A 110,225-nucleotide genomic window follows, 5' to 3' on the forward strand; every position below is an offset into this window, starting at 1 on the left:
AAGTCACCGAAAGTTCGACAAATCTGGAAAATCGATGCTTCGCCATCACTACTCTACCAGAAAATATCTATTCGCTCTTTTCCTTCTAATGTCTAACGACATTCAACTGACCCCTGGGCCTCTCAATTCCTTGACTCTCAAATCATGCAGTCTAAATGCCCGTAGTATTGTTAACAAGAGAACTGAGCGGCAAGCTATGGTCGTTACAAAGGAATTAGACATCATCGTTATAACCGAATCACGGCTGAACCCTGATATAGTGGATCAAGAAGTCCTGTCATCTGATTATAATATCTACCGAAGAGACCGCCAGGAAAAGGTGGTGGTGTTTTGTTAGCTCTAAGGGATAACATTTGCTGTTATAGACGTTGTGACCTCGAAACGGACTGTGAAATCCTTTGGTGTGAAGTCCATTTCAATCCCTGCTCAACATACCTTATTGGAGTATACTACCGCTCTCCTAGCAGTGATATGGCCTACCTAACTAAACTTGTCCAATCCCTAGAAAAATATTCACCATCATCTAATATCCTTTTGCTTGGGGACTTTAATCTACCGAATGTTAACTGGAACCTTGTAGCTCATTGGTTTAAACGTTACAAAAGCTCGTGGTCGGGATGGGATATCAACACGTATGCTTCGCGAGGCTGCACCAACTATATCAGAGTCCTTGACAAATTTATTTAACTTTTCACTCCAATCTGGCACCTTGCCTGTGGAATGAAAATCTGCTCAAGTCATTCCATTTTGAAAAAAGGCTAAAAAGATCTCGTCAAGAATTATCGTCCTATCTCTCCTACAAATCTGCTTGTAAAGACCCTCAAAAGACTGATGTATAGTCGCATTTTTGGATTTATTGGATCAAATAATCTACTTAGTAGTCATCAGTATGGCTTTCCTCCTGGCTACTCCTGTACCTCTCAGTTGATACACCTTTTCCATGAATGGGCCAAAGCACCAGATAAACGCCTCTCTACCGATGTGATATTTCTGGACTTCGAAAAGGCCTTCGATTCAGTTCCTGACGACCGCCTTCTACTCAACTAGAACGCTTTGGTATTACTGGCTCTATACTTTCCTGGTTATCCAATTTTCTCCGAGGTCGATCTCAACGTGTTGTGATCGAGGGCTGCCAATTTGACAATCAGTAACAGGCAATCAAGAAAAAGTCATCAGTATAAACTCTATAACCCTTTTTTAATCATAATATATTATGTATGTTACTATTTAAATGAAGTTGTTATAAATAAAATTTACGACTGTCACAGTTTGAGACAGATGATAACTTTCATAGAGCCCATGCAAAGCATAAAATTCTGATGTGTCACAGTTCAAAGTCCAACTCAAGTTACCAACCACACCCTTTTGAAGAAGCTTTGGACCATCTTCCTTGCCACGTAAGAAGTAACTTTGAACATTCTTCATCATTCCTTTAAAAGTGCACTGCTCTGCAATGAGACTGACCAGATCATCTGACAAAGGCTTGTTAAGGTAATCAGCAATTATACGAACATTGGACAGGAGATCCTGAGAAGTATAATCACTCATTCATTCTCAATCCATCTTTTAGTACAGATACCTAGTATCTCATGATCTGCTACAACTATAGCACAAACTCTCCCTTTTTCCCATATCAGGCTGGCCAAACCAGCTGCAGAAAGGAGGGTAAATGAAGATGGGAATGTTCAACTTATCCTTGTTTTCAGGTTCAGGGAAACAGCTAGCTGAGGTGTGGTTAAAGTATGGAACATAAAATGTATTACTCATAACATCTGAGCATGCCATGCAAATGTGCAATAGAACTGAAATAGAGTAAAAGCAACTAAAAGTGTAACTTAACCATCACAACAGACACCTAAATTGCTCCTCTTTTAGAGTTCACCAAAATAGACGGATCAAAGTAGCATGACCCTGGTAGTTAAGAGACAATGAAGCTTAAAGTAGGTTCATAAAATACATGTCATTGAACAGTTTGAGCAGTTAAAAACATCTCTGATTTAATCATTAGCTGTATCACTATGGAATACAATTTTGCTTCCCTGAATCAAATGGTGTATTGTTAAGTATCTCCATTCCCATTTTTACCAGTATCTTTCATTAGATAGATGACCCTTCATGTTAGATAGCTGTAAACTGTTTCAAAGTGTTTGTTATTTGTCATATTAGGGAAGGGAGAGGGGAGGGCCGGGGAATTTTGGTTTTTTTTTTCAAAAAAAAAAGTGTTGGCCATACCTTGCGTTTTAGTAAAAAAAAAAAAAAACTCCTGACCCCCCCCCACTTTTAGGTGACTGACAAAACTACGACCTTCCCCTCACTACCATAAGTTCCATGCTGTAGAAACCTCATAAATGCTGAAACAAAGAAAATGTGAACAATCAGTGTAGGATATTTACATTTAAAAGCTGAAGTTTGAATATGGTATTACAAACTTTGAGACTTTGTAAGTCCTCCTCCAGCTACACCAAATTCATGACCCTATCCCCATTACAGGGAACTTCCCAACTTTGACTACCTACCAGGTATGAAAACGTCTACGAGTGGCCGCAAACCTGATAAATATCAGCCTCGAGCTCAAATTAAACAGATGTTTCAAGAGGGTAAGCTCAAAGCAGGGGATAAAAAGGCAATCAAAGAGTTTTCTGAAAAATACATTGCTTCAGAAAAGCTTTTTGCAGATTATATTGAGCTTCTAACTGACATTGAAATGAGAAAAGATAAGCTGCCAACAGATAATAACAGGAAGCGTGCAGAAAGAAAGCAACAGGAATACAATAACATTGACTGGGAAGATCTCTATCACCGAAACCAGTTGTCATCCCTTAGAGTTGGCGAACTCAAACTTTATTTTAATCATCACAATATTACATTTAAAGGAAAGAAAGATGAGAAAGTGAGGGTGGTGAAGGCACATATTGGCAGTAAGATTTTTACTTCTATTGTACAGGACTGTCAGAACAATATTCAGCCAGCCTCTGACTCAAATTCAGAGTCTGACAGTGACAGTGACATGGTGGAGTGCATGGTGCAAATAAATGACTCTGGAGATCTGGCAGCGAATAGTCAACAGGGGCAAGAAGCTGAAGAAACAATACCTGAGTCTGGTACATCTTGATACAAACAGAAAAGCACACAAGTCCTACAAGAAAACTATGTGCCATGAATAATATACATGTACATATGTAACCCAGAACCTAGAATAAAACACCAAATTAAATCAAAGTAAGTGAAAAGAAAAACTTAATCTTTAAGAAAAATGAAGAGCAACATCACGAAAATCCTCATTTAAAAATTCTGAAAAGATGTGTAACCTTCCCTTGAATATCTAACAAAGAGGTATGACCCTCCCCTTTTGGTGCTCACTTTCACTAATGATCCTCCCCTCTGAGGCCCCAGCCCTCCCCCCCCTCCCCCAACCCCAAGAAAAAATGTACCTTCCTTTAAAAAAATACAAACCGCAAAATACAAAAAAATGAGAGAGAGTTAACTGTATGGTGGAAGCTAAACTCTAGCTATTGCATTAAAGACATTTTAATTTACTTAATTGCATTATCTGACTTTAATGTTTGCTTCCCAGGAGTAATTACGGACATCTTTCAAACTTTTCTCATACATTTAACATCTGTTGGAAAAGATGAAATGTTCATATAATGACTACTTTTGTTTATTCATTAAGTTTTGAAAATGTGTTTTTCTTATAATTGTTATTCCAATTTTTGTCGTCATTTTTATTGATGTTACTGTTGTTACTTGAATATTTTGCACTTATGGAATCCAATGAAAAGCTGGACTCACAATGCTTTAATAAACTGCCAGAGTCATCCACTGAGAAGCTGAGGGTAAACATAATTTGAATGCACATACCTTTTGAAGATCTTCATATTTAAGGAAAAGAACATTAGGATCATGTCTGTGCTCCCACCATTCAAGAACATGATTACTCCACTGGCTCCACATGGCTAAGTAATGAATTAAAATATAAAATAGATAAGTGACACTGAAGTTAATTCCTCAGAAAATAATCCCTGTCAAATCAAATTTCATACCGTGAAACCTCCATTCCGAACTACCTTCGGGACCAGGGCAAGTGTCCCCTGAATCTATGGGTCTCCTGAAAATAAAGGTTAGGTTGGGGTCGGCTAATATAGTAATTTAACTAGCCCAAAAAATAGCATTATTTTTTTTATTATTCTGGCTTGGAATCTGCTGAAGTCTTTCTTTCAAGGAGCTAGATTATGTATGAAAAACCATCTACATTTAGGGAGAATGAGGGTCTGGGCCATTATGTTTGCACATGGAGCTGTACATTGGCAAATTCCTAAAGCCAAACACAAATGAAGGAACAACTGGAATTACTGGAAGACTGGTTGTAGGTTGGAAACTATATGAAAATATATCTTCTACTGTGACACAAATACTTTAAATTGGTAAAATGGCTCAAAGAATAAATTGAAGGAACTGGTTTCTACAATGTTGCTGACGCTAAGCAGTCTAACTTATACCTTTTTTCCTCTGGCCTACAGCTACCTAAGTTTAAATTATAAAATTTTGTAAAAAATTAAAATTTATCAGACAGTAATCACCTAGTAAGTGTAAACAAAACTGTGAAAGGTAATGTGCTTACTTTTGTCCTCAATAAACAGCTTCACGTAATTTTTCCATGATGCATTCAATCCTGTAGAGGATCCAAGGCTTTTCACAAATTTATAGCTTGAGACTGCTGCATCTTTGGGATTGCGAGCAATGTAAATATATTTACAGCCTGTGTTGTTGTTTTTAGCCTTAGGGATGGTTTCATAAGAGAGGTGGGTCTTTAGAAGACAAGGGCTTGGTAAAATTTTAATGTCAGGCTGGGTTGAATTTGGATTGGTTGCCTGTTCCACGAACGGGATACGATCTTCAATTTATCATTGTTGATTTCTCCATTGTCATGAATCTACCAGACAATTTCTTGAATCCAGGTAGTCCCTTAACAAATACAGAATTTAATCAATTTGATACTTCACATTGCTCATTACAGCATGGCCATAGAAACCTCACAGTATTCAGTATTAAACTGAATGAAAGAAAAAAACGTTGACAATGAAATGAATAAAAACAAAGACAGGCATATTTTGGCTATATCGTTTTGAATGACCTGAGCACAGATTTAGACAATCTCCGAAATCCAAATGTCAATATGGTGGGAAGATGACACTTATTTATACGCCCACATGGAGAAGGGAAATGTAAAGGTGGACTAACTTGCCTAAAAAAACTACACAATGAAACTCAGGTCAATGTTTTTCAAATGGACCTTAGATCTTAGAGTCCAGACAACTAGCCATCAAGCCATCATGTCTGGCTGCTTCACCCTGATATGAGTATGATGGAAACTGTCTATCTTAATTTGGTTCATATTTTATTTGGTATAACAAATAAATAATTTATCATAAAGTTCCATTAGGTAAAGGGGAAACTTTATGAAATCTTATTTATGACAAATTTTATTTACTTCAAATAATCTTATTTATTAAATCAGGGTTTTCATTTACCCTTGAAGTAGAAGGGCACTGCCTTGTGAGTAGGTAGGTACACTGTAAAATTGAGGGCCGAAGGCCCAAACCTCTAGGGGGGTCTGGGGCAAACTTTTAAAAACTTAAGTCTCCCAGAAACGCATTCTTCTGCAATTTGATAAATAAATCTTCCTGGAGTGACGCATACTTAACCTAATTATAGTAAAAAAATAATGGTACTCTGGGAGAATTTGTTTATTTCACTACACAACTATAGCTACATCAAAACACTGCTGTTGTTGTCAGAACTTCCTTTCTTCTTACAGTTACAAGTTATCTTTAACTTATAAACTGATAAAGAGTGAAACTGACAACACTTTTTTGTAGTTTATGAAAACTCAGAGTGAGAGCCGTAATCATTTACGTCAATTCCTTTCGTCACCATATACCACCCTGCAGTTAAACATTTAAAACAAGTATTGATGGAACACAGGAGTCTGATACACAATCAGCCCTTGCTGAAAACAATTTTTACAAAACCTAAAGTACGAAACGAAAAAAAGGAAATCGTCATGAAAAAAATTATCAACCTCAACTAAATATTAACTCTTCCCTGTAAGTTTAAAACCTTTTTTTCTGCACTTATTTATCAATTACTTGCCATCACATTGTGGAAATAAAATTTACTCTGACGAGAAAGGCACTGTGCGATAAAAGGGACCTTAAGCAAACCGCGACGGCAACGAGGACATGGAAAAACGAAAGATACAATGGGCGGCAATTTAAGGTAAACATGGAAAGTTGTGAGCCAGCTGATGAGGAAGAACTGCCTACTTTTTCTTTGGGAATGGAGTTTTTAACTCCCCAAAAAGAACGAAAAGGAAAAGAAAACAAAGAACAACACTGCTGGTGTCTTAACCGTTTCGCAAACCATCGGGTTGAAAATGTTATAAAACAATTGGTTCGTACGTCACTGTGCGTCCATCGAGATATGAAGCACGTGGGAAATTTGGAGAGCACGAAAGATGCGTAAGAGTTGCTCAGAGCTCAGAAATGTACAAACGCACGTGCTGAGCTATGATTCTGCCCATTATACCTTTCGTTTTTCCATGTCCTCGTTGCCGTCGCCGTCGTGGTTTGATTAAGGTCGCTCTTAACGCGCAGCGCCTTCTCGTCAGAGTAAATTTTATTTCTACAATGTGATGGCAAGTAATTGATAAATAAGTGCAGAAAAAATGTTTTAAACTTACAGGGAAGAGTTAATATTTAGTTGAGGTTGATAATTTTTTTCATAACGATTTCCTTTTTTTCATTTCGTACTTTAAGTAGCCTGGTACTTTGTTCAAAGTAGACGGGTGCCAGTACCCGGGACCCGGCTCCTAATAAAGACCCAGATTATATCCCACGTTTACTCATTGGAAGCAAACATTAGAGTCAGATTGACCGCTATCTGACTCAAAGGGTCATCTTTCTTATGAAAGATACAAAAAAAACGTTGTCAGTAGACACAACTCATCTGATTTGGGATAGCTTACAACGAACACATCTTCCAGTCTGGTCTGAAAAGCAGTAATAACATCATGAAGCAACTGAGGATCAGGGACGAAATATGCAGGAATTCTTAATCTCAAGATTTCAACAATTTTATCTGAAGTCCACTCTCCTTCACTTTCCTGAAGAACCGAAAAAGTAGACATGGTGTCCCTCCAGCACGAACGATGAACGAATTTCAAAATTCACTTCTGCAGGCCAATGATTGAAATTTGAAGAGGCTCAGATAGCAAGGCGCATTTTGTTGAGCATATCATGTAAAGTTTTAGTTTGATACGAGAAACCGCTGACATGCGCCTTTGTCGGCAACCGCGAAAGAATAGAGGCAGGAAAAATACGTCAGAAAACATCAATAGATCGAGTATTTGAGACAACTTTTCTTGTCATTTTTCCCGCTGTAACTTAGATGGAAGCGGCAAAGTCTTAAAATTGTTGTGTGGTGTATGGAAGGAAGTCATTTTCAAAAAGCAAAATATTGTACAAACGACTTCGAGTCTTGTCTTGGGATTGTTTGGGCGATCGTTGTAGATGTTATTTGTGAAGGATGCAAGAGGCCTGTTGAAGAGCACAAACGAATTGAATAATACACTTTTATCGTGTCATTGCTATCTCAACTTATCCTTGATCATTTGAAGTACTCACCATCCTTTGAGCGTTTTTTAGAGCTTCAACTGTACTGCTAATGTAATGTACTTCCAATTTTAGCGAGATGTTTATGTTTTGTTTCAAAAGTTTTTTCAAGTGAATCACCACTAGCGGGGCCGATTAGCAAAAGAAAAAGGGTCAAAGTCGAGTGATCAATGATGTGGGGAAACTGTGAATTAAACCAAGTACTAGTTTGGGCTTCCAGTTGTAATATGAATAATTTACTGAATCAATTATTTTGAAATTCCAATAAAAATCACATTCTTTTTATCATTTCGACTGCACAACAAAATCGTATACACTGTTTGCAACCTTATTCTCTAACCCCATAAATTACGAGAGTTATGTGACGATTCGATGGTCTGAAAAGACTTATTACATGCTAAACAATAAAGAAACAGTAAGGCTGATATTTAACAGTGAGGATAAAAAACAAAATATTTCCAAAAGCCTTTTTTTCCTGGGAACAAGACTAAATGAGGTCAGATTTAACTAATATGGAGAGGTTGGTAAATCTCTTCAGGAAAACGGATGATTTCCATCTATCAGATTTTAGAGAAATGAGACAATCTCAAAAGGGGACTTTTGCATTGCATATTTTGCAGTAATAGGCATCAGCTTTGATGCCTATTTGAGGAAATTTATAGTTTTCTAGCCAGGGGTTTGGCTGTGCCAATTTTATGGCAGTCAAATCATATCTCAGACACTTTGAGAAATTTTATAGCTCTCACCAGGAAGCTCAAACACTCTTAGGGAACATGACAATATTTCACCTGATCACTCCTCCTGTTCTTTTCCAATGAAATTTGGAAAAAAAACTTTCAAAAACTTCATTGGTAATTTTACAGTTGCAAAAAAAGTGTAGACACAAGTTGCATATAGCATAAGCTAGTCGAGGCAAGTTGCCTGGAGAAAACAAAAGATTGATAATTTATACCAGTAGTAAGCTTCTGGTACTAAAGACAATCTCTTGAACACCAGCTTTTCACAGTAAATGTTGCACCTATCCATTCTGTCAATAGTACCAACTATATGTAGAGGGGTCACTTCACATCTCACTCAACAGCAAAGAACATAAAAGTTAATTCGTTCATGACAACTTCCTACGAGCTCAGAGCTGATTTGGGCTGGGGCCTTGGTTAGCACCCGATTCGCTCGTAATTAACCGCTTACATGCGGATTTAATTAGCATCAAATTAACGCATACAAGCGGTCAAAGTAGGGCCTATTTACCTATAGTGAACCTGTGATGTATGAGATTAAATATTATTATCGCAGCACGCTTCGCTGACCCCATTGCTTGGTCTTTGTACCCTGCACAACGTGGATCATTAGGTTATTGCGCGTCTGACCTTTTTACTTTACAATGGAAAGGCAGTCCCGATTAGTTTATTCAGAAGAACAAAAGGAAGTGCTGACCACGTTTTTCAACGAGGGAATGACTTCCACCAAGAAAGCGATGTGCGACAAAATTCGTGCATGTGCCACAAGAGTGGGCATTTCAGAAGACCAAGTGAAGGTAGTTTAAGCTCCCACGGCCTTGATTAACATTCATTTTATCCCACGCACCAGGATAATTAATTTCCTGTACTAAATTTCATGTATGTATGTTGTTAAGAGTTTCAGGCCATTTGAAGGTAGTGTAATTTAATTTTTCTGATCTTTTGACCTATTCTGTTACCAACCACGTAGATTTAATTGCGATCTGAGGACATCTTTCGAGCATTTTTCTAATTTTATTACACACAGGCTTTATATGAAGTTACAGTGTAAGGTTTTCGCCGGCCAGTTTAGTCCTAATTCTGCGTTGTCCATAGCTATAGCCTTTCACAAATGATGTGAAAGCCGTTTTATGTCGAAAGAAATTAAATGAAGCATGTGTTGTACTTTCTCTCCATCTAAATAGAAATAACATGGAACGACAAGAAACCACAAAAACGATCTTAAACCACCTAAAAGCATTTTAAACTACCTGAAACCACCTAAAAACAGACAAACCATCTTAAACCACGTAAAACCATCTAAAACTACCTACGATCGACAAAGAGAGTTCTCCGAGTACCGCATTGATAGTTTGCTCCTCTGGAGACCTCTGTAATCAATTTCAATTTTTGGGACCCCTTCACACGTTTCGTACCGCTTTCTTGTACTGAATGAAAGTTCTCTTACTTCACATGAAAATGTAATTAACTGGGTGTCACGTCCGCAAGCCAGTACATGCAGTGGAGGATTCTGACTTTGACGAATATGTCGCCTGTGTTGATGTCAAGGAGCACGTCTGTGCGGTGGAAAATCCTGATCGTAAAGACAAACTGCTTGCGGTAATGCTATTAAATGGTCATAGAGTCCCATTCCAACTGGACACTGGTGCAACAGTGAACATCTTACCTGAAGAGTCTTTCAAAGAAGTATATGGTGAAGGCAGCCTATCCCTGCTGGACAATGCGGACGTAACTCTTGTTATGTACAACAAAACTGAGGAGAAGCCGATTGGCAAGAAACGTGTCCAAGTTGTGAATCCCAGAAATGGAAGAAAATACAGTGCGGAATTTGTAGTTGTAAAAGGAAAAGGCAATCCTCTGCTTGGCTTACGAGCCAGTGAGCAAATGCAACTCATCTCTGTGGTCCGACAAAACATCATGTCTATTCAGTCTGAAGAGCCTTCGCAGAGCAAAACACCACTTACAGCAGAATCTATCCTCAAAGAACAAGCTGATGTATTCAGGGGAGAAGGAAAGTTAGAAGGTGATCTCCACCTTGAAATTGACCCGAACGTACCGCCAGTTCAACTCCCAACAAGAAAGGTGCCAATCGCCATTAAAGAAAAGCTAAAAGAGGAACTGGATCGTTTGGAAGGCCTTAACATCATCACACCAGTAAATGTTCCAACCTCCTGGATATCAGCAACTGTAGTCACTTTGAAGAAAAATGGCAATGTCCGACTGTGTGGACCCCAAACCACTTAACCAAGCCCTTAAACGCAATCACTACCCGCTGCCGACAATCGAAGATGTCCTTCCTGAGCTCTCAAATGCGAGGTGCTTTACTGTGTTAGATGCCAAAAATGGGTTCTGGCACGTGTCCTTGGACGAGGAGAGCAGCTATGCAACCACATTTGGTACTCCGTGGGGAAGATACAGATGGCTCCGAATGCCATTCGGCATCTCACCAGCCCCTGAAGAATTCCAGCGAAGACTGGATCAGGCATTAGCAGGACTGAACGGATGCAAAGCGATCGCTGATGACATCCTCGTATTTGGATGCGGAGCTGATGATGATGAAGCGGTAAGAGACCATGATGAAAAACTCATTGCTCTTCTCCAACGCTGCCGAGATAAAGGCGTAAAGCTGAACAGGGAAAAGCTGCAGCTAAGGCTCAAGGAAGTCGCGTACATGGGCCATGTGCTCTCCGCTGACGGGCTACAACCTGACCCTGAGAAAGTCAAGGCAATCAGAGAGATGCCAACACCAACTGACAAACAGAGCATCCAACGCCTCTTAGGGATGACTAACTACCTGCAGAAGTTTGCCCCGAGACTTTCAGAGATCACGACTCCCCTTCGTGAGCTCACTAAGAACGACAACGAGTTCCTTTGGGATGACCAAGTTCATGGTGCAGCCCTGGAAGAGACGAAGAGGATCCTTTCTACAACTCCAGTCCTAAAATACTTCGACCCAGGTGCCACGCCCACACTACAGTGCGATGCCTCTATGCATGGCCTGGGAGCATGTCTAATGCAAGATGGACATCCAGTCGCATATGCGTCCAGGTCCCTGACCCCCACAGAGGTCCAGTATGCACAAATCGAAAAGGAGCTATTGGCCATAGTATTCGCAATGGAGAAGTTTGAAACCTACCTGTATGGTAGGAAAGTGCTGGTTGAATCTGACCACAAGCCTTTGGAAGCGATCTTCAAGAAAAGCCTCCTAAGCGCACCAAAAAGGCTACAACGCATGCTTCTTAGACTCCAACGCTATGAGTTTGAAGTTTCTTACAAAAGGGGACCCTCCCTGCTTATGGCTGATCCCCTGAGTCGTGCGTATCTGTCGCTTAAAGAAGCCCCTGAGGACCAGGAAGACGTCATGACAGTCTCAGAAACAAGGTCGCCAACAGAGATAGAAGCAGAGCAAGTAAACATGCTACAGTATCTTCCAGTGAAAGATGAAACCCTCTGTCAAATCCAAAACCTTACTCAAGAAGATGCTATTCTCAAGACCCTCGCTGGCGTCATTAAACAAGGCTGGCCAGAAAGTAAGCTCCGTCTCCCAACGGAAGTTCAAGAGTACTTTCCTTTCAAAGAAGAGCTCACACTTCAAAACGGAGTTATTTTCAAGGGAGACCGTGTTGTCATACCATTCCAAATGAGAGCTGAGCTCAAAAGGAAGCTACACTCCAGTCATCTGGGAGTACAGGCATGCCAGAGACGAGCAAGGGAAGCTTTCTACTGGCCTGGCATGTACAAGGAGATTGAAGAATATGTCTCCCAGTGTGCAGTCTGCAATACATACCACCAAGGGCAGCAGAGGGAGCCCATGATCTCACACCCAGTACCATCAAGACCGTGGCAAGTCCTTGCTGTTGACCTCTTTGAGCTCCGGGGCCAGGATTACCTTGTCACTACTGACTATTACTCAAATTTCTTTGAGGTCGACAAGCTTGTTACTAAGACATCGAAAGAAGTAATTGAAAAGCTCAAGCCTCATATGGCCAGACATGGAATTCCGGACAAGATAGTAAGCGATAATGGCCCCCAGTTCAGCTCGCAGGAGTTTAAGAAGTTCAAAGACTTATATGAGTTTGATCATGTTCCAAGCTCTCCCACTTACCCGCAGTCAAATGGCAAAGCGGAAAACGCGGTAAAGACTGCGCAGCGAATCATGCTTAAGGCCTTAGAGGCTGGCAGTGACCCTTACTTGGGATTCCTTGACTTCCGCAACACCCCCACTGAAGGACTAGGAACATCTCCAGCGCAGCGTCTCTTTGGCCGCCGTACCAAAACACTCCTGCCTACCGCTGGCAGACTCCTGACACAACCCGAATTTGACACCACTTCCCAGCTTCTTCATGCTCAGAAGAACAAACAAGCCTTCTATTACAACAATGGCACTAAAGAACTTCGGCCACTTGAACCAGGGAGCACCGTTCGTATCCATCCACCCAAGTATAGGCATCAATGGACACAAGCAACGGTTGACAAACAAGTTGGTGTACGTTCCTACCAAGTAATTACTGACGACGGAAGGGTGTATCGCCGGAACCGCCGACACCTGCGTCTCACAGCTGAAGTTCCAAAACAATCACTTCCTGACATTGAGGTATCTAGCTCCGATCCTGGTCCCCTGCCCCTGACCAACGTTGAACAGGTACCACCAGTAGCTGAATCAATGCCCCAAGAGGTGGCCAAGCCACAAGCAGCACCAGGCCCTCCACCTGATGACATACCAAGTCCTGAAAGATGCAGCTCCCGGAGAAGAGTCCTACGAAGACCAGCATACCTCAGTGACTATGCATGCTGACACTTTTTCTGTGTCGTTTATGTTCTTCGAACAATCATTATAGGAAACAATTTACGTTTTTCTTTCTCTACTCTTTCGTCTTTCGAATAACGAAGGGAGATGTAACGATGTTAATTTATGCATGTTAAGTTAATTTATACAGTTTAGTTTACATCCGGGATCCGGCATGTTTTGCGCGCTCTTCGCTTGTTGATGTACACTCGGCTTACAAGATTAAAACGTTGTGTTTGAGTGCTCTGGTGTTCCGTCATCCGTCTTAGCGAATACGTTACAAGATGGTTTGCTTGTAGATTGTTTTAGATGGTTTAAGATGGTTTAGGGCCTGGTTACATAAAGGTGGGGGACCCTTGGTAGTTGAGGTAACCTGCCTACCTGTGGTTGAGAAATAGCCTGTGTTAATGTACAATCTTACAACCTCAGGAACTCTAGCAACCCCAGCAAGATGTGGTATTTGTATCACACAATATAGATACAAAAAGAAATACTTTTAAAGAGATCTTGAAGAAGCTCAGAACTTTAATTTTATGGGACTGCATGCACAGACCTCTCCTCCCAGACTTTGAAAATTAGAGCATATAATAACAGTTTCCTTTTTTCAATAGCCTTTTTAGCTACTGTACAATGTCATCTAACTGTTTTAAGTCATATTAATGTGATAAAGTAACTGGAAAATATATTTTTCCAATTGAATAAAGAGAGAAAGTCTCTAAAGTACCTGTGGTGCTGCATTTGTGGGGAAATATAGCAAGAAAATTCTGTTTTATTTACTGAGTTGATAATATGAATTTACCATCATAAAGTGTTTCAAAGTTGACTTTTTGAATGTCAGCCCTAAAGTAGCTGTGACTGCATGTGTGTTGTCAGTGACAGTTAGTTCAAAGTTTTCTTGTTTGTCAAATTGCTAAACCAGTTAGAATTTCACTTTTCTTGGTTTTTTCTTTTAGTGTGAAACATTACTTTTTTTCTGGTCAGCACTGGATAAACAACCACAATGCGAAGTGTAGTAGTGGTTCCAGAGTGCTTGATGGACACAAGAGGACAGAAAAGAAACTAGTGAGGAAACAAAGTGGCTTTAATGCTTTCACAAGGGAGTTTCTCCACAAAGGTAGTCATTCTTGATCTAGCTAAATTTGTGCTTTACATCTTACCTTTTAAGTTGAAAATGCATCATGTCCTTTTATTTCACAGAACAAACTGGTGGAAGTGCAGAGGTCTTTCGCACCATTGGAGAAAAGTGGAGGAACTTGTCTGACTCAGATAGAGATGCCTACAAAAAGGTGGCAACAGATTCAGGGTCAGCTGTGTCACTACCCTCTGCTGATAAACAAGCCAAGAAGATAATTGGCAACATCATGAAACAGGTCAGCTAGTAATAATCATAGTCATTATCATCATCATTAATACAAACGTACAATGATATTTATCACATTTTGTGATGTGAACTTTGTGGTTTATAAATGACCAAGTTCAACTCACCAAGCTGTATAAAGACTGGATTGACAAGTTCTTGAAATGATATACCCAATACATTTACTGACCTTATGATTTTGTTTAATTTGTAAACTGGTCTTAAATAGTGCTTTAATAGCAAACAAGCATTTTGTATTGAATCTTTCTGTTCGACATTGATTTTAATTGATCAGCATTAATTTATCAGTTTTCTTATTGTTACATTTATTTAACTGGTAGATTGACTGTTGTCAAATAAAATTATGATATTTATCTGTGTGGATTGTAACTTAAGATGTGCCAAAAATTTTCCCCTTTCTTTTAATTTTACAGTTGGTCACCAGGTGTCTCGGCAAGCTCTTAATAAACAATGAAAGTTATTCTTAAACTTACTCATAATTACCTGTTTTAAATATCTTACTTTTTAGGTTTTTTCTTTTCCTTGATTTACACAACTTTCTAAGTATGCAAGCTCAGTAATTTTCATGTAATTAAATGTTTGTCACCATACACTCCTATGATGGGATACAACTTTAATCCAGCACTAAACAAACTGACATTGCTTAAGTAATGAGTATATATGTTATCACACTTATTTTGTTCTTCTAATTGTTACCAATCATTATCAATGTTTTACACAGGTTGCAGAACTGGAAACACTTGGTGGTCATGCACTGATGTTATGTGCTTATGATGGTGTTTGTTACCAAGGTTCAGCACGGATTGGTGACAGCCTTTTAAAAACAAACATCATGGAAACATCTGCAAGTAGATTACACTGTGAGTACTGACTGTAGATATGCATTACCGTATTTACCCTTGTATAATGCGCACTTTTTTTTCCATAAAAACAAGCATCAAAATCGCGGTGCGTATTATACACGGATTCTATTGTTTGTCAAGCACGTCCTAATTTGCATACGTTAAAAACGCAACAAAGAAAGTAAAAGTGCACGGATCGATGGCCTGGGGAGGAGAAAGAGCTTGCTTGTTTACAACTCATTTGAAGCTCACATGACAGATACTGTGAACACTTCCTTCAAACGCGAACTTCCCTTTTCCAGTCGCTCGATATATCTTTGAACAAACCATTTAGAGATGGAGTCCGAAAGGAGTGGATGGCTGATGCAATTCACGAACTTACTGGACGACAAAAAAAGGCTTCGGAGGAACTGATCTGTTCGTATATTTCACAAGCGTAGGAAGGCATTCCATCAGAAATGATCGCTGCCTCTCTCTGAAGTGTGGGATCACAAACAATTCGAATGGATCACAAGATGAATTGGTTTACAATTCAACTGAGATCACTGATGAACTTGAGGATTCAGTCATCGAAAACCTATTCGCATCGGACTGTGAGTCGGTTTAAAGACACTGAACATTTTACTTAAATCACGCAATTGCAATGCAGTAATAATATTCAAGCTACCAGCAGTACTGTGAGTAGAAATAATGTTTATGAACGGCTGTTATGATAATAATTCAACTTGTGAATTTAGGTATATTAGTAAGGACTTCAAGTTACAACATTTATAAAACGTTTGACTGTTACTGAATAGAAAAGCTTGTAAATAGGTGCTCGGTGCGTTCGATATTTGTAGTAGCAACTAGTTAGAAATTGTTGTAAACATATTATTGATGAATTTCCAGCTCTTGTTAATTAAGTGAAAAAATGGAAGTTTTAATTCTTGGTATTTGTCATGAAATTTTTTTTTTCGGAAAAAAGAGGTCAAAAATTAGGGTGCGTATTATACACAGGCGCGCATTATACACGGGTAAATACGGTAATTAGCACTTTACTCTTGATATATACTTTCAGAAGCTCATTCTAATTTTACTTGTAATGTTGAAATCTTTCTGCAAATTTTTGCGCTTGAGAATTTGTGAATTGGATCCATACATGAGTTGATGAAAAAAATAAAAACAATTAGTAAAACCAATTACCTGTTGATTCCAATTTACATTTCATTCCTGCACTCAAAACATAAACAGAACCTCAAAAAAGGTTATCAAGAGCAGTAGTCCCGGTACTCAATTTCTGTTACTCTAAGTGTATATCTATGTTCTTAAATATCAATATAATCTCAATATATTAAAACAATAAATGAATCTCAATGAAATTCACTACATTGATGCTTAGATCAACAGCTTATTACACCAAGCATTTCGTTTCTTAAGAACTTAGAAAAGAAAGCATTATATTTCCAGTGAAAATAGGTCCTTATTTTATAGGTAATTCCCTGGTGGAAAAGCAAGACGTGTCAGTAAAACATCTACAAGAAGTGTTCAACTTCAAATACAGTACGCGTTTTTAAAGCATATATTTGCCTTTATCCATGCACGTGCGGATTAAGGTCTTCGAAGATCTAGGTGATGTTCCTCCAAATTATTGAAAAATATCTTTCTTTTCTCTTTCTACTGAAATGGCCGCATTAAGTTTCAGTTGACCCATGATTGAAAACTACATCTCCATAAACTACTATTTGAAGCATTTAAGAGGTCAATAGCTGTTTTACACTCAGCTTCTGCCTTTTCTTGTGATTTGTTGCAATACGAAAAAAAGTCAGTCTTCTTTCCCAATATAAATTTTATTTCTGCTTTTAATGTATTGATGTGGTAATTCCCTCTATCTATGGCTATGATTTCTGTATAAGTGTCATATTCAACGCAACAAGGAGTGACTTTTAGCTTCGTTTTTTTTCCAGTCAATTTCTGTCTTTGTCTTTTGTAGGTGAACTTGTCGGAAACAGAGGAAGTAAAATGCCTTACGCTAAGATACAGCAATTGGGAATTTTACTTAATAACCTTCCCTTGGATTTAAAGAAAGAGATTGGTGTTATTCCGCGTAACCGTCTCTTTACGGAAGCGGCCAGCGCCGAAAGCTGTGGCTCGCCCGTCATGACTGGAGCTTTGGTATTTCTTTGCCTGTACCCTCCATGGATAGTTGCACGACCCCTTCAGCCACCACTCACACATCAACTTCTCCTACGTCCACTCCTTCCCTTATTAATTCGTCGACCTCCTGTTAATAAGTACTCCCAGTTTAAGTTAAAAACCACTGCTATTCACAACCGTAACAATACCAACTCACAACGAACTAACTACTAATATAACTTACAAAACACCTCAGTCGAAAAGATGAAATTTACACAACATACCATACATTATTCCTTCACTTTGACACAACCTCATCACACACAAGTTCTTTAAGTGTTTATCAGTCATCTGCAACCAGAGCCACAGTGATTGTTGACCACTGTACTTCCCGCGCATCCATTGTTCTTGGTACTCCTTCCTAATCTCAACGCAGCACTTCCCTTGCTGCTGGTTTTATCGTTTCCAAAGGTGAGCAAGTTTTTTATCTCTGACTTTGTAAAGTTCAGTGTTAAGCGTGTTTACCACTCAAAGTGACGGGCTTATTGCGTGCGAAAAGGAATTAGGAATTTCCATGAAACAAAGTGATCACGCTGGAATGAAAGACTAGTGTACTATTTGGTCTCCTAAGTATTTAACACCAACGTTATTTACTTTGTAACCCTTTTTACGCAGATACTAATTTGGAATGCTGTTACCAAGCACGGCCTGAAAAATATGTGTGGTTTTTGTTCTTCCACCAAGAACACACATTCATGGGCGCACAGTGAATCCGGGAAACTTTGTGGTTGAATGGTGCACTCTATGACGGAGAATCGATTTTTGTCGGTGGTTTTATGAATGGCCTTTAGAGCCGGCAACCTATTTTCACTCGACTTACTGAAGTTTACTTCTTCAGGCAGACCTCCCTGTGAAGGCGCCATAACCTTTTGGAACTGTGCACAATAAATTGTAACGTGGTTTTGGCAAATAAATTTCTTAATTTTTATTTTTTGTTTGTGTGTTTGTTTGCTTTTTTATGTTTATTTGGTTAATTTCTTGGCAATAAAAGGAAAAAGCACTGTCCATCGAGCATCGCATATCCGATGTTTATCGCATAGTTTCCTAACAAGTTTGACGATAAGTTTTCACGCACTCTAAACTGAACTTGCGGGAAACGTACAAACGGGGGGAATTAACTCGGCAGAGACCACTCGTCTAATGAGAACGGAAACTCGTCACGATTTCCTGGCACACAGCGATCTACTTCGAGTGAACTTGTACGGACGTCAAGAAAGAGATAGCGTTTGGTTCCACAGTATACTTTTATTCGTAGAGCGCTCTAACATACACCATGCTAGAGTAGAAGCTAAAGTAGTAATCATAAAAGCTGCACAAGGTACTTGCTTAAGAACTAACTGATGAGAGGTGCTATTGAACCAATTTTTTCCGAGAGACCATTAACACTTGTATTTACCTAACAGAAACCAGTAATAAATAACAGAAGTGCCGACGTGCAGGTGCACAATGAAAGCAAGTAACAAGCAAATCTATTGGTCAATTGTCTTGTCAATGCTAGTACTTTACATATCAATCAGTGACTCTAGTATCGTAGTCCATCATCCCCTTATGAACTGGTCTGAAAAGTTTCCATTTTTAGGCTTTCTATCGTATCATGGAACAACACTAAAAGTGTCTTTTTCTTGAAAAGAATAAGGGAGAAACAGTCCCTTCTATTCATTTTCTTTGAATTGTGGCTACTTTGGTGTTATGAAACCAATTAAGACACGAAACGAAGATCGTATGGCCCGGATTTCTTTGGTCTTTAGCAGTTTCAATGGGTAAAACCTCGAAAACTGTGGGTGTGTGTGTGTGTGTGTGTGTGTTAGCCTTCCCAGGAGGATACACGTAGTATATTTGATTTACAGCGTAACACATCAAGAACTGATCCCTGTTATCACTTGTTTCCTATTGGCATGCACCACATTTGTTCTGAGCTTCGAGTGTTTACGAAGATTTCACCACCTTTCAGAGAATTAAAGACAATTTGCAGCAGACGTGAATTTAGCCAAACCAGAGTTCCCAAGCAATGAAAACTCGGTAACATTGTTATGGTTTTCATGGGATAACGACATTGGATCCCACTTGGACTTATTTTGGTGATATTGGCGGATTTCCACATCTGTTTTATGATTTTCATGGGAGATTGCGGTTGGTCCGCAGTCAGACCCATTTTGGCAATATTGGTTAGTTTCCAGATTTTTCCTATGATTTCCATGGGAAATCGACTTTTAATCGCACTTGTACTCATTTTGGCGACTTGCCCAGTTTCCAGAACTGTCCTATGATTTCCAAGGGATATTGTTGTTGCTCCTCACTAAGACCCATTTTAGTGATATTGGCGAGTTTCCACATCTGTCCTAAGATTTTGATGAGATGTTCACCTTGAGTCGCACTTGGACCCATTTTGGCGATATTAGCCAGTTTACATAACTTTCTCGTCATTTTTATGGGATATTGGCTTTAATCCACACTTGGACTCTCTTTGGCGATATTGGCGAATTTCCTCACCTTCATATGATTGTCATGAGATATCGCTGCCGATCCTCACTGAGACCTATTTTAGCGATATTGGCGAGTTTACACATCTGTTCTATGGTTTTGATGAGATATTGAGTCGCACTTGGACCCATTTTGGCAATTTGAACCGGTTTCCACAACTTGGCTATGAGTTTCACAGAATATCGATATTGACCTGCACTTATACCCATTTCGGCGATATTAGCGAATTTTGCCATCTTTTCTCTGATTTTTATCGAATATTGACGTTCATCCGCACTTAGATCCATTTTGACGTCATTGGCGAATTTTCAACTTTTGTCTTATGACTTTAATGGGAGATTGCCGTTGGTCCGCACTTAGACCCATTTCGGAAAAATTTGGTCAGTTTCCAGATTTTTCTTATGATTTCAATGATATCGACATTGACTCGCACTTGGACTCATCTTGGCGATACTGCCAGTTTCCAGAACTCTGTTATGATTTTCATGGGATATTGCTGTTGATCAGCACTAAGACCCATTGGCGATATTGGCGAGTTTCCGCATCTGTCTTGTGATTTTCATGGGAGATTGCTGTTGGTCCGCACATACGCTCATTTTGGAAATATTAGTCAGTTTCCAAATTTTTCCTATGATTTCCATGGGATATCGACATTGAATCGCACTTGGACTCATTTTGGCGATACTGGTCATTTTCCATAACTCTTCTATGATTTTCATGGGATATTGCTGTTGATCAGCGCCTAGACCCATTTTAGTGATATTGGCCAGTTTCCACATCTGTCTGATATTTTCATGGGACATTGACATTAAGTCGCAGTTGGACTCATGTTGGCGATATTGGCCAGTTTACATAACTTTCTTGACATTTTTAGGGGATATTGGCATTAACCCACACTTGGACTCATTTTAGCGAAATTGGCAAATTTTCTCACCTTCATATTATTTTCTTGTCGACACGCATTAATTTGGAACCATTTTAGCGATATTACGGTCAGTTTTCTAAATTTTTTCCATGATTTCCACGGGAAATCGACGTTGACTCGCTCTTGGACTCATTTTAGCGATATTGGCCAGTTTCCAGAACTCTCATATGATTTCATGGGATATTGCTGTTGATCTGCACTTAAACCCATTTTGGCAATATTGGCGAGTTTCCACATCTGTCTCATGATTTTCATGAGATATTGACATTGAGTGGCACCCGGCTCTATTTTGGCGATATTTGCCATTTTCCGAAACTTACCTATGATTTTCTAAGAATATCGACATTGACCTGCAGTTATACCAATTTTCGCGATATTTGGTCAGTTTGAAAATTTTCCATTGATTTCCATGGCATATCGACATTGACTTGCATTTGGATCCATTTTAAAGAAATATTGGCATATTGCAACTTTACCATAATATTCATGGGATATTTGGAAACATCGATTTTAGCGATATTGGCTAAGTTCTGCGACTTTCCTGTGTCTTCTGTGGGAAATTGCCATAGACTGCACTTGTATCCATTTAGGCGAAATTAGCCAGTTTGCACGACTTTCTTACGATTCTCACGGGAAGTTGCCATTGATTCGCACCTTAACCCATTTTGGCGATTTCAGCCAATCTCTTCGACTTTCCAATGATTTTCATGGGATCTTAGCATTGACCCGCAATTGATCCCATTTTTGGGATTTTGGTCAATCCCTGCGACTTTCTTATCATTTTCGTGAGGTGTCAACATTGACCCGCACTTGCACCCATTTTGGCGATATTTTCCAGTTTCCACAACTTGCTTATAACGATTTTGACTCCCACTTGGACCCATTTAGGCGAAAGTAGCCAGTTTCCGCGACTTCCTTACGATTCTCATGGGAAGTTGACACTGATTCGCACCCTAATTCATTTTGGTGATTTCAGCCAATCTCTTCGACTTTCTAATGATTTTCATGGGATCTCAGCATTGACCCTCAATTGGACCCATTTTTGTGATTTTGGTCAATCCCTGCGACTTTCTTATCATTTTCATGAGATTTCAACATTGACCCGCACTTGCACCCATTTTGGCGATATTTGCCAGTTTCCACAACTTGCTTATAACGATTTTGACTCCCACCTGGACCCATTTAGGCGAAAGTAGCCAGTTTCCACGACTTTCTTACGATTCTCATGGGAAGTTGACACTGATTCGCACCCTAACTCATTTTGGTGATTTCAGCCAATCTCTTCGACTTTCTAATGATTTTCATGGGATCTTAGCATTGACCCTCAATTGGAACCATCTTTGTGATTTTGGTCAATCCATGCGACTTTCTTATCATTTTCACGAGATATTGTCAACATTGACCCGCACTTGCACCCATTTTGGCGATATTTGCCAGTTTCCACAACTTGCTTATAACGATTTTGACTCCCATTTGGACCCATTTTAGCGATATTGCCCAGTTTCTACAAGTTTCTCACGATCTTTGTGGGATATCGACACTGACTTGCAATTGGACCCATTTTGGCCATTAAGGCCAGTTTCCACAACTTTCTTATGGTATTTATGGGACACTTGGACCCATTTTGCCGACATTGGCCAATTCCTCGACTTCCTCGTCGCTCTTATGGGATATTGCTCTTGACCCACACTCACACTCTCACTCATTTTAGCAAAATTGCGAACCTTAGATGTTCTTGACTCATGTAATAATGCACTAAATAATTTTAATAAAGGTCGCCATTGCCATGCGTTAAAATACTTGTCCCGCGAACAAAGACACTTAGGCCAAAATGCTGAAACTTAATCAGGCTTCAAACGTCACAACAAAATGACCAGGTAAGGATGCGTCAAGGAGCCTAAGTCGATAAAACAAGATTGAATTAATTCGTGAAGGAGAGCTGTTATTTTTCGTGTAAAGTGACTAACTAGTTGACACTGAGCTTAATTTTTTTTTAGCTGATTGGTAATACTTGTTCGTAGTTTTACATTCTTGAGTGAAAGAGGAAAAGGAACAGGCAGTTGAAACGACTCAAGTTACAATCAAGATATTTCTGTGTTTAAATCTGAACTATCTGAATCAGATTCACTGTCACTTCCGTATTCAGCATTGAGAACGGAACGCAGGTCCTCAAAGACTTCATTTTGGCCAAGCTGTTGAACCACGTCAGCTTCATCAGTGTTGTAATCGTCCTCCATCTGAACCTCCTCATCGGCATCATCACAATCTACTTCGGGGAAAATTCCAAGGTCAAACTGAGCTTCACATTCCTCATGGCTACCAGCATTAGAAAAGAGACCGTGGAGATGACCTGTGAATACGGAAAGCTCATTCATTTAGTGCTGGCAATGGAGAGTAATGCGCGAACTCGCTCCGTATCTTTCTGTGCCATCAGTTCCTTTGACCAAGTGTCCAATACCTTCAACTTTCCCTCGAAATGACTGAACATCCGAGCCATTTCTTCTTTGGTGCTGGCTATTTCATCTAAGCATCTTTTGCGTGTGTGAAACAAATCAACGAGTTGCCTCTTTAAACAATAGGGAACAGCAGACTGCGGTTGGGTGTCATCGTTTAGTACACGCCACAGTGGACTGTCGATGCTTAGCGCGTCTTCAACCGCAATTGTGGAGGGGTATTTACAACCCACCGTGTCAACGTTTTGTCTTGTGTACTCCTTGACCAGCTGTTTAATGGCTCCAGTTGCCTTTGAAATTTTCGCACAAAGCCGTTTTGCAATGGCTTGTCCATCTAAAGAATTAACACGACATGAGTCAAAATGATACCGTAGAAAGCCTAGGTTATAATCATTTCAATACGATGTGTTGGTTAGCTGTAATCGGGCTTCTTATCGACGACAGTTAGCACTGGAACATATCAATGCAATACCTGCATATTTCTTCATCAGTTGTAAGAGAAACCACCTTTCTGAGCACTTGACATGCATGGATAATAGCAAGTCTTCTCGACGCTTGTCTTGCAAATCGCGGAGGTATGCAATATACATGCTACTGTCAGGAGACCATCGGGGTTGGCCGCCCTCAAGGTTCTTTAGCTGTTGATCCAACCTATTACCAGCATAAAGGAAAACAGTGGAGAAACCCAAAATTTGGTTGAAATTATTGGTTTGGATTTGCATTGCTTTGAAGTGCGATTGGCAATCAAAACTTGCCCTGAGAACCCAGTAAAATACCAATAACGACTTCCACGTTTAATGACATGGAATTTTCCATAACTCTGATTGCCCGACTCCTGATTGTCTGTTTACTTGTATGATAAGCTATTTCTAGATTTTGTGGCTGGTAATGAGTTCTTTGCTTTGTTTTGGCGGACCTCATTTGAAAATCGTTTTAATATCCTTACGTAAAGATCATTTAGTTCCCAGATTAGGGGAATAAATTACAGGATCCAAAATATGGTTTCATACCTGTCAAGCTGATCGGTCAGTACTTTCCAAGTTTCAGATGCCGGGGAACATTTTTGCAGGTTTGTTCTGTTAATGAACAGTTTGAAAATTCAGAAGACAAGCATCAGAGAAAGTCAGGAGAAATGACAGAAAGTGATGAACCAAAAGTGACACATTTACTGTAAAAATTTGGGGTAAACATTGTATGAAAACCAGATCCCCATGCTACTTCATACCTTACACAGAAAAACTGCCTCAACTTGTCCGGGTAATCATCTGGTGATGAACCTTCAAGTAGGAAACGTAAAATCATAAACGAACTTGTAACTGTTTAAGTAACTTGCGTGTACCTATCTGAACTTCAGTTGTGGTACTCTAATTTCCTCTTAAGCACTTCAAAACATTTATCACTCTGTAATCAAAAGGGGGGCAAAGTACAATGGAAATCATTCATTTGTCATGATTATTATTGGTCGTTAAAGGTGAACCATTCCAAATAAGTTCCCCTCAATGAATAGGCGAAATTTGTACGTACTGGGTCTTCCTGTACTGGCCGCTTTGTTAGCCGTAGATTTCTCAATCATGCTCCACTCTGAGACGCTGGATACGTCCACCTTAATACCTTGGTAATAGTAAAATGGGGCTGTATCATCATCTAGACATACCTATGTATCTATCAAAGTTACATTCATCGAAGTTTCATTTTCTAGTATCCCGCAATACCCAAATACCAATTCGCTAATGAAAGGAAAAGAATATACAATTGATTGTATCAAAATAGTGCACCACTAAAGCTGAAGTTATTTGAATGAAGTTGGTCCATGGAGTATGAAAACATACCATGTGGTTTCTTTACAAAAGTTCTTAAGGAATGTTAACCGTACATGTATTTACGACATAAAGCTCACAACAGGACGCACACGCAATGAAGTCTAATTCTTTTTAACACGTAAAGGAACAATGTAATTAGTTGAAGGGAAAAATAAAGAAAGTAACGAAATCAAATCCCAACCTGTCTTATTCAACTTCTCAAGAAGCAAATTGAGTTGCTCTTCAGTTTCTTTCTCCGTTTCCACTGCTTTCTTTAAATGGTCACGAAGTCGTTCTCCTAAATTTTTGGGAATAACGAAACATGGTGAAAAACAGCAAGATAACGATTGAGTTTACGAAAACATATCACAAATCGTTTATAATATGATATACTGTGGTGATAACTGTATTTGTAAAACGTGAAGATTAACAGCTAAATTACCAAGGTCCGAAATTGACTTTTTAGCGTAATGCATCAAGAAGTCAGTTAATGTATCAACTCGGTGGGCTGGAGTCATTTCCTTCGTTATTTTTGCTGTTGGCCTCAAGTAAGACCACAGTCTCTCCATCACCTCGCAATCACTCATTCCGAACCCTTCCAGCCGTCTTCCGCTGTAGTTGACCTGGCGTTACAAAAGACAAAACAAAGCTTCATGAAAACAGTAACTGTTTAAGAGTAAGCATGCATGTGTTTTTCAATACCTTTCAACTCCTCAAAAGTGTTCAAAAGGAAAATATTTCAAAATACCTGACAAGAAACTTTGTGTCCATAGCAGTGAAATGCAGGTATCGCAAGAGTAACATTTTCAAGCAATGTTTCCTGGTGCCTATTCTACAGAGAAGATAAATTAAAAACAACAGGGCATCATTTAACAAGCAAAAATACCAGAGTACCATGACCACAACTTAATTCAAATAAAACCGCTAAAAAATCTTACTCTCAAATGTGTATCCAGCACACATGCAATATCATAGAAGAAGCGAATGTTGATAGCTTTATCTTGCACATGATTTTTAATCCATTTTAGTAAATACACAGCATCTCCAATCCTGTTTAATAAAAATATAATCATTATTAGCCACAATGTCCATGCAGTAATTTATTTGTTCCCTAGTTTCATTGAGTACCCTAATAGAAATGGTGTATAAACAGAGTTATGCTATACAGCAGTACGACTATCATATACAAATTCTTTCCTTAGGAACCTAAAAAGTGACATGTCTCTTAATTTATGCACCCTACAAGGCACTCTGGTTACATATTTATTAACAATAGCCGACCAATAATGTACAGATTTCCTTTTGCATGTACATACTCTTCTCCTCTCTTTAAGCTGAAAAACTTCAGTGGCACTTCGTCCTTGCAGCCTCCACCAAAGTGGGCCCTCTCATCGAGCTTTGTGGATTTGTTTTTGGAACGGAGATTGGAACCAGCTTGAAACTGATTACACTGCTCCTGCAACAGAAAACATTTAACTCTTAATCTTCAACTTCCTTTCTACCTTTTCGTGAGATGTCATTTAAAGCAGAAGTACCAAAGATAAAAACAGAACAGGAATTAAGATCTATGTAGCATTCATGTACGTGTGGCATTCAAAGTAGATATGGGTTGTTGGAGGTGAACCCTCACATTAGAAATTAAACATTACATTATGGGAAAGGTGGCAAGGAAAATATTGGCAGAAAATAATAATCATTCATCAATTTCTCATAAAAATTAAAAAAAATGGGACAACCAAATAAATTTACTGCTTGATAACAACCCTTCCTCTTTCATTCAGGCTTGGGACCAGCAAGAGTGACAGTAGACACCCTTGGCAGAGTTAGTTGTGTAAGCAAATATGAAGATATTACCTTTAAAGACCATAAATCAATTACAAAAAAAGAGGGAAAAAACTGTATTTGAAAAAAAGAGGGGGCTGCAATAAAGATTATGTACTTGTTCTTGAAGCTGACAATTCACACAGTTCTTGTAAGTTAAGTTTACATAACAAACTAACAATATATTTGAGCTACATGTATTTTGGGCAGAATGTTACCAAAGTAATTAACCCTTCAAACTGTACCATATTTAAATTATTCAACACTAACATTATTACAAGTAACAAACATAATTGTTACTTTTGGTCTCTCATTGCAATGGTTGAGTAGTGGTATGAGTACTGATGGGTAACAAAAGGTTAGAGTAACGCGACAAAATACAAAGTAAGAGAAAAAGTCCTTTGGTTCACACACCATTGACTTGCTGCTTGGTCTTTTGCTGTAATTAGCTAGAAATGCATCTACTTTTTCTTGGCTAATGAACAGTTCCTCTCCATGATTTGATGACTTTCCACTAGTTCCAGCACTGCATTTGCAGACACATCCAAACAATGCATCAACAGAGATAAATAAACTTCCCTTCTCCTACAATCAGATGCCAAAATCTTATTAGAAATGTCATGTTAAAAATATTTCTTACGCCTAAATGAATGAAAAACAATGGAATAACTCATGCTAAGACCAGCTGCCACACTATGAGGACCACTAGGAAAAAGAGAGAATCATAAAGATTCAAAACAATGTTTCTTGTCTAAATTATATAATTCATTATGCCAACACATATAGTGATAGTTATTTGAGATTTCTAAAGGTAAATAGTACCCACTTAGACATTTCATCTGAAGGATGACTTATCACAAACCTTAGGACATGCAGGACATTCATGATCATTCTCATAAGAAGGATTGAAATGCTTCAGGTTACTCAACATGCTAGACATACCGGAACTCGCAGAAACAATCTCCAACAAGGAGCCAGTAGATGTCCTTAATCTAAAGGAAAACAAATAATTTATTTATTGTATAAATTAAGAAAATAAAAAGGAATTCATAAGCATAAGATAAAAAATTACTGAATGAATACTTACGTAAACCTTTGAAGCAGGTGGGACCAGCCACTGCAGTGCCTGACATATTGACCTTAAAGACACTACATTCTAAGAAAATGTATTGGAGCAAGGCCATAAATTCAAGGTCAAAGGCTACCTGGGGCTGTTTTGGAGTAGATGGCCAGAAATCATTCCTGACCAGCGTTATGGCTTCTGGTTCATGCTCGCAACATTTGATTTTGATGGGATTCTGCTGCCCTGTATAAAGACAAACACCATAGTGTGTCCATAGTCGTATTCTTCTATAATAATTGTTTATTAATTCCTGTCTGTGTTGAAAAAAACAATTAAAACACAAACAAAGACCTTCCTGGAAGAGGTAACCTAACTATTTAAATATAAGTATAAGTAAAAAGTAGTACTAGTAATTGCAGACTGGCAACCTATCTCACAATATAGTTACATATTGCACAGCTGTTAGTTACTTACCATGCAAACCTACAACTATAATGTCACGCACATATCCATGATCCATGTTGTGAGGTGTGTTCCATACACACTCACCAAACTGATATGGCACAAATCTTCCATCCTAAGAGCATAAAATATCCTACATGAATCAGGTGAATACAAATCACACACCCTTTAAATCAGCCAACTCTTTCAAAATTGCCAAAAATAAAATTTACTTTGTTCTGAGTATAAAGCAAATTACATGTATGCTTGCAAGAAAAAATTATCCTTACTGCTTTCGCTTTTTCCTCTGTATAAAAATGGGTCAGGTCTCATCGACATAATGCACATTGAAGTTGAGAAAAAACTACATTAAGTGAAGTAATTGAATAGAGGTGTTATATGAAGTTGTAAGGAAAAAATATGGATGTATCTCCAATTAAACCACAAGACAACGTACTTACAAATGAAATTGCCTAACGGCCAGAGTACACAAGAAATCGGGTTTCACAACATAATTGAAAAGGTGACTGGAGGAGATTGTCCTCCATAAATATTCGACTCACTTTCCAAACTTCCGGGTGGTGAAGTGATCTACCGCCTGCGTGAACTAAATTGAGGTGATCTGCGCATAGGAATTGCCTTGGACTGCAGTGAAGGTATCTGCCGCACGCCTCTTCTTCGCAAAAAGGAATGACACATCTGCCCCAAAGGCAAAGCCTGTCTGGTCAACAGCGCTGAGACGAGCTGCTCTCTCGCATTGAGCCAAGACAAAGCCAGCGTGGCTTTCCTCTCATGATAAGCTTTTAACTTGCGCTTCAGTCGCACTTTTTTACTTTTAGATCTTGATTGGTTCTCAAACCATGATATTCGTCAATATGGGGAAGGTCTTCTTGGTCTGGAGAAAAACCACCGCACGTGTTTAGAGAAGATCCGGCGACTACAGACGTTGTATCAGTTAATTGCTGGGCGGCATATCGAACTGGAACACTAAACTTCGACTTTCTTATAGCTTTTCCTCCTTAAAAGTAACTACATTCAAATTTTTTTTCGACCTAAAATCGCGTTTAGGAGGCATAATGGTATCCAAAGCTTTTCCAAAGCCGCGTTTCAAGGGTTCGCGGTCTATGGCACCAGGCCTGGAGTCCTTTCAGGTCTCGATAGGTAAATAGGCCCTACTTTGACCGCTTGTATGCGTTAATTTGATACTAATTAAAATCCGCATGTAAGCGGTTAATTATAAGCGAATCGGGTGTGGTTAGGCCCCAGAGAATGAAAAGGCCTGGGACGAGACAACCAGGAAGTGGGGAAAAACACGAATCACTTTCACTTTCTCGCACGTGGTATGATTCACGGTATTAGATCCTCTTTTGAAGATTATGACTGAAGATGAGCTTCAAACATGATGCAGCTTTGAAGGTAAGGAAACGAAACGATGTTTTTGTGAAAACAACTGAAACCGAGCAGCGCGTGTGTGCTGGGTATCCGTCTTTTATTGATGACTAATGAGGGGTTGTTTCTGATGTTCTCTACCACAGAACTCTAGGGAATTTTTAAATATTTAGCAAAATTAACTGCAGTTTAAGGATCAAATATAATCCATTTCGCTTCTGTCGGAATCGAACATATTTTACATTGCACTCTCCGTACGTGGTGGTGTAAAACAATCATGAAGTCTTAAGCTTTAAGGATAACATTTCTAATTCATCAGAAGGTAGATATTTGCAAAGTCCTTTGTGTGGAAGATCCATATCTTTGCTTGAACCTCTTGAAGCTGTACCTTCTGCTTTGAATACATGATGTAAATATGATTACATAGTTGTTTTATTGAACTGTGGAGGCTTTTTGTGATCAATTGGAGTCAGCTGTGCTTATTTATTTCGTTGGCGTACTTGCTACTGCATGTGCCTTCATAGATTAATTTATCGATGGATAACTTCATTTATGTTCGTTAAACATTCCGTCAGCATAATTTGAAAGAAGAAACATTCAATACTGCCTACCTGAACTAGCTAACTAGTACATTAAGATAAAACCTGCCTTGGCTCAAAGTTATTTTCCAAGGATGCTGTGTCTCATTCGAAGTTGTAATGACGTAGTGCACTGGGCTGAAAAAATTTGTTTGACTCCATCGAGAGTTTCGACAGAATTTGTCACTGCCAAATTTCAAGGTTGTCAATCCTGGATGCACTGAAAAACTGAAAAATATTTGTTGACCACATAGTGTTAATTACATGGATGTACCAATTGATCCTGGAGTCTACTTGGATATGAAGATTCAGCTGAATGCAAAATTGTGAGTTATGATTGTTGTATTCTTAGCGTCCCGAGTACTGATCATCATTCATGCAGCATCCAGTGGTATGAATCCTCTATTTGACTACTTCCGTTTGACTACTATGTAAAATGCAAATATTTTGGCTGCCTTCTTCATCAATGACTTACATTTAGAAAGTGAGATTGAATTTTCTTGATTAATGTTTTCCTTTAAATCATAATTTGAAAAATCTGTCAGATTTCACACTAGACACAAATTTGTCCTGCCTCAAGGTGGAATGATATAGCACCTTTGAAGATTGGTAAGGCTTGGCAAAATATGGTAAGGAAAAAAATCACCATGCGCACCTGTCTCACAGAACTGATGACAAATTTTTGGCAAAATGAACCAAAATTTGACCAGTACACCTGGGCCTTAAAGGAAACTGCAGAACACAGATCATGGAATTTACAGTTCCACACCCGAGCTCTATTGTATTTGAAGCATCTTTTAAAATAACTGGTGTGAGGCTGTGAAGGAACAAATCTGTTTTTGAAATTCCTAAATCAGTAGGAAGTAAGGTCATCTCAAATAAAAATCGAGACCATAGATCAAGGCTGTGCTCAGTGCAATCGATAGCCTGTGTGGTCTGTACATTTAGGTTAAATATTAAGTTATGTCATGGGTCTTGTTTCGCTTTGGTGGTTTCTCTTCCGGTTTATTAATATAGTACATGGCCCAGGTTTCTTGTCCATTGAACGACGCGATTAAGCGAGCAACTGATAGTAACTAACATTTTATAATTTTACTTGCTAATTTGATGACATTTGCAGAACTAAAAAATATTCAGCAGGACAACGACAAGAATTGTTCATGCTCAAAGTTGTCGCGTGTGTTATGTAATAATATTGTTTCACATGATTTAACATAAAAAATTATTTTTTCCTTGCCCGTGAGAAACTGCACGATTTTTGCACAAGCATGTGTTGAAGATCTAATTTTTCTATTGAAGTGGTTGATGCTTATATTTAATTTTTGCGTTTCAACAGTTTCAATAGTGGAGCGTGCGATTAATAAAATGAAACTGTCCTTTATGCAAATTTGTGTTTATTTAATTAGCTTTATCTGTGGCATGCAAGATGTTTATCAGCACCATATTTGGCGACTTGCTTGCAATTGTAATCATTCAATCAAAATTAATTAATTAATTAATTAATCAATTCGCGCAACCATTCTGGAAGGCCGGGTGACCTATCTGTCATGGTTAGGCGCCCAAAGGGCGCCCTGAAAATTTTCCTAGAGCACAGCCTTGTAGATATTTGGAGTCATTCAGTATATAGTCTTTGCTGTGATCAGTTGTTGTGGGCTTTTAACCCTTTGACTCCCAAGATCTCTGTAGCAATTCTCATTACATTGTCTGCTATTCAATTTTTATGATGTTAATTTGGAAAATTCATTATTGGATCGACTGATAATCCCCTTATTGAAATTTTTCTTTATTCTCATCACTTTTCTGCTTGATATTGTATTGATATTGTAAGGAGAAATTCTGTCTTGGTCACTCATATGGCAGTTAAAAGGTTAAGTCACAACCATATGCAAGCCTTGTAGAGGCTCGTACATTGTTCTGTTATTTATCAAGTTTTTTTTTTTGTTTACTCAGTGAGTAATTTGGATAATCAAGCATGCTAATTCATAAATACTACATTTACTCATGTATAAGTCAACCTTTTATGACCAAAAAATCAGCCCAACAAATCACCCTCATGAAGTCCATTTGGTAAACCGAGTTTGTAAAACCAGTTCACATTGTGTTTGAGTTTTGTCACTTTTCAGCGCATTCTTTGCCTACAAAAAAAGTTTGAAATAATAAATTTTGAGAGGCTTAACACAAAGCTACTAGAGCTCATTTCGATTGCGTCTTTGGACTGTAGAGCAGACATTTTTATTATGTCTACATAAGTAAAGGTTGCATCAAGCTGTTGTTATTATTGCTTGGTAAGGGGTAAGTAAAGCTTTGTTGCTGACTACAAGCCTGCAGGCTGAGTAATAGTGCAGTTAGTGTTTTAGAAGCAGCTAGTAACCAGTGATACATTTTTCTCAAACATACAACTGCAACTTTGGGAAAGAACATGATACACCCCTAGGGATTAGCCAGGAGCAAAGTATCCTCTATGATTTTCCTTCCTTTAAAAGACCGTGTAACAATGTAACAACACTTAACTACTTCCCTATGCTAGGAAATGTTTGGTGCTTGACTGATCATTAGGCAGGGGCATTCAGGGCATACCTGTTTGCCAAACTAGTAAATGTTCAAGAAATTCACACCAGCTCTTGGCTTCTCTATTAGATTAAGTACGATCATTGGTCTCTATGATACATGCCAAGCATTTACTACAATCTTCTAATTTACTGGGAATGTACTCAAAAAAAATTGATGGCTAGGTTTACCTGTATATATTAGGTAATCAGTGGAAATGATAAGCTATCAGAGGACAACCTTTTAAATTTTGCAGAAGAATTTCTAAAAGCCTCGACCTTTTCAGACAATGATACAATGACTATATAGACAAAGCAACCATGGGACAACACAAAAACAAAACCTGCATGAGATGAGACACCTTTTAGTTACTCGGAAAAAAATAAAATCTCTTTATACCCAACAAAAAACTTCAAACTTCAACTCATATTGATGTATCACTCACTGTTAAAAATTTCACTGAACAAAAAGAATTTAAAGAAAGCCAAGTGTATCCTGAAGCCATAGAACATGGTATGAAGGAATTAGAAAACACAAAATTTTATTATTCAAAACTCAATGAAAAAAAGAACTGTTCATTTTATCTTGAAGAGCCAGGTCTCCTAATTAGTAGCAGTTATTCTTGGATAGGAGCTAGTCTAGATGGTATTAGAAAGTGTCAGTGTTGTGAGCCTACAGTAGTAGAGATAAAATGTCCATTTAAAGGGAAGGACCTTTAACCTAAAATTGTTTTCCTGCTACCAACTGTTGGAGGAAAAAAAGATGAAAATGGGAATGTTTTTCTGGACAAAAATCATCTACAAATTATTTCCAAGATCAGACTGGCATGGCAGTTGCAGGTTTAAAAACTTACCATTTTGTTACCTATACAAGTAAAGGGATATTTATTGTTACAATTACTTTTAATGATAAGTTTTGGGCAACTGTTGTAGCAGCAGTTTACAAGTTTTACTGTCAGCAAATAGTTCTTTCTTTCCTTATGAAGCCTTACCTAGTGAAAATTTTCACACAAAACAGTTATCCCAAAGACAAGAAGATCAACAAATTCAAGAAATAAAAGTTCTTGTTTCTACAGTGTGCTCATTACTTTATGCTTCTTGGACATAAATTAGTTAATGCTGCACAAACAAAAATAATTCTATCCAACATTGGTTTCAACAAAAGTGGAATAACTCCTGAAAGAATTCTAAATTGCTTCAATTTCAAAATGTTTCTTTCAACACGAGTTCTTAGTGATGCCACACAACAGGTATATGTTGTCCCTTTAGCTGATAAGCATGCTCCTCGACAGTAGGCTGGCAAGACAAGGTGGCTTTCTTAAATGTTAAGAGATCCTGAATCACAAAACCCTTGTCAGCCATGACTGCATCCCCCTCAGACCTCTAGGGAATTTTTCAATATTCAGCCAAATTAACCGTGGTTTAAGGATCAAATGTAATGCATTTCGCCTTTAGCCATCTTGCGGAATTGAACATGTTTTACATTGCATTCTGCACACGGGATGGTGTGAAGCAATCATGAAGTCTTAAGCTTAAAGGGCAATATTTCTAATTCATCAGAAGGCAGATATTTGCAAAGTCCTTTGTGTGGAAGATCCATATCTTTGCTTGAACTTCTTGAAGCTGTACCTTCTGCTTTGAATACATGATGTAAATATTATTGCAAAGTTGTTTTATTGAACTGTGGAGGTTTGTTGTGCTCTATTGGAGTCAGCTGTGCCTATTTATTTCGTTGGCATACTTGATACAGTGTGTGCCTTGATAGATTAATTTATTGATGGATAACTTCATTTATGTTCGTTAAAAATTCTGCCAGCATAATTTCAAAGAAGAAACATTTAATACTGGCTAGCTGAACTAGTTAACTAGTATGTTAAGATAAAACCTGCCTTGGCTCAAAGTTATTTTCCAAGGATACTGTGTCTCATTTAAATTTGTAATAACATAGTGCACTGGGCTGACAAAATTTGTTTGGCTCCACCAAGAGTTTTGACAGGATTTGTCTCTGCCAAATTATAAGGTTGTCAATCCTGGGTGCACTGAAAAACTGAAAAATATTTGTTGACCACAAAGTGTCCATTACATGGATGTACAAAGTGATCCTGGAGTCTACTTGGATATGGAGATTCAGCTTGAATGCAAAATTGGGAGCTTTAATGATTGTTGTATTCTTAGCGTCCTGAGTACTGATCATCATTCATGCAGCATCCAGTGGTATGAATCTTCTGTTTGACTACTTCCATTTGACTACTTTGTGAAATGCAAATATTTTGGTGGTCTTCTTCTTCAATGACTTACATTTAGAAAGTGAGATTGAATTTTCTTGATTAATGTTTTCCTTTAAATCATAATTTGAAAAATCTGTCAGAATTCACACCTGACACAAATTTGTCCTGCCCCAAGGTGGAATAAGGGCACCTTTGAAGATTGGTAAGGCTTGGCAAAATATGGTAAGGAAAATTACTTTGGCCACCTGTCTCACAGAACTGATTACAGATTTTTTGCAAAATGAACCAAAATTTGACCCATACACCTGGGCCTCATAGGAAACTGCAGAACATGGATCATGAGATTTACAGTTCACACCTGAGCTCTATTGTATTTGAAGCATCTTTTAAAGTAACTGGTGTGAGGCTGTGAAGGAACAAATCTGTTTTTGAAATTCCTAAATCAGTAGGAAGTAAGGTCATTTTCAAATAAAAATTAAGATCATAGATATTTGGAGTCATTCAGTATATAGTCTTTGCTGTGATCAGTTGTTGCAGACTTTTAACCCTTTGACTTCCAAGATCTCTTTAATAATTCTTGTTACTGTCTGCTATTCAATTTTTATGATGTTAATTAGGCTGATCATTAGGCAGGGGCATTTCAGGGGATACCTATTGGCTAAACCAGTAAATGTTTGAGAAATTCATACCAGCTCTAGGCTTCTCTATTAGATCAAGTATGATCATTGGTCTCTATGATACATGCCAAGCATTTACAACAATCTTCTAATTTACTGGGCATTTGCTAAAAAATGATCAATGGCTAGGTTAACCTTTATAGGTAATCAGTGGGAATGATGTAGGTTGCCAGGTATTATAACAATAGTTTCAAATTGATTGCTAAGCTTATGAAGGTGACCCATGGAGATGCACTCAGAACTTCAATTTTCTTTAAATGTGCTACATACCACAGCTGTTAATTACATAAAGTATCACATTTACATTACATTTAAAGTATCACTCCTACTCAAAGTGCCTGATGTTTTCAAATTTGAATCTCAATAATCTGGACCTTGATAATTCGGACTTTGATTATCTGAATTTTTCAATTGTGGGGACTCCCTTCTCTGGTCTCATTTTTTCATTAGTATCACTTAGTCACATTATAGATTCATAACAACTTTTTCCCAGCAAACAAAGAAGATGTATTCAATCAATGTTGACACTATTCCATTAATGCAGCTTCATAGTATATGATTTGTGACATGCATACCTTGTCAGTAGTGGCTTGAAACAAACTGATTTACGTCAGCATTTTACCTCATAAAATGTTGTCATTGTAAAACATTTTTGTTTATACTTTGGCAAATTTTGACAATTATGCAAAATGATATGAGAATATACTTTGATTCTTGTAAAATATTGACTAAACAATAATGTATACAGTTTTCTTTATGGCTCATTTAAAGTAATATTTTCAATTATCCAGACTCTCGAATTTTCTGGGCTACTTATCCCAGTCCTCACAAGGCTGGATATTGGAGGTTCAACTTTAGGTGTCTTCTATTCATTATACCTTAATGTATAGGTCTTTTTAAATTTTTGCGTTCTTTGGCTCAGTTTGGATTCCTTGCTATCATTTATTATATTTGATCAGATTGAGATGTAACTTTTCAGAGAAAATGATGACCCACTCTATCATTTTCCATACTGCATGACACATATATGTATGGTTCCTATCCATTTGACCTAGGAGAAGTGCTGATTCAGCATGAGTTTTTTTCGGTTCCAGTATCAATGGACTTGCTTTGGTGTGTGTGCTTTTTCTTTCTATTCTTTTGCAGAAGGACCTAGAAGGGTCCTATGCACAGTACAACTCCAGCCTAGGATGATACTGTAGGGAACTTGGCTTCCTTTGCTGTGTTTGATAACCAATCCCTTTGTCACATGTACATTGAGTCTGCAGTGGTTGCCTTTTGTCCTTTCTCAAAGGTTTTTCTCCCTGTAATCAGTCATTTCTCTCTTCCACAACAGCATTGCTTCAATTGAGAATGTTCAAAGTGAAGAACTGCTATACAGATGTGTGTGGCTCCTTTTTTTTTTTTTAATTTAATGGCTTTCATTTAGTGACACAGGGTCTTAACTACATTCAGAAGTGAAGAAGTTCAATCCATTGCCATAATGATAGCTTGAGTTGTGAGCCAGGCTAGGGTAGCTCAAAATCCTTTCTTCAAAAATGAATCGTGCCTGTAAGGTAATTTATTTTGCAATCAAACTTAATTTTGTGATATTTTATGTACTAGAGTTAATTAGGACAAGGAATTTAAGGATGAGCAAAGTGGACAATGGACCATGAACCCCTACAGAATTTTATAGGTTGTTGCCCGGAATCAGAACGTAAAATTAATTAATAAATAATTACTTATAAATAATAAATTGATAAATTAATCAATCTTTTGACTACTAAATGATTCGTTCGATTATATGATCATTAAAGTGAATGAATAATTCAATCGAGGATTTTCCTTTTTTCCTTTCAGAGCTCGGTTTATCTGCCTTAAGCTGTTGACAGCCTTATCTTTGGAATTCTATCATGAACGTTTCTGACAACCAGAAAAGATGGATAGTCTTCGGGATTGCTCTAAACAAGGTTCTGATCACAGAAATACGAGCGTTTGTTGAACAAGAGATTCGGAAGGAGTATGGAAATCTTCAAACCAGCTGTAGTATCCATACTCAGAGCTACCGAGGGCGACTCAAAAAATACACAATGGCTTTAAAGTATGAGAACATCAATGGAAACGACACATTACCCAGGAAACCAGGTGGAAAGTATGACTATCCCATGTTTGACTACCGGGTGACATCATACATTGACTTTGCTAAGCTGTATGTGGAGAATCACATGGCCAAGTTCAACGCGTTCAACGAGCACTGTGATGCATCGGCCGTGCTCACGCTAATTGGTAAAGTTCCTGTGTTTCCTGCTGTTGTCCAGACTGTAGCTGGTAATGTAAGAAAGGCCAGGAATGCCTGGGCGCACTGTGCGTTCAATGAGTGGAACCTATCAGATTTTCAGCAGAGCTTTGCTGACATGGAGCAGCTGGTGAAATCCCTGGGCTTGCCAAGTGCCAATGGGACTGCTGTCTTAAGAGAACTGAATGATTGGAAAAACAAAGGTAACTTGTATTACTCTTTTAAGTATCCTTTGATTTAATCAATTGCCTTACAGTTGACCACATTACTAATCATTTGTGGAAATGTTTACTACTGGTTGCGATCCAACAGGAGAAAATAACAAACAAGAATAAAGAAATTTACACGGATTGCAATAATTTAATAGGTTTATTTAATTTAATCAGCGAAAATCTTCACATTGTATTTTCTTCAATCGCTCTAATCACTTCCTGAGTAACATTGACAAAACGGAAGGCAGCTCTTTTGAATTGTAGTGCCCCTGCCATAATCACCTTGCGCGAAGTGATTATGCAAGGTATGACGCAATCCTCGACCAATCAGAGCGCGCGCATCTCTATAATTACGGGAACAATTACACTAATACCCTTTAAAGAATCCTTTGATCTAACACATTGCCTTACGATTGACCAGGTGGAAATGTTTACTGCTGATTGCTTCCCTTCTCCCTTGAGAAACAAAGCAGACACATTTAGAGAGCTGTCTTTTATAAGGCATACTACGGGTTAAAGCAGTTATGTGGTGATATTTTGAGCTGCTTCTTTGGCCAGGTAGCCAAACATTTTCGGCAATTCAAAGGAAAATTTAAAATTAATTGGTTTCAAGGGTCGGAAAAGTATCTCACATGTGAGAAAATCAAACAAGAAGAGTTTACTATGAGGTTATTTACATGTATTGCAAGTAACTTGAATGTAAAACTTAAGTTGTATCTCACTGGAAGCATCAGCCTTGACCTATCTCATTTCCATATGGTTCTTTTCACACAGGAGCCATGCTGTGCATGAACGCTACTGTCGACCCTGATCTGGTAAAGACCGTTGAACAACATCTCATTTCTCTCAAGAACGATGTTGATAAGCAAGCATTTGAAAAAGAAGAAGAAAGACAGCAATTGCAGACTGCACTGCTGTTTATTATTACAGCTGTAGAGGAAGTGAAAAGTAGAGTTTCCAAAGTAGAGGAAGATCAGCGCTCCTTGACTGCTGCGGTGAAGATCACACAAACCCAGATAGGAGAACTTGAATCGCAACAGGAAGATGTGAATGCGCAAGTCTTTCGGCTTGGAGAAACTCTGGACACAAGAGTTTCGGTAGTGGAGCAAGAACAACTTACCATCAAGGAGAACCAGAATGCACTTTGTGAAAGATTTGACTCTACACAATACCAGATAAGTAAACTGCAGTCAGATCAAGAAGAAATGGAACGTCACATCACTTATTTGGGAGATCAGAGCTCAAGAAAAACTCAAATTAGCTATGGTAATGTAAGCTTTTCATTTTATCTAGCCTTAGTTGAAAACACCTACTCGCTAAATGTTTTAAAATTCATAACTAGAGCAAATTTACTTTTGTAACTGATTTTTCCGTTGAGACCTCCCTTAAATGTATTCATACTTTTTCTGCTTCGCATGAGAACCACAAGGTGTGCTTATGAGTTACGTTTTCTATTCTTAAGATTCTTTCAAATATTCCATTGTGGTACTTTGCAACTTTAAAGCATCTCGATGTGGTAGGGATTGTCGAAACTAACAAAATGAGACTGAGTTCTGGAGAGTTGAGTGGTACAGGTTTTGTTCCTGATGGTACTCTACAACTGCACAAATTCTTGCGTAGGTGACTCTCAAGATCGATGAGCCACGCAAGTCCAAGAATAAAACCGATCAGTTAACTTGTAGCATAAGAACCTTCCAAACGAAAGACCTCTTCGTTATTTATGTGTACATAGGTAGTCGGTCAATGTAATTTGGGTGAACTTAAGCCTGAACATGTCTTCCGTTTCGATGTTTCAGAGATTGCCAGTTGCGAAGCAGACATCAAATTTTTTGCTGTGCGTCATCATACAGATACTAGAAAATGGTTTTTGAACGATTTCCACAGATGGTTTGGGAATCCTGGAGAGTCCAGAGCGTATGTACTTCTTGGCGATGCGGGAGTCGGCAAGAGTGTGATGGCGGGTGTTCTGGCACAGAAATCAAGAACGACTGGAAACTTAGCAGCTGCCTACTTCTGCCGCCATAATGATGGCACAAGAAACAATCCCAGGTATCTTCTAGGCACCATCGCTTGTGAACTTTGCAAATGTAATGATCAGTACAGTGACTTTGTGGGAGGGGAGGGTGGCATTAGAAATTTTTTAGGCAATTCTGAAATGGGTATTCAGGAATTGTTTACAAAACTGTTACAAGAGCCATTGGCCAAATGCAGTGACTTTTGCCAGAGAAAGTTGATCGTTATTGACGCTCTTGATGAGACAAAATATGAGTCCAGGGAAGATTTTCTCGATCTCATAATGCACCGTTTTCCCATGCTTCCACAATGGCTTGTTTTCTTTATTACCAGTCGTCCTGAGGACACTGTGCAATTAAGATTAAAGAAGTACAATCCCTGTATTAAAATCTGTGCGGGGAACAGCGAAGACCTTAAGTTTTATCAACAGCACGAACTGGACATCAGACTATACTTAGAGAAAAGCGTCGATTTCTCCTGTTTACCCTATTCAGCGGAAGACGTAGCAAAAAAGTGCAACGGATTGTTTTTGTTCGCTTTCTACATTGAAAGAATTCTCAAGGATCAACTGTATTCAGGTAAGATAGCTCAGCTCACTGATCTTTTCCCAGATGATATCGGGGAGTTTTTTCTGAAGAATTTCAACAGAATCTTTCACATAGTAGGCAAAGATTTGTACAAGAAGTTGTTCGGTTGTGTCACAGCCGCTCCGTCTCCCCTTCCTGTCTCGTTTATCTTGTACATTTTACAAAGAGAAAATTCGGATCTCGATGAGCAAGAAGTAATTGATGCCTTTTCAACATTTGTGGTTGTGCGAACTTCCGATCAGACTCTCGCCTTTCTACACGGTTTGATCCCTTCGTGGTTGACCGACAAGAAGAAAGCCTCAACGAAACTATTTGTTGATAGGAATAAGGGAGGTAGTTACTTAAGGGATATCATCTCTGAAGTTCTCTCAGCCGCTATTGCGAATCAACAAGGGGAATGTCCTCCTTTCATGGAAAGAGATGTACTCGAGTACTGTGATCAAATCGGCGTCCGTCTTTTGTGTGATTATTGCGACAATGATTCGCTAAAGGTCGTTTTCAGTTACTTGGCAAATTATCAAGTTATTGCGAGGAGATTAAAAAAGAAGGGCATCGAGATATATTCTATTATTGGTGATGTGAAGTGTGCAATGGGTTGTGACGGGTTTACTACCGAAAAGAAGGAAATTCTTGAGGAAATATGCCAATTTCTTGAGAGCAACGTCCACGTTCTCCTGCTAAGTCCGCACCTTCTATATTGCTGCTTGCATGAGGCTTCTAAAACTGTCCAAGAAAACCTTTTTCCAGGCAGTATCGAAGCTACTAAGATAGAGCACTGTTGGTTTCCTTTTGGAACTAATGAAATTCCAAAAGAAATTGTCTGCTTTGCTTTGTCTCCTGATAAGACGCTAATTGCTGGAGCAAGTGAGAAGTCCCTATACTTGTTTGATGCTTGCACGCTCAAGCAAGTGCAAGGCCCTTTTGTAGTCACAGAAGAGGGAGATTCTTTTCATCATTTAAAGTTTTCGCCAGAAGGTGAATTTTTATTTTTTGGAAGGCTTGACAAATGGTTCTCCGTGAAGGAGGGTTGTGTAAAGGACTTTCCCCAGTTTGCAAATAATAACAAAGTTTGCTACAAATGGAGTTCTTTCCTTGAAAAGTCTCCGCATATTGTAGTGCAAGGAGATCCTCCTCCCACTGGAAATCATTCTAACTTCTGCCTGGTAAACATATTTTGTTCCTGGGCCACCTACGAACTTCGACAGATGCATAGTTTATGTGGGGATTTTGTTTCTTTTTTTGACCGTGAGCGACAGGCCTTCCGGGGGAATGAAGTTTTGCATGGTCTTCTTCGTTTCTTTCCATTGTGTTCCACATTACGTGACAAATTTTTAAACATCTTGCGAGATAACGGTGTGTTTGACAGAGTATGGAACATGTCTCTGCTCTGTCAAAACTGTTTTGAATTCGAGCAACGGAATGAGGAAAAAACCCTTGAACTTGTTCGTCAGCGTGTCCTCGACCTTTACCCTCAGATATTCCAGTTTCAAGTTTGGAATTTAGAAAGTGGAAGACCTGTACTGGAGGAAGCGTTTTTGAAGCACTGGGATCATTTCTTCATATACCATGTGAGCGCTGCCGTTAAGTGTGGAGTTGCACGAATGATCAAGGATAGGTCGATTTTTGCCCTTGCTCTAGTCAACTTAATGTGTTGTCTAGTGCCGAGTTTGGATGTAATATGTGTAGGGTCTGACAATTTTCAAAATATTGTCGATTTTTTTTCATCGAGATTTCCTGACAATGGTAAGGCAGTAGTGGAGCTTCTGAATCGTATTTTCGAGAAAGGGACATCTCTAGCGTCAGATCTGACTTTTTACATAGGAAATGATTTTGAAATACATTATTTCCAAAATGTACGACCCATAAGTACCTGGTATCCGCATGAAGTCAAGGCCAAACACTACGCCTTTTTGGACGACAGGAACGCTCTTCTCTATTACACCAGTGCACAATCGCTGCAGATCGTGTATCTTGAAAAAGGCACCAAACTGAGGAGCGTCACCGGACGCAGCCCATTCTTCCACCCATCTAAAAACCAAATTGTATATTTGTTTGTTGAGCTAAATAGCGAAACATTCAATTTCATGAGAGATGTTCCAAAGGATTTGAGGCAGTTCCTTTCGCTTATAACTCTTGAGGGAGTTGTTGATGGTACAGTCATTTCAGCTGCCACTGTTATTTCCCTCTTACCTGAGTTTTTTGAAACAGTTGGTGAAGAGGACATTAGTCCCTCTGTCCTAAAAAAGTGTGTTGTATTTTCTCAAAGTGGTAGTCTAATTGCCTATCATCTGGGACCTAAACTTTACATCTGTAATATTTTTGGCGCTTTCTCTTATTTAGCGTGTGAAGATCAGTATGAATGCTTTCATTGCCATTTAGCATTTTCACCTGACTGCACTTTACTTCTTCATTATACACAGAACAGCAAAGATAATCCATGCTTCCAGGTTTGGAATGTTCAAAGCAAGGCTCTTTTGGTGACGTTCGACTTCCCAGGTGTCGAATCACAGCTTCCAGCTGTAGATTGCTGTTGTCTTTCGTCAGACAACACGAAATTAATTGTATGTGGTGGATTCATTATTGAGATCTGGGAATATGATGCATCAGCTTGTCGCCTGATAACAAGGATAGAAAATCCTGTGTTTATCTCAAAGTATAGCAAGTTCACCCACTGTACAGTTTCGCCAGAAACTAATTTGCTTGCCTGTTGCATTACAGACAGAATTGCCCTTTGCCCAATGAAAACACCTACAGATAAGTCTATTTGGTTACTACCTCCTGCCCACCTAGGGAAAATCGAATTTTGTCAGTTTGTGAAAGGGGGTCGTTACCTGATTTCTTATGGTGTTGATGGTAATGTGTTCCTGTGGGACTTGAACAAGTGTGAAGCTATTGCATTTGCAAAATTGTGTCAAGGAAGGGTAAGTATCGAAAGGCTGTGCGGATCTTGTGAGGCAGACAAATTCTTCTTCTTGACTTCTTCTGGTCGATTAGGTATATTAACCCTCTGCGGACTGGAGCACTCGATACTGCCAAAATTACCAACGTTAGAAGTGCAAAGCGGAGAAATGATGTCGGAGGAAATTTGTGGGCAAAAAAAGGAACTACATGGACTAACAGTTGCGACTCATGCCACTGACGATCTAAATGATGCTGACTTACTAGAAGAGATGAACTTTATGCTCGACAGTGACGGTAACAGTGAAAGCAGTGATGATTGTAATGACATAGAAATACTTGGTTGAGCGAGTATGCATACCCGAGTTTGTACAAGATCTGTTTATTCGATTCTTTTATTTCAAGTATTACAGCTTTCACAGTCCCATACAAAGGCAAGAAAAGAAACTCAAAGGCCGTGTAATTCCCTTTTTGGACAGAAGCTTACATTTTTTTAAGCGTCAACTGTTTGGCATCCGATCACATGTACGAAACAAACAGACACAAACAGGAAAAAGGAAAACGATCAAGACTTAGAGGAATACGAAGAGAGAAAAAAATATTTTCAGAACAATTCGTTTGTCCCAAAATGACACAGTGAACACTTTACTTTCTGCGATCACAATTTAATGTGATCCGCAAAAGTGAGCGAAAGTGAGCGAAAGTTTGCTGCAATTAAAGAAATCGCTGTAAAGAAGCCCGAAAAAATTCAGCAGGCCTCGACGCTGCTCGAAACCATGCCTCCCAGATATTTGTTGAGTGCTACTGCTAACTGAGCTAGGAAGCCACAATTTGGGAGTGAGGCAAATTTAGTAGGTTCTGCGTTCCCGCTGAAGGAATGGGACCACAATGAAACAAAATACAAAGTATTTTTTTTTATCATCCGCAGTGATCACACTCCTGTACGAAAACGAAAGACCTACTCAATTTTGCATCGTAAATTATGAGGCACGTGTTCGAATCTCGTCGAGGCCCAATTTTTTTAAAACTTCTTTTCTGCAATTGCTTAATTACAACTCACCTGCGAGGATCATTTTTTTTTTTTTACTTTCTGTTTTGCACTGAGTATCTTAACATTTCTGCCGCCGACTTTTTCCCCTCATCGACATAAAATTTTATTAGAAATGAAGCCTATGTATGGAAGCAGATTGTGCACTTTCGGGCAGTGCATGCGCATTTCTTCGTCTAAGGGTGAACGCAAAGACGTATAAGGCTGTCCTTTTTAATGTTTTTTGTGATTCTACTCATCATCCCTGGACTTATGTACAGCTGTCTCATCAAACTCTTTTGACCACGAACTGAAAATGAAGATGAGTCTCTTTGATTTTGAGACAATTATTTGATGTTAGTTTTGGGTATTTCGTTAAAATGCACATATCATAGTGTTTCGATATTGTACCTAGGTTACTATTCGTTTACGGTTTTCAGGTTTAAAGGTTTAAGTGATTATCCATATGTTGGTTTACCCAAACATTCGCAAAATGTCTTAAACAAATAGATCGTCTAAACGTCGCCTTTGGAATATTTCAAGAGAAAGAATGTTCCGTCTAGATTTTACCTTCCAGGTAGATGGGTATTTGTTAAGCATTACAGATGCTAAGGTATAGGTTTATGATTATAGGTTTATGAATAAAATGGATGTTCGTCGTAGATATTATTGTAATAATTTTTATTATTTATTTGTTGTTTATTTAACTAAAGTTACCTCTATCTATCTAAACAACCAATTTGAAAAAGCGTCTCAAGCTGTTTTGTTTAGAAAGCAATTCTTACAGAGAATATCTACGTTAGTTTATCAGGGGCGGCGGAAGAAGGGGAGGGGGCTTTTAAAACTGGAAGTAGCTCACATCGGAAAAAATTCCTCACGACTCCTGAGGAGGTCCCTCTCACGGACCCTGCCTTCCCTTTCTCCCCCCCGCAATGAGTTCTCTTTCCGCCTTCCCAGTTAGTTTGATGTAGTTTTCATAGTAGTTTTTAAACAGTGGGATTTTTTTTGAGACTATTTTCTTCAATTTTTTTCCTTGTAGAGAATATTTTAAAAATATTCAGATTCATGCTACTGCTGAAACTCTTTCGAAGGACACTCTCGTGAGCGGCAACTGTCCTTTCTACCTATCTGCACTTTACATAGATGGCTATCTTAAGATATGAACAACTTTACCTTCCCGAGGTTGTTCACTTACCAGAGTTTCAACTTTAGTAGTTTTCACAGCTTTCCGTCTATTATCGTTGAAAAATCATCCTTGAATTGATACGTTATGTTATTGCGTTAAAAGGAAAAAGGTTTTATTGCAGCCTTCCTACGTAAGGGAACAATTTAAGAGCTCTGAAAGAGAACGATTAAACAGTAGAATGTAAATAACCTTATATTTACTCTGTAACTCGTAAATATTAACAGAACTGAGAATTTTATAGTTTGCTATATTTCTTTAGTGCCGATGGTAAGAATAAAATTATTTTAGGAAGTTGCAATTTGTCTGGTTGCTAACTTTTTGTGTCCTATCCCAAATTGATTAGCCGAGTGACTCTTGGAGAAAAGATCAAAGGGCATGTTGGGCTACCTCCTAAATGGCGTCACAGTTACTAAAACTATAAAACCACTTACTCATGCAGTTTGATTGGTCAATTTATGTAGAACACACCTCACTATAGTGTTGCTACACACTTGATCAAGCAAAACAATTTCATTTAATTTGATAATACTTTGTTCATCTGCACGTAGAGAGACTGTCAACACTGTTGACCTCATTCCTCTCTGCAAATTTCACTGCTAAAGACGCATTTTTGACATTCTTGTTATTTTAGAACACTAGTTAATAGGTGAGAACTAGGAACGGACCTCTAGAAACAGTCCAGGAAAGGGAAAGGAGATTTTCAAACGGCGTGCACATGTTTTTATGTATGAACAGGTATTTGAAAGCTATTTCTCGTGGCAGATTTCTTTTGATAACAAAACATTAGATTAGAAGCCAACTCACTGGCCTGGCTATTCGACGTGGAATAGTTTCGCCCCCTTAATTTTCCCTTTAAAGACTCTTTTTGGGTACGTCATGCAGTTCCTAGTCTCCTTCGCAGCCATTCGTCAGGACGTCACACAGTACTTTACCCAAAAGATGCCTTTAAGGGAGCATAGCGTGACAACCTAAAAGAAGCTACTCAGCTCTCCCTTTCAATGTATAAAATATCAATTTGTCCAGCCTTCAAAACCCAAACGTACTGCGACTGTCGCATAAATTGTCAAAAGAAATTGAAAGAGGCTCACATGTGACTTCTGCTCACCCGAAGAAGCCCACATTTTAACTTCAGTCCCCCTGGAAGGATTGTTGATGAAGATCACATGACTAAGGTCACACCACCGCGCTATCAGGCTAACCGTAAGGAAATTTCTCAGAACAACAAGCGAGAAAGAATTAATTGAAAAGATTGGAAAGGGCTTAATACATTATTGGAATAAGGTAAAGGTATGCGACAGAAAATTACTTTTCTTACTCCCCTTAACCCCTGATATACCGCGCATTCTATCCATGAAAGATCTTCGGGTGAGGAAAGAACTAGGACTAGAACTCTCGGTCTCGCACTTCTTCTGAGATTCTACTGTTCTAACTCTCAAAGAATAAGAATAATGGATTTCTGCCAATCAGTAATTTGTGAGCTTAATATCTCTTAATTGCCTTGTCATAATTCGAAGACCAGTGCAGCGTTTCAACAATTTGTTGCTACTCAGCGAGACAAACAGGAAGGAGGTAATATTACAGTTTCAGGGCATAATTGATGTGTTCCACGTTATTTTATTTTATTTTGAATAAGATCAATTAAGATAGGCTTCAGATATGATATATGAGCTTTGAAGAAGGTGAGGAAACCAAACGATATTTTCTATGGAAGCGTCTTGGTCTAAGCAGGCAATAGTAGTGCATGTGTTACGGTCAAATACTTCCCGCCTTCAAATAAAGATTGCGAGCCTGTTTTTGACATTCTCTACCACAGAACTCTTGTGAATTTTTCCAGGCAGCTAAATCACGGCTTTTAAATTTTTTGGTAACCACAATTAGAGGATCAAACGTAAAATATTCCGTTCTGAGCCACTTTTTCCTGATAAAATTCATCATACTATGACGATACTGCTATAGTAAACGTTAAATTTATCTGGACACTTCGATGAATTTATCAAATCCCGAGAAATATATACCGAAGTAGATCTCTCTCGATGAAGTATATGACCGTTAAAATAAATAGCTGTCATCCGTTACTTCAACCCGTTTAAAGGGTCAGTCCCCAAAATATTGGGGGCTTTTTTTAAATTTACTGCGAGATCATAAAGGTGGAGAACACAAAGAGAAACATCGATCTGGCTAAAACCTTTCTACCGAGTGTACCTTTCTTCTGAGTTTCCTGTACAAAACGAAGAAACCAGTGAAAATAAAACCAAACAAACCAGCAACACCACTGAGTAGACCGCCGACAATGACGCCGATACCACCGAGAGAGACCACTCGACCCCTTTAAGACAGTGAGGTACAGATCGAGCTAGTTTTAATTTCTTTGATACATGTTTGTGACAATTTATCTCGTTCTCGAGCTCTTTCAGACTCAGATCTCAGATCAAAAGGATTCCTTTGTACATGATGTTCCCATTCGTCTTTGTTTAATGGAAAATCTTCGAGCTTTCCTTCCGTGTACTTTATTGCTGTTAAAACAAGATTCTCGAAAGCAAACCTCAGTCACTTTCAATGACAAGAGACTGTGATCAAGTTAAATCTCCTTGATTCTTAGAGATGGCTTGCAGGACCAAATATGAGTTGTTGGCCCCAAGAGCTCAACTTTGGATTATGTTGTGCAACAACAGGAATACGGAAGAGTTCTTTTATTGTGCCCTAGGCGCTCAAGTAAATGTCAGATCAAACATTCTGGGTGCTTTAAAAGGCGCAAAGGAAGCGCAACGAGAGTTTCCAATATCGATGGAAGATTTCATAAGACAATCGGACATCTCGAGGAGCGTTCAGCTGGCTATTGGCAAGACGAAAGTCAGACTTGATCTTGCAATCTCGCTGACAAAGCTTCTCGATTGGATAACGACTATTGATCGAGAGAAAAGTCATGTTAGGCAGATGTTTGAAAACACTGATTACGCTTTGAAACTCTATAACAGAGCTCTTTCGAGAAGTTCTAAGTGTAGAACTTTGAATCAACATCGTTAGTTTTCTGTAGAAACTCTAAGATTCATCTACACATCGTAACTGATCTTTCAATTGAGATCTCCCTTTAATGCAGTATACTTTTTCCTTTTCCATTTCATCGATCAGACTGTATATCACAGTACAAAGAGGTAATATGCATCCTTTGTTTCGTGTTTGTTATTTAATTTTGCTGCTGGTCATAATTGAAATAGTTTGTGCTGGAATATTGGTACTGGATGTTTTGTTATAAGCTGGACATTACCTTCACGTAAAAAAATTTGTCTATTTTAACCTGTTGAATACGCGCGGCGAGTAAAACAAGCTTTCACGAGGAATCGACTTTTATGCAGTGAGAATGCTCAATCTTGCCTCCGCAGCCTGGGTTCAATGACCAGAACCTCCTCGGGCTGCACCAAGAGGTTTTCCTCGGGTTCGCCAATTTCCTCCTTCCACAAAAATCAATGGTTTTTGACTTGTTCTCCCTTCATGTTTTGTTTTATTTGATCTATTGTTTATTTGTTAGTGTTTTCTTCAATAATTCCTTTTAAACCTTTGCATGTATTCCGGTTCTTCAGTCTTTATGGTCCCCAGCATGAACTCAAAATGAGCTATAGTAACTATTCTGGATCTGATAACCCATTGGGTTTCAAATGTTTGAGTCGATATCTTTACGACAGGTTCAAATTCACGGACCAGTCAGCCTATCTAGTGAATGTTCAGTGCATGAATATGTTGGACTGTTTTGTGGAGCAAAACAATTGTAACCTTATTTGGATGGATCCTCATAACTTGCCAAGTCCAGCACCTTTTTCGTTTGGCGCCATGGGCCATTACTCTTTAACGGAGTCTTTATCTGGTTCTCTCTCTGCTCCACCTAGAAGATGGATTCATGGCAAAGTGCGCAAAAGAAGCCGTAAACGAACATTTCCCCATTAACCTATCTCTTGACACAGATTCGTAGTATCTCATGATTTCATTAAAAGTAGTTATCTCTTTTTCACAGGCGAATTATAGTGACTAGGGTTACTAAAATTCTCTCTAAAAGAATCATCGTGCAATTATACTAACAACCCTTCCTTGCTGTCAAGATAGCCTGCAGTTTATACACAGTTGCCACTGTTATTTTCAGTGTCATTGTTATTGTCGTTGTCGCTGTCTCGGTCACTGGTACTGTCACTATTATTTAAGTACTTTAATATAAGTGTGAGAGGTAAACTTAATTTGAATGCACATACCTTTTGAAGGTCTTCATATCTAAGGTATAGAACATGGGAATCACGTCTGTGCTCCCACCATCCAAGAACACGATCATTCCAGTGGTTCCACATGGCTAAGTAATGATTAAAAAATAAAAGACAGGTAAATGACACTGTTCTCTCTCTTGTTTAGCCAAATTTTATATTTCTTGTTTACCCTTCACTTGCGAGAGATGTACTGGCCTTATTACCGATACTAGTGCTCTGGACCCAGCTGGCATTGAGATGGAAAAGTTCAATACCGGGCTAGGTCATTATGTCGTGTTCTAAGGCAAGACACTCTTGAAGAACCTCTTTCCACCCAAGGGTATACATGAGTTCTGTTCAACTATCATTGGGAAATTGCAAAATGCTGGAAGGAGAAGGAATGCTCCGAGAGCTTGTCCCTCACAGAAGCAGAGGTGACACAACAATGAAAGTGCTTGCCTCTCACTAGTGGTTGGATGCCCTGCTCCTGAGGTTTTTCTCTACAATATTCCTCTTTCTTCTCTTCAAAAATCGAAGAACAACGTTGTTCTCCCAAAGAATTGCCGACCTGCGTCTTTACTGGCTTCTTCATTCTAAAGCCCTGACTTCTGTAATGAGACAAAACAGTGAAATATCTGCCTTAATCTTAAATAAATTGTAAACATTTCAGGCTGCTCTCTTTAAAAGCCTATTAATAAAAAATTGGTAACCAAGGCATAAGTGTACTTTTGCTTTGCTCATTAATAACCACATTAAGTTGAATTTGGGTCGGCTGCCTCTTCCACAAATGGAATGCGATCTTCAATTTTACCACTTTTGATCTCTCCCTTGTGATAAATCTGACAATTTCTTTAACTCAAGTAGTCCCTTGAACGAATACAAAACAACAAAAATAATAACTCGATTTTTCTCATTACTTTTCAGCAGGTTAAGGTTACAAAGACAAGTAATTAAGCATTCTACTGAAACCTGTATGGCTAGGATTTATGCAATTTTAGATTCCAATTTTAAGTAGCCTGCAGGCCCTCAGCTCTAATTAGCGCGAAAAGGCGCGCCTTTACCCTCCCCCCCGGAAGATTTAAGACGAGTCGGGGAGAGGTTTGCCGGAGGTCGGCATTATCATCAGTGCTAGACCCCGGCCCATTGCTGCTGACCTGTCGCCATCTCATGCTGCTCAAGGCGTAACACTACCGCGGGCGAAGGGACGCTCGTAACGAAGGTTGATGGAAGAAACACCGTTATACGTGATCGTTTCTCTCAAAAGTCAAACCTCGCCTTCAAGTCAACGCGGAGAATGGAAATATCGTGTTATCGAAACAAATAAAACCACGATTTTTATTATGTACAAAGACTAGATGAATGAGAACGACGGAGGTTATCCCTATCGAGGGCACTACCTAAATAAAATATAAATAAGCTCTAATAAAATAGATTTGTAAGAACTAGCGAATGTTTAACTTAATTGACAAAACGTCCTGGATTTTTATTGAAAACTTGATGCCTAAACCCTGCTCTTCAACTATCTCTTTAGGAAGCGCATTCCTCAGTCTGGCAATTGACGAGCCTTACGAGTGAAAAAATAAAACTCTAGCTAATGGGTGTGTTAACTTGTCTTCTTAGTGTCAGTATCTTACTTTATTTGTACATCTCTATCATCTACACGTAACGTATTGCTTCGGCCTTAAGCTTCAACTCAGTCACGCTTTTGGCTGTTGTAAAATACATGTAATGTTAAATCTGTAAAAAGAATCTCAGTTGGGTATTTATCGATTAACACGTTTTGGATGTAACTCCCGTTACAAAACTGGGACAAATGGCCACTCTACAATTTGGGTGAAGGAGCCTCTAGTTACAAACTTTACTCGTAAGTCGCTTAAATAATTGACTATAAATATTTTTGTTCTAACTTCAACTGGAAGAAATTAACCATAAACCGTAATTTGACCATCATCATGAAAATTAGTGGGAGATTTGGTGCGAACAGAGATAAAAACAATCCTAAAGCCTGGATCCCTGCAGTAAAATGACTCTATAATAGCAACGTGTTTGATTTTTGGCGCTGAGATACACTTGGAGTCGTCTAACAGTTCTAATCCAAAGTTGAGATCCTTTGAAAACCATATTTGTACGAAAAAGTTCCCTCCTGACGCTCTTTTTTGCCAACGTGTTGCTGAAAAGCCCAAGAAATGATATTATCTATCAGAGGCCTTCATTCGCAAATGGTCTTATCGTCTTGGCCGCTACATTCCCAAGGCTAAGTCACCGAAAGTTCGACAAATCTGGAAAATCGATGCTTCGCCATCGCTATTCTACCAGAAAACATCTATTCATTCTTTTCCTTCTAATATCTAACGACAATCAACTGAACCCTGGGCCTCCGCTACAAAGGAATTAGACATCATCGCTATAACCGAAACATGGCTGAGCCCGGATATAATGGATCAAGAAGTCCTGTCATCTAATTATAATATCTACCGAAAAGATCGCTATGGAAAGGGTGGTGGTGTTTTGTTAGTTCTAAGGGATAACATTTGCTGTTATAGACATTGTGACCTCGAAACGGACTATGAAATCCTTTGGTGTGAAGTCCATTTCAATTCCTGCCCAACATACTTTTTTGGAGTATACTACCGCTCTCCTAACAGTGATACCTAACTTGACTGGTCCAATTGCTAGAGAAATTTCCACCATTATCTAATATCCTTTTGCTTGGGGATTTTAATCTACCAATGTTAATTGGAACCTTGTAGCTCTATGACAGCCGGACATCATCAGCGATTTCTTCTGAGACTCTGTTATTGTTTTGGCCTCTCACAACTTGTGAATAAACCTACCAGAGGAGAAGCTTCACTGGATTTAATTTTACCCAACACTCCTGCTCATTTGGCTAATGTTGAGATAGACTGTGGCCTTGGAAATTCAGATCATAACGTTGTTTGCTTCGACTTTAATGTCTCTATAATGTCTTTTATGTCTTTCTAAGGCTCTTTTTACTGGTTATGAAGCCATGATCCGTCCAATACTAGAGTACACCTGTCAAGCGTGGAATCCTCACCAAGCATATTTCATTGAAAAACTTGAACGGGTGCAAAGGAACGTTACAAGATGGATCATTGGTAAAGACACTCCGTAAGAAGACCGACTGAAATCCTTGAGACTACCGACGCTAGTTCAACGCAGAGAATTTCTTAGTTTGGTTCAGCTTTTTAAGTTCATTGAATGACACTCTTCTGTAAACAGTAATGATTTCATATCCTTCAGTGACAGGCAATCAAGAAAAAGTCATCAGTATCAACTCTATAACCCTTTTTTAATCATAATATACTATATACGTTATTATTTAAATAAAGTTCTTATAAATAAAAGTTATGACTGTCACAGTTTGATACAGATGATAACTTTCATAGTGCCCATGCAAAGCAGAAAATTATGATGTGTCACAGTTCAAAGTCCAACTCAAGTCCAGATCCTTTCAATTTTGCCATTACTTCCTTCTCAATTCTCTCGTGCAACTCTGGGGTGAAGTGTTCCTTCCAGTTACCAACCACACCCTTCTGGAGAAGCTTTGGACCATCTTCCTTGCCACGTAACAAGTAACTTTGAACATTCTTCATCCTTCCTTTAAAAGTGCACTGCTTAGCAATGAGATCAGCAAGATCATCTGGCAGAGGCTGGGAAATATAATCACTCCTTCATTCTTAATCCATCTTTTAGAGCAGATAATTAGTATCTCATGATCTACTATACTTATAGTACAGAGTCTCCCTTATTCCCATATCAGGCTGGCCAAACCAGCTGCAAAAAGGGGGGTATCCTTGTTTTCAAGTTCAGGGGAACAGCTAGCTGAGGTTTGGTTAAAATATGGAACATAAAACGTATTACCTATTACTTATGCATGCCATGCAAATGTGCAATAAAATTGAAAGAGAGTAAAAGTAACTAAAAGTGTAACATAACCATCAAAACAGACCCCTAAATTGCTCCTCTTTGAGAGGTGACCAACACAGTGGGATCAAAATGGCATGACACTGGTAGTTAACCCTTAAACTCCCATGAGTGACCAAGACAGAATTTCTTGCTAAAATATCAATACAATGTCAACCAGATAAGTGATGAGAATAAAGAAAAATATCAATTTGGGGATAATTAGTTGATCCAATACTAAATTCTCTGAACTAACATTATAAGAATTGTATGGTTGACAGTAAGGAGAATTACAAATTTGATGTGGGAGTTAAAGGGTTGAGAGAAAATGAAGCTAAACCTAGGTGCATACAATACAAGTCATCAAACAGAATGAGCAGTTAAAAAATATATCTTATTTAATAATTAGTTTTATCACTGAGGTGTACAATTTTGCTTCCCTGAATCAAATGGTGTATTGTTAAGCATCTTCATTCTCATTTTTATAATTACCTTTCATTAGATAGATGACCCTTCATGTTCAATAGCTGTCAACTATTTCAAACTGTTATTTGCCATATAAAAAAAACAAAATACAAAGTACAAAAAAATGAATGAAATAATAACAGGTGTCTCTCCATAAACAGAGAGTTAACTTGAACTTTACATTAAAGGCATTTTAATTTACTTAATTGCATTATCTGACTTTAATGTTTGCTTCCCATGAGTAATTGTGGGCATCTAACAAACTCTTCTCATACATTTAATAATCTGTTCAAAAAGTTGAAATGTTCATATAATGTCTACTGTTGTTAATTTATTAAGTTTTGAAAATATGGTTTTCTCATAATTGTTATTCTTATTTTTGAATAAAAACTGGGAATAAACATAATTTAAATGCACATACCTTTTGAGGGTCTTCATATTAAAGGAAAAGAACATTAGGATCATGTCTGTGCTTCCACAATACAAGAACATGATCACTCCACTGGCTCCACATGGCTAAGAAATGAATTAAAACATAAAACAGATCAGTGACACTGAAGTTAATTCTCCAGAAAATTATCCCTAGTCAAACCAAATTTCATACAGTGAAACCTCCCATTCAGAGATACCCTTGGGACCAGGGCACGTGTCCCCTGAATTGATGTGTTTCCTGAACAAAGGTTAGGTTGGGATAAGCCAATAATAATTTGACCAGCCCAAAAAATAGCATCATTTTTTTTATTATTCTGGCTTCCAATCTGCTGAAATAATTTTTTCCAGGAGCTAGATAATGTATGAAAAACCATCTACATTTAAGGAGAATGAGGGTCTGGGCCATTATTTTTGCACATTCAGCAGTACATTGGCAAATTCCTAAAGCCAAGCACTGTTTACCCATGGGAAGCAAGGGATTATTGGAAAGCTGGTTATAGGTTGGAAACTCTAAGAAAATATATCTTCTACTGTGGCACAAATACTTTAATTTGGTAAAATGGCTCAAAGAATAAATTGAAGGAACTGGTTTCTACAATGTTGCTGATGCCAAGCAGTCTTATATCTTTTTTTCTCTGGCCTACAGCAACCTAAGTTTAAATTCTATAATTTTGTAAACATTAAGATTTTTTAAGCACACATCCCCTAGTCAGTGCAAAAAAAAACTCTGAAAGGTAATGTGCTTACTTTTGCCCTCAATAAACAGCTTCATGTAATATTCCCATGGCGCATTCAATCCTGTTGAGGATCCATGGCTTTTCACAAATTTATAGCTTGAGACTGCTGCATCTTTAGGATTATGAGCAATGTAAATATATTTACAGCTTGTGTTGTTGTTTTTAGCTTTAGGGATGGCTTCATAAGAGAGGTGGGTCTTTAGAAGACGAGGGCTAGGTAAAGTTTTAATGTCAGGCTGAGTTGAATCTGGGTTGGCTGCCTCTTCCACGAATGGGACACCATTGTGATAAATCTGCCAGACAATTTCTTGAACCCAGGCAGGGATAGCTTACAACGAACACATCGTCCGGTCTGGTCTGAAAACCAGTAATAAAGTCGTGAAGCAACTGAGGATCAGGGACGAAATATGCAGGAATTCTTAATCACAAGAGTCTAACAGTTTTATCTGAAGTCCACTCCCCTTCACTTTCCAGAAGAACTGGAAAAGTCGACATGGTGTCACGACGCACGAAAAATGTCACTCCTGCACGAACGGTAAACGAAATTCAAAGAGGCTAAATATTCACTTCTGCGGGCCAATGATTAAAATTTGAAGAGGCTCACATTGGATCTTTGTCTTCCTGACAAACGAAATCGGAAGTAGCCCATATCATCGGTGATCACATGACTATGGTCACGCCACTGCGCTGTCACGCTAACCGCAGGGAAACTTTTGAGAACAAAAAGCGATAGAAAATTAGTTTAAAAAATCGAAAGGGCTCAAAACATAGTGGGGATGAGGTAAAGGTCTGTAGCAGAAAATTACTTTGTGTGCTAAATTTACCCCAGATACCCCGCGCATTCTATCTATGAAAGATCTTATCGGAACGAAATTCTCATGTTCTGCCTCTTAATAAACAAGGCATGGATTCCTGCAGGCGTTTTCATGACGGCTTTCCAGTATTAGTATGTATGTATGTAAGTATTTCAGAAGCAGCTAGTACACAATGATACATTTTTCTCAAACATTTAACTGCAACTTTGAGAAAGAACATTATACATCCATGGGGATCAACCAGAGTATCTGCTATGATTTTTCTTCCTTTAAAAGACCCATGTAACAATGTAACAGCACTTAACTGCTTCTTGGTTTTTCTTATGCTAGGAAATGTTTGGTGTTTGACTGATCATTAGACAGGGGCATTTCAGGGCATACCTATTTGCCAGACTAGTAAATGTTCAAGAAATGCATGCCAGCTCTAGGCTTCTCTATTAGATTAAGTATGATCTTTGGTCTCTATGACAGATGCCAATCATTCACAACAATCTCCTAATTTACTCGGCATGTGCTAAAAAATGATCGATGACCAGGTTTACCTGTATATAGGTAATCAGTGGGAATGATGTAGGTTGCCAGGTATTATAACAACAGTTTCAAATTGATTGTTAAGCTTATGAAGGTGACCCATGATGATGTAATCAGAGCTTCAATTTTCTTTAAATGTGCTATATGCCACAGCTGTTGATTACATACATTTAACACATCACTCGGATTTAAAGTTTCTGATGTTTTCAAATTTGAACCTCAATAATCTGGACCTTGATAATTCAAAACTTTGATTATTGGGATTTTTTGATTGTGGGGACTCCCTTCTTCGGTCCCATCTTTTTCATGAATATCACTTTGTCACATGATAGATTCAAAACAAATTTTTTCCCAGCAAACAAAGAAGATGTACTCAATCAATGTTGATGCTATTCCATTAATGAAGCTTCGTAATATGATATAATTTGCAAAATGCATACCTGGTTAGTGGTACCTTTAAACAAAATGATTCACATCAGCATTTTAGCTCATAAAACGTTGTCATTGTAAAATATTTTTGTATATACTTTGGAAAATTTTGGCAATTATGCCAAATGATATGAGAAAGTACTTTGATTCTTGTTGAATATTGACTAAATGATCTGTATTCAGTTAATTCTTTATGGCTCATTTATAGTGATATTTTCAATAATCCAGACTCTTGAATTTTCTGAGCTATTTAGCCCAGTCCCCACAAATCTGGATATCAGAGGTTCAACTTCATATTAGGTGTCTTCTAATCAGTGTTGTTCTACTTTAATGGCCAGGCACAGCTTTGTAGAACACAAATAATGACCTTACAGGGTCATTATACCTTATTTTATAAGTTTTTTTTTAAATTTTTGTGTTGTTTGGCTCAATTTGGATTCCTTTTGCTAAGATTTATTACATTTGATCAGATTGAGATGTAACTTTTCAGAGAAGATGATGACTGGATTTGTTTTTGTCCATACTGCATGACACATACATGTATGGTTCCTATCAATATGACCTAGGAATAATTCATGAGTTTTTTTCAGTTCTAGTATTGCTGGACTTGCTTTGGTGTGTGTGCTTTTTCTTTCTTTTTTTCACTGAAGAACCGTAAAGGGTCTTATGCACAGTACAACTTAGGCTAGGATGATACCGTAGGAAACTTGCTTTTCTTTGCTGTGATTTGGGTTTGATCACCAATCCCTTTGTCACATGTGCATTGAGTCTGCAGTGGTTGCTTTTTGTCCTTTCTCAAAGGTATTTCTCCTTGTAATCAATTGTTTCTCTCCTGCCACGACAGCATTGCTTCAAATTTCAATTCAACTGAGAATGTTCAGAGTGAAGAACCACTATATTTATGTGTGCAGCTCCAGATTTTTTTTTGTTTAGTAGCTTTTATTTAGTGACACAGGGTCTGCAATACATTCAGAACTGAAGAAGCTCAATTCATTGCAATAATGGTAGCTTGAGTCATGAGCCAAGCTAGGGAAGCTCAAAATCCTTTCTTTAATTGTGAATCATGCTTGTAAGATAGTTAATTTTGCAGTCAAACCTAATATTTATGATATTTTATTTACTTTATGTACGAGTTAATTAGGACAGGGAATTTGAGGATGAGCAAAGTGGACAATGGACCATTACCCCCTTCAGAATTTTATGGGGTGGTTCCTGGAGGCAGAATCTAAAATGCATTAATGATTAATTATTAATTTATGATAAATTAATAAACTAATCAATCTTTCAATTAATAAATGATTAATTTAATCAATTGAATTAATCATTCAACCGAGGATTTTCTTTTTTTCCTTTCAGAACTCGGTCTATTTGCCTTAAGCTGTTGACAGCCTCATCTTTGGAATTTTATCATGAACGTTTCTGACAACCAGAAAAGATGGATAGTCTTCGGGATTGCTCTAAACAAGATTCTGATCGCAGAAATACGAGCGTTTGTTGAACAAGAGATTCAGAAGGAGTACGGAAATCTTCAAACCAGCCATAGCATCCATACTCAGAGCTACATAGGGCGACTCCAAAGGCACACCGTGGCTTTAAGGTATGAGAACATCAATGGAAACAACTCATTACCCAGGAAACCTGGTGGAAAGTATGACTGTTCCACGTTTGACTACCGGGTGACGTCCTATATTGACTTTGCCAAGCTGTATGTGGAGAATCACATAGCCAAGTTCAACGCATTTGACGAACATTGTGATGCGTCAGCTTTGCTTGCATTGCTTGGTAAAGTTCCTGTGTTTCCTGCTGTTGTCCAGACTGCAGCTGGTAATGTAAGGCAGGCCAGGAATTCCTGGGCTCACCGTGAGTTCAGTAAGTGGGACCTAACAGGTTTTCAGCAGAGCTTTGCTGACATGGAGCAGCTGGTGAAATCTTTGGGCCTGCTTAGTGCCGATGAGACTGCTGTCTTAAGAGAACTGAATGATTGGCAAAACAAAGGTAGCTTTTATTCCTCTTCTAAGTACCATTTGATTTAATACATTGCCTTACAGTTGACCAGATGGGAGTGTTTACTGTTCATTTCAATCTAACAGGAGAGAATACCAAACAAGAATAAAGGAATTTACACGGATTGTACGTAACATACTTACAAGATAAAGGCTATATCTCACAACGTAACTTCTTTTTAAACAGGAGCCATACTGTGTATGAATGCTACTATCGACCCCGATCTGGTAAAGGCTGTTTAGTACGATCTCATTGCTCTGAAGAACAGTGTCGACAACCTTACATCTAAAGTAGATGATGATGAACAGAAGCTACAGAGAGCCCTTCAGGAGGCTGTTACAGCCCTCGAGGAGCTGGCAAGTAGAGTTCTCCAAATCGAGGACAAGTTGAGTAAACTTCAAATAGAGAAAAAAGGCATGGAAAGACGTGTCACTAATTTAGAACAGCAGAAGAGCTCAAGCGACACCAAAATCAGTTATGGTAATAAGAACTTTTCTTTTACCTCAACTTACGCGAGGAACAGTTACTTACTAGATGAGACTAGCAGACTACTAACGAAGCAGATGCGCGTCCTTGGCTAAACTTTGAGTTGATTTCTCTTTGGAATGCAGTTGTAATATTTTTGTCTCTGCGTGCTAATCTTGAAGCGGATACCAGGTGGTGACAGACAGATGCTAAATCAGTTGAGACATGTGATTGCTACAAGAGATAACTGTTCACCAAGCGTATGTGATCTAACGTAATGTATCCCGCACTCCCTCCTTTCCAATGTTGCTAGCTAAGCAGTATCGTGTAAAACTTTGATGAAAAACATTGGCCCGGGGAAGGGGGACAGCATTTGGTTTTTGTCCTTCCCCTCCTTTAATTAAAAAGTTAGGCTAAGGATCGATTTGTCACACAAGCCTGACGAGTAAAACCAATTGTATAATATGTGCTGTGAGAAGTTTCCAATTGTAATTCCTCGTCGTTATAAATATTATCAGGCGCATGTACATCCAATGATATACGCATTCGATTCATTTAAAGAAAATCATTGAAAGTGCGTTGGGTGAGAACTTGTTTCCTTGCGATGTTTCAAAGATTGCCAGTTGTGAAGCAGACATCACCTTTTTTGCTGAGCGTCATCATCCAGATACAAGAAAGTGGTTTTTTGATGATTTCTACAGATGGTTTGAGAACCCAGGAGAGTCCAGAGCGTATGTACTTCTTGGCGATGCGGGAGTCGGCAAAAGTGTGATGGCCGGTGTCCTGGCACAGAAATCAAGAACGACTGGGAACTTAGCAGCTGCCTATTTCTGCCGCCACAATGATGGCACAAGAAACAATCCCAGGTATCTTCTAGGGACCATCGCTTGTCAACTTTGCAAATGTAATGTTCAGTACAATGAGTTTGTGGGAGGAGAGGGTGGTATTAGAAAGTTTTTAGGCAATTCTGCAATAGGTATACACGAATTGTTTACAAAATTGTTACAAGAACCATTAGCCAACTGCAATGCCTCTTGCGAGAGAATGTTGATCGTTATTGACGCTCTTAATGAGACAAAATATGAGTCCAGGGAAGATTTTCTCGATCTTATCAAGCGCCGCTTTCCAATGCTTCCGAAATGGCTTGTGTTTTTTATTACCAGTCGCTCAGAAGACACCGTGCAGTTCAGATTGAAAAAATACAATCCCTGCATTAAAATCTGTGCGGGGAACAGCGAAAATCTAGAGTTTTATAGACAGCACGAACAGGACATAAAGCTGTTTCTAGAAAAGAGCGTCGACTTCTCCTGTTTTCCCTACGCAGCGGATGACGTAGCAAAAAAGTGCAAAGGAATGTTTTTATGTGCCTTCTACATTGTAAAAGATTTAAATGCTGTAGCGCATTCAGGCGAGATTGTTCAACTTGACGATGTTTTCCAAGGAGATATTCAGGATTACTTTCTGCAAAATGTTAGCAGGGTGTTTCAGAAAGTAGGGGAGAATCTATATAAGAAGCTGTTTGGTTGTACGATAGTGGCCCCTTCTCCACTGATCCCAGTATTGCTCACTGAAAAGGAGTCCTCCCGGGAATTGTTTATTGATAGGGTTGAGGCAGGTGAGTATTTCAGGGATGTGGTGGTTGAAATTCTCTCAGCTGCCACTGAACATCAGCAATTGGAAAAACCCTCGGTCACGAAGGTCCTAATTGATTACTTTGTTGGTGTTGGTGTCCGTTTCTTGTGTGGTTACCAAGACAGAGACTCGCTGAACGTCGTTTTCAATTGCTTAACATGTTACCAGTTTCTTTGGAAGAGGATAGAAGGAAAGGGCAGTGAAATATACGCTGTAATCGCTGATCTCAAATTCTCAGTTGGTTGTCACGGGCTCAGCGACAAGCGAAAAAACGTTCTGCGAGAGATATGTCTTGCTCTTGAGAGCAACATTCATGTTCTTTTGGAATGTCAACACCTACATTTTTGCTTCAGTAACACGTCCCATTTGGTACAGAGGAAATTAAAGATTCCTGCCGTTGTTTCAAACAATGGTATGGAGTGTAGCTGGCTTCCTTGGCCGTCTTGTAAAATTCCAAACGATGTACACCGCTTTGCGTTGTCTCCTGATAACAAATTTCTAGCAGCAAATTTCTATTTCTAGCAGCCGGTGGAAGAGACTCACTTCTTTATATATTGGATGCGTGTACGCTTGAGGAGTTTCAAGAGCCGGTTGTGTTAGAAAGAATTGGTCATCTTGAGTTTCGCCCAGACAGTAAGTTTTTATTTTTCGGGTGGCTTAACAAAATGTTCTCTTTGCAGGAAGGTTGTGTGAGGGAGTTACCTCAATTTGCACACAATAACCATTATTATGTTTGGGGTTCATTCATTTTTGATGGCCAGTATGTTGTTGTTAAATCACGTTCTCCTGCTAGTATGCCCCTTTGTGCATTTTCCTTGATAGATATATTATGCTCGTGGGCCGCACATGAGATTCAACGAATGGATAGTTTTGAAGTTAATTCTCTGTTTAAATTGTTGGACCATGAAGGGTTACGGCGTGATTTTGAACTCATGATGGAAATGGGCGTTGAGAAGTTTCTTCATTGTGAAGTTCTGCGACTTGAAAACGCCCGACGAAGACGCTTATCATTTGAAAAAAGATACCAAGAGACATCCACACCACTCGTTCGTCAGCGTGTTATCAACCTCTAAGCCGACATTTTTCCTACTCAGGTTTGGAATGTGGAGACCGGAAGACCTGTACTAGAAGAAGCGTTTTCAGCGGATGTCCAGTTGAATCCATTTTTCTATCTTTGTCACTTGACCTGGGTCTCCAATTTGGAAATGAGGGAAAATCTGCATGGCTGGAATCAACGCTTTTCTCTCAGTGCGATTGCAAGTTTAAACGCTTTTTTTTTGCTCGCAGAGTGGAAGGGAAGATGGCACGATCTAATAGAGCTTAGCGTTTACGTCCAAGGAGAGTTTTTTTGTCCGTTATCGTGGGAGCCATATTTAATCATGCATGCCCCAAAATTCCAAAATAGTCCCTTCATAAAGAAGTCAAAGATTACTTTAGATCGCAAGTGGATTGCGGTGAAGCCTGACCTTATCAAAAAGAAATGCAATTTGTTTGAGAGGGTGTCCGACTGCGAGGATTTTAATTTTCGAAACCCCGTTTATGTTGTCGTGGAAGTGAATCAGTTTGCTTTCACTGATGACAGTCGCATTTTTCTTTACATCACGACGAACAAGTCTCTGGAAGCCCTCATTCTGAAGACTGGTAGTATCCTGTCAAGTGTTTCGGGGTTAATCCCATTGCACCTTGAACCTGGAAACCAAGCTGGCTTTTTTTTCCGTGCCAATCAAATGGAGAGGATTATCTTGATAAAGGACTTTCCTACAAGCCTTCTGAGGTTTCTGTTGTTTTCATGTGAAGCGAAACAAATTGAGATGGTGTTCTTTTCGTTTGACAATCAAGTCTTCCTTGAAAATACCTCTGTGTTGTTGAAACAAACAAAAACAGCAGATTCCGATTCGATGTCTTGTCATTCCTCACGAGTGAACCATGCTACAAAATACATATTCTGCTCTTCTGCGTTGGGCGAAAAATTAATGGCTAGGGAAAGAGGTGGTGAGATTTTGTTGTTTTTCGGAGATAAGGCCACTCCAGTAGTCGTGAGGGCGGCAGATCATGAGTGTCGCGTTACTTCTCTTACATTTTCTGTGGACGGCGCTTCACTTCTCGTTTGTACGCAGATGGCTGATAGCTCTCCGTGTTTCTTTGTTTGGGATGTCCATAAGGAGGTTTTGATGGAATTTTTTGACTCCCCTCTGGGCTTTCAGCCGGTGCACTGTTGGTGCTTCCCAAGGGATGAAAAGAAATTAATAATCTGTGTTGCGTATCAAATCTCAATCTTCGAATACGATAAGCAACCACTTTGTTCGTTATTAACCTTGGAACCCCCTGGCCCTCTCCGAGAGTTTGACAAAAATAACCCACTGCACAGTGTCGACAGACAATGAGGCACTCGCCTGCTGCATTGCCGACAGAATTCTCGTCCACGCGCTTAATACTCATAAAGAGCCCAGCCTCATGGAATTACCACGCGGTCACTTTGGACGCATTGAATTCTGTCAGTTTTTGAAAGAACGTCGTTACCTGATCTCCTATGGCGTGGATTGCACCGTGTTGTTGTGGGATTTGGGTGAGTGGAAAGCTGCTGCATATACCATAGTTGCGCGAGGACGAGAAAGTATCTTGGGCATGGCCATGTGCCCCTCAGAGGACATGGTTGTCTGTTTGACTGCTTTTGGACGATTTATCGTAATAGATCTTTGTGGACTTGTCAATGATAAACCCAAGGAGTTCCCTACTTCAGTGTCCGCGAGTAAAGAAATGACGAGCGTGAGAAGTTTTGGGCGATTTGATCGACTAAAAGATCCAATGACGTTAAAAAATTCTGGACAATCCTCAAATGATTCGAAACCTATAAACTGGACTGAATATTATGAAGAAATGAATGTAATTGCTGATGAGAATACGGAGAGTGAAGATGACCTGAATGAAGACCACTTATATGATGACTGAAACATTGATTTCCATTTGAAAGGTTTTTTCTCAGATCCTTTTAACCAAGAAGCGTAAGTGTAGAGGTTGGAATTTACCGTTTTACTGCCTTGGTTTCTTTGATAAAACATGTTTTTGTAAGATGTAGTCAAAGCGTACTCCTTAAACTGCGTGCGGTTTCTTAGCTGTCTAAAGTCACATTTCCATAAACCTTTAAAAACGGAAACTCGGGAAAAAGGTACCACGAAACCGCAATGGTAGCTGAAACTCGAAACATACTTCATTGCAAAATTCGGGGGAAAATTTGCAGAGTATACTAAGGGAGCAGTTTAACTGTAAATGGTAAATGAGTATATTTTAGATACTCTTGACAGGAATTGTGATGCAAATCTCATAATTTTGAAATTTTTGCTGTAACATTTTTGTATTGATGCTTGTTTTAATTAAATGCTGTTAACAATTATACAGTTGTGTGGTTGCCGGCCTTTTTTAGTTTTATTACTCTATTTTATTTGCCGATTATGACTATAAAACCAAATAACTCTTAAACTGCTTAATACCCTTGAAGTTTAATTGGTCAATCTATACATTACACACCATAGTGTTGCATGTCAGACGCGTGATCAAACAAAATCATTTCGTTGAATATGGCAGTACTTCATTTATTTTCACTTAGAGAGACAGTCAACAACGTCGACCCAATTTCTTTCAGATTTCACCGCTTCACATGCGTTTTTAGTCATTCTTCAGTGTCATCTTAGTGATTCTCTTCAGTTGTGTGAAATAGGAACGGATCTACAGAAACATTCCAAGATAGGCACAAGGGATTCGCAAGCGGCATGGATATTGTGTGGTTCAATCTTATCCTTGGTTCAAATTTTATTTTCCTTTGTTTTTGGGTATTGTAATGTATGATAATGAGTTTGAAACAAAGGAAAATAAAATTTGAACCAAAGATAAAATTGAACCACAACAGATACATTTTTCGTGTATTGACAGATTTTTGAATGCTACTTCTCTCGCTGCTTTTCTTTCGGCAGCACAAAAAAAAAAACATAAGAGCCTGGCTACTCAACGTGGAATAATTTCATCCCCCTCAACTACCCTTACATGACTCATCTGAATATTTCGTGCTGCTCCCAGTCTCCTTCGCAGCCATTCGTTAGGATGTCACACGACACATCCTCAAATAATGCTTTTTTAGGAATTTCGTGACATCTTAAAGAACGGCTGCGAATGAGGCTACTCAGCTCACCCTTTCAAAATATGACTTATCATAAAACTGGAACGCACTCCGAGTGTCACATCATTGTCAAAAGGTTTCGTTATCAGCAGTCGGTAGAGTGAAAAAGAGATTTGATGTTTAACTCTTGAAACCTTGCTTTCCTCTAATGTTTCCTTAACCCTTTAGCCCTTAGTGATTAGCAAGGAATTTCTCCTTACAATATCACCCCTGAATCAAACATTAAGGTCAGGAGAATAAAGGAAATGATGGCTAATTAAAGAACCTCTTGTTTGTTAATCAAAATTAGTGTCAGCACCTTAGAAAATGTATGGAGAACAGTATGGAAAGTGCATACTGATGTTAAAGTGTTAAGGGTTGACATTTACATCGAGAACCTGGATTGATCAGATTGTTCAGGTGTTATCAATATTTTCATTTGTCTCTTCCTCTCAGTCAATTTCGTGTAGTGAGCGCAGCTGAGTAAGTACAACATCCTTTTGAGCTGAGTCCAGTCCATAGTTAATTGTTCCTCTGACAACTGAGTACGATTCTCCTCTGGTTGGGGGTGAAGTCAATACCACTTCTTTTTTCCAGCGACAACGGTAAGGAGAAGCGCAGAAAACTCGTGAAAGAATCGTTAAGAAACCGTGACGGTAGCTCTGATTGAAGATAAAGTAGGTAAAAAAGTTCAAAGCGCCATTACAGTGTACTAAATACTGAGTTACAAAGCGAAAGTTTTTATAAAGACAAAGTGAACCTACGGGACCGAAGAGATCAATTGATAGATACACTACAAACGGTGACATTGAAAAGAAAAATACCACCACAATTGCCAAAGACATCTTAAGAACATTGCGATTTCTCTTTTCGCGGTGGCTAAAGTGGACCACTAAATTCCGTACCCCATAAAGTGTCTGCTTTCTCAGCTTTTGTACTATTAAACCATATAAAGTTGTTATCAGAATCAGCGGTACCACATAAATTAATGTTATCAGCAGTAAAAAGACGATTTTCGCAACGTCTCGTGACCATCCTAGAAAACAGTATGTTTTACCGTCGTCAAAAGTGCGAATCTGGAATCCGTAGAGATATGGGGCGTGGATAACTGCTGATATCAACCATATGAGCAGAATAACGTATCTCACTTTAGGTTTGATTTGCGCAGCTTTTAGTGGGAACCAAACAGCATAGAAACGGTCCACCGCGATCGCCACTAAGGTCTGAACGGAGACCTGCGTAGAAATGTCTTGAAAGAATGCTGTGAGTTTACAAAGTACTTCTCCGAAAGCGCCATCAATAAGCCATCGGAGATTTCCGTAGATTATCTCGACGTTGGCCCGAGGCATGGCGAATATTGGAACCAGGAGGTCGGAAACGGCCATATTTACGATGAGTAAATTTGTAGTGGTTTTCATTTTGTCGTCCCGATAAACTACCATGATGATCAAAGTGTTTCCAATAAGTGACACCATAAGGAGCAAGCAGTAGGCTAACGTCTTGCAGATTTTAGCTGCCGCAGGATCCTCTATTAAGATGCAGGATGACACGTCGTTCCCGCCAGTAGTATTGTTTACATTCATTCCGGAGACTGTTGTAGAGCCTTCACCGAATTACCGAGTGATGTGGCAACTTTGATATCTTTCTAATGAAAACCACAACAACTGAATTAGTTTCGCAGAGTGTAAAGGCAGATGACAGAGTGTTAACGTATTGAAGTATTCGATTCAACTCTACTTTGTGGGATGGCTGCAAGAAACTTGAATTTAAAGTTTTATAATAGGACAAAGGAAAGAAATGAACAAGCGACGTCATCTTTCGTTTCTCTTGAATAATTCATCCTAAATTTTTGAAGGTTGTCATTTGGAATCCGCTTAAATGTCTTTTATCTCGTAAATTACCTTAGTTACTATTTAGTTTGATTTTACCTTTACCTTTTCAATGCTTTTCCACACTACCCCGCTATTGTTTTGAAGTATCCTTCCAGTTCTTCTAAGCAATAAAAGTGCTCCTATTTATTTAAAATTTCAATTTTCCAGTAAGACGTTTGATCGCAAAAATGCAAGGCTGGATCTTCAGCATTCGTGACGGAACGCGAAATTATCAAAACTGACCAAATCAAAACGGTAAACGGTCATTTGAACTTAGGAATGATCATAATAAGCCAGGAGCCTGCGGAGCCAATTTCCTTTTCCGTGACTCGTTACTGTCATTATAGTCAGTACGTGCTCCAAACTTACTTCAGGCCGAAACATTGAATTGTTTTTAATGTTAGTTCAGGCTGTGTTTGCATTGCAACTTGTTTAATTAAATATGACTTAAAGAACTTTTTTGTTCTTTTATGTCAGCTAAGACTTGAAAACACAGTTTGGTTTGCGGCACGGAAAGGTCAGCGGAAAAGGTGATAGTTTAATTGACGCCATTCAAACGTGAACGAAAACGGGTAATAGCATAACTTGGTAATTTTACCTTTTTATGGAACATGTTGGAATCTAATGTCAAAGACGTTTATCCGGCCGGAAATATCAAACTTACAGGGTTAAGGAACTTTACAACTCAATCTGTTCAAATCAATTCGCTCTCAAAAGCAATGACCTGTAGAGAGAAAGATTCGCTTAATCGCGTAATACCATTAAGTATTGATTTGAAATATTCCAAATATTTAGTTTTGTTTGTATTAGCCTATACGGCGATGATTCGTTTGTTCATGTACATGTTTCTTGGTCTTAGCTCTTCCAAATTAGCTATAAGAGCCTCTCTCGGACGCTTTCGTTTTTTAATGCTTCCGCTCGATAAGGAAAGGCAAAGGGAAACTGGACAGAACACCAAGTCAATTTGATTTAAGTGATATGTCTTTGGTTTTATTAATGAAAGGAGCCCTTTAAAATCCATCGACGGTGTAAATTCATAAAGGTGCATGTTCTACGATCTTTTGCGGATAAATCTTCGACGTGTTTTCAACCAAAGGACCCTGTCTAAAACCAGGCAATATTTTTAGTTTTAGCTCCAGGCACAACGTTTTCTTTCTAGCCACATTTCTGTTTTTGAATCAGCAGCCATAACAATGGAATGGCAAACCTTCAAATTAACGAAGTTTTCCCGTCGCAAGTTAAGAAGATTGTTTCTGATTTAAAAGCTGTCAAATGTTTATCAACCTTTGGCACCAGTGCCGCATGATGATCGTCTACGCGACTTAATAAAGAATTTTTTTCTCAATCCTTGATCATCAAAGATTGATATGATATCATATGGAATATGACCAAAGCCCTTGCCCGCAAAACCGAGATTACTATGATTGTAAAATTGCATCAAGATGTTACTACAATTACGGTCGGTAGGGTTGTCTACACTCAAAAGCTATTTCAAAGCTCCATGTCTACAAACTAGCTGTGGTGTATTCTTCTTTAGAATAAAAACAACTTCAAAAACATATCCAGAGAGTAAGGGCGGCTTGAATTTGAAGGGAGAATTAGCGCACAGTTACTGTAGGAAATGCCCAAGTTCTTTTTTATATAAATATAGCCTGGCTGAATTTGGTTTGAAGATGCAGAAGAACCCCGCCGAGCAGAACTGTCAAGGAAAACGTAAAACAGCTTTGGACACCGTAGAGTTCCAGTTTGTGGATACGACTAATTGTAAATTACTGAAAAGCGTACTTCAAGGGAAGTAGAGTAATTAAATTTTAGCGGAAAGTTCGAGTTGAAACCAGATCGCCAAGCTTGAATTCGTGAGGCTCCAGTGCTGGGCAAAGTAAAACAAAAGTAGCCGAAACACTAGCCTACCTTTCTTCTCTGGAACGACGCAATTCTCGTAAACGAGGTAGCGGAAACAATCACATACGTGTCCGAAGGGAAGTCGCCGAAGAAGTCAAACAACCCTGACCCTAACCCTATGAAGCCTGCCTTGGTTATTGGTCAGATAAATTGGCGTCATCGTTACTTCAATCTCACTGATAGTGATGGCTCTCACGGTTACTGAAAAAAGGGACTACTTTTAAATCGATCTGGAACGACTCAAGATGACGCAAAAACCGTCAACACCTTGACTCCATCTGTCCACATGTAAATCCAAACCAAACCAATAAATTTACATTGGGCTGAGGTACATTGACCTTTACGGAGAAAGGCAATTTACTAAATGTTTATCAGCTAATTGTTTTGAGTGTCAGTCGTTAAGCCTTGCTATATTAAACTGTCAAAATATCGCAATCATACGCCAAACACAACGATAGTTTCTTTCGTTTACAAAGTGTTAATAGATGGAAAATTTAATTAAACTGACTCCAAAACGAATAAAACCAGCAGTATACCTATGGGACATGATTGTTGCCATGGAGGCTTTGGGGCGACTTGTTCCTGTCTGTCTGAAATGAAGTTCACCCATTTATCGACAAACTTCTTCCATTTAATTTTTCATAGTGTAATATGGAAACCAAAACGTCTTCGTTGAAACTTGTAGTGATTAAAATTACCAAATAACAAGTTCTTAAAAACCAAATATCATAGGAAAAATACCAGAAATGATTTTAAATTAGATAGTAGAACTTCTACGTGGAGTGTAACAAAGCAGATTTGCTGCGTCTTTACGTGTATATGACGCAATGAAACCTTTTATTTGCGTAAATGTATATATATATATATAAATATATATATATGAAACGTCATTCTTCATTTAACAACACTAAAGAACTAATTAATTTCGGCGTCCCTGAATGGATAAATGGCACCAATTATCTTTGCGGAGGGAACTTCTGTTTACGTTACAAACTTTCATATGCGGACCAAAGCAAACTCTTTTTACCATGCTTCTCGAGTTTCTTACATTGCTGATAAGAGATGAAATCAGCACTAAAATTCAAGTGGAAACCTATTTCAAAGTGAAGATACGAGTTTTCAAGCGATCACTCGCGCAAAAAAATACAGTTTGCTTATCATTCTGTTCATTGAATACGGAGTAGTATACAGCGAGGACTGGGGAGAAAGAGGAAGCCAAAGTTCCCTATTTTTCCTGAATGGGTTTGTGCGTGGGATTATAAACTGATAATCTCTCGGTTTGTGCTATTGAACAGGTTATGGTTTTTTTTATGGTCTTTCAAAGGATTTGTATTTTCATTATATAGGGGTTACAACGTTGTTAGAGCGCGCTGGGCGTGTTATACTATCATTATTCAAAATAAAAATTGAAATAAGTAAAAAATGAAGCAAGATAAGAAATACAGAAAAAAAAAACCCTTAACGCTAACTATCCTGTTTTAACATGTATGATTATGTATGAATTAAATTAATGTATGATAACATTACACGTGCCTCTTCAAGACCTAAATGCCATAATTTACACATTTTTTCTCCCAAACAGAGATGCGAAATGAATAAATCAAGGTTCGCATCACCCCACTGAAACCTTCGTACTTCAAACCTCCAACTGAAGCAAAATGTGTACGCCACACTGTAACAATATCTTCCAACCGAAAGCCAAACTTTTAGCTATTTACAATACCGAGAGCATACACGAGCCCGTCAGAAGCTGTTTCACACACGTTGAATAAAAACTAATGACACTGATTGGAGGCAAATAAAAATCTTTAATTTCTTATACCTTATACCTTCTGATATCAAAGTAAATCTTAACAAGCACGGTTGTCTGTAATATCCTTTATAAATAGACTGCCAGTATAGACAGAATAGGGACCCTAATCTCGCAGTATTATCGAGGATCATTGTTATAAAAGGACCGAAAAGGGCAGTTTTTGGATTGGCAAGATGTTTTGTATCAAAGGCTGCAATAGATAGTTTTTTTCCCCCTAAAAAATGGAATAGGGTTTATTTGGCAAAAAACGCGACTTCTGCAGTTTCATCATGATACATGGTGAAAGTTAGACGACACAAATATCTCTAGAACTCGGAATTTTCATAAATTTCGGTAATTGTTAGAAGAGTGAAGAGATAATAGTCTATAATCTCTAGGAGGAGTGGAATAGCTGTTATAGTATTCCGCGCAGAGGTATATACATTATTTTAACCTTTTTCCTCCTTGGATTTACAGACCCATTCTTTCAGCTGAAAATGATATATTTTTCTGTTAACTCGTCTGAAGAATTTGAGGTTCGATCACCAAAGTGTCACCCGATTGATGAATTTCTTGATTCTCATGAAGTGTGTACTTGACAGTGTTTTAAAAATTGTAAGGAGAGCTGGCATAATGATCAATCCTGGAAGTCAAAGATAGCCCCTTTAATCTGAATCTTTCGACGAAAACGTCCACGGTTGCGGTAACTCGCCCGCGAACTACGCGAAATTTAAGCCCAAAATAAAAAGCTATCGTAGAATGATTTTTTTTGGATAATTCTTTTACGTCTTCACAAATCGCCAGACAGCTAGGAAAAGCGTCACACAAGACAGTAAACTTCCTGTTGACAAAAAACAAAACAGACGTAAATGTGTGATCGAAAACACTTGAAACACAACCAACTGTGACCACGTAGGCTTTTCACCAGCTAACGTGTTGTCAGCTTGAGTGACTAGAGCCCAGTTGAGGATAAGCTCGTTCACATTTTCAACATGTGAAATCTCTGCTATATAAATACATCCAGCTTGAAAAACACTATAGCTCTCGGGCGGAATACAACCGTACAGTCAATCGCACCCCCCACCCCCCCCCCCCCCTCTCCCGCCCCTCTAGATATCGACCCACCAGTTCACTTGGACAAATATCTCAAAACAAACAGTTGTCTCTCATCCTCTCGTCACGGTCATCTAGTCTTAGGGAGCTGACGAATGCGCGACTTTCTTCATAACACCGAGTCATGGTGACCTCCAATATAATTATTCCACAAAAAGCGTCTGAAAATTCGCAGTTGCAGTGAAAACAAAACATTTTTAAACACCGCCAAATGATCGCCTGAGAGATGCCACCCATGCCCTTGAGTAGGGCGATGTTATGAGACTTCGACGCCGCGAGAAAAGTCGTCGGTACGTGAGCACCCAGTTTTTTCGTAGCAAAACAACTGCAAAACAGCGAATAACCAACGAGGATAATATTGGCTTCTTACCGACAATGTACTTGATTAAATCCAGCTTCTGAGATTCAAGTTGTGTCCCCAGTTTGGCTACCTAGATTAATCACAAACCAGTATATCAAGCCAAGCTAAATAGAACAGTTTTAAACTGAGTTTCGAAAACCAAAACCAGAGTTATCCGATAAGAACAGAGGTTTACACTATCATTCGCAAATGAAACCTCAAAGTGAAAACAAGAAAACTGCTTGATGCGCGGGAATTGTTTTTAGTTTTGCATCTGATTAATTGAGAGGATAGCTCGTGTTTTCTGGACCAATCACTGAGCAAGGTTTAGTAAAACCAAAGCGATCCCAATTACTTTTAATCCAATCGGATTACTTTCGACACTCAATTGAAAATTGTTCCATCTGTTACCAACGCGCAACATTACAATAAGAAATAATAGCAGACGTTCTCAGCCAGCCTTACCTCAGTTTCTATTCTGTTTTCTGTGTCCTTAATTTTCTGGTCTCGTTGTGCAAGCTGAAATGAAGCAGTTCAGAAGAATTGAGACGCTTATGAGTAGACTCGAAGTAATTCGCACAGGGACGCAAATTTACTTTAAACCTTCAACTGGAACCAAACACAAGGCAAGTGCAGAAGTGTTTTAGAGCAAACCTCTTCTTTGATACGACTCTTTTCCAGGCTGAAATCTAGTGCCATTCCGCCTCGGAGTTTTGCCACCTCGTCCTAGAAGGGGCAACATCATCAGATGCAGAACTTGATTTACGTCATTAAAATCCAAGATATTGACTATAATGAGAAGTTGTAAAAAATCATTGATGCTGTTTCTACCTGTAAAATTCCTTTGAGGGATTTAACTTCGTCTCTTAGTTTCTAATAAACAAGAAAAAGAAAAATAGCAAATTCAGTTCAATATCAACCATCTTTCACAAACATTTGACCACGAGCAGTCCATATTTTCTATCAGAGTCACAAAGGCGCGTGGCGTGAGGAAGGAAGTAATTTTTAGTCAGAACTCTGTTTGAAATGCGGTGTATTTTATTCCGATGGCACGTATTCCTCGTGTGATTTCCGCGAGCCAAAGCATGTTACTGCGTTTTGGAGATCCATTGGACGAGCGGCAAAACAGCGCGGAAAATGGCCTTCGCTGATTTGTTTGGTATCGCAAGACGAATCGCGTCGGAAAAGGGGACTTCTCGTATTCTAAACAGATTATAATTTATAACATTATAATTTTTCTATCAACTGAGTTGAGACGCTGAGTTGGCCGCCGTAAAGAGATTGTAAAGCTCACGTTTCAAGCGTTGACTAAACGCGATTCGCTTTGACGAGGGGCTAACGTTGGAAGCGCTAGCTTCAGAAACCCTTTAAGGTGACCAATTTACACTATCAACTTAGTTGATAAAACCAAATTATTTCGCAATACCCTCAACCGACGCAGCACCACAGTTTCTCTGGAAACTTACCCCCTTTAAACAGACTTGATTGAGTTGAAAGTGTACACTGATAATCTGATGACAAATGCAGTAGCTTCCCCTATTGATTACTACGAACTATTAAATCTCACTTTTTCCAATTTGTACCTGGTTTTCCTCTTGAATACGAGCAAATTTTCCTTGTTCGAGAAGGAACATTTCATTTCTGAGGAGAAATAGAAAGAGTTTAATACCATTCACCACAAATCCACTTACCAGTAATAAAACAAACGAACAAAGAGACAATACACCTAAGATGCTATATGATATGAGCTATGCGGATTAAGAAAAAAAGTGCTTATACCTGACTGAATCAACTAGGCCTTTAAATTTCACTTCAAGCCTTTCCTGGAAATGAAAGGAACACAATATTACAGAACCATAGCTATACATAACTACTGCATTCACAAAATGAAATAAGACTCAAGCAAATAGATTCAAAGCCCAGAAGAAAGTGAACTTCAACAAAGTTTTTTTCTGATCTGAGTACTGAAAGGGAAAAAAAGAAAATTGAGATTTATCATTTTTCTTTTGGAGACCCAATTTCACAGTTCTGATTTGGATATCACATCCAAAAAGCCTTCTTATGCATAACTTCAGTAATTATGACTGGTGTTCCTCTCCTTGAAGATGAGGATGTCATCATACTGAATGAGGAACAAAGCTCTATTATTATGGACAGAACAATTAGTAATTTGCTAATGCTGTGGGTGTTCAAATCCTTTACAGCCTAACATCAGCATGAATATTCTCCATACTGAAGATTTTAGATATATGAAAATTCACATATTTGCACTGCGGTGGAAAGATGAAATTAGAAGATCCTCGCAGCTAAGAACACTACTGAAACTAGTAGTTGTAAGTAGGACCTGAAAAAAAATTTTTTCAGGCCCGTACGGGATTTGAACCCATGACCTCTGCGATACCGGTGCAGCGCTCTACCAATTGAGCTAACAAGCCAACTGGGAGCTGGTCAATGAATTGGGTACAAATAAACATCCGAATGAATTTGTACCCAATTCATTGACCAGCTCCCAGTTGGCTTGTTAGCTCAATTGGTAGAGCGCTGCACCGGTATCGCAGAGGTCATGGGTTCAAATCCCGTACGGGCCTGAAAAAATTTTTTTTCAGGTCCTACTTACAACTACTAGTTTCAGTAGTGTTCTTAGCTGCGAGGATCTTCTAATTTCATCTTTCCACCGCAGTGCAAATATGTGAATTTTCATATATCTAAAATCTTCATTCACTCGGATGTTTATTTGTACCCAATTCATTGACCAGCTCCCAGTTGGCTTGTTAGCTCAATTGGTAGAGCGCTGCACCGGTATCACAGAGGTCATGGGTTCAAATCCCGTACGGGCCTGAAAAAATTTTTTTCAGGTCCTACTTACAACTACTAGTTTCAGTAGTGTTCTTAGCTGCGAGGATCTTCTAATTTCATCATTCTCCATACTGTTCTCTATACATTTTCTTGTTCTGGGATGATATTGTAAGGAGAAATCAGATGCTAGTCACTCTTTGAGGTGAAAGGGTTAATGCAAGAAGTAGCTACTATCTTGTGGCCTGAGGGAATATTCAATTTGTTCCCCCCCCCCCTCCCATAAGAACATTGACACCCTCAAAAATGAGAATTGAGTCACACTGACAGTTCTTATGTCGCAACCCGACTGTACTCACCTGATCAATTTTTGACACAGTGCTATTTGTTACACTAAGAACACTTGATGTGATTATATCTACCAAAGATGTTGTCAAGCTCTCAGCTTGTGCTTCTGTAAATCCTGAAAGAACATGGTTTAAAAGAAAATTAAAGGAAAAACATTTATGCAGTAAAATAGCCTGTGGGTAAGCTAAGCTCATATAGGCTGCAACAGGAGTGGCTAGAAAAAAAAAAACAAGAAATGATGGCTGAGAGGATCTTAGCTTTTGTGTCAGGCTCCTTGCAGGCCCAGCTGTCAACTTTGCCTTTTGTACCACAAGCCTTGTCATAGGCTTCTTACAAGCTAGTGACAAAGTGTCTTCCACAATGGTAGCTTGTTGAAAGAATAATTGCTACCCTACATATCATAATATCATACAATTTACAGTCAATTCCTACCTATAATTTCTTCAAAGCTTCAAGTCAGAGGGCAAATTTAGTCATCTTCCAACAGTTTAATCTTGATTAGTCTTGACAAATTTTCCAAAAACCTTAGCAGATAATAAGCCTATACCATTTGTAGCACATTTTTTCACATCCCTTGCAAGGCTACTTTCCTGATCCTTGAAGACCCTTGATACACCCTACATTCATTAATGAGCGTCATGTAATGCTACAATTCCTATATGTAGCAACCAGCAGATCATCAACTCTATAACACAACAACTGTACAACACTACCATTTGCTCTGATGAAGGGCTTAAACTTGAAATGTCTGAAACTCATTATGGTGGCCAATTTGCATAATCAGATCAGTTGATAATACTAATAAAATTACCCTATGTAAAATGACAACATACTGCTAACTATATTCAATTGTGATATGTCACAACTGAGCAAAAATGAAAAGTTAATTTAATGCAGAGAGTCATTATTAATAACCTTATAGATTCCTATAAAAAGAGCATGCATCGCTAGACATTTGGGAAGTGTAATTGACTGATTAACTAACCATTCTCCTGGAGTCTTCTGACCAGCCTGTGAGTATCAAAATGAAAACTAACCCCGCTGGGTGTGATGTACGAAGAGTTTGAACTCGATCTTTTCCAGCAGCCCTTGCCTGCAATAAAAGAGCATTAACCTTAAGCTCCCAAGATCAAATAAGTAACTCTCCCTGCTGACTGTCATTCTGATCATTAAATGCTGTGGTTTGACCTTTGCTAAAGATAAAAGGAGAATATGTTGTCTAGGGAAATCATGAACCCAGTGGAGTAAGAGCACTGAACAGCACAATTATAAGTCTAGAATGTACTACTGGTCCTTTAAAATACTCTCCAGCCTCCCAGTGAATGATACTCCACTCTAAACCAGATCCTGCTTATCTATATTCCCTCTCCTATCCTCCCTGGCTGCAAATATCATCACACAGCCCCAAAGACCTCTGGGGTGGGCCGGGAAGAAAATTATATTGCTTGCCAATGAACAAATTCAGACAAAGCTGAGGGAGGCTGATGGTTTAGTTTGACAGTGATTACATAGATGCAGTACCACCGGTTTAAACAAGTTCACGTACTTCGGTCACGTAAAAGCCTTATGGGAAGCACGCGATGGAAAATCAACCGCGTATTACCTTGGAGGTCACAACTTGCCGGATGAAAATGATTTCTTATAAAGGGAACTTAGAATTAAATATAGGGAGGATTTCTCCTTCAGATTTATCTACTGTACTTACCATTACGTTCTTTTAGTCCGTGGAAACAAAGAGAAGAACATCTTGGTGCTGATAACGATAACAAACCTATTTTTAAAAAATCAGCTGCGGTCGAGAACATCTTAGAAGTTTGCATCAAATTGGTCTTTCCACCGATATTGTTAATATTAGTTACACAGTGACAGGAACGAAATAAATTGAAATAGCTGGCTAGAAAAACCTGATTGCTTTTGAACATATTTAAAGATGTAGTTTCTAAAAATCTCCACTGTTGAATTATTTAATGTTTTGGCGGCGTCCTTCTTGAACGACTGAAATAACTCTTACATACTGTGAAACATCTCATGTGATGCTTCCGCTGATCAGATGTTCTGACGGCTTCGCTCGTTTGCGTTTGCAAAATAATGTAAGATTTGGTTAGACCACAAAGTAGCCCTTTGTACATTTTTCAAATTTTGAAGGCCTTTTTGTCCAAACATCGATAACTGTAATACCGACGACGACAGTAAAAAGAAGGACTAAAGTAAAAGTATACTCTTTTTCTCAATACAGTGTACAAATAAGTATTCTAGGATATATCAAATACCATGAAACTGAAAATACTGAGAAAACTGATTTGTATCAATTTATTATATTTTTGTGGAAGGGTAAGGTTGAAAAGGTTTTAGGACAAACTGTCTTTTCATTTTTTTTTTCTTTTTTGGTTTTACAACTCAATCAGCCATTAATATCTGATTGGTAATTACTAAATAACACAAGTTAACAAATAGAAATATGCAGAATACATATATATATATATATATTTTATCCTACATTTTCATACATTTATAAATATATATATATATATAAATGTGGGGGTAGAGTCTACCTTGGCATAAAGTGCTCAATGCTGTGGTAGCAGAGCTGAGTATAAATAAGTGAAAGAATCAAAGAGGACGCATCGATTCTCTGTTACTCTGAGTTTCATGCCTTATCGCTTGTCAGACAGAACTTTTCTGTCTTAAACAACGTTACACACAACACAAACTTTCTTTTCGAAGCAGAAACTATTCAAACAGCATGGAACTATCAAAGCATATCTGGACACTCAAAGACAACAACACCAATTTTACAATAAACTGGAGTATTTTAGCGACCGCCCTGGCCTACAGCAACAAAAGCAAGCCGTGCTACTTGTGCCTCACAGAAAAACTTTATTTAATTAGAGCTAAAAAGCCATCTTTATTAAACAAAAGAACAGAACTCATTTCTAAATGTCGCCATGAGAATAAGTTTTACTAAGCAAATTTCACAAGCCGCCAACAATAACTCTATAGAATCTTTATTTCACATGTAGATCAGATCATCACACTAGTGAATTAATTAGCTACTTATCTAATTTGTATATAAGGAGGTATGTTCTTCATTGAATAAAGTTCTGTCTGATGAGTGCTTAGGCGCGAAACTCAGAGTAACAGAGAATCGATGCATCCTCCTTGATTCTTTCACTTATATATACTCAGCTCTGCCACCACAGCATTATGCCAAGGTAGACTCTACCCACATATATATAAACACACACACACACACATACATATATATATATATATATATATATAAATATATAAATACTGAAAATATATACTTATTAAAGAACTGAGTTGGGTGGTATAGGAGAGAAAAGACCATAAGCTAAGATGAAGCATGACCAAAATTCCTGTGCAAGGCATGTCCCCACTAAAATAACTAGATAGTCTTTACAACTAGAAGTTTATTTCTGGGTTAAGTGACTCATTTTTCACTTTGTTAAACTACTGAAAGCTACTGGTATTTTTTTTTTATTTATTTAATAATTTATTTTTTCCATTCTTTACCCACTATTCTTGAAAAGCGTGGAAAATAATTACATTTTGTATGTCATAGCTTGTAGCAGATTGTGTTAAAGGTCTCACGTTGAAAAAGGTTGTACCTTTGATATACAGACAAAACAAAGTTACTGTACAGGTTATAAGCAAATACAATTTTTTAAAATCTACAAACAGTAGAATCTGCCAAACACAGTGCACCCTTAAAATGCTACATGAATACAAATACTCCTAACAAAAATTCAAATACTACCAGGTCTTATTACTGTAGTAGACTTAACCAGTTACATAAGAAAATATTAGATAAAATGCTATGTTTTGGCTCATTTTGATTGAACTTTTGAAACTATGTAATGTAGTACCCAGCTTGTAAGTGCTTAACAGAAAAATTTGAGACAAAAGAAGCAACAGCAATTGGTTAATTTCATGTGTTCATAAAAAATACATGTACAAAGTGCTCTCCTCCAGAGTATAGTTTGGCTGAAACACATATAACATAAATATATATTACATTCTTGTTCATGTTTTTTGGTGTGCTCTTAACATACTGGTCGTTGTAGAGAGTGTAACTGTGGCCATTGTTTCATTCCAAGAATGTACTGGTCATTTTTCTTGTAAAAAGTTATCATCTCATCAAGATCTCTGTTTCCATCTACAACCTGAAAATAACAATTAAAAACTTTTAAATTCCCAGAACTTTCAATACATCAGTCAGCAAACAGATAATAACAACAAATAGACAATCAGACCAAGAGGTTGATCTTGATGTAAAACTGAATACTTCTGTGGTGACTAATAACTATTTACAAAGAAGTGTATGATTCAGGCAAAAGCAGGAATTTCCATAAGGATCTTAAGATACCTAAGCAAAGTTTATACATGAGCCACTGAGGTTCTAGACACCAAACTGTTACTGTACCTGTTCGTATTCAGGGAAATCTGGGATTGCATTAGATATGAGTAACTACTGTATGTTCTACTTCTAAGCTTATCAGATGCAAACTGAAACCAGCTGTAACTTTATTATAGTTTGTTTACTTCAACTTTGAGTTCAGTTGCCCTCCAATATTCCTAGTTCTTCAGTTTTTGTAAAACAAAGCATCTACATGTGCATTAGCAAATAATAGTTTATTCACCATAACTGGAGCAGGAACTGGAAACTTTCTTTGAATTAGCCATTCTTCATGTCTCTCATGTAATGCATTTAGGAGTTCCTGTAAACAAAAAGGAGAGGACACAAATAATAAGATTCAATCACAGTACACCTCCTGCCAATCAGGAACCCTTCTGCAAATATCTTAAATTTTAAAAACATTTATGGTTGCTGTTAACCTACTCTCAGCTCGACTGGGAGTTCATATGGTATTAAAACAATGAAATTAATTATAAATAAGAAAATTGTGTTTGTAATGGTTCATCAAACAAACTTTTAAGAAAGGACGGATCTATTTAGAGCAATTTTTTCTCAAAAATGATCAAAAACACAATCTTCTTCTCCCCAGAGCATTTTACACGTAGATGTGTACTTGAAAATGAACAGATAAGTTACAGGCACATTAATAAGAATTGTATGGTAAAATTTCCAATAAACAAAAAAAACAACAACAACAACAATACACATAACCTACCATAGGGATTGTCTTTTCTTCACTTCGATTTCTTGCCTTTATTCTTTCCATGCAGGTTTCAGGAGATGTCTTTAGGTAAACTGGGTGAAAATTTTATTGTAACATTATCTCAGACAAACCACCCATATTGATATCACACTACTGTTGTACTTTAAAACAAATGACAACTTGTAGTTATGATGATCATCACAATCATGGAATGTATCATGATTTCTCTTGTTGATGTTTTATGGAAATTTAAAAAACTTACTGATTAGATCTAGATGAGGTTGCTGCTGCTTTGTTATCCAGTTGAACCACTCATTATGAACAGAGTGTTCTGCTTTGGACATCATGCCACTGTAAAAATGAAAGCCACTTTCAACATCCATCTTTCAGGATGGCTGGTGAATGCTTTTAGAGTGAAAGAGAGTGAGTCTCAAGAAGTTATGGAAAATTCTAAAATATGCAATCACCTTTTACAAAGATTGTGCTCAAAACAAAAGTAGCCACTGTAGACACTCCTTTCGATCATTTTCACTGGTGTAACCTGATGAATGAGATGGCAAAAATTTTAACTTCTTCAAAATTATAGGCACACAGAGGCCAAGCTAAAAAAACTAATGATGACTTGCCAATTGCAACTAATAAGTCTGCTGGTGTGTATTTGCCTGGAAGAAGTCTTTTTAAGTACTAAAGCAAACACGTCTCCTTGAACAATAATATCACCACAATGACAGTCATTTTAAAACACATTAAAAGTATCATAGGCTGTCATCCTGTTAATTCAAATCACTAATTAATAATGAATAATAAATCAACATAATTAATAAATTCAAGTATCTTTTACTCACATGGGTTTTTTGTGAATTTTCATGAGGCTAAGAACAGCATAAGATTCAAACAAGTAGCTCCACCGTTGACAGTCAGTGTAAAACAACTCCTTTTCAATAGGAGAGGAAGGAAGTGTTAAAGTGAAAATGTATATAAAACTTACAGCGTAAGCTAAAGTAGTGCACAAGCACCAAGCAAATAAAAATATTTGCAAATCAAATGATAAAAAGTACTATGTGAAACAATTGAATCAAGAGTCAGGAGAAAAAAAAGGTTTTTCCATTGGTCCTGTAAAGAGGCTGTTGCTGTCCCATTAAACGGATAAACTTAATTCAATGCTATAAAACTAGGACAAAGCTTGTGGGTTACATGGATGCAATACCAAAATTACAGTATAAACTCACTAAAAGATTTTTGCCACCAACATTCTTCCATTTATCCACAGGTTCCTCCAGTACCTATGCAGTATCAAAGAGAGGGAATTTTAGTTCACAAAAGGGCAGTTAGGATGTCTGGGATTAAACAAATCTGGTGTAAATATCTGTTCTGGTACTTGGGTTAAGAAACCCTGACAGAAAAACCTTTAGTTTTATTTTAAATTTGTTTCATTTTATTTGGCTGTAAATAAATTAAATTAGTTTTTGCTATTTCAGAAATTTTTTATTAACTGTAAGATTGATCTGATAAGATTTTCTTGGCAGGATATATAATTTCTCAGATTTATCATAATGCTCATACTACACACTCTACACCAACAATACAATATTAATTTAGCAAAGAAAATTTGGGTAATATCCTGCTGGAAACTTACGATGAGATATAATGCCAGACTAATGTCGAAGGTAGTGGGTTTATACTAACCTCTACTTCGGAATGATGTCTAAAATGATTGAGAAGAGTAGTTTTTCCACTTCCTATGTTGCCTTCTACTGCAACCTATAAAAAAGTTAGATTTTTTATTTAATGGAGGACAGGTGAAAGGAAAGACTTGATATACAAAAATTTTCATCAAAATTAGCATGTAGTTAGGATAAAAATAAAATGAAGGCAACGTAAAAGTCGTACCGTAATATTTCTTTCCCGTGTATCTTCTTCCATTGCACACTCTGATACCAAAGAATCCGTATAACTAAGCATTGTTGAAGAAACCGAGGAAAGCACCAAATTACAAATGTTTATTTCTGTGAGAGAAACGGAATTACAAGTAAATTCAGGTTGCTTTGAGGTTACCTCGAATAGACATTGTACGCGTATGGAAATAGAAGTGATATCGTTCTAATGGCCTTCAAATTCCATACGCTAGCCCTAACATTCCACTGCGATCGCGACAAGAAGCTGGTGTTCTCGCCTCCAACTCTAAACCGATTCACTCCAGTCCAAAACAAAGAACTGAAAGTCACGCTTTTTCAAAACTTAAACACATCAGCGCAGCCGATTTCACTAAAGCAATCAATCTTACAACAGTAGAATGCGTATAGACATCAATGGTTTGGTTAACTTACCTCCAAATCCCTCCAAATAACGAAGTGCCGAGTAAGAAGAAATATGGCGACAATGGAAGAAAATAATCAAATTGTGGCGGGAAAGTAAAAATAGTGGACGTGAGAAGTCTGGAACAACAAAAACTCGACCCAGTTTCTAAGTTCAATCGCTAAAACCAGTGTAAGTTGATTGAATTTAAAGATGTTCCAGATTCCCAACCATGCATTAGAATTGAAGCATTGCCTGAATATCCCCTCAGGTAGCTTTCGCCTAGTTTTTAATCTTAGCACTCCATTAAAATCAACATGGCACTTACTTTACATCAATCTGATACTATTACTACCAGAAAATAGTAAAAAGAATAAATTAGAGCTTTGCATCATACTTTCCATCAGGAACAAATTGGGTTTTTGAAAACAAAGCAAGAGAGGGATTGAATGAAATCAGGGTTCATTGTGATTTTAAATCCAATTTTATTTGCTAAAATTCATAAACAAATTACTTATTTATAACAATGCAACAGAACTTTACAAATTCCATGGGTTCAAATAGTTATGGCATTACTGGTTACAAAATATGACTAAAAATTGCCATTTTTATAAATAGTTGTACAAAGTGCTTCTCTTTCACTGTTGTTCAAAAGAAAAAATATACCACAATCTAAGATACTTGAAGGTTAAAAGAGATAAAATGCATATACTGATTCAACCATAAACTGCTTTCAAGCCGCTTCCCTTATGTAAATGAGGAGGTGGCCGATCTTCCGTATCTTGCCATAAAAGAAAATTGTCTCATAACAGGTTGTAGAAACTGCTGAATGGTATCCAAAGCACTGATTATACATTTGTACACATGTAGATGCTTAGCAATATATATTTACAAATTGCAGTGAAATGCACATGGTTAACCTCTAACAATAAAACTTTCTAAAGCATTGGTTGTCAGTATTATTCTGTTTTTGAGGCATTAATACCCAAAAGAAGCTGAGTATTTGTTTCATAAAACTGGAACATATCAGTTAAGCTTTTATTGCCATCTACCACCTAGAATAGAGAAAAGCAAAAGTTTTTTGGTTAATTAAACTTAAATGTAAGTAAATTCTCTATTCAAAAATGAAGGTTACATCCTGGTGACCTGGTGACTTAGCCACCAGTGATAGAACACCAGTTGATTGATCACAAGGTGACAAGTCTATTGTTTTATTCTCCTGGACTAACATTAGGTCAGGTTAAATGACAGTTGGTCACTTTCCCCTTAACCCCTGTTTACTATGAGAACACAATACCTAATGACCAAGTTTGAAGCTGGACATCTCTATCGAAATCAAGCACAATCAACCGAGCCAAAGTGATTCTTGCAAGACTTGTATAACAAAAATTAATGTGATGCACTGAAAATTATCTAGCACACAACTGAGTGAACCACTTCAAGTACATGATGAGTAATTTGTTCATTGAAAAAGAAGAGTTAGCAAAGAGAAAGGATTTTTTCAGTACCTGGTGACCATATGGTAATACTCTCAAATTTAAAACGGAGAACCAAGGCATTGGTAAACTTATAAAATACTGTCCTCATTGCTGTACATCTTAATGTCCCAACCCTTGCTAGATGGCTAGTTCCGCCACACAGAAATGATACATTTAATATCAGGTTGTGAAAGAACTTACTACTACTGGAGCAGGCAGGGAGAATTTGCTCTTTTTCACCAGCCATTCTTCATATCTTTCATGCAAAGAATTTAAAAGTTCCTGTAAGAAGGGAAATCAACTCTATGAGTCTAGTCCAATTACCTACATGTACAGTACCCCTCACATAAACATTAACCACAAAAAGCGCAAAAAATGTACATAAGTTATCACATAAATGTTTACATGTTTAAATGAAAATATGCACATCTGAATTTTGCCTACAGCTGTACATGCACATAGACTTGACACATCTGTCTCATTTGTATATATATGAGCTAGATTTTTGTTTTTCCATTGTTGACAGTTAATCCCTCTACAGAAAAGACTAGAAACATACAGTGTATAGGTATTCTTTCTATCATTAAGTGTGCATAAAATGCAGGCAACAGTGAAAATACTGCAGGTAGAATTTTGCTCTAGTTCTGTATTATTTAAACATTTGGACAATTTAAGGATTTAATCCTCCCTTAAATATTCAATGCATGTTGCTGTCACACAGGGAATAGCAAAAAAATCAGTAATGCATTTTAAAAGTCTACCATGAGTGGATCTGCTCGTAACACATACCATTGACACTGAACTTTCCTCATCTCTACTCCTCTTCTTTATTCTTTCCATACATTTCTCTGGTGATGTTCTGAGATATACTAGAGTAAATGGGAGTCCAAAAACAATATTGAAAAATTAATATAAGTGATGTTGCAATGAGAAAAAGTTAAATTACAAATCATTATGACTTGGAATTTAACAAAATATGTAATCTACATATATTAAATAAAATAACTACAGCCACAATGTGACTCCTTTTGAATGTTTCTGAGCCAAACTGCAATTTTAGGGGGGTTGATTTTTTGTGGAGGTAGGAAAACTAGATAAACCTGGGTAAAACTCTATGAGAGAGAAAAAAAGGAGCACTCCCCTTGTGACACCAAGTTGAAAAACTGAATGTAAGTCCCGGGGGGTGCAAGTAAGTGGTCTCACCACTATTATAATACCATCTTGGCTCTCTAAAATTCCTGTTTATGTATCAAGAATCTTGATAATAAATTTTTATTGAAGGGAAGACTGGTAAGAAGTTGGCTCTTGCTTACAAATTATGAATTCAAATCAAATGCAAATGTTGCAGTAAACAAAAAAGAGAAAAAAGTGACAAGTACAAACCTATTAAATCTATCTGAGGCTTTTCATTTGCCATAAGGTAATCAAACCACTCTTGAAAGATTGTATACTCTACTGTTGACAACATACCACTATTTAAAAGAAAATAAAAGGTATATAAATACATAACAAGATAATATCTGAAACAGAGGCCACAACAGTACATAGACCAATGATTGAATAACAACATTTCAAAATAATTTACGTTAGCTTTCAAGCAGATACAGCGCATCCATTATTTCTTTTGTTGCACTCAGAAGAATAATACTGAACAAAATATGTTAGATATCAAGTGATAGAGAGCCAACAATTAATACAAACATTTAGGTGCCTGTTATCAACTGCTGATCAAGAAACATTATAATAATCATAGTCAAAATAATGATCTACAAGAAGAATTGGCATATATTACCCACAACAAAAATTTTTTTGTCAATAGAGTAACAACAAGGACAAATGTGCAATGATGATGGCCAAGACTACGTTTGCTAAACTTAAGAGCAGTCAAGAGGTAATTAAATGGAATTGCACTATTTTCACATGATTTTGAAAAGATTATTTCCACTTTTAACTGCATGTTTCAGTTTACCTTCTGTGGAGATTTTCCATGAAGCAGTACCTTGCACTATATGCACTTCTCTCAAGTAGTCTAACAGGTGTAGTCTAAAATAAGAAGACAAAATTATCAAAATGTTACATGTATGTTTTTTTACTTATTAATTAAATTTCAACTACACTGATTATTGTAGGACAAAGTGTTTCAACTTTATATTACCTGGGGTCTATGGTGAACTTGCATCATAGTGAGAAGGACATAGGACTCAAACAAGTAACTCCATCTCTTTGGATCACTATACATAAGTTCCTAAAAGTCAATTCAATTACCATGATTAAACATATTTTTATTAATTTCTTGGAAGCCTAAAAAATGGAGTCACCTGGGTTATACAATGCTATTTTCTTACCAAAGTATTATTTCCATCAACATTCTGCCATTTTTTCACAGGTTCCTCAATAACCTAGAGGACAAAATGCTCTTAAAAAAACTTTATACAAAATATTTCATGAATTATTCTATCTTGAAACATGGCTAACAATTATTATTTTAACTTAGACATTCATGGTATCCAAGGTACTAGGGTTCTTGGGTTTAAAATCACTTGCCATAGCTTTCTGTGTTTTTATATACCCTGTTTTATTTTTTTTCTATGCACCTCAAAAGGGCAGAAATTTCTCAGTAATGACAGCATTATTTTTTTCAATCCTCTATAAAAAAAAGTAGTTCACTGGATAATCATTTAGAATTATTATAAAACAAGATTTTGGAAATATACCTCTACCAATGAATTTTTCTTGAAAAACTTCAAAAGACTTGTCTTTCCACTTCCAATGTTTCCCTCTATGGCCACCTAAACATTAAATACACATATTGCAAACTTTTCTCCTATAAACCTAACAATGAGAACTTAAAGTTTTTGATATGGCTACCCTCTGTAATGATGGTACACTACAGAAAAGTTTAAATTTTATAGCTTCCTCTGATTACCATGTATGTATTATTAATGAATAAGAAAACAAATATATGAGAAAAAACAGAAAAGCAGATAAAATACATGAAAGTATGATTCTGATACTACATCACCCATAGTAAAAAAAAAAACTGATCTAGAATATGTACTCACTGTGATGTTTCTGTTCACTGAATGGTCATTGTTTCCATTGACTCCATTACATGTACTAACGTTTCTAATATTTCCAATCATCTTTCTAGATAGGCTGCCTGCATATGTACAAGAACAGGTTTAATTTAGGGGGGTAAGACACTGTATAGAATGGGCCTTCAGATACTCAGGGACCTGGATGTACCTATCAAATTGAAAATAACATTTCTACCATCTAAACTTTTGGCCACAAGCTAGACATTAGCTCACGCTCACGCGTTCATACATATATCAATTTGCGCAACCTCACCATCTACTGAAGTTCAACAAAAAATAATAGACATTTTCCGGTGGCAAATTCACTCCATTTCACAAAATAACTAAATTAAGAAATATGTGAACTATATTTAGCATCAATCTTTTTCCATTAACAAAAAAATCTGCTGCAAAGCTAAATTTCTTGCTCAATGAGAAATCCCGAAAAACTAAAGTTCACTGAAGCTTTCCCTGAGAACACAATTAACCATAACCGCGCGAAAATCGTATTTCTCTTTTTAAATTGGCAAAACAATCCAGAAAGAGCAAAAAGAAAAGAAGAAATATTAGACTAACCGAACCAAAGGATGGTCTCGTACTGCATTCTTCCTTGTAAAGTTTAGTTTAAAGGCTTTATAGAGAACCTAATGCATGTAACATTTGAACTACGCGCGCAAACTTTTAGCCACTCGGTACACGAGTTGGCGATTTTGCCTGAACTTGCCCATATGACATCACATCTCACAACAAGGACGAGGAATACGCAGAAATATCGTCCAAATAATAGATTTGGAATATAAATATTCGATTTACGAGAGGAACCAATTCTTACCTTTCAAACCGGGCTTCGTTACTCTCGACAAGAGCGCGAAAAGCGAATGACATTTGAAGGTCATAATTTATTTTGAACACGTCGTTGTGTTTCAGCCAGCGGAGTCCTGATGTCCATGTCACGCAATGTAACGTCTGAACCGTCACTCTTTGTCGCACCATGTATATGGAGGCATTGTGATTTCCCGTCAAAAAATTTGGCACCGTGAAAGAAAATTGTGACATCTATCTGTAAAACCCTGTGAAGAAACTAGTACTAATCAGTAACTTTCATTTGGAAAGATTGCAAAATTAGCAACGAGGTGGAGCTCAAACTGCCTTCTGCACGGCAAGGAAGTTTACATTTCGAAACATTTCTTTGTTTTTTGAGATTCACTTACGTATTTCATTAATTAACGCTATATCAACCAAGAAGAAATGCATTGCAGGCCACGTGAGAAGTTACATCAACCCATTCTGTTCGTCTTTTACCTTTTTTCCTCCTTTGATCTTTTAGGCCTTGTTTTGATTTACTGTTACTAGTTTTACAGTACTTAAGTCCGTTTCTTTCTTATGTCATCCTGTAAAATAAAACATTCCTGTTAGGTAAATTTTTCTCGTCAACTTTAACAAATGTCTTTCAGTCCGCTAAAGTGAGTCCTACCCAGTCAATCCCTTTCAAATACGTGGCAGATCAGAGAAAGACTGGGTGCGATTTTTGTAAAAATCAAAATGGAGACTGAGCAGCAGGATAAGAAAATTTTGAAAACTTCCATGCGTTCTTACTTGGAAGGTTTCTACGATTGGGTTCTAATGCCGAAGCGTTTTAAAGTACCCTTTTATTTGTTTGTTGTTGTGGTAGGTTCATTCATCCACGGTTTTCAACCGCTTCCTCAGTCCTATCTCTCGAACAGGAGGAATGTCTTAAACGTGTATTTTGTCAAGTTTGGCTGGGGTTGGACACTTCTTGTTTTAATTCCCTTCATATCCTTTACTTCGTCCCTATACACTTCTTTGAATCCGTTGGCGATACTGAAACACCTAAGAAGGATGGCTGTAGCCACATGTGGATGGTATATTTGGGTGAATCTGTTTGTTTACATCGAGGAGTTGACCGGCTTTTGCGAAGGAGAAGAAAAATTGATTTCAAAGAGGAGCTGCTATCAAGAGGGATTTTACTGGAATGGTTTTGATATATCGGGACACTGTTTTCTTCTAACTTACGGTGCACTGGTTATTAGTGAAGAACTACAACCCAAACTTCATTGGCCGTCAATAACGTCGGCTGTTGTACAAACAAATCCTGAAAATATTAATGGCTTTCAACACAGGAACATTGCTCGACTAGTAACCCCTTTTGTAGACGTTTTTTCTCTCTTTGCAGGCCTCCTTTCAATCTTGTGGGAGTTCATGCTTGTGTTCACCACAATTTATTTTCACACTTTTTCTCAGAAAGTTCTTGGGGCTGTGATAGCGATATTTACCTGGTATATCATTTACAGAGTCTGGTAATACTATGCACCATGACCAGGACTGCCTCAGGTCCCTAATGCTAAAGTGACTACTTGAAGTTGTTTTCACTTAACTGTGAATTTAATCACAAAAATTATATATAGAATAAATCAAAGCTTGGTCTCTGAATAAGATCCCTGATACTAAATGTAGTGCCTGACTGAATTTTTCAGACTCCCTTTTACTCAATGACTTTCATTGCAGTTCATTTGTGGGGAGAGTTTTTTTACAATTTATTTTGAGGTTTACCCTCATAAAACTTCATTTGTAATTAGGTAATCTCAAGAACTGAAAAAGTCTTCTAATTGGAGGATCCAAGAAGTGAGTTTAAGCCTTTTTATTTAGTGTTGTTTATTGTCTCATATCAGTCCTTATGTCTAGCTAACTTTTCTGTAGCCTGTAGAGCAGACACAATTTTGGCTCAGTATTTTCTCAATGAAAAGTATGGCCTCCATCTTTGATTTTAATGGCATTGAAAAGTTGGAGAGAGAAAGAAATTTGTACCAAGGGAGTGGAGAGGGGATGGGGGTGGGGAGTGAAAACCATTGTTTTGTCTTTTTATTTATTGACATCTCTGAGCTAATTCAGATTACATGGGAAAGGTCTATTTTGAAATGATAATGTTAACCTGTTTGATTATTTTTACATTAATAAATGGAAGATTTTGGTTTGTCTTCCCCACTCTCATTTTGATGTTAACTTCTTCATCTTGTAATTTCAAATGAATTATAGCTTACCTGTGAAACTCCACAAATTGCTTGTTGAAAAACTTTCAACAGGCAAGTTGCAAACATTGATCATCTACACAAGTCAAAAGCAAATTTATTTCATATTGCATACCTTTTGTCCTCTCAAAGATTGATGGAACAGAGCTTTTTGACTTTGTCAATGGACATTCATTGTGGCCTAACTACTTGGAAGGCAAGGAAAAGGACAGCACCAAGGGAGATCAAACGATCCTCTATGCTTCCTTAAATGGACTGAGAACCTGTATTAGGGTGATCAGCAGTCTCAGTTGTGAAGTCATGATCACTCCAGACCATCACAGTGATACCAACACTGAACCACTTGTTTTAGGAACATTCATGAAAAACAATATGTTAGCCTTCAGCCCAAGCAAGGTAGAGAGTGACTTTGCTTTCAGCAGATGTGCTGCTGAGGAGAATTTGTTTCATAATTCAGAGCTTTTCTGCTTGTTGGCCATTTCCTTGATTCTCATTACCTGAATGTTTGATTCAGGGGTGATGTTGTAAGGAGAAATTAGATGCCAGTCACTCTTGGGGGTTTAAAGGTTAAATACTCTTTCAGACTTTAAATACTCCACATGTAATTTCATGTTGGCTATCTCAGCTTAGCAATGATAGAACTGTAAACTTGTGTGAAAAAAATATAAAATGAATCCAATTCCACCAAAATTCCGTTCAATTTGCAAGCCATTATACTTTGAAAGACAAAATTTTATTCTTTAGTAATATTGAGGTCAAATCACCACATTAAAGAAGTATTTTTTGTAGATATTTTTGTGGGCCAACCAATTGGATAGAGAGGATTCGGCAGCTGTAAAAAATCCGCGAAGAACAACTTCTGCCAGTTCCTTGGTGTGAAGAATTCAGTTTCAATCTGAATGAGATTTTCACTAGGCTCAGAATTGAAGGAAAAGATGAAACCAGAGGAGAACTGAAAAAAGAGATCTTCAACATGACAGCTGTCTTCAAACCACATGAAGAATGGAAAGAGCCACGAACCGTTTTTTATTGCAGGGGACTCATGTATGGGTTAAACAACATACTGTCAAAAGCTGGCATATGACTAGGTAACTATTCAAGAAAACTGAGACGAGTCATTTCCAATTATTGTTCTGTTGCTACTGCTAAGATGTCGTGATAACAAATCTGACATTCGGGAAGCCATCAATGAGCAAGTTCTTCCCGATGAAATGGATGAAGTATCGGAGTCAAACTTTCATAAGTTTATTACTGAAAACCAGTCTAAGGTTTTGTTAGTGCTTGATGGCCTGGGTGAAGCAGACCAAAGCACACAAGAATTGTTCATAAGATTCGCTCAAAGTAAACGGCTTCCAAATTGCCTTGTTCTTTTCATTTCTCGACATGAGTCTGGAAAGGAAGTAAGGCGCTGCTTTGATACTCCGTGGGAGATAATAGGATTCGCCAAAAACGACACAGAAAGTTTTACTCACAAGTACTTTGGCAAGAAGAAAGACCTGGCAGAGCGACTTCTCACAGAGATTCGGTCAAGATCAGATTTGCAAACCGATACCCAATCCTTCTAACACAGCATTGCTCTGCATTCTGTGTGAGGATTTTAGCGAAGATTTTCCAACCATCAGGACAAAATTGTACATTGACATTACGCAGTATGTTTTGAGGAGATATCAAAGAAAGAAAAGACCTCTGAGTCCTTGCGAAAGTGAGGATTTACACAAGTGTACGAAGAAGATCTTTTGTGCCTGGAGTAGCTGGCGTTAATATCACTTCTTAAAGGCGAGCTATATATTGAAGGAAGAGCAGTTGCTGGAGGCAATACAAGGGCTCTAACCAAGTTTGGGTTTCTTTCTGTCCAGGCTGGAGGTAGCAGACGCAAACCTTGCTTCCGTTATGGATTTCTGCACAAAAGTTCTCAAGAATTTTTCGCCGGTTTCGAACTTGCATCCAAAGTCGTTTCTGGACACACTGATTTGGACATTGATGTAACTGACGCAAGATTTTTGCGTGAATTGAGGCATGTTTTCGTTTTCTCGAGTGGAATTACAGTTCAAAGTCTGAGGAGAGCGCAATACATCTTTTGCGTACTATTGCTAAACATGCAAACTTGCTAAGCCTCGATACTTCTTGTTATGGATTCAGAGAAATCAAAAGATGAGTAGAGTCGGCATGTTCTTTTATAAGGGAAGTACTAAAAGCAAGAAAAGCCCGAGGCCCCTGTTGCTGCATGAGTTTGGGTCTCACCTCGAACTCGTACCTTTATCCTTAAGGAAGTCTCGTCATTTGAATCTTATCCCTGAAAGTCTCTCGGGCAATACCACCCTAGCTGAAAAACTTAAACCTAGGCAACTTTGTAATTCGTGACTGCGAGGCCGAGTCTCGTCCAAGGCCCTTTCAGACAAATCAGCTAAATTAAATTTAAACTTGAGTCTTTCTCTCTGTGGGTCATAGAGTCAGTACCACTTTGACCATTTTGAACCTGAGAGGTAACGACATCAGTGATCTTGGTGCCGCTTCCCTCGCTGAGGCTATTCCAGGCAATAGGACATTGACCAATCTAAACTTAGGTTCAGTTTAGTGATATTTATGACGCTGGTGCTACTTCCCTTTCTAAAGCTCTTTCAAACAATTCATCTCTAACTGATTTAAACTTGAGCAGAAATCATATTGAGAATAGTAGAGCTGATTCTCTTTCTACGGACAATATTATCTTGAAGATTACCACGTCGACAAACTTGGGCTTAGGGGATAATATGATTGATAATTCTGGCGTTGTTGCACTCATTGATGATGATATTAGTGATGCTCCTACAAGACATACGTCAGATTCATCTAGAGGATAGCCTGATAATAGTTTTATCACTCTGACGGAGGTTTCTTTTATTAGTTCGTAGTTCTATAGGAATGAAGATGCCAGTTTTAAACTTCAGCATGGCTAAGGTTCTTAGTTATTTATGGCGCAAAATTTCTTTACAATTCTCAATTGAGTTGTTGTTGAACACAGAGTTAGTATTGTACTAATAACTGTATTCTAGGGAATGACTGTATCATAATGTCTGCTGATAACTCTTCACGTGTTCGCAATAAATTCAATAAATTGTAACTAAGACAGGTTGATAGTCATGATCTGGTTGGGTAATTCGACGTTACGTCAAAACATCCAGTGTGCGCCGCCCTGCCAATAAGAAGTTCTCACTTAGGAACTTTGCAGTTTAATAACTCTATATTTCCTTTCGTTAATAAAAACACGTGTTCAATTATTCAGTTAACTGATCACAGCGTCTGTTGATAATTGTAAAAATTACTGCAACCCAAAATTTCAATTTGGGATTGTTTGTTCCAGAAATCACCAGAATTTCCTCGAGCAAATGTTTCAAGCCACATGGAGTAACTGATTTTCTACTCTGTCGAGATCTCATTTGGTAAGTAGTTACTGCCGAAAAAAGTAAAACATATACTGCCAAAGGTTCTTCAAAGTGAGAGTCATTAAAAACAAACAAACATCAACAACGACCACAGCAATTCAGTGTCAAAATGGCATTCATTCAGCGACTGGTTATCGGTTGAGTTGCTAAGGGGAGGAATGTTTAGAGAGAGTATGAAACCAGAATATGGTTGAATAGTGTTAACTTGTGCTTTCTCCTCCGATCAAAGTTACCTTCAACCGGCTTTTTACCAATTAATCTTTTAACTCCCATGAGTGACCAAGACTGAATTTCTCCTTACAGCCACAATACAGTATCAAGCAGACAAATGAGGTGAGTGAAGGAAAATGTCAGTTAAGGGATTAGTTGATTCTATACTAATTTCTCCGTTGTAACATTATATAAATCGTATGGCAGACTACAGAAAATTACCAATAAGATCTTTGGCGTGAAAGGGTCAAAAGCAAAAATATCACATCACCCGCGCGATTGTAGTTTGTGTCAGGGTCTAAGCTTCACGTAGGCTCGTTTTCCATCTGTCTGTCGTGTCAGGTCTTTGCTCCTCCTCGAAAAAAGAGGAAAGGAGCACGGGCTCATATTCCCGAACAGCGGCTAGTAAACGATCCAAGGCAACTCAGGAAACGAGCAAAACAGCGAGCGAGTGAAAAGCAACGGAGTCGGGAAAAGAGTAAATGCGAGGCGAATGCTCTTCGGCGCGGAGGCTGTCCAGTGCGCTGCACGATCGTCCTTATGCTCTCGTTTCGCTTATGCGAAAAAAGACAAGACAACAAAAACAACAACGGCTGTTGACAGTGTTCAGTTTTGCAGTCGTTTTCCCAACGACCGCAACTGCCTTTTAATTTGACTAAAACTGAGCTGGGAACAAGTTTCTTTCTTATGTCATCCTAAAAAATGAGGCATTTCCTCTGGAGTAAATTTTTCTCGCCAACAATAACAAATGTTTCTCAGTCCGCTCAGTCTGCTAGAGTGAGTCAATCCCAGTCCTTCCCTTTCAAACATGTGTTAGATCAGAAAACGACTGGGTACGATTTTACCAAAAATGACGATTGAGCGGCAGGATAAGAGAATTTTGAAATCTTCCCTGCGTTCTTACTTGGAAGGTTTCCACGATTGGGTTCTAATGCCGACGCATTTTAAAGTAGCCTTTTATTGGTTCGTTGTTGTGGCAGGTTCATTCATCCACGATTTTCTACCGCTTCCTCAGTCCTATCTCTCGAACAGGAGGAATGTCTTAAACGTGTATTTTGTCAAGTTTGGCTGGGGTTGGACACTTCTTGTTCTGATTCCCTTCATATCCTTTACTTCGTCCGTGTACACTTCGTTGAACCCGTTAGCTATACTGAAACATCTTAGTAGGATGGCTGTAGCCACATGTGGATGGTATATTTGGGTGAATCTGTTTGTTTACATCGAGGAGTTGACCGGCTTTTGCGAAGGAGAAGAAAAATTGATTTCAAAGAGGAGCTGCTATCAAGAGGGATTTTACTGGAATGGTTTTGATATATCGGGACACTGTTTTCTTCTAACTTACAGTGCACTGGTTATTAGTGAAGAACTACAACCCAAACTTCATTGGCCGTCAATAACGTCGGCTGTTGTACAAACAAATCCTGAAAATATTAATGGCTTTCAACACAGGAACATTGCTCGACTAGTAACCCCTTTTGTAGACGTTTTTTCTCTCTTTGCAGGCCTCCTTTCAATCTTGTGGGAGTTCATGCTTGTGTTCACCACAATTTATTTTCACACTGTTCATCAGAAAGTTCTTGGGGCTGGTATAGCGATATTTACCTGGTATATCACTTACAGAGTCTGGTATCATGATGCACTGTCACCAGGACTGCCTTGGGTCCCTAATGATTAAGTGATTGGTTGAAGTTGTTTTCACTTAAATGTGAATTTTATCAATTATATATAGAATAAATCATAGGTTTGTCTTTGAATGAGATCCCTGATACTAAATGTAGTGCCCAATGGAATTTTTCAGACTCCTTTTTCTGCAATTACTTTTATTGCAGTTCATTTGTGGGGCGGAATTTGTTGCCTTTTATTTTGAAGGTTCCCCTCAAAAAATATTATTTGTGATTATGTTATCCCAAGAACCTAAGCCTTCTAATTAGAGAATCCAAGAAGTAATTTTTGGCTTTCTGTTTAGTGTTGTTTATTGTCTGATATCAGTACTTATGTCAAGCTAACTTTTCTGTAGCTTGCAGAGCAGGTGTGATTTTGGCAATTGAGTGGTCAGTATTTTGTTAACGAAAATCATGGCCACCAACTTTGATTTTAATGGCAGCAGAAGGCTGGGGAGAGAAAGAAATTTGTATCAAAGGGGTGGTAACGGTTGAAAATGAGAAGAGGGGTAGGGCAAAGGGAGTAAAAACTATTGTTGAGTCTTTTTCTTTTCTTTTTATGTGTTGAATTATCTGAGGTAATACAGCTAATAATGTTTGGATACTCCTGAGAATCTGAGCAAATAAAACTTTGGAAATGCATGGGAAAAGTATGAAAAATAGGAATTGCATTCTTAGACAGGAAAGGTCTGTTTTGAAATGATGTTATCCCTCGAACATACCCCAGATGCTCTGTCTAAAAGTAAAACTTAGAAGAAGAAGGCCAATCACAGCCTGTGGTAGAAGAGTGGCAAAATCAGTGATCCAAACAGACTGACTGGTGTAGATACAAACAGTAATTTGGCAAATGCTATTTTTCTGCATTTCTCAACCAGTGGTATGTAGGGAATAGCAGATAAGGGAAAGGGCATTTACTTTAACCAGATTTGAAGGCAGTCATGATTTTTTTGTTATCTATCTCAATCTATTTTCTGTTAATTTAGTATTATCAACTGAGTTGAAAATGTAAATTGGCCACCATGAAGAGTTTAACCCTCTAACTCCCATGAGTGACCAAGACAGAATTTCTCCTTACAATATCAATATGATATCAAGCAAAAAAGTGATAAGATTAGAGAAAAATTACAATTAGGGAATTATTAGTTGATTCAATACCAAATTATCTGAAATAACACCATGAGAATTGTGTAGCAGACAGTAAGGAGAATTACATACGAGATCTTGGGAGTGAAAGGGTGAAAAGCTGATGTTTTGAGTGTAAGCCCTTTGTCAGAATGAAGGACTAAGGGCTAATACTTGAAATGTCATGGTGGTCAGAAAATTTTTTGGGGCAAGTTGGGAGAATTCATTTGGGGACCTCGGTTTTGGTTTTCTTTTTTTGTCACGCAGCAAGTTACAGAACGTAAACATAATTCTTCTTGGTGCCTTTCCGAATGCCACCGATGCCTTTCCCGATGCCTCCATTGTTTAATACAGCAGTAAAAGATATATGTACCATCACCACTTTTGAAAAATTGCTTCACATTTTATTTAACGAAGTGTACTGTTAACATTTCGGCTTTACAACACTATTGTTTTCTGCAACTACGACTGAGATGTCTCTATATGAATTAGTAAGTTTGTTTCCCCGCTGACCACTCCTTTTTCGGTCATTGCTTCATGCTCGTCGCCCGCGATGCAGTAACATCAAGTTAACGTGTCGATTTCGATAACGGTGCTGGAAATTGCTGAATTTGGTTTACCGGAGCTTTCTTAATGCAAGTTTGTAGCTATGAACTGTCGACATTTTCAGTTTAAAATGAATCACGTATGACGAAAGTAAGTTAGTTAGATTTACTTGTAAGTTACCTGTTGACATCGCAGCTTCTGGTGAATCGACATCGCTTTCTAAATGCGCGAGTTTATTATTATGCCAAATTAAAATATGGAGACAAGCCAATCAGACTAGATGGTTTTTTGTTTTATGAGGCTCGGCTCCTTTAAATATGATTTAGCCGATCTCACAGCTGCAGTTAGAACACAACAATGTACAAAGTTTAGTCTTCAAATGAGGATCGATTGGCAAGTGCGCCGGTGCTGCATTTACGAACTGATTTTCAAACTTTACAGTTGTAGCAGACAGTTATTGATGTGTTGGAATTATTTTTTTTATTTAACCACTTGTGCAATCAAAAATAATCAAAATCGCGTGAGGGTGAAGCTTAATTAGGTCGGTAGAGAGACAAATGTCGCAAGATCACGTTGCTGTGGGCTTCGTTCGTTGTTTATCAAGCGCGATCAGTCCTCACTGGGCTAAGAAGTTAATTTCATCATAAGTGCGTCATTTTTTGTATAAAGATAAAACTCTTTTAGGTTTTATTCATTCAGTACTGCAGTTTATCCGTTTCTGCAAGTAATGTTGTCGGAAGTAGCGAATAATTCGCTTCATCTTTCTGGTAATTAAGCTTGACTTCTCCGAAGGTGAAATACCTACGTGCGGGCCAGAGAGGTAAAATATGCGCGCATGTTCTGTACATTTTTGTTTGATGCGAGAAACCGCTGATATGCGCCTGCGTCGGATTCCTGCTAAAGAATTGCTGAAGAAACGATGCAGGAAACAGGTCGGAAAACAACCATGGATCGAGTATTTGAGAGAAATTTTCTTGATATTTTCCCCTCTGTAACTTAGATGGAAGCGTCAAAGTCTTAAAATTGTTGTGCGGTATGTGGAAGGAAGTGATTATCTGAAAGTAAAAGATTATACAATCGACTTCGAGTCTTGCTTTATGATTTTTTGGGCGATCGATGCAGATGTTATCTGTGAAGAATGCAAGGGGCCTGTAGAAGAGCACAAACGTAGTAGATAGCATACTTTAGTCGTGTCATTGCTATCTCAAGTTAGCGTTGATCATTTGAATTACTCACTTTCCTGTGAGCGTTTTGAAGAGCTTCAGCTGTACTGGTCTGTACTGCTAGTGCAATGTTCTTGAAATTTTAGCGAAAAATTAAAGTCTACGGAGGTCTTTGTTTTGTTTCAAAAGTTTTTTTTTGACATGCATCACAACTGGCGGAGCCGATTACCCAAACAAAAACGGTCAATGTCGAATAAAGAAAAGTAAGACAACTTTAGTACTAGAGATACGGTCGTTACATCAAAGGAGAGCTAGTTAGAAATGGAGGAATCTTTAAAGATTTTATCAGAGTAAGGAAAACTCTTTTGAATCATTAGTCTTTGAAATATCATCAGATACGATCAATTATGTGGGGAAATTGGGGATTAAGACATGTATTAGTTTGGACTTCCATTTGTTATATGAATAGTTAAATCAATTATTTCCTAATAAAAATCATGTCCGTTTATCATAATTTTAACTGCAGAATAAAATCTTCTACACTCTTTGCAACCTTATTTTCCAACCTATTAAATTACAAGTTATTTGACACTCTTATTATCAGCCAAACAACAAAGAACCAGTAGGGCTGATATTAACAGCGAGGGATGAAAAACAAAAAATTTCGAAAATCCTTTTTTCCTTGGAACAAGAGTAAATGAGATCAGATAAAACTAATGTGTAGAGGTTTGTTGATCTCTAGATGAAAATGGATAATTTACACCTATCAGATTTTAGAGAAATGAGACTTACGTCAAAAGGGAACTTTGACATTGCATATTATGCAGTAATAGGCACCCACTTGGATGCCTCTTTGAGGAAATTTATAGTTTTTTAGCCGGGGGTTTGGCTGTGCCAATTTTATGGCAGACAATTAATTAAATCATACATCAGTCACCTGAGAAATTTTGTAGCTCTAAACCCCTGGAAGCTGAGGAACATGTCAGTATTTCAGCTGATCACTCCTTCTATTCTTTTCCAATGAAATTTCGACAAAATTTTCAAAAACTTTATCGATAATTTTACTTTTAAAAATAATAATAATAATAAAAATAACAAGTAAAGCGCCATCGATTGACTTTTTTCTCTTATCATTTATTTAAAACATGCAATTCATATCCAGTCACCCAAGAGAATGTTACATTCATGCTAATGCTTTGGTATTCGCCCAATAGATTGTCAATGTTTATGATAATTGCGCAAATGAATTTTCTATTCTATTTTCAATAAATGCAATTGTTTGTTGGTTGGTGTTATTGAAGTATATTTTGATGTAAATGACTATAAAGTTCCCGCTCAAAATTTCTGAGCGCGCATTTGTTTGTCAGTTAACGTTATTGAATATCGATACATATTCAAATATCCTAATTGAAAGTTCGATCAACATTAATGAAATGTATTCTGGAGTTAATGAAAACTTATTTACGTTATTGATATAACTTTTGGCATAAATGGAAGTATATTTTCTGGTAATGAACAGCAAAAGGTGTGGTAACAACTATATGTAATGGGGTTACTTCACATCTCCCTAAACAGCAGAGAAAATAAAAGTTAATTCCCATCATCAGAATTAAAAATTGAAGGATAAAGATATTTCTGGTAGAGTGAAATGCAAGTCAAACTGGTTTGAAGACATTTTAACCTGAAAACGACAGAAATACTGTATTCAACATTCCAAAGAAACAATGAGTTCCAGCCCCTATACGAGTGATATGTTGTATCACTCATCTCATATTTTAACAACCAGAGAAAGTTTGATAATTTTAATCTGCGAGTTTCATAGTACACTTCGACTTAATTTCATTTCGTATGGCAGAAGTATTCGACTGAAATAAACAAAACAGAATGAAGCTGACGCCATTCGTTTCGAGTAACACGTGAACATGAAGAAAACGGCACCAGTTTAAACTCATGAGACAGACAAAGCCTACGCATTTTTTTTTAGGTAAATGAACTGGTTAGACCAAAAGCTAAATAAGTAAACAATGAACTGACGGTGGTGAGGGATTTGGGGGCCATGTGATACATAAGTTCTACCGAAGTTTTTCCTATAGTTAGCACTTCAAGCCCAAAAAGGCAATTCGAAAAACTCACACCAAAAGATAGCAAAAAAATAAGATGAAACCGGAGATTATTGAGGCAAGACCGTGACCGTTGTTAGGACACATGCCTACATACCATGTACAACAGTATTGGAGAGCAATAAGGCCAAAGACGGTTGTGAGCCATGACTTGGAAAATCCACCTCAACCTCCCAAAAACGAATTCTCCGAAGTTTGTGATAAGAGGGACTCAATCCTGAAGCTGGAACATCTTTTTAAAGGCTTGTGTTCCTTGTGACTACAAAGAGAAAGAAAAAAACGATGTTATTTGAGGTGATATGAAGCCCAGGGGCCAATCTTATGCAATCTTACTTCAAAGTTGAAGTAAAATCATCGTGTAGAATGCCTATTGTTCTCGGGACATTTACTTGCAGTAGCGAAAAAATTATAGATCCGTAATATTAGCGGCGAAAGATATTCTGGAGAGCTTTGATTGGTCAAAGATTACGCGCTCATTCCTCCTCGGGGAATATTGATTGAGCTCCTTTACTTGTCAAGGCGGAGCTACGAAACAATTTCTTAGAAAGTTATTGTTTATGCTATTGTTAGAAGAATAACACACATTACGTTCGTGTTTTACAACCTGGAATAGCGTTCGATTTTGAAACCGTTCGTTACATATTCATCTATTTCTTCATCTTACTCACAAACACTTAGGTTCTATCACTACCCATGTAGGATTTGATTTTCATTGGAAAAATCCACCTGCACAGTTTTTCTACAATAGAAAGGACGTTATTAGGTCTGTAAGTCATTCTGATACTTGTTTCTACGAAACTAAATAAAAGTCACACACGAGGCAGCCAGTAAAAGAGAGCAACTCACGTGCCCTCTGTCTACTCGTGTTTGAGCTTCAGGCTGGGTGGTTCCCGTGCGAGTTCTCTTTGTTTGCATCTCACAAGCTTTTAGTTCGCCTTTTTCCTTTGGCGACCATAGTGATTGCAGGAGGATTCATTAAGCTTCTAGCCGAGAGGCAGGATGCTCGCTTGGAGTAAATCAAATACTCTATGAGGCAGCCAGTAAAACTATCTGCATTTCCAGGCTACTTCACAGCTCATTTGAATCATGTACACTGGGTTGCTTTCCTCAAGAAAAGGTGGAACTACTTGTATGAGATGAGGGTGGATCGGGGGTTCTATGAGCTCTGAAAAGAGCTCCCGTCACGATCATTTTTTCTTTGATCAATCATCATCGCGTGGTTTAGTTGCATAAAGCAGCTGATGCGCTAAGATCATTTTTAAAACTCGCGGTAAATGGTCTATTTCACAAATGAGTGCTTTTCTTGAATAGGGCATTGTTTAGTTTTGACAGCCATTGTTATTAAAGTCTGGGCTGAAAACAATAGTGTCGAACTCGAAACGCGCCATTTTTCGAAAGGAACTTCGACTACAAATTTTAAAACTGCGAGGAATAGTGGTTGCCGTTCACCAATTTCCCAAGTTAAAACGGATTCTGTTTCAGGAAAGATCCATCTTCTATTTCCCGCTCTTGGGTTTTTAGAAGCCGGTTTTAGTTTTTGAAAAATCGCTTTTGAAATCATCCTTCATACTAAAAATGTCCGTTTTTTCGTCATTTTCAAAGGCTCAGGAATAGTCCTCATACGTTCTCGAAATTCCCCTTTTTAAGCTTAAATCGCGGATTAACCCTTCCTCTTCAAAAACCCGCTCTTGGGTTTCTCAATTCTTGCCTCTGGCAATTGAAAAACCGAATTTTCGGCCCTTTCTTCTTTAATTATGGGCTTTTCAAGGTGCGAGTGCATTCAAATCTCCCGCTTCAGTGCTGAGGTCACACTCTAAATTAACGATCGTCTCCACATACAACTTTATGATTCTTACAAGTAAAACATCAACATCTTAAGACTAATCTTCAAGGTTTGTTGTCCCACGTGCACATTTTGATCTTCATTAAAGCAAATCTCAAACTTTAAGTTATCAGCCTTTTTTCGCGTTTTGTTCGCACTTTGATCATTAAAATATCTTCATCCGAAGAACCAGCAAACACCACGAATATCCACTGAGTTAGAAATGTTGGTAAACTTGTCATACTTTTTCAACCCTCACCAAATAATATTACAAATAGCTGTCGATCGCCCAGTTGAAAACCCGCGGAAGCGCACAGAAAATGTAAACATGGCGCCAAACGCGCCGCAACAATTCTACTGGCGCGTGCGCGGACAAAATGGCTCTCTGCTCTACGGTCGTGATAATTTAATCGTTGTAACGTATGATCAGTTAATACTTACACAAATACAAGTCATTTCTTAACTTTACAAAGTTAAAACTTGTATCATGACAGTAGAAAATGATGGGATTTACCTCCCAAACGTAATTTTGGTAAGATGCCCGAAACGTAGAAAACAGGATACGATATAGCAAATTTCGTCTGCGCTTTTAAGCTTGAATACACCGCTTATCTTTACCGCTAAGTGAGTCGCACTAATAAAGTAAAGTTCTTTTTTTCTTCTCCTGCAGATTTGTCTTTTCATCAGGAGAGAAAAAGAAATAAAGAAGCATCCGTGTCATACATTGAAACCGAAAAGAAGATGAAATCCACAAAAAGTGGTGACAATCACCACTCAGGTATCTACGGTTGGGTTCTAATGCCGACGTGTTTTAAATTAGCCTTATATTGGTTTGTTGTTGTGGTAGGTTCATTCATCCACGATTTTCTACCGCTTCCTCAGTCCTATTTCTCGAACAAGAGGAATGTCTTAAACGTGTATTTTGTCAAGTTTGGCTGGGGTTGGACACTTCTTGTTCTGATTCCCTTCATATCCCTTACTTCGTCCGTGTACACTTCGTTGAACCCGTTAGCTATACTGAAACATCTTAGTAGGATGGCTGTAGCCACATGGGGATGGTATTTCTGGGTGAATCTGTTTGTTTACATCGAGGAGTTGACCGGCTTTTGCGAAGGAGAAGAAACATTGATTTCAAAGAGGAGCTGCTATCAAGAGGGATTTTACTGGGATGGTTTTGATATATCGGGACACTCTTTTCTTTCAATCTACAGTGCACTGGTTATTAAGGAAGAACTACAGGCGAAACTTTATTGGCCGTCAAGATTTCAACACCGGAACATTGCTCGACTAGTAACACCTTTGGTAGACGTTTTTTCCTTCTTTGCAGCCCTCCTGTTAATCTTGTGGGAGTTCATGCTTGTGTTCACCACAATTTATTTTCACACTGTTTATCAGAAAGTTCTTGGAGCTTTGATAGCGATATTTACCTGGTATATCACTTACAGAGTCTGGTATCATAATGCACTGTCACCAGGACTGCCTTGGGTCCCTAATGATTAAGTGATTGGTTGAAGTTGTTTTCACTTAACTGTGAATTTTAGCACACAAATTATATATAGAATAAATCATAGCTTTGTCCCTGAATAAGATTCCTGATACTTAATGTAGTTCCCAACTGAATTTTTCAGACTCTTTTTTTTGCAATGACTTTTATTGCAGTTTATTTGTGGGAAGAAATTTGTCGCCTTTTATTTTGAAGTTTGCCCTCAAAAGATATTATTTATAATTATGTAATCCCAAGAACTTAAACCTTCTAATTGGAGAATCCAAGAAGTGAGTTTTGGCCTTCTGTTTAGTGTTGTTTATTGTCTGGTATCAGTGCTTATGTCTAACTAACTTTTCTGTAGCCTGCAGAGCAGGCATAATTTTGGCAAGTGAGTGGTCAATATTTTCTGAAAAAAAAGTTATGACCACCAACTTTGATTTTAATGGTAGCAGAAGGCTGGGGAGAGAAAGAAATTTGTACCAAGGGGGTGGTAATGGTCAAAAATAAGGAGAGGGGTGGGGGAGTGAAAGCCATTGTTGTGTCTTTTTATTTATTGAATTAATCTGAGCTAATACAGCTAAGAATATTTGGATGCCCCTGAGAAGCTGAGCCGATAAAACTTTGATAATGTAGGTAAAAAGTATGAAAAATATTAATTGCATTATTAGGTGGGAAGGTCTGATTTGAAAAGCTACTGTTATCCTTTGAACATAACCCAGATGCTCTGTCTAAAAGTAAATGTCAGAAGAAGCAAGCCAATCACAGTCTGTGGTAGAAGAATGGCACAATCAGTGACCCAAGCAGACTGACTGGTGTAGATACAAACAGTAACTTGAGAAATACTGGGCCATTTTTATGCATTTCTTAACCAACTACATGTAGGGAATAACAGTTCAGGGAAAGTGCATTTACTTTAACCAGATTTGAAGGCAATCTTGATTTTTTTTGTTATCTATCTCAAACTAGTTTCTATTAAGATTTAGATATATGAAAAATTCACATATTTGCACTGCGGTAGAAAGATGAAATTAGAAGATCCTCGCAGCTAAGAACACTACTGAAACTAGTAGTTGTAAGTAGGACCTGAAAAAAAATTTCAGGCCCGTACGGGATTTGAACCCATGACCTCTGCGATACCGGTGCAGCGCTCTACCAATTGAGCTAACAAGCCAACTGGGAGCTGGTCAATGAATTGGGTACAAATAAAAATCCGAGTGAATGAAGATTTAGATATACCCAATTCATTGACCAGCTCCCAGTTGGCTTGTTAGCTCAATTGGTAGAGCGCTGCACCGGTATCGCAGAGGTCATGGGTTCAAATCCCGCACGGGCCTGAAATTTTTTTCAGGTCCTACTTACAACTACTAGTTTCAGTAGTGTTCTTAGCTGCGAGGATCTTCTAATTTCATAGTTTCTATTAATTTTATATTATCAACTGAGTTGAAAATGTAAACTGGCCACCATGGGGAGTTTCAAAGTTGATGTTTGGATTGTAAGCCCTTCGTTAGAGCAAAGGACCTGGGGCTTTTAACATTAGCTTGAAAGTCTTTACAGTGGACAATTTACGAGATTGACTCAGTTGATAATACTGAATTACCCTGTTATTCTCACCCACCGTTGCAGCACCACAGTTTCTTTAGAAACTTACCCCCTTTATTAATAGTTCCTGGTAGTACTGCTCCTGTTATTGAGAACATTGAATTTTTTACTGGAACCTGGATTTTTAGTCGAATTTGATAGTACTGACAGATCTACTTCCAGGGGTGCTTACCTCTTGGAAACAAATTTGTATTTCGGATGGCTTCCCAGAACCTGTTATGCTCCCAATCCACCCCCACCTCATCTAAGTTTGTTGAGTGACTGCTTTATTCCAGTCTCTCCCAAAAATGAAAAAACTGTCAAAATACACACAGGAAAAAATACAACCATTTTCAAACAAGAAAGTAAGAGTTATATGTAGGAGATGAATTTAGTTGATTTGGTATTTTTGTAGCGTTAGTCTTTATTTTGTTTCCTTCTGTCCAGGGGTCTGTTAATTTCGCACCTGGATTCTGCAGTGAGACTGTAATTAAAAGATCTGGGTACGAGACTAGGGATCTATGTCAGGAACTGTAGTTTGTAGTAGTTTGTAGTGACCACTCTGATTTTTCCGAACAATCAGGGGCTATGTGTCAGATTTTCGATAAAAGTGGCTATCTTGTTTCTGTCGTTCAAGCGGACCACCTACGCGCCCAACAAATCGATCGACAGTCGGCACTACTAACGGCTGAGAAGGAAAATACTAGTCGCATTCCATTCACTCCCTCGTTTCACCCTCACAACCACGCAGTTAAATCAATCATTTTTAACTTGAACGTTAAATTACTTCAAAACGATTCAGAGACTGGTGCTATCTTTTCGTAACCTCTAGTAATTTAATTCAAACGTGACGAAAACATAGGCAACTTTTTGGTCAGAAGTTCATTGCAAACCAATGACCAACCTGGAACTTTCAAATGCGCTCGCTAACGATGCAAAACCTGTCCTTTCATCTATAACGTAGAGAAAATTTCGGGCCAAGAGATCCATTGAGATCACGGATCACTTTACTGCACCTCCGCCAATGTCATCGACTGCATAACTTGCACTTATTGCAACAAGTTATACATTGGTGAAACAGGAAAACGACTAGATGACCGATTCCGGGAAAACCTTCGCCACGTAGAAAGAAATGACAAGGGCGCATCCAAACCAGTCGCTAGATACTCTAATAGGATCTCCCTAATCATTCTAAGCAGCATATGGCAGTTTGCGGCCTTTCCTTACATCTAGGCAGTTCGGAAACCCGCAAACTGTAGAAAAAAATTTTCTTTCAAATCGACACTCTTAATCCCCTACGGTATCAACGAGCGCTTTTCATTCAACTAATTTATTCTTGTTTTCTCGTCGCCATATTCCCACAAATAGCGTGGCTCCCACACACAACCCATTATTCCTCCCATTGCTCTGACGAAGGGCTAACACTCGAAACGTAAGCTTACAAACTCCAAACGGGGGCCAAATTACATTATCAACACAGTTGATAATACCAGATAACCTTGTTATACTCTCCCACCGATGCAGCACCACAGATTCTTTAGAAACCTACTCCCTTTTCTCGTGATACTATTTGATCTTAGAACTCCACTGCCTAAAAGGGCTATTACAACAAACTTTCCAAACAAAAAGCGGACTCCTTTACCCCCCACGCCCTTACCCTTATCTACTACTCCCTTGCGTTTTTTTTTTCCGAAGAGCAATAAATTCTACTATAAATTATAATAGGTGTTTTTCTTTATTGTATTTCTTCCTTGTGGATTGAGGGAAATACGCAATATATGCGAAAATAAGCCCGCAAAATTATCTTACTACACTGCGTAACTAAGCCTGGCTTGTAAACAGAGAAGTCCTGTCCTGGAGCTACACTACAAATAACTTAATATGATGACGTCATTACACGTACCTGTGAGCGCCCCACAATATAACTGCCTCTTTCGATTTCGGTAACAATGAAGCCAAATTGCTGAATATGGTTCACCGGAGCATTCTTAATGCAGGTTTGTAGCTATGAACTGTCAACACTTTCAGCTTAATAGGAATCATGTTTGGCTAACATAAGTAAGTTAGATTTATTTGTAAGTTGCCTGTTGATATCGCAACTTCTGGTGGATCGACATTGATAGACATCGTTCTCTACGTGCGTGAGTTCACTTTATAATTATACCAAAATATTATGAAGATAACCTAACAGATCTCCTTTAAATGTGATTTAGCCGATCTCACAGCTGCAGTTAGTACAAAGTTAAGTCTTCAAATAAGGATCGGTTAGCAAGTGCGCGGGTGATGCATCAACAAACTGATTTTCGAACTTTGCAGTTTTGGCAGACAGTTATTGATGTGTTGGGATTGTATTTTCATTAAGCTGCTTGTATTATTGGAAATCATCAAAATTGCGTAAGGGTGAAGTTTAATCAGGTTGTTCGCGAGACAAGTGTCGTAAAGTTTGTTCTTAGTTTAGCAAGCGCGATCAGTTTACACCGTACAAAGAATTAAATTTCATCATAAGTGCATCATGTTTTTGTGTAAAAGATAAAACTCTTGTAAGTTTTATTCATTCAGTACTGCTGCTTATCCGTTTCTGCAAGTAATGTTATCGGAAGTAACGAATATTTCACTTCATCTCTCTGGAAATCAAGCTTGACTTCTCACATGGCAAGAACTTTACGAGCGTGATAATTTAATTGTTGCAATGGATGATCACTTGATGCTTACACAAATACAAGTCATTTCGAAACTTTATAAACTTACAACTTGTACCATGACAAAAGAAAATGATGGGATTTACCTTCAAAACGTAATTTTGGTGAGATACCCGAAAGATAGTAAATAGGCGGATACAATATCGCAAATTTCGTCTGCGATAATCCACAAGTTGACCCTAACTCTTGCGTATTGATCAAAATTATCGAGATCGAGGTATGCAGTAAAGTTGAGTGAAGAAGAAGAAGAAGAAAGAAAGCTTTATAAGGTTAAAATTTCATTCACCAAGTGAGAATGATTAGCAAATCAAAAATTGAATACAAAGATTCACGAAATCAGAGGCGGAACCACATGGTTACCAATGAGACTCGAGCAATGCAGCAAATTAGCATTTTTAAGGCTCGTGGAAGTATTGATAGTTGCCATGGCTTTGTAAGAAAAGCAGGGTAAGTTAAAAAAAAAAACCTGGTGTTGCGTCGGTGGGGGGTATTTACAAGATTTATTAACTGTGTTTGATAATGTGAATTGGCTATCGTAAAGAGATTCTAAAAATGACATTTTGAGTGTTAGCCTCTCGTCTACCTCCCTCTACGATGGCCAATTTACATTACCATCGCAGATGATTGAGCCAATTTATGCTACTGAAGAAACGGTCGCTCTGCTTGAAGAATTTGACGCCAGCAAGAAATCATTTGCGGCTGGCGCGGCTACTTTTCGTGTGCTTATCTATTTTGTTTTCTCTATTCTGTTAATCAGTCAAAGAAATTTGATTTTTTTCAACTGTTTCTTCGTAGCTCGAGATTTTAATTGGTAGCACCCTATTTACCGGGGAAAGTACATTGTCGATTATCGTAGGGAATAAGGGGAACGAATTGCATTTTGGGCAATTAAACAATACAACATAAAAAGATGATTTGAATTAAAACTTACTTTCTTCTTCAATTTTGACTTAATTCTTCCAAATAATTTGAATCTCAGTAGCAAGCCTTAAAATCAAGGTGGTAAGGAATCGAGGGCTGTCCAAAAGCTTGTTTACTTAGAATGGAAGTGCGAGAGGGATAACTCGAAGCGTTTTACCACAAAGAATAATTCTCACTCGAAAACCCATCAAAGTCATTAAAAGTTGATGTTATTACGTAATAATGGCGACTTCTTACGCCAGCGTGGAGCTCCACCAGCACCAGTCGCTTTCCCA

General features: G+C 38.1%; 9 protein-coding genes, 1 long non-coding RNA gene and 4 pseudogenes across 13 annotated transcripts; 7 read left to right on the plus strand and 7 right to left on the minus strand.

Moving 5' to 3' along the window:
- Positions 1-552: 552 nt before the first annotated feature.
- On the minus strand, positions 553-7,189 carry LOC131775442 (amine sulfotransferase-like; annotated as a pseudogene).
- Positions 7,190-14,174: 6,985 nt separating this feature from the next.
- Positions 14,175-15,317, plus strand: LOC131798754 (uncharacterized). The gene is made up of 3 exons (XR_010716844.1): positions 14,175-14,310; positions 14,394-14,566; positions 15,296-15,317. It is a non-coding gene; the product is annotated as an uncharacterized lncRNA (long non-coding RNA).
- Positions 15,318-22,806: 7,489 nt separating this feature from the next.
- Positions 22,807-29,642, minus strand: LOC131783437 (uncharacterized). The gene is made up of 15 exons (XM_066164040.1): positions 29,135-29,642; positions 28,605-28,707; positions 28,155-28,373; positions 28,010-28,059; positions 27,482-27,652; positions 26,563-26,702; positions 26,185-26,296; positions 25,995-26,078; positions 25,689-25,869; positions 25,449-25,544; positions 24,972-25,058; positions 24,673-24,724; positions 24,458-24,523; positions 23,920-24,098; positions 22,807-23,781 (listed from the first exon to the last, which is right to left on the minus strand). Exons 5-15 carry the CDS (start codon positions 27,482-27,484, stop codon positions 23,366-23,368), a joined length of 1,416 nt encoding a protein of 471 aa, XP_066020137.1. The 5' UTR covers positions 27,485-27,652; positions 28,010-28,059; positions 28,155-28,373; positions 28,605-28,707; positions 29,135-29,642; the 3' UTR covers positions 22,807-23,365.
- Positions 29,643-29,858: 216 nt separating this feature from the next.
- LOC136279951 (uncharacterized) lies at positions 29,859-46,464 on the plus strand. Its single transcript, XM_066164477.1, has 4 exons — positions 29,859-29,987; positions 37,832-38,470; positions 39,254-39,745; positions 40,276-46,464. Exons 2-4 carry the CDS (start codon positions 37,885-37,887, stop codon positions 44,322-44,324), a joined length of 5,127 nt encoding a protein of 1,708 aa, XP_066020574.1. The 5' UTR covers positions 29,859-29,987; positions 37,832-37,884; the 3' UTR covers positions 44,325-46,464.
- An 8,751-nt stretch (positions 46,465-55,215) lies between these two features.
- On the minus strand, positions 55,216-56,469 carry LOC136279918 (sulfotransferase 1C2-like; annotated as a pseudogene).
- Positions 56,470-56,706: 237 nt separating this feature from the next.
- Positions 56,707-60,640, plus strand: LOC131775452 (uncharacterized). Its single transcript, XM_066164478.1, has 3 exons — positions 56,707-56,761; positions 59,106-59,744; positions 59,940-60,640. Exons 2-3 carry the CDS (start codon positions 59,159-59,161, stop codon positions 59,993-59,995), a joined length of 642 nt encoding a protein of 213 aa, XP_066020575.1. The 5' UTR covers positions 56,707-56,761; positions 59,106-59,158; the 3' UTR covers positions 59,996-60,640.
- LOC136279613 (uncharacterized) lies at positions 60,425-64,939 on the plus strand. The gene is made up of 4 exons (XM_066163554.1): positions 60,425-60,478; positions 60,780-62,262; positions 62,925-64,057; positions 64,191-64,939. Exons 1-4 carry the CDS (start codon positions 60,425-60,427, stop codon positions 64,797-64,799), a joined length of 3,279 nt encoding a protein of 1,092 aa, XP_066019651.1. The 3' UTR covers positions 64,800-64,939.
- Positions 64,940-65,880: 941 nt separating this feature from the next.
- On the minus strand, positions 65,881-70,012 carry LOC131775436 (neuropeptide SIFamide receptor-like). Of its 4 annotated transcripts, none has more exons than XM_059091549.2 (3): positions 69,783-70,012; positions 68,536-68,595; positions 65,881-67,645 (listed from the first exon to the last, which is right to left on the minus strand). In XM_059091549.2, the coding sequence occupies exon 3, from the start codon at positions 67,581-67,583 to the stop codon at positions 66,453-66,455; it is 1,131 nt and encodes a 376-aa protein (XP_058947532.2). In that variant the 5' UTR covers positions 67,584-67,645; positions 68,536-68,595; positions 69,783-70,012; the 3' UTR covers positions 65,881-66,452. The 4 variants fall into 4 exon arrangements, with proteins under 4 accessions (XP_058947532.2, XP_066020068.1, XP_058947530.2 ...); XM_066163971.1 differs by having other exon boundaries at positions 68,470-68,595; XM_059091547.2 differs by lacking the exon at positions 68,536-68,595.
- A 1,549-nt stretch (positions 70,013-71,561) lies between these two features.
- Positions 71,562-78,139, minus strand: LOC131775426 (mitochondrial calcium uniporter regulator 1-like). Its single transcript, XM_059091533.2, has 10 exons — positions 77,865-78,139; positions 77,145-77,252; positions 76,171-76,274; positions 74,798-74,841; positions 74,602-74,659; positions 73,850-73,891; positions 73,673-73,744; positions 73,484-73,537; positions 73,049-73,109; positions 71,562-72,406 (listed from the first exon to the last, which is right to left on the minus strand). Exons 1-10 carry the CDS (start codon positions 78,079-78,081, stop codon positions 72,348-72,350), a joined length of 819 nt encoding a protein of 272 aa, XP_058947516.1. The 5' UTR covers positions 78,082-78,139; the 3' UTR covers positions 71,562-72,347.
- A 1,006-nt stretch (positions 78,140-79,145) lies between these two features.
- Positions 79,146-83,748, minus strand: LOC136279877 (thymidine kinase 2, mitochondrial-like; annotated as a pseudogene).
- A 328-nt stretch (positions 83,749-84,076) lies between these two features.
- LOC131775451 (thymidine kinase 2, mitochondrial) lies at positions 84,077-89,616 on the minus strand. Its single transcript, XM_066164276.1, has 11 exons — positions 89,456-89,616; positions 88,986-89,223; positions 88,139-88,236; positions 87,791-87,865; positions 87,422-87,475; positions 87,232-87,321; positions 87,046-87,119; positions 86,460-86,548; positions 85,866-85,945; positions 85,278-85,358; positions 84,077-84,653 (listed from the first exon to the last, which is right to left on the minus strand). Exons 2-11 carry the CDS (start codon positions 89,047-89,049, stop codon positions 84,558-84,560), a joined length of 801 nt encoding a protein of 266 aa, XP_066020373.1. The 5' UTR covers positions 89,050-89,223; positions 89,456-89,616; the 3' UTR covers positions 84,077-84,557.
- Positions 89,617-89,691: 75 nt separating this feature from the next.
- Positions 89,692-90,490, plus strand: LOC131775450 (acyl-coenzyme A diphosphatase FITM2-like; annotated as a pseudogene).
- Positions 90,491-95,712: 5,222 nt separating this feature from the next.
- Positions 95,713-96,621, plus strand: LOC136279859 (acyl-coenzyme A diphosphatase FITM2-like). Its single transcript, XM_066164233.1, has one exon. It carries the CDS (start codon positions 95,764-95,766, stop codon positions 96,505-96,507), a length of 744 nt encoding a protein of 247 aa, XP_066020330.1. The 5' UTR covers positions 95,713-95,763; the 3' UTR covers positions 96,508-96,621.
- A 6,973-nt stretch (positions 96,622-103,594) lies between these two features.
- LOC131775448 (acyl-coenzyme A diphosphatase FITM2) lies at positions 103,595-104,766 on the plus strand. Its single transcript, XM_066163555.1, has 2 exons — positions 103,595-103,664; positions 103,937-104,766. The coding sequence occupies exons 1-2, from the start codon at positions 103,595-103,597 to the stop codon at positions 104,764-104,766; spliced, it is 900 nt and encodes a 299-aa protein (XP_066019652.1).
- The last annotated feature ends 5,459 nt before the right edge of the window (positions 104,767-110,225 follow it).

The sequence above is a fragment of the Pocillopora verrucosa genome, chromosome 3 (genome assembly GCF_036669915.1).
Source record: "Pocillopora verrucosa isolate sample1 chromosome 3, ASM3666991v2, whole genome shotgun sequence".
NCBI lineage: Eukaryota > Metazoa > Cnidaria > Anthozoa > Scleractinia > Pocilloporidae > Pocillopora > Pocillopora verrucosa.

Excerpts from the sequence above, each read along its gene's own strand:
- LOC131783437 (XM_066164040.1), bottom strand. Across the intron at positions 26,297-26,562 it reads AGCTTAAAGAGAGGAGAAGA|GATTGGAGATGCTGTGTATT; the intron begins GTATGTACATGC and ends TTTATTAAACAG. Across the intron at positions 25,870-25,994 it reads GACACAAAGTTTCTTGTCAG|GTCAACTACAGCGGAAGACG; the intron begins GTATTTTGAAAT and ends TTGTAACGCCAG.
- LOC136279951 (XM_066164477.1), top strand. The coding sequence starts at position 37,885 with ATGAACGTTTCTGACAACCAGAAAAGATGGATAGTCTTCGGGATTGCT. Across the intron at positions 38,471-39,253 it reads GAATGATTGGAAAAACAAAG|GAGCCATGCTGTGCATGAAC; the intron begins GTAACTTGTATT and ends CTTTTCACACAG. Across the intron at positions 39,746-40,275 it reads AAAAACTCAAATTAGCTATG|AGATTGCCAGTTGCGAAGCA; the intron begins GTAATGTAAGCT and ends TCGATGTTTCAG.
- LOC131775452 (XM_066164478.1), top strand. The coding sequence starts at position 59,159 with ATGAACGTTTCTGACAACCAGAAAAGATGGATAGTCTTCGGGATTGCT. Across the intron at positions 59,745-59,939 it reads GAATGATTGGCAAAACAAAG|GAGCCATACTGTGTATGAAT; the intron begins GTAGCTTTTATT and ends CTTTTTAAACAG.
- LOC136279613 (XM_066163554.1), top strand. The coding sequence starts at position 60,425 with ATGCTAAATCAGTTGAGACATGTGATTGCTACAAGAGATAACTGTTCA. Across the intron at positions 60,479-60,779 it reads GAGATAACTGTTCACCAAGC|AAAATCATTGAAAGTGCGTT; the intron begins GTATGTGATCTA and ends ATTCATTTAAAG. Across the intron at positions 62,263-62,924 it reads TGCCGTTGTTTCAAACAATG|CCGACATTTTTCCTACTCAG; the intron begins GTATGGAGTGTA and ends TCAACCTCTAAG.
- LOC131775436 (XM_059091547.2), bottom strand. The coding sequence starts at position 67,583 with ATGAATGTAAACAATACTACTGGCGGGAACGACGTGTCATCCTGCATC.
- LOC131775426 (XM_059091533.2), bottom strand. The coding sequence starts at position 78,081 with ATGTTCAAAAGCAATCAGGTTTTTCTAGCCAGCTATTTCAATTTATTT. Across the intron at positions 74,842-76,170 it reads CTGTGTCAAAAATTGATCAG|GAAAGGCTTGAAGTGAAATT; the intron begins GTGAGTACAGTC and ends TTTCATTTCCAG. Across the intron at positions 73,110-73,483 it reads AAAACAGAATAGAAACTGAG|GTAGCCAAACTGGGGACACA; the intron begins GTAAGGCTGGCT and ends TGATTAATCTAG.
- LOC131775451 (XM_066164276.1), bottom strand. The coding sequence starts at position 89,049 with ATGACCTTCAAATGTCATTCGCTTTTCGCGCTCTTGTCGAGAGTAACG. Across the intron at positions 85,946-86,459 it reads GCCTCAGATAGATTTAATAG|TATATCTCAGAACATCACCA; the intron begins GTTTGTACTTGT and ends CATTTACTCTAG. Across the intron at positions 85,359-85,865 it reads AGGAAAGTTCAGTGTCAATG|GAACTTTTAAATTCTTTGCA; the intron begins GTATGTGTTACG and ends CCCTTCTTACAG.
- LOC136279859 (XM_066164233.1), top strand. The coding sequence starts at position 95,764 with ATGCCGACGCATTTTAAAGTAGCCTTTTATTGGTTCGTTGTTGTGGCA.
- LOC131775448 (XM_066163555.1), top strand. The coding sequence starts at position 103,595 with ATGGCGCCAAACGCGCCGCAACAATTCTACTGGCGCGTGCGCGGACAA. Across the intron at positions 103,665-103,936 it reads TGGCTCTCTGCTCTACGGTC|ATTTGTCTTTTCATCAGGAG; the intron begins GTGATAATTTAA and ends CTTCTCCTGCAG.